A 102353-nucleotide genomic window follows, 5' to 3' on the forward strand; every position below is an offset into this window, starting at 1 on the left:
GTGACCCCTTGCAGACACACTCACCATAACACACCCCTACTGTCTCTAAGTTCTCCCTACTTACCACTTAGATTGTAAGCTCTTTTGAGCAGAGGACTCCATTTCCTAATGTTTCTTTTATCTATGAAGCGGTTGTTCTTATTATGTCGCGTGTATTACTGCTTTAAAACGCTATGTACAAGGATGGCACTATATAAATAAAGATATTCATACATATACCATAATAAATTATTAAAAAATATATCTGGATAAATCACCTTAATTTACTATCTCTCTGTATGTGTGTGTGTGTATGTGTGTATGAATGTGTGTGTGTGTGTGTATATTATATATATATATATATATATATATATATATATAAATAATTTTATTTGACTCTTTTTCGATACTATTTAACCCCTTGTGTGGGTCAGCTCGCTCTGGCACTCAAATTGTTAAGTTTAAGTTTGGTCAATTGTACTTTATTCCTAATGTAATGCATATTGAACATTGATAAATAAAACATGATAGATAGTAACACAGCCCTTCACTGGTAATGAAGAGTCAGGTTATCTGTGAAGAGGTGTAATTGCAGCCTGTCAGTGGCAGGGGGCACTGTTCTACATTCCCCATGCTTGAACTGGCACATGAGTTGGTACATGTGGTGGCGCTTGAACTGGCACCTGGCTTGGTACTTGTTGTTGTGCTAGAACAGGCACCTGGGTTGGTATCTGCGGTGGTGCTTGAACTAACCATTGACAAACTTCATAAGAAGGTACCCGGACTGATATTTGTGGAGGTGCTTGAACTGGTACCTGAACAGGCACCTGAATGTTACATAGTTACATAGTTACATAGTAGATGAGGTTGAAAAAAGACGTAGGTCCATCAAGTTCAACCTATGCTAAATTTAGACAACAGATACTTTATCCTATATCTATACTTACTTATTGATCCAGAGGAAGGCAAACAAAAAACCCCATTAAGGGGAAAAATTAATTCCTTCCTGACTCCAAGAATTGGCAATCGGATTAATCCCTGGATCAACATCCTTCCCATGTATACTTATTTGGTATATCCCTGTATACCTTTTCCATCTAAAAAGATGTCCAACCTTTTTTTGGGTACTTGTAGTGTTTGAACTTGCACTTGGACTGGTGTTTTTGTGGTTGCCTGGGCTGATACTTGTGGTGCTTGAACAGGAACTTGACTTATTTTGTTGTGTTGGTGCTTGAACTGGCACCTGAGTTGGTATTTGTTGTTGTACCAGAACAGGCACTTGGATTGGTATCTGGGGTGGTGATTGAGCTGACACTTGAACTGGTACTTGGACTGGTGCCTGTGGTGGTGCTTGAACTGGTACTCATGGGAAGTGCCTGAGCTGGTACTTGTGGGAGTGCCTGAGCTGGTACTTGTGAGAGTGCCTGAGCTGGTACTTGTGGGAGTGCCTGAGCTGGTACTTGTGGGAGTGCCTGAGCTGGTACTTGTGGGAGTGCCTGAGCTGGTACTTGTGGGAGTGCCTGAGCTGGTACTTGTGGTGGTGCCTGAGCTGGTACTTGAGGGAGTGCCTGAGCTGGTACTTGTGGTGGTGCCTGAGCAGGTACTTGTGTGGGTGCCTGAGCAGGTACTTGTGTGGGTGCCTGAGCTGGTGCTTGTGTGGGTGCCTGAGCTGGTACTTGTGGGAGTGCCTGAGATGTTGCTTGTGTGGGTGCCTGAGCTGGTGCTTGTGTGGGTGCCTGAGCTGGTACTTGTGGGAGTGCCTGAGATGTTGCTTGTGTGGGTGCCTGATCTGGTACTTGTGTGGGTGCCTGATCTGGTAATTGTGTGGGTGCCTGAGCTGGTGCTTGTGTGGGTGCCTGAGCAGGTACTTGTGGGAATGCCTGAGCTGGTACTTGTGGGAGAGCCTGAGCCAGTGCTTGTGTGGGTGCCTGAGCTGATGCTTGTGTGGGTGCCTGAGCTGGTACTTGTGGTGCTTGACCAGGAACTTGAATTCCTTGTTGTGCTGGTGCTTGGACTGGCACCTGAGTTGTTACCTGTCTTGGTGCTGGAACAGGCACCTGGACTGGTACTTGTGAAGGGGCTTGAACTGGCACCTGAACTGGTAGCTGGATTGGTACTTCTGGTGCTTGAACTGGCATCTGGATTTGTGCTTGTGTAGGTGCCTGAGCTGGTACCCGTGGTGGTCCTTGACCAGGAACTTGAATTCCTTGTTGTGCTTCTTGAACTGGCACCTTTGTTGGTACCTGTGATGGTGCTTGAACTGACATTTTAGCTGGTGCCTGAGCTAACCGTTGACAAACTCCAGAAGCTGGCATCTGAACTGAAACTTGTGGAGGTGCTTGAACTGTCAACTGAACTGGTACCTGAATTGGCACCTGAATGGGTACCTGTGGTGCTTGAACTGGCACGTGGACTGGTGCCTGTTGTTCTTTAACTGGCACGTGTGCTGGTATTTGAGGGAGTGTCTGAGTTGGTACTTGTGGTGGTGCTTTAACAAGAACTTGAATTCCATGTTGTGGTGGTGCTTGAACTGGCACCTGTTGTACTTCAACTAGCACTTGAGCTGGTGCTTGAACTGGCATCTGGGTTGGTACTTGTTGTTGTGTTTGAATTGGCACCTGGGTTGGTATCTGTGGTGGTGGTGCTTGAACTGTCGCCTGGGTTGGTATCTGTAGTGGTGCTTGTACTGGTACTTGTACCATAACGGGCACTTGGGTTGGTATCTGTGGAAGTGGTTGAGCTGGCACTTGAACTAACCATTGATAAGCTCCATAAGATGGTACCTGTGCTGGAGCTTGAATTGGCACCTGGACTGGTACTTGTGGTACTTGAACCAGCACTTGGAATGGTGATTGTGCTTGAACTGGCACCTGGGTTTGTACCTGTTGTGGTACTTGAACTAGCAATGGAGCTCCTACTTGTGGTGGGGCTTGAACTGGTACCTGAGGTCGTAATTGAAATGGCACCTGGGTTGGTATCTGTGGTGGTGCTTGAACTGGCGCCTGGGTTGGTATCTGTGGTGGTTGTTGAACTGGCGCCTGGGTTGGTACTTGTACCAAAGCTGGCATCTGGGTTGGTATTTGTGGAAAAGATTGAGCTGGCAATTGGGCTTGTGGCAGTCCTTGAACTGGCACCTGGGTTGGTACCTGTTGTGGTAATTGAACTAGCACAGGAGCTTGTTGGGGGGTTAGAACTCGTACTTGAGGTGTTGCTTGAAATGGCACCTGGATTGGTCTCTGTGGTGGTGCTTGAACAGGTGTATGGTTTGATACTTGTACCATAGCGGGCACCTGGGTTGGTACCTGTAGAAGAGGTTGAGCTGGCACTTGAACTGGTGCTTGAACTAACCATTGATAAGCTCCATAAGCTTGTACCTGTGCTGGAGCTTGAATGGCCACCTGGACTGGCACTTGTGGTGCTTGACCTGGCATTTTAACTTGTGCTTGTGGTGGTGCTTGAACTGACACCTGAGTTGGTACCTGTTGTGGTACTTGAACTAGCACATGAGCTGGTACTTGTGGGGGGGCTAGAACTGGCACTTGAGGTGTTGCTTGAAATGGCACCTGGATTGGTATCTGTGGTGGTGCTTGAACGGGTGTATGGGTTTGTATTTGTACCATAGTTGGCACCTGGGTTGGTACCTGTGGAAGTGGTTGAGCTGGCACTTGAACTGGTACTTGAACTGGTGCTTGAACTAACCATTGATAAGCTCCATAAGCTTTTACCTGTCCTGGAGCTTGAACCGGCACCTGGGCAGGTACTTGTGGTCCTTGAACTAGCACTCGGACTGGTGCTTGTGGTTGTGTTTGAACTGGCACCTGGGTTGGTACCTTTTGTGGTGCTTGAATTAGCACCTGAGCTGGTACTTGTGGGGGGGTTTGAATTGGTGCCTTGGTTGGTACTTGCACTATAACAGGCACGTGGGTTGGTACCTGTGGAAGTTGTTGAGCTGATATTTGAACTGGTGCTTGAACTGACCATTGACAATTTATATAAGCTGGTACCTGTGCTGGAGCTTGAACGGGCACCTGGACTGGTACTTGTGGTTGGACTTGAACTGGCACCTGGATTGATACCTGTTGTGGTATTTGAACTAGCACCTGAGCTGGTACTTGTGGGGGCACTTGAACTGGCTCTTGAAGTGGTGATTGAAATGGCACCTGGACTGGTACTTGTGTTTGAACTGGCACCTGGGTTGATATCTGTGGTGGTGCTTGAACTGGTGCATGGTTTGGGCTCTGTGGAAGAGGTTGAGCTGGCACTTGAACTGGTGCTTGAACTAAACATTGATAAGCTCCATAAGCTTGTACCCTTGCTGGAGCTTGAACTGCCACCTGGACTGGCACTTGTGGTGCTTGAATTGGCAATTGGGCTTGTGACAGTGCTTGAACTGGCACCTGGGTTGGTACCTGTTGTGGTACATGAACTAGCACAGGAGCTTGTTGGATGCTTAGAACTCGTACTTGAGGTGTTGCTTGAAATGGCACCTGGATTGGTCTCTGTGGTGGTGCTTGAACGGGCGTATGGTTTGGTACTTGTACCATAGCTGGTACCTGGGTTGGTACCTGTGGAAGTGGTTGAGCTGGCACTTGAACTGGTGCTTGAACTAAGCATTGATATGCACCATAAGTTGGTATCTGTGCTGGAGCTTCAACTGGCACCTTGGTTGGTACCTGCTGTGGTACTTGAACAAGTACCTGAGCTGGTACTTGTGGGGTGGCTTGAACTGGCACCTGAGGGGGTGCTTGAAATGCCACCTGTGTTGATACTTGTTGTTGTGTTTGAATGGGCACCTGGGTTGGTATCTGTGGTGGTCCTTCAACTGACACCTGGATTGGTACTTGTACCATAGCTGGCATCTGTGTTGGTATCTGTGGAAGTGGTTGAGCTGGCACTTGAACTGGTTTTTGAACTAGCACCTGGGCTGGTACTTGTGGTGGTGCTTGAACTGGCTCTTGGGCTGGTATTTGAACTGGTTCTAGAGTTGGAACTTGAGCTTGTTGTTGTGACGGAGTCCTAGTTACTTGTTGCTGGGTGCCAACCTCCTGCTGCTGAGCCCCACATGGCTGAGGGCTCTTTCCTTTAAAGTGTCTGTTATACGCTTTGGCTGCAGAACGAACCAGGTTCATAAATTTACTAAAGTTAATTTCACCAACATTATATTTGTCAAGAGCTGTCTTTACTAAGTTGATGGTCTCTGTGTCTCCGGTATTCTGCAACAAAAGAAGCACATGTTGTATGAGAGGTGAAGTGTAGGGATAACATTGTTATAAGATCCTAATATTTGCTGCCAATTAGGTCCTCGACCCCACAGGTGCCGAGAGGATTTACACGATGTAGAGTGACCTAGGCGCAAAAAATAATAAAAAGGGGGGAACAAACATAGAGTAGTATTATGTCTGTATTGACCGTGGTGGGTGGTTAGTATTGCACTTATAATTAGATGTAGATCTAGATGTAGATTATCCAAAATTATGGACCAGGAACAGTTTCAAGATCTTGGACTTTGCTGAACCAGATAACCTGATGGAGTCTTGGGTATATCTTCCTAATCCAGTTAAGCTGCTTCAGGATCCTGGACTGCTTTTGATGCAGATGTTATATCTCCATCATAAATCACTACCTAGGGTCTTCTCAATCAACGTTGCTCCCTTCTTCCATTAACACATGAGAACACTGATCTGTTCCTGGGATCACAAGCCTAGGTTTGGATCTCGCATGCGCATCTAATTGTAAGTGCAATACTAACCACCCACCACGGTCTTAGGACAGACATACTACTCTATGTTTGTTCCCCCCTCCCCCCTTCTATTTTTTGCGCCTAGGTCAATCTAGATCATATATATATATATATATATATAATTTTTTTTGCTAGCTATTAATGGGTTAGAAACACAACTACAAGGGCAACAATGATTCATCTTTGTACACAAAAACATGTATATTGTCTTAAACTATAGGAATAAATCATTACTGTAGTAATAATAATAATAATAATAATAATATACTTCTAATTGCCTGGCAGGTTCATTTTGGAAGTGCTTTTCATCTCACTGAGGAGTGGCGGAAAAAGACTTATGCAGTCACAATGTTATTACAGTATTATGAATGCATTGATCAGGAGACAGAGAAGCTATGAAGTGCAGACCCATCCCATGTCCTACCTTGAATGCCTCATACAGCTCCCCTTTTATGAACTGCTCCATTTGTTCTTTGGTGAGTTTATTGCCGACAAATTGACTTTGGGAATATTCCTGGAAGATTTCCAGGATCCTGTCGATTTCTTGCATGATGTCTGACATTGTTGATTTTTTTTAACCTACAGTAGAATGAGATGGACAACGCTTACATAAACACAGCCAGATTTTCTAGGAAGAGTACATTCTATAGAGAATGCTGGATATATAGATGACTTTTTTGTCTCCACTCTGGTGCCCTATAGTGGGACATGTGACATTCACAGCACTTCCATCGAGTCCTTTGGAAACCCTGTGATATTCTCAGTTATAATGGGATATTTTGTGTTAAGGGGGGAACATTGAGGCTGACTACATCTGTAGTCTGTAGCTTAATATAACATGGATTTTTGGGGAGTAACAATGCTAATTGACAGCACACATTGGGGGGTCTGTATAATGCCTGTATGAAACGTCCCATTGGCATTATGATTGATGTGAAGTTGAGTGTCAGGTTCATGTTGCATCATTAATCTAAGTGCTTTGTGTCAGCTTTCCTAAACTTGGTGTCAGCTGCTGATTATGGGGCGGTTACAAAGACAGTTAGGGCAGGAGTTCTAATGAATGGTTAAAGTAGCAGTGAAGGGAAGTTTTAAGGGATAGTTTGGGAACAGGTAGAGGAGTTATAGGGAGCGGTTATAGGAGGAGTTATAGGACCAGTTAGGGGAGAAGTCATAGAGAGCGATCATAGGGGACACGTTATATGGAGTGGGTAATACAGTTTGGGCAGTTAGGGGAGAAGATATAGGGAGCGGTTATAGGAGCAGTTAGGGGGAAAGTTGTGGGAGCAGTTTGTGATATTCCGGCTAATATAAAATGTCTACATTTAGTAATCAAAAAATTAGTGGTACCCCATACACCCTATTACCATCCCAATTCGATCACCCAATATCTCTGTGTAACAAACACATAATACATTTGATACATACATAACTTTAGTATCTCCAGAAGCTTCCACTATATTTGTATATCCTTCCAGGATAAATATTATAATGGGATGTATGGACATCTGTGATTGGAACTGGTGCTGTTTTCCTTTCTGCCCAAGTGACCTTCACTTTATGTAAAATAGGCTTTTATACATTTGAAGACTATAATCTGACACAATAAATATTTTTTGTCCCCAGCACATTGCTTTATGCTGACGCCCTTATGATTATGTTGTACTAACTGACAGTCAAGAATAGCAGCTACCAAAATAATAATATCCAGCATCGAAAATGGAATGGATTAGAAATCCCTTCAAGCCTTAAAGGTAGAAGAAGCGAAGCAGGGTGAGAGCATTACTGTCATGTGAAAAAGACCAAACTAAGCAGGAAAATCTTTTACTGAAGAGTAAATCTTGTATCCTGTAACACAGAGTTAGTTTAGCATGCTATGGGCGGTATGTCCGAACACAATGTGTAATGCTGCTGGAGAGCTAAGATACTATGTTAAAATTCTACTGTACTTTAACTTTTTCTTTACAAGTAAATATACAGTATATGATGATAATAATAATGTTTTTGCATGCATGGTTCATACACTGTACACAGTAAAATTCTTGACTTGGGAAAATGCTGCCTTTTCCTCATTTACATGGAGCTCCATTGTAAGAACAGAGCTTTTGCAAGGACCACGCCCATCTCGTCTCTGTGCATCGGGAGACGGACATCCAAGGGATATACGGTATGTAGGAATTGTCACAAAGCAAAGAGTTACAATGTAGTCAGTAAAATGACATGTTTCTTCTTATGAACTCTTCCAGTTTCCACTGTATAGTTGGACTTCACGCTAGATGCAATTTACATTGTAATATTCTAATCTTTTGTTATAATAGTCAATTAGAATATTATACTTTACTTTATTTAAATACAATACATTTACTATTTGTATTATTTACAAATCAATATATATAATAATATAGAAAAAATATAGAAAAACGTTCCAGCACTAACAAAAATATACAAACAACATATCTTAGAAAAAATGTCGAAATGTATTTAACAGAAAAACACTGGGACAAAAAATAGCACAAGTGCAGTGTATGGGAAAAAGAATCCACAGAAAAAACCATACACATTACCCATAAAACAGAGCAGAGGAACAGGAGACTAGCAGGCAGCAGCCTAGAGTACTATAAAATGAATGAGGATGGGCACCACGGGTCACCACCGACCCGTCATTAGGTCCAAATACTCTAGGCTTCTCCATCCTTTTCTCATGTTTCCCTGCTCTGTTTTATAGGTAATGTGTATGTTTTTCTGTGGATTATTTTTGCTCCACTTTTTGTGCCAGTGTTTTTCTGTTTAATACATTTTGATACTTCTTCTAAGATATGTTAGTTATTTATTATTGTTAGAGCTGGAACTTTTTTCTACATTTATCTTTCCCCATTATGATAGCAAACGGGCAGTTCCTCTGCACCTTATATGTGTATCTTTATTGATTTGAATTATTTCTCATGCATAGTATGTATGTACATGTGCATGTATGTACTGTATGTATGTATGTAATGTATGTATGTGTGTGTATGTACTGTATATATGTACTGTATGTATTCATGTGTATATGTATATACTGTATGAATATATGTATGTATGTTTGTGTGTGTATGTACTGTATGTATGTATGTTTGTATATATGTATGTATGTATTTATGTACTGTATGTATTTATGTGTATATATGTACTGTATGTATGTATGTACTGTATGTCTGTATGTATATGTGTATGTATGTACTGTATGTATATGTGTATGTATGTACAGTATGTATATGTGTATGTATGTACAGTATGTATATGTGTATGTATGTACTGTATATATATATATGTGTGTATGTACTGTATGTATGTATATCTTTAGTGTTGTTTCCTTTTTCGTTCTACAATATATAGATATAATATTTTTTCTTGTTTGCGCTGACAGTGTTCCCAGATGTTTTGCAGGCACGAGTCCCTTATAATCTATTTTTTGAGCCTGAGTCACAGGGAGATAATAGGATTTTCCCAAGGTGACAAAAAGTTGACACTAGGAATTGAACCAGGCTCCGCGCAGTGTCTTTATCCACTTAGCCACTCCTTCAGTATACATAAATAATGAATATGTATATATATATATATATATATATATATATATATATATATATATATATATATGAAATTATCCTTTTTCTACTGAGTGTGCTGCGGAACTTCTGTTTTTTTCTGGGCGGGCTGGTGTTCCCTGTCAATCTGCGAGCACCTGAATCTCTGCTAAGTATATTTTTCATTTTCTATTTTTTATTTAAGGCTTCATGCTTGTGGGCACCCAGCATTCTTTTGTTTATATATATATATATATATATATATATATATATATATATAAAAACAAAAAACAAACAAAAGCGCAAGCTCCATAGCACGTAACTGAGTAAAAAATAAGGTACATTTATTTAAAAAATCAGCAACCCATAAGAATACAATACTAGATGCATTAATCTGGTGGGTGAATCTGAGGCCCATATCATTGGAGTTAAAGTCGGTCAGTATCTGCTTGAGGTCACCCCCATCTCTGTCCCATATGATCAAGATGTCATCAATGTACCGGCCATAGAACACCAGACCCGCCCCCAGCCGTGCATTGGGCCAGATAAATCTGGATTCCCAATAACCCATAAAAAGGTTCGCATAGCTGCGGGCAAATGTGGTGCCTGCATCTAGTATTGTCTTTCTAGATTTGGAATTGTCAGTAGATTTGAATCTGAATATCCAGACACGGGTGCATTTCAAGGACGTGGCGGTCAATGCCTATATACATGCAAAAAATGCACATTATTCCAAATGGCTAAGCAATATCCCCCTTAGTCAGTTTAATAGACTGAGGAGGAATTGCTCATCCGACCAGGTGTTTGAGCTGCAAGCCGGTCGTCTCATCGACAATTTCAAACAAAAGGGGTATGATATGTCTCTGGTGCAGGAGGCATTCAAGAAGGTCAGGTCGGTTGAACGTGTGGATCTGTTAGCTAAATCAAAGCTCAAACAGTGCAAACAATCCATGCCTTTGGCAGATATCAACACAAACAACTGTGGGGTTAAGTTAATTACAAAATGTAATGGTTATTCCCACAAAATTAGACAAATTATCAATCGCCACTGGAAAGTGTTGCTCTCAGATCCGCACCTCAGCAGTCAGTTGTCCACTGTGGCACCACTGGTCTTCCGCAAGGGTCTAAATATCAAGAACATCTTGGCCCCAAGTAGACTTAGTGATACTTCAGTTGAGAATAGTGGTTCACAGTTAGTGTCTGGAAACATTAGGTGTGGCAGATCTAGATGTCTAATGTGTAGACATCGGCATCTGTCGGATACTTTCTCTTCATTTAGCAACAAGTCTGAATATACATTAAAAAGTTCAATCAACTGTCTCTCCACATATACTGTATAGTGTATGTTTTATCTTGTCCATGTCAATTGCAATATGTGGGTCGCACTAAAAGAGCTTGTTTGTGTGCCAGATTCCTGGAACACAGACGTTCCATCATTAAGGGAGTGCTGGCACACAGTGTTCCTCGACATTTTTCCCAAGTACACCAAAAGGATCCCAAGGGACTTGTTATTATGGGTATTGAGAGTATTCCGAGTACCCTATTAGGGGGAGATAGATTTAAGACACTATATATTAGAGAGTCTTTTTGGATATACTCACTTGGTACACTTTCTCCCAGGGGTCTTAATGAGTGCTTGGATACTAGCACACTGGTTTAGTTTCCTGCCTTGCTGTTCTCTGCCTTTCTGCTCTGTTTGCTAGTTCGGTTCCTCTCCCCCTATCCTAGGATGGGGTTCTGTGTTTTTGGAGGGGATTCCTCTATATTATATGATATTTCCTTAAAGTAGGTGTTATTTAATAGTTAATCCATTTTTTCCTTTATCTTTTTATAATTTTAGTTATTTTTTAATGTAACAATTGTTGTTATTATATGTAATTAGATATAATGTTAATTAATGCACTATGTGAATTATTAATCTAATAATTTTTGTTAGTACATATAATGTAAAGATTGTTTTGTGAATGTTGTTCTCATCACACAAGGAATTAAATAGGTTGATTTTAATATTTTTTTAATTTTATTTAGATTTTTCTATCATTCATTTTTATATGGTGTAGTGGTATTTGGTTGTTTATATATTCATATTATTATATTCTAATTAATATATTGATTTATTAATATCTTTTGAAACTAAAATTATAGGTTTAGGTTTTAATTTCAATTTGATATATAAATATATTTTTTTCCATATTTGATGAAACTTAGATTGGTAATAGTGAGACAGCTTTTTCTAACATGTCATTGTGTTAGTTGAGTTTATACATAATTAAATTGTTTAGTTTTAGCTATTTTGATTGTATGATGTGAACAACATAATTATTGATGTTTTTTTGTTGTTGTTATTCATTGTAATGTTGATATTTATAGTAATTTTAGAGTTATACGATTTGTGGTGAAACTTAGTACCAATGTGAAAATAGGTTTACTTGATCCAGCCTATTTAACTGGCTGTCCCTGACAATCACATATCTCCTGACGAAGTCGCCGCAGTGTGACGAAACGCGTAGAGCTGTGACTTCATCGCGTTTGTGTTGGTGTATTTGGAGTCCCTATCTTCCCTGCGCTCCGGCTGGCGGTAATTTCAAGTGTTAGCAATCATTGTATGAGGGAGCAAAGGACGTGCAGGCATTGGATGCCTTTATATCTTGCTGCCAATTCATGGTGAACCTGGGCTGTTTGCATCCACTCTGCAAACGTGGGACTCACCCTACCACCGCGGATGACCACAATAGAGATTTCTCTCCCACGAATGGTTCTGTTTGAAATCCTGTAAGTGCATATTCTTATGGGTTGCTGATTTTTTAAATAAATGTACCTTATTTTTTACTCAGTTACGTGCTATGGAGCTTGCGCTTTTGTTTGTTTTTTGTTCATAGATTCCAAAAGTGGTTGGCTATACCACTCCCCTTAAAGCTGCAAAGACGCTCCCTGGATCTTCTATTGGGACTATATTTCTCTCTGGATTTTTTGTTTGAGTGGAAAATTCAATTTGGATTTTCCTTTTTTTCACTATCACGTTATGGTTTGTAGATATTATTAGGTTAAATTGTGGTAATTTTAATTTATTTTAATATTTTAAATATGTTATAATAATTAATCATTTATTAGGGTTATTTCACATCCTCTTTAGCGCTACTTAATTTTTGTGTTGTCTTTGTTTTATATATATATATATATATATATATATATATATATATATATATAATATATATATATATATATACACTACATATATATATAATTAGTGTGTGTGTTAACCTTTACATCAGGCCCTCACGGGGGACTTGGATACATGCACACATAGTCTTGTTGGCTTCATCTGTGCTTCGGTCCCATTGCAAGACCTTCTCCAAAATCTTGGGAGGATCTCTGCAGTGGGACCGAGGCGTGGAAGTGGCTGATGGATCTCTATGTGCACTTATCTGAGTCTCTTGTGAGTGCCTAGGACATGTAGATAGATAGATAGTTAGATAGATGGAATTATTGTAGGAAATAGTTGAATTCACACGCTGTTTCTGTATTTGAGCTTTTCAGACCATACTATTTGCCTATTCATTTGTGAAAATGAGGACAATTCATGTACAGAAACTTATTTAAATGGTCTCAGTATAAAATATTTTTAAAATCAACTGTGCCAGTTAATTGAAAGCTCCAGTGTAAGGAACATCTCCAGTGTTCAACTAAGCTAAGAGCAGTGGCAATAACATATGTATTTATACAGCAAAGTAATAGTAACCCATACCCCGAGTACTTTCACAATTCCATCACTCAGTACGTCGATGTGTCACAAATACATAATACATTGTATAAATACTCAATTATAGTATCTCAATAAGCAGCCACTGTATGTTCACATCCTATCAGTGCCATGCATGTGACCCTATATACACTATGTACAGGAGGTCCCCCGACAAGCTATAAGGCTTCTTTAGCCCTGTATATAATGTGGTGCAACGTTCTAGTCTCTATTGGTGCCTGGCGAAAACTAGGATTATTTGCAGTTGTGACATGTTATAGGGAAATAATTCTGAATATAATTCATACAGGCCCTGCTTCCTGGCACAGACATACAGTACACAAACACAAGCATGTTATGCATACCATCTGCCCGTGTTCTCAGAAGCACAGGCAATACATCTGTGAAGAACTGTATTGTTACCCAATAGCTAAGCAGTGTCACCTCTGTATAGTGAGTGACAGGGTTTGATTAGGCAGGTGGATATGAACATCCAGTGAAGGTTACCTGTATACACCAATCCACAACAGCCTCCATCAAGTCAGACCAGATACAGCCACTTACTGCTAAAAAGTACAGCGATAAGCACTTACCTGTGTTTGTAGGGAAGGCACCGTGGAGCAGAGAGCCACAGAATGCAACATCCAGGGACCTGAGCTTATTTATACTGCTCTCCTGTCTTAATTCAGGCATGCTGACACACTCACTAGGTGATGTAACTCTTAATGTGCACCCTGACTATAGCCACAAGTAGCTAGTTAAGTGACACCAATAATCTTCCCCATTAGACTTCATACCGTGTTCTACATATTCCTGCATTTCATCCCTTTCCCCTCCCTGCTGGGATAGCACTGTATTGTATAGTTGGGAATGTCTTATCACTCAGCTCCCTGCTGGGATAGCACAGTATAGCATAGTAGGGAATGCCTTATCACACAGCTCTCTGCTGGGATAGCACAGTATAGTATAGTAGGGAATGCCTTATCACACAGCTCCCTGCTGGGATAGCACAGTATAGTAGGGAATGCCTTATCACTCAGCTCCCTGCTGGGATAGCACAGTATAGTATAGTAGGGAATGCCTTATCACTCAGCTCCCTGCTGGGATAGCACAGTATAGTATAGTAGGGAATGCCTTATCACTCAGCTCCCGGCTGGGATAGCACAGTATAGTATAGTAGGGAATGCCTTATCACTCAGCTCCCGGCTGGGATAGCACAGTATAGTATAGTTGGGAATGCCTTATCACACAGCTCCCTGCTTGGATTGCACAGTATAGTAGGGAATGCCTTATCACTGAGCTCCCTGCTTGGATTGCACAGTATAGTAGGGAATGCCTTATCACACAGCTCCCTGCTTGGATTGCACAGTATAGTATAGTAGGGAATTAGAGGTTACTTATAGTTGCAAAACTGGTTAACCCCCCCCCCCCCCCACACCAGATTTATCATAGAAATCAAATCCAAGTGAGAGCTGCAGGATTTTTTCCTTTGATAAATATGTGAGCGCAGCCTTCTCAGGGGTACCCCAGGGCACCAAGAACTGCGGGCTCGGTGAGTATCAAGGAATCTTTATTGCGAGTGCACAAGGAGATGACACATTACATTAGCAAGCGGCTTCAGCGTGATCTGGGGTGGGTAATACCAACCTCAGTATTTATAGTCTTGGTTACAGAAAATAAGGTGGCACTGCCCTATTACAACCTAAAAACTCTACATAGGCTTTATTCGAGCTTGGTTAGTATAAATACCTCCCTCCCATATATTTGTTTTTACCAAAGTTAATTTTTTAATCTCTCTAGGAAGCACATAATATTCTGTAATAGTCTCAGAGCAAACCTTGCCCACTCATACATTCTTTCATACAGAAATGGAACAATAGCAAAGTGCGTCAGGGTACTGATAAATTGTATCGCTATAATTCTGAGCGTAAAGCCACAGGCACAGTCTTGGAACTTCTATTGTCAGTGAAACTCATCCTTACCCACAAACACTTATCACACGTCCATATTAATCAGTAGAAACAAAATGGATCACCAGTAACCCCAGAACCTCTTTCTTCTGTATAGCCCCCCTGTCCATAATTCTTTCACAAATATGATGGCCAGTTGACGAAACTATGCTCCAATTTTTAAATGGGGAAAAAGTAAAAACAGATTTATCAAAGACAAAAATATGAATTTCTGTAGAACGGAGACTGTATTTTAATATATTTGGTGCTGTATCTTTCATGGTGAAAAGTTGCAATTGGACTTTTTTTTTATAAGGGGCATTCAGAGAATGTTTCAAATTTGGGGAGGGCAGTCATTCAGAATGAAGTGCAGCAATGATGCCTTGCAAAGCTTTCCTAGTAACGTGTGGGTTCAGCAGGCAGGATTGAGTTATTTATTTATTTTTATTTGTAAAATATTTTACCAGGAAGTAATACATTCAGAATTACCTCTGATTTTCAAGAAAGTCCTGGGCATAGAGTTATGATGACAAATAATACATGGTTACAAATACATAGTTACATAAGTGAACAGGGTATACATTATATACAAGACATTGCATGCACAGATAGAGATATTATATATTATAGGCGTATGTAACAGTTACAGACCAGATTAAAACATGAGACAGTTTTAGTTTTGAAACTGGTGGCGGCTGTGAGAGTCTCCCGTAGATTGTTCCAGTTTTGAGGAACAATCGTGTTACCAGAACGGTAAGAGGAGGAGCAGCCGGATACTTTGTTGAATCATGGGACCTTGAACAGTGTTTTGGAGTCAGAGTCTTTATGGGGCAGTATTGAGTTGTTGGAGCAGTATTGAGTTGTGGGGGCAATATTGACTTGTGGGGGCAGTATTGACTTGTGGGGGCAGTATTGATGTGCGGGGGCAGTATTGACTTGTTGGGGCAGTATTGACTTGTTGGGGGCAGTATTGACATGCAGCGGCAATAAAATCAATTTATAAAAGACTTCCAGTTGCAAAACTGTTTTAAAAAGCAGCACAAATCTAATTGAAAGCTCTGGGATGTTATTACCTGATAAATCTATTACTTTTGTTAGATCATGTTTTGCATTAGGGAGGTTTTAGTAAAAAGCACCCAGTGTGCTTTCAACGCCTCTTATAATGGTGCATGATGGAGTCTCGCGTGAGGTTTTGGGCGGGGAGGTATTTTTATGTTCAGTTTGTGCTTTCTTATTCCCATTGCCTGTTCTGTAGATACTGTAAATGTCCTCGTTTTGTGCTTCTTACCAAAAATGTGAACTCTGCAGATCAGTTACAGAGCAGAATGTAGGAATAAAACCAAGTCTTAGTATGAGAGCGCTGGTTACCCCCCACACAGCCGGAGGGGCGAGCCACTCATCCCTTTGTAACGAGTTGTATTCCCTCTGGCAGCAAAGTGGTTAAAAAGTCAAGGGACAATTCTGGGTGAATAATACACGAGGAGGGAACGGCATCAAATTAAGGAGAGATCACCGGTATTTTCAGCTGTCAATCTGTAAAATGTAAAATTATTCAAGAATGTGTTTTTGTACATATTAAAATGTTTGTGTAGCTATTGCAGCTTTGTGCAGTCTCCACCTGTGCGTTTAACCCTACGCCGTCAGACAAGGAGATTCAGTACACGGAAGAGCTATGGAAGGAGCAGAAGCAAAGGTTTGAGCTGGTTTTCTTATTTTAACTGGGTATATACACTAGTTGTTAATTAATTAGTAATTGTACTGATGTGTAGGTTGCACATTGTACTCACCCAAAATGCGAGAGGCGTATGTTAAAGTTTTAGCCCCTTAATTATTAAACATAAATACTTACAGTACGAGTGCAAATAGGTTACAGATCACACAGAACATTGCATGTCGGAGAGGGCGATATCATTGATCCCAGCCGTATTTCATATATTATGAAAACAGACCTACTGGTACCCTAAACTTTATGTACCCCCAGATACTGCGTCCCATGTTTATGTCACCATACTGTATATACCCTTCTTTCCTATGTCATTAAGCTTTTATACACCGAGCTGTCCCGGTAAGAGGTGCGCAAATGTTGTCCTTGACGACTGTTTTAGTGATAATTAAGATGGCTAATTAAAGCAGAAATTTTGCCCAGATGTGTTTCTTTACAGTGTTTGAACCAGAGGTGTCCCAGGAACGGAACGTGCTATTTCCAGCTGTGGAAACACCCCGGTTGCACATATACATAAAGTTTCCGGTGCCGGGTCACTTCCAATTCTTCTTAATATGGCAGCGGCAGTTATCCAATAGGAAGTCACATTATCCATTGCAGCTTCCTATTGGCCCACGCTTTAGTGGTCATTTTGTTTCCCCGAAACAGAGAGGGGATCCAGGCACTGAAATCTGTAATATCTGAGGAACCACGGGATCACCGGACATAAGAATAGCGCGATTCAGCTCCAGGGACCCTCTAGCTCAATGTAAAAAGAGGAATCGAGCAGCCAGGTTTGTGTTAATTATGTGTTAATTAGAGAAATCTTAAAACCGGTGCTTTTGCCAGCCCTCGATCACTGAATTTGACCAGCCCTATTCTTAGTTATCAGGATCCACTGTAGCCTTAGCCCTCGTCCCCAGTGATCGCGATGGCGTGTGCGGTGCGAACAAGAGACAGCCCTCTTTGGGGCCAGCCCCAGTCAGTGCGTGCGCGCGCATGCACAAAGCGCGATGACGCAACCACACTTTGAAAAGTCAAGAAATTTGACTTTTGGTGCGGCGGCTGAGCGATAGCCACATCACGGTGGCGGTTCAGCCAATGAGGGCGAACCATGACATCATGGCCGCGCCCCCGCCACGCCCCCCATCACAAATAATCTGAAATCCTCCGATTGCTGGGTTGAAGGCCACGGAGCGCCGCCAGTCTCTCCGTTTTTTGCGCGGGCTTCCTGGGGCCGTAGCCTTACTTAAGCAGTGCAGATGACACATAGCACCAAACTGGGTTTATGACATGATATGTTTAATGGGTTAAATGTTAGTCATTGATGCATTTTAAAAATAACACACAAGAGTAAAGTGTTTTTTAAATAATTTTTTAAAGATGGACAATTTCCTGGTTTTATTTGCAGTGTAGAATGTATCAGAGTTGTCAGATCTGCTTACTGCAACCCAATGATAATCTATGTGGAGTTATGCATACTGTGTCCCTGTAACAGGATCAACAAGAAAAGAGCACAGGATGAGAGCAAGATATGGGCAGTAAACCCCCAACCTAAATGTTGTCTTACTACAGTATGTTTACAAAGTAATTTCACAATAATCGTTCATAAATGATTTAAAATGCTTACACATGTCCCATTTTTGTAAAAGGCATCAATCAGCTAGTTGCAACCTACATATATCATTGTCATTAGATTAATTTAGTCCATCGGGGGATGACACCTACAGTATAATGCATCAGACACCCTGTTTCTCATTGTATAAAGGTATTGTAGAGAGTGATACTTTAATCTTGTGTACTTTAATCTTCTAGGGAAGTGTATTTTAAAGACCGGGTACTTCCAGTATGGAAGGTCCTTTGTTGAAGGTCCCGTCATGAACAAAAGTACGTGGTCTCTTCACTAAGCACTAAATTAGTATTTGTTACATTTGTATTAAGAAGGACTTGGTGTGTCAGGAAGTCCTTCGTCATTATAATTCATGCTATGTGACCACCTCAGAGGTTCCGCAAACACCCATCAGAAGAATACTGTAGAGCTCAGTGTTTTTTTAATCTTATTATATATTAGTGAAAGCACTGTATGCCTGTCTGTGTGTCCCTAGGGGAAATCTCATTGGTCCCTTGGCCTGCCCGCCCCCTCACCTCTCATTGGCCTGAGGCGGAGTGACAACACACACACACACACACACACACACACACACACACACACACACACACACACACACACACACACACACACACACACACACACCCTCACTCTCCCCCGTCAGTTGGACCACAGCTCACCTTCCACCCCCCCTCCTCTCCCAGTGCCCCTCCTCTCCCGGTGCACCTCCTCTCCCGGTGCCCCTCACTCTCTCCCCCCTCCCCACCTCACCCAAATCCCCACGCTCCGCAACATCCCCAGCCGCACCATCACCCTCACCGTGCGCCGCTCCCGGAGGAAGCGTGGCCCTCCTGCTAAGCAGCAAACTCCAGGCTCCTCCCCCCTCGCGGCGCGGCCCGGGTCTCCTGCACTCCCCCTCATGTGCGCCGGCTCCCGGACGGAGGGGAAGCGCGGAGCGGGTCTCCTGCCACTCTTGCCCCCCCTCGCCAGCTTCCCGAACTCACCTCCTGCCCCAGCAAGATGCCACGGGGTCAAGGTAAGTCACCCAGTCACCCACCCACACACTCACCCACACACCCACCCAGTCACCCACACACCCACCCAGTCACTTTCACCCAGTCACCCACTTTCACCCAGTCACCCACCCACCCACTCAGTCACCCACTCAGTCACCCACCCACTCACTCAGTCACCCACCCACTCAGTCACCCACCCACCCACTCAGTCACCCACTCAGTCACCCACCCACTCACTCAGTCACCCACCCACTCAGTCACCCACCCACTCACTTAGTCACCCACCCACTCACTCAGTCACCAACCCACTCAGTCACCCACTCACTCAGTCACCCACCCACACACCCACACACCCAGTCACCCACACACCCACCCACACACACACCCAGTCACTTTCACCCAGTCACCCACTTTCACCCAGTCACCCACCCACTCACTCAGTCACCCACCCACCCACTCACTCAGTCACCCACCAACTCAGTCACCCACCCACTCACTCAGTCACCCACCCACTCACTCAGTCACCCACCCACTCAGTCACCCACCCACTCACCCACTCAGTCACCCACCCACTCACTCAGTCACCCACCCACTCACTCAGTCACCCACCCACTCAGTCACCCACCCACCCACTCAGTCACCCACCCACTCAGTCACCCACCCACTCAGTCACCCACCCATTCAGTCAGTCACCCAGTCACCCACCCACCCATTCAGTCAGTCACCCAGTCACCCACCCATTCAGTCAGTCACCCAGTCACCCACCCACTCACCCACCCACTCACCCACCCAGTCAGTCACCCACCCAGTCAGTCACCCACCCACCCAGTCAGTCACCCACTCACCAACCCAGTCAGTCACCCACTCACCCACCCAGTCAGTCACCCACTCACCCACCCAGTCAGTCACCCACTCACCCACCCAGTCAGTCACCCACCCAGTCAGTCACCCACTCACTCACCCAGTCAGTCACCCACCCAGTCAGTCACCCACTCACCCTACCCAGTCAGTCTCCCACTCAGTCAGTCTCCCACTCAGTCAGTCTCCCACTCAGTCTCCCACTCAGTCACCCACCCAGTCTCCCACTCACCCACCCACCCAGTCTCCCACTCACCCACCCATTCAGTTTCCCACTCACCCACCCATTCAGTTTCCCACTCACCCACCCATTCAGTTTCCCACTCACCCACCCATTCAGTTTCCCACTCACCCACCCATTCAGTCTCCCACTCACCCACCCATTCAGTCTCCCACTCACCCACCCATTCAGTCTCCCACTCACCCACCCATTCAGTCTCCCACTCACCCACCCATTCAGTCTCCCACTCACCCACCCATTCAGTCTCCCACTCACCCACCCATTCAGTCTCCCACTCACCCACCCACCCAGTCACTGACCCCACCCACCCACTCACCGACCCCACCTACCCACTCACTGACCCACCCAGTCACCGAACCCAGTCACTGACCAACCCAATCACCGACCCTGAAAAAGTCACCCAGTCACCGACCCACCCACCGACCCAAAGTCATCCACCCACCCACCCACCCACCGACCCAAAGTCACCCACCCACCTACCGACCCAAAGTCACCCACCCACCCACTAACCCAAAGTCACCCACCCACCGACCCAAAGTCATCCACCCACCGACCCAAGTCACCCACCCACCGACCCAAGTCACCCACCCAACCACCGACCCAAAGTCACCCACCGACCCAAAGTCACCCACCCACCGACCCAAAGTCAAACTGACCCAAAGTCACCCACCCACCGACCCAAAGTCACCCACCCAAAGTCAAACCGACCCAAAGTCACCCACCCAAAGTCACCCACCCACCGACCCAAAGTCACCCACCCACCGACCCAAAGTCAAACCGACCCAAAATCAAACCGACCCAAAGTCACCCACCCAGTCACCGACCCAAAGTCACCCACCCACTCAGTCACCAACCCACCCACCCACCCATTCAGTCTCCCACTCACCCACCCATTCAGTCTCCCACTCACCCACCCATTCAGTCTCCCACTCACCCACCCATTCAGTCTCCCACTCACCCACCCATTCAGTCTCCCACCCACCCAGTCACTGACCCCACCCACCCACTCACCGACCCCACCTACACACTCACTGACCCACCCAGTCACCGAACCCAGTCACTGACCCACCCAGTCACCGACCCTGAAAAAGTCACCCAGTCACCGACCCACCCACCGACCCAAAGTCACCCACCCACCCACCGACCCAAAGTCACCCACCCACCCACCAACCCAAAGTCACCCACCCACCGACCCAAAGTCACCCACCCACCGACCCAAAGTCATCCACCCACCGACCCAAGTCACCCACCCACCGACCCAAGTCACCCACCCAACCACTGACCCAAAGTCACCCACCGACCCAAAGTCACCCACCCAACGACCCAAAGTCAAACCGACCCAAAGTCACCCACCCACCGACCCAAAGTCACCCACCCACCGACCCAAAGTCAAACCGACCCAAAGTCACCCACCCACCGACCCAAAGTCACCCACCCACCCACCCACCCACTCAGTCAAGTGTCACCCACCCACCCACACAGTCACCCACACACTCAGTCATCTCAGTCACCCACCTAGCTGTCAAGGGGGGGGGAAGCCCAACCCTGTCGTCCGCCCCCCCAAAATGACATCCCGGGCAACGCCGGGTCTCTCAGCTAGTTTATTTATAAAAATGTTTTACCAGAAAGTAATACATTGAGAGTTACCTCTCGTTTTCAAGTATGTCCTGGGCACAGAATTATAAAAAATACATGATTACATTAAAATAACAGGGTTATACAGTCAATTCACAGACATTTCATGGACAGATAGAGTTGGAAAATTGGGTACAGGGGATAAAGGGCTTGTGATTTTCCGATTGAAATACAGCAGCTTTAACATCACTTTAACATCACCAAACAGCAGCGAACGCCAACAAATGGCTCACACTCTTTGGCTGCGCCAAAGGCTGTCCACCTTTGGGGCAAGGCAGATGTACACTGGGGTGGTTGATTTTTAATGCAGCTGTGAACAAACAGTTCTTAGTGTCCTCTTGGCTTATTAACATTCCAGTGGGTGGGGTTGACGTTCCACAAAGTACAAGCAAATGTTAACCCTTAGCACGCCGGTCCTGTGCAGAGGGGAGCAGCTCTTGGGGTAGATATGATAATCATATTGTAGCCATTTTCTTCTATGTAACCAACATATAACTCAGAGTTCTGGTATCTGTATTGGTTCTGGAGAAGTGCAGGTTTATGCCAGGTTTTAATAATCTTTTATTGGGTAAACATGATAGTTCATGATGGCTCAGGAACCCACTATACTGCCTGGGATCCACCATGACATATTTCTCGACCCCCTTGGAGACCCCTTGCGAACCCCTAAGGGTTCCTGAACCCCCTGTTGGGAATCGCTGCTATAGACACACATTGTAACTGTAACAAGGAGAGAGACTTTCTACAATAAATACCTTTTTCTTTACAAGAACAAGTGAAGATCATCAATAAATAAATAGAGCTGCCATTTCCATACTCTCTGTACCCCACTCCTCTCCTCCCCCACCTTCTCCCCACCCCCCTTGTCTCTCTCTCTAGGGAGCCCAGCTATCTATCCCCCACCCAGGAGTTTTGTGTGTCACTGCTGCAGCAGCTTCATCATCCCAGCCTTAGGTCGCGCCCATGGTTAGCGCGACCGCACGTGCCGTGCGAACAAATACATTGAAGTCTATGGGGGCGTCCATGTGCACACGTGAGCGACGGTGCGGCTGTTTTTTTGCGAGACAATTTTTTTTGTCATTGTCTCGCGACGGCCGGGTCACGTGAGTGGTTCAGCCAATGAGGGTGCACCGCTTATGTGACGTCATGGACACGCCCCTGGCACGCCTCCCCTTTGGATCACAGGCCACAGATCGCTAGGAAGAAAGGTGCGCGTGACTTCCTAGCATGGACACGGCCTTAGCCATGTAGCCAGATGACATCACAATAGGGTGGAGAGGAGCCCAGCTACCCAGCTACCCATCCCCCAGCCAGGAAATATGAGACATACTATAGATTATTTTTTAATAGAAGTAGTGATCATAGTATTGTGGTACAGACTATTTACCAAATTCTTCTGGCGTAAAAACTGGGGCAAAATTGGTGAAAAAAACGCAATACATTTATGAAAGCAATAAATCTTTCTGCTTTCTTACTTTTTTTTTTTGTATATGACTGGTGCTGTTTTAATAAATAGTGTTTCTTGGGACTCTCACCCTTATTGATATCATTAAAATTACTAAGGTACCATCTTAATATCTGAGCATTTAAGTTAATTAAAATCCCTATAAAACAAGTTTTTTTTTATATAGACCCCCATTTTTGTTATTTTTGGCTAATCTCTAATAGTAATTAGATGTTTGATCAAACATGTTTGATATTTGTGCTGTTGGCATTCCACTGACCAGAGGTGGCTTCTGCTCACATTATTGTAAGGTGCCTTGGCCTTGACTGGTCCTTCATGGTATTTAATAAAAATTTGTCCACACATTTGTAAAGATTACAATTTTATGCAGCACCTTCCAACTTCGTCTTGAGCATCTCCTTCTCTATACAGTACTGCAGATTCTGCCTGTTCTGGCAGCTTCTCCTTCCACACCTGGCTCATATGGATCAGATCCTGGATTTCCTTTATCTCCAGGATGTGATTTCACTCCTGGAAGAGAATGACAAAATACAGGATGAGGCACCATTTACTGATTTAAGGTCACGTTCCATGTTCACTCCATCTACTGACATTTCTGCCAATGTTGAGGTATTCGTAGACCTAGTGACGAAAGACCTACAACAACTATCACGCAGGATGCCCGCGACCAATCTGACCGCACAAGAAAAATCAGCATTACTCAGTCTTCAGGCAAATAATGATATCTATTAAACCATCTGATAAGGGCAGGAATATAGTGATTCTGAGATGTCAAGACTCTATTCAGGAGAATCTCAGACAATAAACAGATAAGAGCCATACCAAACTTACCCCAGACCCTACATAAGCCTTTAGACGCGACCTGGTTACCCTTTTAAAGGAAGGCATAACAACATGGGTTATCTCCCAACACGAATATGATTTTATCCTTGGGGGTAACCCCCGTATTGCCAACTTTTATACCTTACCAAAGGTACATAAGGACATACTACCTCCTCCAGGTCGCCCTATTGTCTCGGGTCAAGGAAACCTGACTGAGAATGCGAGTATCTATATAGATAAAATCCTCAGATCATTTGTCTTTTCATTACCTTCGTATCTACAAGACACGAAGGATGCCCTGAGGAGACTGGAAGGTATTTTCACAGATACTGAGACTTTACTAGTAGGGTTAGACGTAGAAGCATTATATACCTTTAAGTTGGACTTCATGCAGTCCCTGACTTTCTTTCCAGTAAAGGTAGTCAATACCACCAACATAATAACTTTGTGATTAAATTATTGGACTTTGTATTAACGAAGAAATACTTCCCGTTTGCAAATTCCATCTACCACCAAACCCAAGTTACCGCAATGGGCACTACATGTGCACCCACATACGCAAATTTGTACATTGGGTGGTGGGAAGAGACTGTCGTCTTTGACGACTCTATGGCTAAATATACTCAATATGTCGAGCTATGGAGTTGCTATATTGAAAATATATTTGTCCTCTGGAAGGGCCCTATTGATACCCTCCTAAGGTTTATTAGGGTTCTCAATACCAACACACTGAACCAGGCAAAAAATCTCAATGACCATGAGTCCTTAGCCATCTGAGTACAACTACACCCACCACATGGCTTCCTCCTAAACCTCTAGGAAGTTACAAATGTGGCCTGCAACTATATGCGTCAACAAAAATCTTCTCCAAGTGGAATAATACAAAGGAGTATTGAAGCATATTGCTCTGTGTAGTGTTTATCTGATTCATTTTTCATATGGTGATACCTACGCTCCCCAAACCTTCCAGCACATCCGTTTACAGATGAATTTTGGACCTTTCTCCATAGGGTTGAGTACATTGTTTGCACATGTACTTGCACTTCATTTTATACTAATATTTATTAGTGCACAGTTTAAACCTTCTTTGTGATTTAATATTGGTATAACAACATATCACTTTAATACACTCTATATAGGAGCGCCTAAGGACCACTTTTAGTCACAGTCATTTTATCAACTGCCAGACCGCACGGGTCATTTATTTGGCCACCTGTGGGTGTGGTAGTAAGTATGTTGGTAAGACCCGGCGCCAACTGAGACGCCGGGTCCTTGAGCATATTGGCTCCATTTGGAATCAGCTAGACACCCCACTGGCCAAACATGTTGTGACGGCTCACAATGGTAACATTAACAATCTTCACTTCCAGGGCATTGATCGGGTCACCCTTGTACAACGCAAGGGAGATTGGGATAGGCTATTGTAACAACGTGAATGTCGTTGGATATAGGATTTACATACCAAACATCTTTCTGGTCTCAATGAAGGATTTCTGTAGTCATTCTTCATATAAACATCCATAGAGACCAAGCATTATGAATTTAATCCAATGTATCATCCTTTGCATACATTCCCCTGTCCAACATATGCCAATAGTCTCTTTAGCCTATTTACCTCAGTACACAACTACATAGTATTTGTTACCTCATACTGTATGATACATACTTGAAATTGACACTAACATTCTCTGCTATAGAATGTATAAATCAATGTGTATTCACATCTGATTACCTTGCAGCGTCTATTAGCTACCCCTAGGAGGCCCGTAGCCCTCCGTTAACAACATAGTACAGTATTTACCTGCGAGTGGCTACGCATGCGCAGTGACGTCACCATAGTGACCGGTTAGCGGTTTAGAACTAAGTAGCTAAGACTCCGCCTTACTTAGCAAGTATATATATAGTGTACTTAACCATGGCAACATCACACCCTTGACAAAGCCGCCCAAGCGAAACGTACATCGGGTACACAAACGCAGTGACGTCACCGAAGTCAGTGTTTGCAGTCCACACCGGGACAGTTATCCTGCAACCCAAGCTAAGTATCATTGCGGCTCACAATGCTACAAGATGCGATTGTCTATTACTATAGCAATGGCTTTTGCTGTGTACCGACTTATTTTGTTGTTCCAGTACTGTTGGTTCTCTACTTTTGGATCCGCAGGCTGGAGATAGGGAGAGTATCTTTACTCTCCACTAAAATTAGGTACACTACACACCAGAAATGTTAGGGCACTAGAGTGGTCAGTGTAGACACCCTACACTACTCAAATTTATTTTACTTTAGGGTGTGATAGCTACTCATCAACCTGCCTGTCCGCTCCCCATGGCCCTACAATTAGGGATGAATAGGCCATTAGGTTGTCCCTTCTTACCAGTATAATTAGGTTTAGGGCTTCCTGCCATTTTGGTTGCTATCTATTGCGTTGTGCTTTGCACAATTTTATTTCCCCCCGTACCTATTTAGCACCTTCCAATTTAGTTGCATGTGACTTTCAGCCACGGTGGTTCTAGTGTTGACATTGATCATTGTCCCATCCCGCTCCCTTTGCAACGGATGAATCTTTCTATTGGACTCACCTTTCTGCAGCTTACAGTATGTACCTTGCAGCTGTGCAGCAGTCTCTTCTGCTTCCAGTTTTTATTGGGTTGGTTGGAGCCACAATATCTTTCCACCACCAAGAGGAGCAGGTTATATCAATCTTAGGCATCACTGCACACAGTACTGTCAAAGTTATGGATCTTATATGTTCTACATGTGTCCTATTTATTTCAGATTAGTCTATGGACTCAATAAATTGTTTTAATATTACCATTTATCTATTACAGTGTTAGGGACCTTCTCTATTTTTTCTTTGGCTTCTATGGAGGTAATATACCTATAATATACCAATTGCGGATAGTGAGTGCATGTTAACAGGAGTCTTGTACTCTGCCCACTCTTTATCCTCAAAGAGAATCTACGGCTCAGTGTGTGTGTGTCATTTGTATTTCCTCCTAGTGCACCTCATCCCGCACCCTATACAGTGGCTGAGCGGGTTCCTTTATCTTTGTCGGTTACTTAGAATAAACTGCACTCACATCTCTCTGTGCCTCCATTTGTCATCAGGATGTTATTGATGCTGTTACAATGAAACTCTCCTCCTCCTTTGGTCCATGATGACGAATGAATGATAACTCCTTCTGGCTTCAGCATGTATATAGCTCACCAACATTCAGTGTATTATGATGTTCCGATGAGGTCGCGTGACCTCACAATGCCATTGTCTGGTGCCTAGCTATCTAAAGGCAGACAGTATTTTGACCAATGAGTGATGACTACTCCAGACAGAAGCTCCAACTTAGCCACACCCTTCCATTCTGATGTCACTGATGACCTCAGTGTTCTGGCCACAATTTTCTGCTTGGTTGCATTCCTACTTTATGAATTAAATAGAAATAGCCGTGTTATTCCAGTTGTAATAGTGCAGAATAAATGAGTGCTGCAATATTAGTTGATATCATTTGTTACTCCAAATAAAAAAGTTATTAGAACGATAATATCAATTGTTAGTCCAAATAAAAAAAAGACATCACCTAATGCATGTATGTATATCTTTATTTATATAGCGCTATCCATGTACAGATATATCAAGACTTACTGCCTCCATGACCACGACCGTTTATGAGGGCCAGAACGCGCCGGGCAGGGGCTCGATTGCGAACAAGAAAGTCGTAAGCAGCCCAGGAGAATTAACTCAGTTTGGGTCGCTGCTTCTGAATGGGACTACCGCAGCATTTATCCTACCGATAGAAGAGTCCCAGAGAGAAGCTGTCTCTCTGTGTGTCTTCCTGAGCAGCTCTTGCACACTCCGGTCTCCTTGAGCAGCTCTTACACACTCCGCGCTCTCTGTGTGTCTCCCTGAGCAGCTCTTACACACTCCGGCCTCTGTGTGTCTCCCTGAGCAGCTCTTACACACTCCGGCCTCTGTGTGTCTCCCTGAGCAGCTCTTACACACTCCGCTCTCTCTGTGTGTCTCCCTGAGCAGCTCTTACACACTCCGGCCTCTGTGTGTCTCCCTGAGCAGCTCTTACACACTCCGCTCTCTCTGTGTGTCTCCCTGAGCAGCTCTTACACACTCCGGTCTCTGTGTGTGTCTCCCTGAGCAGCTCTTACACACTCCGGTCTCTGTGTGTGTCTCCCTGAAGAGCTCTTACACACTCCGGTCTCTGTGTGTGTCTCCCTGAAGAGCTCTTACACACTCCAGTCTCTGTGTGTCTCCCTGAAGAGCTCTTACACACTCCGGTCTCTCTGTGTGTCTCCCTGAAGAGCTCTTACACACTCCGGCCTCTGTGTGTCTCCCTGAGCAGCTCTTACACACTCCGGTCTCTGTGTGTCTCCCTGAGCAGCTCTTACACACTTCGCGCTCTCTGTGTGTCTCCCTGAGCAGCTCTTACACACTCCAGTCTCTGTGTGTGTCTCCCTGAGCAGCTCTTACAGACTCCGCTCTCTCTGTGTGTCTCCCTGAGCAGCTCTTACACACTCCGGTCTCTGTGTGTCTCCCTGAAGAGCTCTTACACACTCCGGTCTCTGTGTGTGTCTCCCTGAAGAGCTCTTACACACTCCAGTCTCTGTGTGTCTCCCTGAAGAGCTCTTACACACTCTGGTCTCTCTGTGTGTCTCCCTGAGCAGCTCTTACACACTCCGGCCTTTGTGTGTCTCCCTGAGCAGCTCTTACACACTCTGGTCTCTCTGTGTGTCTCCCTGAGCAGCTCTTAGGCCTGGGACCTGCTGCGCTCGGCGGCGCGGGCGGCTGCACGGGCTTTCCCCACCAGCAGGGGAATCCTCCCGAGCAGGTCCCGGTCCCCCCTGGCTGCACAGCTCACTACACGCTGTGACGCATCAGCCGCTACGGGATACAAGAGAATTGTGATCCCTAGCGTTGACGCGTCACGTGGTGTGGCTGTGAACCAATGAGGAGGGGAGGCTTCGGGAGGAGGAGAGGCTTTGGGGAGCGGGGAGGAGTGTGGAGGGACAGCAGCGTGAGTGCCTGTCTGTGTGTGTGTGTGTCTGAGTGCCTGTCTGTGTTTGTGTATGTGTGTGCCTGAGTGCGTGAGTGCCTGCCTCTGTCTGTGTGTGTGTGTATGTGTATGAGTGCCTGCGTGCGTGTGTGTGTGTGAGTGCCTGCGTGTGTGTATGAGTGCCTGTGTGTGTGTATGAGTGCCTGTGTGTGTGTGTGTGTGTTGCTTTATTTACCTTCAATCAGCTGCTCCAGCCCGAGCCCATGGAGGGAGGGAGGGGGGGGAGAGTAGCGGGTCCCTTCGCTCAAGCCACGCCCCCCCTCCCGCTCAAGCCTCCCACTCCCGCCCACCTCCCGCTCCGGCTCCCGCTCCCTACAGACCGCATATCGCGGTCTGTGTATGTCAGCGCCCCGCCTGTCTGCAGTGCGGGAGCGCTGACGGAGGGAGCGGGGCCTTAGCCTTACACACTCCGGCCTCTGTGTGTCTCCCTGAGAAGCTCTTACACACTCCGGCCTCTGTGTGTCTCCCTGAGCAGCTGTTAGGCTGAGTTCAGGGTTGATGCTGCGTGCGCACGTCTGTCACAATTTCGGGTTGTTCGGTGGGAGGTTTCAAACTGAAAACTCCACCGGGGGCAAAGTACAGCGTTGACGCTGCTACATTTTGCCGCTACAACCCAAAATTATATTTCTGGCTACAGTCACATCACGTGAGCTGGTTCAGCGAACCTGCTCCGTGACATGTTCGCCACGCCCCCAAACGCCGCGACCCAACTCCTGCAGCTAAGTCACAGATCGCTGAGCTGAAGGAGCACGTGGCGGAGGCGCGCACGGAAGCATCCACCCTGAACTTGGCCTTACACACTCCGGTCTCTCTGTGTGACTCCCTGAGCAGCTCTTACACGCTCCAGTCTGTCCTTTAAATACATTTTTCTGTACAGTATTGAAGCAGCATTGTTTCTGGAGGTGAACCCCATTTATTTCAGCACTTGGGACCCCCTGCTTCTGGAGATACACACCTCCTTATGGGGTGCCGGTAGCCTCTCCAGCTGAGATTTAAAGTTCACGCGCCACTCCGCGTGGGCCCAGCCAGTGCGTCTATCGGCTCTCCCTTTGGAGGTATGTATCTCCGGAATCAGGGGGTCCACAGAGCTCAAATACACGGGGTTCACGTACGGAGGCTCCCTGCTTCAATCCAGTATAGAAAAAAAAAATGAAAAAAACAAAACAAAACAGCAAAACATTAAACATACTGTACATTTAATATTAATATTAAATCATAACCCCCTCCCAGGGCAACCAGCCACCCCTGCCTTCCTTTGGTGACTTTAGTACTGAGTTGGGTCCCACAGTGCAGTTCCTACTCTATCGTTACATATTTTTGGGTGTTGAAGCCTCAAAGCTGCAATCCCGCCAATTTCACCTATCTTTTTTTTTACATGCAATGTCCCACCGGCCCGCAAGATTTGGGGGCAATATTGAAGTCCCAAAAAGGGAGGTTGAACACCAGTAACAACACTCCTAAGTATCTCGTAAACCAGATGACCCAGCCGGTTCAAATCCTATAAAATACAACAAAGAACGAGAAGCTGGGATTGATGCTTCAAACATACAGGCATACCCCGGTTTAGGGACACTCACTTTAAGTACACTCGCGAGTAAGTACATATCGCTCAATAGGCAAACGGCAGCTCACGCATGCGCCTGTCAGCACGTCCTGAACAGCAATACCAGCTCCCTACCTGTACCGAAGCTGTGCGCAAGCGGGGAGACTATAGAGACTGTTACAAATGCGTTATTTATATCAGTTATGCACATATATGACGATTGCCGTACAGTACATGCATCAATAAGTGGAAAAAGGTAGTGCTTCACTTTAAGTACATTGTCACTTTACATACATGCTCCGATCCCATTGCGTATGTTAATGCGGGGTATGCCTGTACATTGTTAACGTGTTACATGCCTAGAATATGACACCAAATGGAGAACTGGAGATACAGTAACATCTATGATTCCTTTTTAAATTGATCTTATAAAGTTTTATCACAACCTACAAATAATCACACTTTCTACATCACTTACACAGTGCTTGAATAAATGACATGCTCTTGTAGGTGTGAAGACATTCCCTTCCCAATCACTGAGCCTCAGTTAAACATTAAACCTATCTGTGCTCTGCAGATCCCTGACTGCAATCAAGCTTGGTAGGAAGCAGAAGCCCTGCATGGTAATGCAAAATACATACAGCTGCCGACAACTTTGCCCCAGGGAACAAAATCGTTGGCGCTTTGGCAAACGAGTTAGCTGTCTGCATCATGGCAGCATTGGGGGACCTCAGAATTGGCACATTGTTTATAATACTTCTCGCTCAACTTGAGAGCGAAAAGATCCTCTCAGAAAAGAAGAAGTGTGGAGATCCTCAATGTGAAAGTAAGTATCTGCTTTGAGTTTATATAGATATACAAGGACTTTCATACAGTGCATTTACATTTAGAATCCACCGTTTCTATCTTAAATGAACATACAGTGCATGTTTTGTTACATGTTTTATCATTGTCATGTTGCTGCGTAATGTAATCGGCTGTCATTTTCTTGGAAACTTTCCTAAATCTTTGGGATAGTGAAATCCTTTTAGTATTAAAGTTACATTGTTACGTAAAGGATTAAATGGTAACGTCTCCGTCAACAATAAATTATTTTAAAATGAAGAAACAATTCATTTTCGGTGGCAAAGTTCCTATAAACGAGGGCCTTGAGCGTTTATCACACAGAAGGGCAAAGTTCTCCGACACTGTTTACTGGTAGCTCCAGATAATACACTGCAGGGACATGTACTGCAGCTGACATTGGGGCAGATTCAAGTGAATGGGAGTTACAGTTGAATCAGGTGTGCTCACCCATACCAGCGCTTGTTGAATCTGCCCCATTGAGTATTAAAGGTGATTACTTGCAATCAGACTCACTACTTAAATAGTACACATTCAAAAAATACACATTAAAAAAGGCCATGTATCACAGTTCCAGGCTGACTGTTTTGACATTAAAATAATGTTTAAAGTCATTGGAATATGTTTTTTTTAGCATCTGTACAACATATTACTTTGCATCGATTCTGCTTTGTTGGCATTAGCAAACAATATGAAGACTGACTATATGGAACAGGGGAAGAAATACAGAAACCACATATGCTATTAATTTTAGCGTTATATGACATTCATTTTTTATTGGCCTACTAGGTCTGAACTAACGTACTTGCTTATAATGTAATGTAATTCACTGTGCATTTATCTTTAAGGTATGATGATGAGAGCTCAAGCCAATCAAGATTATAACGGACCTGACTGCAGATTCTTGACCTTCAAAGCAGGACAAGAAATCAATGTATATTATAAACTTTCAGGCAAAAGGGAGGATTTGTGGCAAGGAAGTGTAAGTAAATCACTTTTAACAATAATAAATATAGTCGAGGCTCCTTTTGTTCTACCCCATGCAAATAAGAAAAAGACAAAAAAAAAAAAAGGAGGGGCTGAGATGTGGATTAAATCCTAATTTGTTCATTTAAATTTCTTATTAACACAACTTCTACACTTGAATAGCCATTACGGTTTATGAAAGCTCGTTGTACAATCTATGAAATACTCCAATGTTGGCCATTAAATGGTTTCCCAATCTGCCTACATTCTACCCTTCTATAGAACATATATGATTTTTATGACCTTCAGCTAGTGCAGGGGTGGCCAACTCCAGTCCTCAGGGGCCAATAACAGGCCAGGTATTAGGGATGTCACTTCTTCAGCACAGGTGACTCAATCAGTGGCTCAGTTGAAGACCTGTTGGTGGCCCTTGAGGACTGGAGTTGCCCACCCCTGCACTAGTGACACTCCCAAAATAAGCTTGATACTAAGTGACCAAGGCCCTTATTCTGTAAGGGGTGATAAGCGCAGGTGACGTGCTATTGCATGAAAGCCCCATTGACTTTAATGGGGCGTTTCCTGTGCTAGAATGTTACCCGCGCTTAACACCCCTTACAGAATAAAGGCCATAGACGGAAAATAACCCTCTCTACAGCTGGCTATGAAAGGTTGTAGCAACCAGAAACAAGTAGGGCTATGGGAGACCCATAATATTACTTTAACAAATGACATTTAAGGTATGTTCCCCATAGGGCAATGGCTTATTAAGAAGAGCTGCACCATTATATTGCTACTACTTATGCATCTCATTGCTTTTAAGCATTTATCAGCATGGGTTCTACTTATGTTCATTGGCAGCAGGGTACAAATCTTATTTTATTGTAGTTCTAAGTTGCCTTTTACATACAAAAACAATGTTTAGCAATATGTTTAACTTGATTCCATCCCATAACCCACACTTTTTTTTTTTACAGAAGGGAAAAGCATATGGCTTTTTCCCCAAAGCTGCTGTCAACATTGAAGAAATTTACCTTACAGAAGAAGTAGAGGTGCCTGCACAGGTAACCATGTAACCATATTATATACTGTCCTATTTCAAGGTCATTCTGGGAGTGTGTTGCCATGACAATGTGATGTCACGGTGCCATGCAGTGTCAAGTTGCCACGATAACGGGATGCCTTATGACGCTGAGGCATCACGTGACACCCGTTGTCATGGCAATGCAAACCGCATGATGCTGTGACATCACGTAGCTTCCTAGTCATGGCAACGTAGGGCCATTTGACATCATGGAGCCATGTTGACGGGATTTGCAGGGGGAGATGCCAATGTCGCCACCCGTAGATTTTTCAGGTAGCCTGTAGTCGCCGGGTCACCCTGGAGTGGTGGTAACCCTGGGTATGGAGGGATCATTAGTGAGATTTAGGAGGCTACTTAAAACCTTTAGGCTGCGGTCATGCTGCCGCTGAGCGCGCTTGGCTCGATCACTTCAGTGATTCCCAATACGTACGCTCGTGTACATCCAAAGCTCAGCGCTTGGAGAAACATGGAAATTTGATTTCCAAGCGCTCAGCAGGGTCACATGACCCTTCAATAACCAATGGGGAGAGAGTGACAGACACTGAATGGGGAGAGAGAGAGAGACAGACACAGAATGAGAAGTGAGACACAGACACAGAATGGGGAGAGACAGACAGGCACAGAATGGGGAGAGAGAGACACAGAATGGGGAGAGAAAGACAGACACAGAATGGAGAGAGAGAGACTGACACAGAATGTGGAGAGAGAGACAGACACAGATTGGGGAGAGAGACACAGAAGGGGGGGAGAGACAGACAGAATGGGGAGAGAGAGACAGACACAGAATGGGGAGAGAGAGAGACAGACACAGAATGGGGATAGACAGACACAGAATGAGGAGAGAGAGACCGACACAGAATGGGGAGTGGGAGACAGACACAGAATGGGGAGAGAGAGACAAACACAGAATGGGTAGAGAGAGGCAGAAACAGAATGGGGAGAGAGAGAGACAGACACAGAATGGGGAGAGGGAGACCGACACAGAATGGGGAGTGAGAGACAGGCACAGACTGGGGAGAGAGAGGCAAACACAGAATGGGGAGAGAGAGGCAGACACAGAATGGGAGAGAGAGTGACTGACACAGAATGGGGAGAGAGGGGCAGACACAGAATAGGAAGACAGAGACAGTATCAGATGGGGGAGAGAGAATGGATGGAATGGGGGAAGGGAGAGAATGGAGGGAAGGGGGAGGAGGAGAGATGGAGGGAAGTGGGGAGGGAGAGAATGGAGGTAATGGGGAGAGGGAGAGAATGGAGGGACACACCCATCTCTCCTCCCCCACACAGACACACACACAGCCCCGATCAAGCCAATGACACGCCCCCACCCTTAAACGCCACCCGCTCCTGCGCTAAAATGATTAAAGGACAGCCGAGCGCTCATGCTTGGAGAATTAGTGACGTCACCGCTCTCAAGCATGAGCGCGCTCAGCGGCAGCAGGGCTGCAGCCTTATACACTTGAGGTTGACTTGTGTGATTTGTGCTAGATTAGCTCTAAACTCAGTACTGTATTGCTTTACATTTTGTTCCTTCAGGAAATTGATTTCATTTGTCTGAAAGGAGGATATATTTTTGAAAATGAGGATAGCGTGCTGCATAAGCCTGAGGAAAATGAATATAATACCGATTCGGATCTAAAAGTGGCAGGAGGTGAGTTTGTAAAACCCCGTTGTAATTCCTTCCAAACTGGCTCTGCTCATAAAACGGAGGAAGTATATAAGTACGAATATCTAATTGTTATAGCACAAACCGTGCTTTACAATTCTGACAACGATTTCTATACAAGTACAATATATGGAATATAATTATAGATTGGTTTAAGACATAAATGGAACATTTGAAAGAAGAAGCCTCTGCCCGAAAAGCGTAACATCTAATTGGAATATTTAAAAACGTCATTGAACAGGTGAGTTGTCAGGTGGGTTTTAATGTTAGAGAGAGAAGGTGCTTGGAGGACGTTGAGAGGGAGGAGTTCCCGATGTGGGGTGCAGCATAGAGAGCAAGTTGGGGTATCGCAATAAATTAAAGCTGAGATACAACATTAGGAGCTGCAGAGGAGGGGAGAGCCTTACAAGAGGGAATAGTTTTGTAGTGGATGTAGAGTTTTATAGAAGCCAACAGAGTTTTCAGAAGGAGAGAAGCAGAGACTCATCAAGAGGAGAGTGCAGTTACCCATGCAGAATGTTGAATAGATTGAAGGGTAGAATGATGCAAGACAGGGAGGCCAATAAGGAGAAGGTTGCAGTATTCCAGATGGGTGAGAATGAGGGCATGCTTTCATATTTTAGTAGTAGAGAAACAGAGAAACGGTTGTTTGTTTAAGCAAAGTTATGGCGAAAGTGGCAAGATTTAGCAAACGTATTAGGGTATTGGGACAATGAGAGAGAAGAGTTACATATGACACCTAAACAACGGGCTCGGAGCACTGTATAGATTGTATTGTTAATGACCGTGATAGAAGGGGCACAATGGAGCTTGATTTATGAGCAGCTCAGCCTTTGACATATTGATTTTAAGGTATCTAGCTGCCATCCAAAATAAGATTACTGTGAGACAGTTGGAGACCTGGGACCATACTGCAGATATGAGGTTCGGTGTGGATAGATACAGTTGTGTGTCATCTGGATGCAGATGACACTTGAATCAAAATGATTTAATATAAGCTCACCAAGGGACAGTGTATAGAGAGAAAAGAGGTGAAGATGCAGAACCGAGCGTTAAGATAAGAACCGAGCGTTAAGCTACATTAGCAGATAGATCACCAAAGGAAGAAGAAGAGTTATATGTAGATACACTGAAGGAATGATGAGAGAGATAGGGAGAAAGCCAGGAGAGGGCTTTGTCCCAAACACCAAGGGAGTGGAGAGACACAGTACAACATGTTTTGGAGGAGCTAAAGTCTGGAAAGGCTAATATAAAAAGTGCTCCTTTATTTTCTCCAGGTCAAGATTTTATTGGAAATACACGAGGTAATCTGGAGCTGCAGGAATCTCAACAGGATCTCAAAGAACAAACTGAACCAGACAAATCCACCTGGACGGTTTCTGGTATTGCAGGGTGGTTTGGCATGGGAAAAGCACAGAATAAAGTAGCTGTTGAAACTGATGCAGAACTTCCAAAAGAGGACACTTTCCGTACGCGGAAAATTGCAACAAGTGAGGACATCAATTTGAAAGAATCAGATAATCTTAAGCCTGAAAAGTCTGGTTGGTTTGGTGGTCATATTACAACGTTTCTGCCATTTGGAGAAAAAAAGGAAGATCTTGAACCACAAACAAAGACCAGTGACACACAGACATCTAGTGACACACGGACATCTAGTGACACACGGACATCTAGTGACACACAGACATCTAGTGACACAAGTATAATGGTTGATGCAAAAGAAGAAAATAATGCCACTGAGATTGAAGTGCCTTTTGAGCAGACGGAAAATGAAGCTAGTGATCATACTGACTCTCAGTCGCGCTGGTTTAACTTTGGCTTTAAACATGTTTTAGGATTTGGGGACAAAAATAAAATTAAAGAACAACCAACGGATCATAAAATAGATGAAACAAGCAAAAATGAGTCACCAGCGATTTTAAATCTAAGTGAAGTTGAATCTCTTAGTGATATCCCAGAGAGCGAGAAAACAAATGATTTGGCTGCAGATAAATTACAGAGCGGTGATTCCATGGACAATACTGATTCAGCTCAAGAAATACACACAGGAGACATCACTGTAGCAGAGACAACAGAGAAAAGTGAGGCTGGTGATTCAGAAGCATCCAGCTGGATTAATAGTGGCCTTACAGATGTAATATCTTCAGAGAAAAAGGATTCCATGTTTGACACATTGAAAGAAACTGTGAGTGGTAAGTCAGAAAAGCAAATTACTTTGCAGGGTGCAGGTGAGTCAGAAAATCAAGAGGTTACTAAAGGTCATAGTAAACATACATCATCACGCTGGTTTAAGTCGGTCATGACAAATTTGATAAACTTTGGTAAAAGTAACAATGGTAACATTAAGACAAAAGGAGATAAAGTAGAAATAACAGGAAGTAAACATGAAATCAGGACCTCAGACACAGAAAAAACAGATTCTATTCCTGAAATCGTTATAAAAGAAAGCACAGACCTGGTTTACTCAGAGTCTGGTAAAATACAAGACATGGTGGCAAGTAACATTTTAAAACATAGTGATGAAGTTATTCCAGTTTCTTATTCAGAAATACTATCGGATAAGATTACACAAAATAGAAAAGATGCACTAGTTGTCCAGGAATCAACAGCTAAAATATTAGGAGGCAGACATACCGCTGGAAACATAGAGGTTCCTGAGTTAGATGAAATTGTCATTTCCCTAGAAAATGACTTTATAACTAAGACTATTAACACAGGTTCTCCACAAGAGGAAGAGAGAGAATTTAAAAAAAGTTCTAGAACAAAAGAAGATGAACATCAAACACAAAAGCAACACAATAGTATGTTTTCTGTAGATTACATCCCTACATTGGAAGAAAACATAAGTCCAAATCATGATGTTTCAAAAGACTCGCCATATTCTCCTCAGGAGATAGATACTCAAGAAACAAGTGTGGTAACAGACGTGACAGGAAAGATGGCCACTGAAGATCATGTGACTCCGGAGGCAGAAGAGAAAAGGAATGTAAGAGGAGCTGGTGGATCAACAGAAATCCAAGAGAATCCGACATGCAATAGTGAGCCTACAAACTCTGTCTGGCTTTACATGGGCTTGAGAGATGTTCTCAACTTTAATACAATGGATAAAGACAAAATAGTACCAGAACAAGATCATTGTGAAGTCAAAAGAAGACTGGGTGAAAGCAAAGAGGACTTCCATACTTTAAGGCCTATAGAAAGAACACTGATTGAAATAAAGACATTTGCAGCAACAGATGAGAAACAAAATAAGGAGTCCAAAATCATTTTAATGGAGAAATCTAAAAGTCCAATTACGAATGTTGAAATATTTTCAGAAACGCCTGAAACAAATAAAGAAGATGTGTCTGTTTTGGATAGAACAAGGAAGCCTTTACAAGGTTCATGTGGAAACACTGATGTTAAAGAGGTTGGCTTGACAGATATTCACCTAAACAAAGAACTTTCTCTAACGGAAACATTCCCAGAGAATGCTAGAACTGAGTCTACAGAGTCAACACACGTGGTGTCAGAAGAGCAGACTCCTCAGAAAGAAACAGGTGAGTCATACAAGCAAAAAGCTGCTGCAAGTAATAATGTAGTGTCAGTCTGGTTTAAGTTGTACATGAAGAATTGTATTAGCACAACAAAAAAGTTTAAATGCTTACATAGAGCCAAAAAGAGATCACATTGAAGTAGGGGGCAATACTTATTAAATCCAGATTATATATCAAGAAGAAACAGATTTTGACACAGTTGTAAAAAAAAGTATAGATTGGCTCGTAGTCTTGTAAAATATAAAACATTAGGCATATAATGATGAAGATTATCTAGCTCCAAAAGAGTTCTAAAACAACAGAAAAACAACAGAACAAATCAAATGTAATACTAAATCTTCTGTATATGACATTTCTACATTGGAAGATAAAATACATTCAACTCTACATATTCTTACCAAGGCATGGATACGAAGGACACAAGAGTTTTAACAAACATGCCAGGGAGAAAGGACATTGAAAGTGATTGAAGTGTCCAGCTGGTTGGAGAGAGAGAATATGAAGTCACCACTGATGACAACAGAGGATTTCACGCCTGGTAAATTTGATATAGAAAGTGGGACTCTGGAGGCAGACGGACAAACTAGCTTAAGAGTACGAGGGAATCAACAGAAATCCGAGAGAATTCTACATGTAGGCTCAAATGATATTTGCCTAAACAAAAAAACTTTCCCTCAGTGAAGAATTCCCAGAGAATATCAGGAATGCTGGGTCTACTGACAGACACTCCACAGGTGAATATTTCTAACGCACTGGAAGAAAATGAAAACAAATAGAAATCAAGCGAAATTCAGAAGAAATACTCTGGTGCCACAAAGAACAATTATCAGTGGGGTTATTTATTAAACTCATTAAGGTCAATGGGAGTTTCCATGGCATAGATTCAAAGTTGGCACTAACATGGTTTAATTAATAACCTCTGAACAGTCTGTCTAACACAGGGCTTTGTTAGTAGCATATTCTATAGAACAAAAAAAAAAACAGAAACTATTTAATTAGTATAATGCTAAAGAATTCAGCAAGCATCCGGATTCTAAAAACAATGCTTTATGTCCAGAGACAATGAAAATAAGGACATTCTCCAAAATGATAAGCTGCGAATGAAAATTCTGAAGAATTTTTAGAAACAAATCAAGCCTCCCATAAACTAGACACTTACATAGTATAATAAAAGGGTGGGGACAAAAATAATCCAAATAGAAACTTCAAGAAGTAAAAAGGAAGTTATTTAAAAAAAAAAAAAAAAACTGAAATGGATACTGTATTTATCCCATCTCAGAATGAGTTTCTTCAGGAAAAGCCATACACAATCCTGTGCTAAATGCAGGAATGTGTGCAATGAATATTGAAGTGCAGAGGCTGCACTATACAATAAGTGAGAAGGAGATAAGGGATTAGAACAATCTTCATGAAGACTTTTGCTGTTTGACTATTACCTACAAAAAATACATTGAGATATACCATTGTCTCCCTGTGAAGACTCTTTGTTGGAACAAACAAATATACTTTGTCTAAAGCAAATGGAAATAATTGACAAAAAACATAGTGTGTATGGAGAAATAAACAAACCTTCAACTGCTACAAGGTCACATGTCTGATATCAAACTCAAATGTGGACCAGTAAGTACTGCCATAGACAAAAGGTGTGATTCATTAAATGGCCACAATGCCGATCGGGGAACTAACGCACGGAAACTCTCACTGACTTCAATGGAAGTTTCCCTGCAATAGTGCCCCGATCAGCAGTATTGGAGCTTCTGAATAACCGCCAAAGAAACAGGTACAAAATAAACATGCATGCCTGGTAGAAACAGGAATAACTATTTAACAAGAAAGTGGAACTATAAAAATAAATAGGGGCATTGTGAGATTGCAAATAAAAATAGTGGTACTCTTTACCTCGTAGCACCGTCCCACGTCGATCACTGCTTGGATTAATACCTGGGAGTAGTGAAGTGACTATCAGTTATAGATTATATAGGGACAGAAATGCCAACAGACCTCATTTGCAAAAGAGATATACAGTACACATAAAAGTGATAGATGCAAGATGATGAAGAATTTCCATACAAGTTGATTTTGACCTTCAGAAACAGCATTGCCTTGAGCAAATATTAGACATTATTGGGAGAAGTGAGATATGTTCCATTTATAGCATACTAGGGCTTAGCCCATGCGTGCTTTGTGCACCAACCCTGCCCTCTGCAAAATAATGATGGGTTTGACTTTTTTCTTTCTCCACCTTCTCGCAGAGAAGGCTCCTCTCTCTCTCTCTCTCTCACTTCCTTGTTTCTCCACCGCATCTCTTTATTGTAATAATAATAATAATTGTTTGTTCTGCTATACAGTTTTATGTAGCGATTTACAGAGACATTTTGTAGACACAGTCCCTGCCTCGTAGCGCTTACATTTTATGTTTTTTTGGTGTCGGAGGCACAGGAAGATAAAGTGAGTTGCCCAAGGTCACAAGGAGCCGACACCGGGAATTGAACCAGGTTCCCCTTGCTTCAAACTCAGTGCCAGAGTCAGTGTCTCTACTCACTCAGCTGATTCTTCACGCTTAGTATTATCATAATACATTATGATGTCATCAATTATTTCCGCCTCTCTCTCCTCCAGCATTCTTGCTTTCTCCTCACACGTCAACTGACTTCGCCTCTTTCTTCATCTGCTTTCTGTCTACACTTTCTAGCAATCTGACTCTCCATATCTGCCACCAGGCTATGTGCATTATGATGTCACCAATGAGCTATATCTCAAGGAGAGGAGGACAAAACTTTTTTTTATAATATAGTAAGATATACAAAGAGTAAAATATATTTATTTTATATTTATTAAAACAGATGAGACACCTTATTGGGAAGTCCTATATCTGCAAATTCTTGACATCTACACCAACGTTATCAGCCCTGCCCTGTCCGACATTTCAGCTACTATTAAAAAGGTACAGTACATGTTTGTGTTACTATTTTTTCAGAAGTTATCACTGGTATATAATCATTTCCGGCTGATGTAGATGGAAGTAGAGGGGGCTTCAGTTTCAATTAGTCTAACCGCTCTGGGTCTGCAAAATGAGCCCCTGGAAAGTGAGCAATTCCCAATGAAGTACCCGGTATGTCAACAGGGCCCCTGGCATTAGGGCTCATGACCTGCCAGGTACGTCATTAAGGCACTGAAAAGGTTAATTCTTTTGTATATATTGCTAAAAACTCATGCTGGGCTGTACAATAAACCACACATTGATTACTTTTTCCAAAAAGCTTTGGATATAATGCATGGGTATAAAGTAAATTGTCATGGTGGGTGAAAATAAACTGATACTTAAACTGGAAGTGTTGGTGTCTGTGGGTGAGATTGACTAAGGGATATTGGTGCTCGATCTCGGGTTAAGTGCCTTATCAAGCTTCGATGCCCCTTATAGGAGCTTTGTGAATCCCAGCCTATCTATCTGTGTAAAGGCAAAACATCTGTGCTTTTGTGCATGGCATCTTTTATTTATTACTTTCGGGTTGTTAGAGAATCGATTAGTAGATGCATAATCTCACGATCTCCCTCCATATGTGAATTGCAAAATAGGCACAAACTAGTTTGGTGCGTGGACACTAAGGGGCTTACTCAACGTTAGCCGGAGCGGTCAATCAAGCGATGCAGGAGGAAAATACTTCTCTTACGATTCAAAATTACCTTAATACACAAACTCCCTAATCGAGGCGTGGGCAACTCCAGTCAAGGGCCATCAACAGGTCAGGTTTTCAGGATATCCCTGCTTCAGCATTGGTGACTCAATCAGCTCAACCAAAGACTGATCCACTGATTGATTGAGTCACCTGTGCTGAAGCATGGATATCCTGAAAACCTGACCTGTTGGTGGCCCTTGAGGACTGGTGTTGCCCACCCTGCCCTAATCCCCTGTATTTATAATTGCTGCATTACAAATATACCAACATGTAACGTTTTGTTTGTTATTGTGGATAGAACATGCTGACTTTAGGCAGAGAGGTCAAAGTATTTTTGGATCCGCTTTGACCCTCAGCAGGCACCCTCTTACACTTTCCTGTGCAGCCTAGGTTTCACATAGAGGGGTTTTGAAGTGCCTCAGCTGTGCTACGGAAATGAGTCCTGACACTCTTATATATCTATAGTAGGAGAGACATTAAACCATTGGTATGCAGATTCTGGCTTGGCAGCACAAATAGCTAAACACACCAACAGTTGTACCACTGTGGTGTTGATCTTGAGGGCTGTGTAATTTCACTAGGTTCATTGGTAGTGGTCCAACTCCCGGCACATAATGTAGAATTTGGAGGATGTTTAGGAGCACAAATAATTACTGCATGCTCTATAATATGGGACTAAATCAGGCATTCAAAGATATTGTTTTGGGCACACAATCTTCACGCTGTTCACCTGATACAGTATGTCTGTAGGAGTTTAGGTATCACCTTGATGCTAAAACATCTCATTCCGTGGCGGACAAAACATCAGTCCACATCCTCAGCATCTACAAATCTTGAATTAATTGTTTGGATGTCGGTCTTCTTCCACAGCGTAATATTTCTGACACATGACCTAATGATGAGAGTCATTCTCTCCATAGAGAGTTCAGTTCTTTCCTCCTCCTATTCTCAAAGAAATCTTTCCCCTTTTCCGAGTCACATTTCCAAAACTCCCTCTTCCAATACAAACTCCTTGCTGCTCAACTCGATTCCAGCCTAAGTACCTCTCTGGCATCCAGTGTGCAGACCAGGCATTCAATCGCACTCACCCACTGACACATAAGGGAATACAGACAAACAGGGAACCCTAATAGTTACTCTCCTAGCTTTCACCCCTGGAGAGTAATGTAGTCTTCAAACATTAACACTATAGCAAAACCCTATATGCTATGCAGGGTTGCACCACATGCATGTATGTATGTATGTATGTCTTTATTTATATAACGCCATTAATGTACATAGCGCTTCACAGTAGTAATACACGTGACAATCATATAAATAACAAATAATACAAATAACAGATCATGGGAATAAGTGGTTCCGACTTTAAAGTAACATTTCGAAAGAGGAGTCCCTGCTCCGAAGAGCTTACAATCTAATTGGTAGGTAGGAAGAACGTACAGAGACAGTAGGAGGGCGTTCTGGTAAGTGCGTCTGCAGGGGGCCAAGCTTTATGTATCATTTGTAAAGTATGAGCCACAGAGCTACTCATATGCTTCTTTAAGCAAGTGTGTCTTAAAGGTGGATAGAGTGTGCTAGTCTGGTATTGGGGGGGAAGGGCATTCCAGAGGTGCGGGGCAGTCGGTGAGAACGGTTTAAGGCGGGAGAGGTCCGTTAGATACAAAAGGCGTAGAGAGAAAGCATCCTTGAACAGAACGCAAGAGTCGGGATGGTGCAAAGCGAGAAATTAGGGCTGAGATGTAAGGAGGGGCAGAAGAGTGCAAAGCTTTAAAAGTGAGGAGGAAAATTGAGTGTGAGATGCGGGATTTAAAGCTGCAGTTCAGTCTTTTTTTTAATTTTATTTATTTTTTTACTTCAATAGTTTCATGTGTGCAATCTCTAATTACCTAAAGAACTGTATAGGTGCAGGTCAATTCGTTCTCCATGTATTGATTGGCGAAATTTGGTGACATAATTAGTGAAGGGATCTGTTTTTCTTCTGCTTCTTTCTCTCAGTGGAAGCTCATGAATATTCATGAGCACTTCTGCACTGACATGTGCTAGAGGGAGGGCAGGGCTGATAAAGGGGTGTGCCAGGGCATGAAGGGGCAGTGCCTTAGTAAATGCTTGTTAAAATAGAATACAAGAAAATTGGTCTTTCAAAGTTGTTTTTTTAAAAACAGAAAATGCTAAAAGTATTTTTTCTTACTACAGAACTGATTTATTAAAAAAAACCACATGCAGGATATTGACTGAACTGCAGCTTTAATAGGAAGCCAGGAGAGTGATTTCAGCAGGGGAGACGCTGAGAGAGATTTAGGAAAGAGTCGAGTGATTCAGGGAGCAGCGTTTAGGATAGATTGTAGGGGAGACAGGTGTGAGGCAGGAAGGCCGGACAGCAGGAGGTTACAGTAATCGAGACAGGAGAAAATGAGGGTCTGTGTCAGCGTTTTAGCAGTCGAGCAACAGAGGAAGGGGCGTATCTTTGTAATATTGCGTTGGACAAAGCGACAGGTTTTTGATTGCAGATCAGATTTAAGAGCAGTAGACCTGGACATCATAATTTGTCAGTGAATAGACTTCCAAGCAGTGTCCATACAGTAGATATCTTTATAGATTGCAGGTATTGCCTCTGGACCAGTTAGAACGTAGTAATAGAAGAGTAATGTGGTGGGCAGTTTTTTACACGAGACTTGAGCACGCCATAAATGCAGAACCTGCTGCCAGAATCATTCTATTCTTTCCTAAATGTGTCTCGGCGTCTCCCCTGCAGAAATCTCTCTCCTGGCTTCCTATCAAATCCCGTATCACACACTCAATTCTCCTTCTCTCTTTTAAAGCTTTACACTCTTCTGCCCCTCCTTACATCACAGCCTTAATTTCTCACTATGCACCATCCCGACTCTTGCGTTCTGCTCAAGGATGTCTTCTCTCTACCCCTGTGTGTCTTAAGCCCTCTCCCGCCTTAAACCTCTCACTGACTGCCCCACACCTCTGGAATGCCCTTCCCCTCAATACCCAACTAGCACCCTCTCTATCCACCTTTAAGACCCATCGTAAAACACACCTCCTTATCGCAGCATGAGTAGCTCTGTGGCTGATACTTTACACATCATACATCGACCTTGACCCCTTGCAGACTCACTTACCAGAACACATTCCTACTGTCCCTGTACATTATTCCTACTTACCAATTAGATTGTAAGCTCTTTGGGGCAGGAACTCCTTTCCCAAGTGTCACTTTTATGTCTGAAGCCCTTATTCCCATTGTGTTATTTGTAATTTATATGATTGTCACATGTATTACTGCTGTGGGCAGTTTTTTACACGAGACTTGAGCACGCCATAAATGCAGAACCTGCTGCCAGAATCATTCTATTCTTTCCTAAATGTGTCTCGGCGTCTCCCCTGCAGAAATCTCTCTCCTGGCTTCCTATCAAATCCCGTATCACACACTCAATTCTCCTTCTCTCTTTTAAAGCTTTACACTCTTCTGCCCCTCCTTACATCACAGCCTTAATTTCTCACTATGCACCATCCCGACTCTTGCGTTCTGCTCAAGGATGTCTTCTCTCTACCCCTGTGTGTCTTAAGCCCTCTCCCGCCTTAAACCTCTCACTGACTGCCCCACACCTCTGGAATGCCCTTCCCCTCAATACCCAACTAGCACCCTCTCTATCCACCTTTAAGACCCATCGTAAAACACACCTCCTTATCGCAGCATGAGTAGCTCTGTGGCTGATACTTTACACATCATACATCGACCTTGACCCCTTGCAGACTCACTTACCAGAACACATTCCTACTGTCCCTGTACATTATTCCTACTTACCAATTAGATTGTAAGCTCTTTGGGGCAGGAACTCCTTTCCCAAGTGTCACTTTTATGTCTGAAGCCCTTATTCCCATTGTGTTATTTGTAATTTATATGATTGTCACATGTATTACTGCTGTGAAGCGCTATGTACATTAATGGTGCTATATAAATAAAGATATACATACATTAATGGAGTCTTATTGAGGAGAAAATCTTCACCATTAGTTCACCTATTCAGTCCTATCTAGTTGAAGCATAATATTGATGTTTCTTCATGATTCAGTAACACCAGCGTATGAACAGCACCCCCAGTGTTGGAATCACTAGTAATTATAGCTAGCTCCTTACTCTCCATTTATACTTACTGTATGTGAGGTGGACATTGCCCACAACTGGATCAGCCTGTTCTCAAGTGTTCAGCTCAGTTCTCTCCTCATTACTGGCATGACCTTATAATTGATGTGTTTGGTATGGGCTGGGTTGGAACTGGGTTCCTCCCTTGACCAGCAGCTGGAGGCAATTGAGATTTAAGGAGCACCAAACCATGCGTTCCAATGATCAAATATCTGAGATTAAAGTTCTAGTCTGCTTGGATCAGCCTGGTATATTTACTACCAACATCTTCTAAGTCCAACTGTAGGGGTCATCACACGAAATGCTACGTGGCACATGACAGGCAATTAAATATATCCACTGTGGGCTTCATTACGGGTTGTCCAGGGAAGAAAGCAATCAGTTACAGATGCTGTGAATGCCACATGAAGAAACATCTGGGGGAAGATAATCATTCTTTGCACACAGGGGCCATCCTAAGACCACGTTGAGGACTGGCTCCTGTAAAAGCGCCAGGGTACTGTAGAGATGTCCATGACACATTTCTCTACTTCCCTTTTTCAGGAGAAGCTTAGTTTTGCTTTGTACCTCAACTGTTTGTGCTGCATTATTTTCTCTTGAAGTCTTTTTCAGTAATCCTTTTGTTCTTGGAGTGATTCAGGTGACCTAAGAAACAGGTTGTAAGCGTTACTATTAAACTTCAATGTTTTCAGGTCATTAGGATGAAAAACTGTATCAAAGAGTTTCCTTTCACTGGAAATTCTACTCCTGACCAACCAGGGGACTACAGTGTATTGCATTAACCACTCCATTTCTAGAGGGACCAGCAATGCATTGCTCTTATTGTCCCAAGCAGTTTTGTATTTCCTTATTGTGTTCAGAAAGGTTAATCTCCAAAGACCAACATCTAAATCTTACATTTTACAGTAGCAAATTACCGAATTGTATCACTGAGACTCTATTGAAGGCATGTATGCTAAAAATAAGTGAATGGGTGAGAGTTGACACGACTTTGCGATCGCCTCCACCATTTCTATTGGGAGGCCCTCCATGAATCCATCACCTTTTTGTCAATAAGTGTTCCCTTACATTTCCCCCTAAGGCTACGGTCATGGAGCCACAGCCCGTGCGGAGACCGCGAAGGCTGAGGAAAAGCGGGTGCTTTCCATGGCCATAGTACTCGGGACGTGGGGGCGTTCCCAGTGACGTCATGCAGCTGGTTCGCCCTCATTGGGCAAACCGCTCACGTGACCGCCCTGTTGCGCGAGAAATCAGTTAAAACTGATATCTTGCGCATCGTGCACCCCCTCCTGCCTCCGCACGCATGCGCCCGCATGCCGCATGTATGCGAACACTGCCTTAAGGCAGTCTGTTCGCTCAGCGTGCGGACGCGTCCGCGCGGTCGGAGGTACCATGGACGCCGCCTAAGCCTCTTACTCAGGGATGGCCAACTCCAGTCCTAAAGGGCCAGCAACAGGTCAAGTATTAAGGATATCCCTGCTTCAGCACCGGTGGCTCAATCAGTGGCTCAGTCCTTATGACAGCCACCGGTGCTGAAGCAGGGATATCCTGAAAACCTGACCTGTTGGTAGCTCTTGAGGACTGGGCTTGCTTACACCTGGTGTACACAGCGATGTGTAAGAAAAATACATTATTATTAATATTGGATAAAAAGTTATTTGTATGAGAAAAGAATTCCATCTGGCAGCAAAATGGTCAAAATAGACAAATTTGTCCAGACAAAAAGATGAACTTGTTCCCGTGTAAAGAAGGGACCCAATCTGTCTACAAACTGTCTGAAACAGTGGTGGCATTTTTAAGACACACGTATCTCAGTCTGGATCCAACAACATAACAGGATTTAAAATCAAAATGTGTTTAGTTAAAAATTCGAGATGTGAACGAATAAGATTTGATGGCAACATAAAAGGACTTTCAGTTGGCAGTCATTAATCCACCTGTGTCACCCCCATCATTGCGTAAACGTCCAAACAGTATCACTTTACATATGAGTGTGCAAGGCACCAGGATGTCACTCCCAGCGGCACATATACTTTCTCTGTGACAACACAATGTTCCTGGTCGTTTACTTGCTAATCTTCTTCTTCTTTGCAACTTCAATTCTTTTTTGACAAATGGGGACATTAGAAGCAGAAGACAAGGTGAGTGCTGATGATACACAAGATTAATCCTAGCAGACGGTATGTGTGATATTTTGGTCTCTACGTGGCTGCGAGACCCTTGGATCACACACGCCATTTCAGCTTCCCTCTGCACAATCCTACTGACTGCAATGCTGTCCGAGTACTTTTTAAAAATACTTTCAAGGGTATTTTTTTTTTTTTTTTTCAATCTTTTTTTTATTGCAGTTTTTTTTGAGACATACACAAATTATACTTTACCAAAGAAAAGTCAGACAGAGTGAAACCGATACAGCAGGTACAGGAAATATTGGTATAACAACAATGTTCTCATTTAAGACATAGAACCAATATATGAGTTGAGTATTTCCATGTCTATTGGTTGTTTTCCAATCTGTCTACTCTTTTACGATTAAAATGCTGGGAAAAGTTAACAGACATATATATACGTCATCATACGTTCTGTGCCTACACGACAGTAATTCAGATCTCTGGCTCTGAAGAGCAGGATCAGGCGTTTTCTCCATTAACACGGACATCAAAATGTTACTTCTCTGCAATTGAGTACTATTGACAGCATACAGATCAGTGCTGATCAGTGCTGTTAATTATTGACACGGCAGCTTGTGTAGTAGCCATTCATGTACCCCCAAATGTAAATACTCTCCTATAAAGTTGATGTTCCTATGATTAGTTATCATGTATATGTGCATGTACTATATGTATATCTTTATTTATGTAGCACCCACAGCTGTACTTGGCGCTTTACAAGAGAGACAATACAGCACAGGGAATAAGACTACAATAAGTGCAACAAATAAGATCAGACCTGCTCACGCCCCCCCTCCTGCCTTGCAGCTGCGTGTCAAATGATGCTCCGGGGTCACGTGACAACAAATCACATGACCTGTGGCATCATTTGACACCTGTGACCTCACATTACCCAACAGCATCAAATGATGCCGCGTTGCCATGGAGATGCGTCACAGCATCTGAATCCCGGTAGGTTTTGTTACGAGGCCTCACGCGATCCCCCGGAATTTAATTTAAATGCCTTGGGGAAGAGCCTCTGCAACCGCCCGCGCCCCTCCCCCCCCCCAGTTTGCGCACCCCTGCTTTAGGAGACCGACACAAGTATTCTTAATAGATGACATAACATACAGAGCTTAACCTTTCAGGTCCCTTAAGTGAGGACACTTGAAGAAGAGACCTGTGAGGTTTTGAAATCTCTGTACTGTGTTCACTATAATTTCATCTATCAGTTTGATCCTACAATTAATCTGCCCTACTCCAGGACAAACACAGACAGCTACTGACCATTCAAACACGTGTGGTATTTTGGATACAGTTGGCTTCTATCTTTCATTGAAGAATATGTTGGTGCCTTAGTGACGAGACAAATCCTTTTTTATGTGAGAGGCCCTCGACAAGTAGCTTTGCAATGTTGTGCTAGTGGTGTTAACAATTAACAAGATATGCACAGAAATAGGAAGCTGGCAATGCAATCCCACTCACTCCACAGAGTTTTGCCTACGTGCATATAATACACTGACTGATGTGCACATTTTAGCTGAGATGCAGTTAATGTTGGGGGAGGGTATGCAATGAATCATAGTCTCTGTTATGTCAGTGGTTTTCAACAGGGGTTCCTAGGACCCTTTGGGTACCCGAGCACCCCTTAAGGGTTCCCTGCAATTTTCAGATCATTTGAAAACTGTACCACTTAGAGAAGAAGTTACAATGCATCTGATCTCAGACGCGCTATTAGAGAGGGTTAGGGTTCCTTACACTGCATCTGATGTCGGGCGTGATATTAGAGAGAGTTGGGGTTCCTTACAATGCATCTGATCTCAGACGCGCTATTAGAGAGGGTTGGGGTTCCTAACAATGCATCTGATCTCAGACGCGCTATTAGAGAGGTTGGGGTTCCCTACAATGCATCTGATCCCAGATGCGCTATTAAAGAGGGTCGGGGTTCCTTACAATGCATCTGATCACATAAGCGCTATTAGAGAGGGTTGGGGTTCCTTACAATGCATCTGATCCCAGATGCGCTATTAAAGAGGGTCGGGGTTCCTTACAATGCATCTGATCACATAAGCGCTATTATAGAGGGTCGGGGATCCTTACAATGCATCTGATCTCAGACGCGCTATTAGAGAAGGTTGGGGTTCCTTATAGTGCATCTGATCTCAGATGCGTTATTAGAGAGGGTTGGGGTTCCTAACAATGCATCTGATCTCCAACGCGCTATTAGAGAGGGTTGGGGATCCTTACAATGCATCTGATCTCAGAGGCTCTATTAGAGAGGGTTGGGGTTTCTAACAATGCATCTGATCTCCGACGCGCTATTAGAGAGAGTTGGGGATCCTTACAATGCATCTGATCTCAGACACGCTATTAGAGAGGGTTGGGGTTACTTACAGTGCATCTGATCTCAGACGCGCTATTAGAGAGGGTTGGGGTTTCCCCAGCATTTCACAATATATTTATAGTGTTCCTTAAAGAAAAAAAGGTTAAAAACACTGTTCTGTGCTGTGTGCAAGTGGCATTCTGGATGATGTGATGCAATACTGTTTGTAGGAAGGGGTTAGGGATGTGTGATGCTGAGGTCTGTTGCAGAGCTCTCTGGCAGCTAAAGGGTTGTGTGCATGAACAGGATACCTATGGAAGGAGAAGCCGGATGGGATCAGGATGTGCGAGGCGCAGGGTGCACGGTGCTGGGCGCAGGGTAACCGGTGCGGGGCGCAGGGTAACCGGTGCGGGGCGCAGGGCGCAGAGACACAGGTCAGGGCATTATTATATTAGTATCTTGCTGCCTCCTTCCTACTCCCAGTGACGTCACGTCTGTGCAGCACAAGCGGTGCCCGGACCGTACCAACATGTCAGGGGGGTGTTCCTCACACTAAGCCGGTGATCTCAGGCTGCGCTCACAGATATCGATGTTTTAGGTTTCATGCTATACAAGTTTATTGGAGTGAGCTAGTGAAGATTTTAGAGAAGAGAGGGCATGTTTTGTTTGTAATAAGAGATACATGTGCCCCCCCCGGAAGTGGTGCGGTCGGTCCGGGGCTGCAGTACAGCTGGGGGATGGCAGCGGGGGATGGGAGGACAGGAGAGGGGGAGAGAGGAGAGGGGGCGTCTGGACATCATTACCCGGGGGTCGGTGTGATGGCAGACATGTGTTACACAGTGGCCATAGAGAAGCTACGGTCGGTGAGTGATGTGGGGGGAGGGGTGTAGGAGGTGAGTGATGTGGGGGGAGGGGTGTAGGAGGGGAGGTGAGTTAGGGGGGGAGTGTAGGAGGTGAGTGATGTGGGGGGGGGAGTGTAGGAGGTGAGTGATGGGGGGGGGAGTGTAGGAGGTGAGTGATGGGGGGGGGGGGAGTGTAGGAGGTGAGTGATGGGGGGGGGGAGTGTAGGAGGTGAGTGATGGGGGGGGAGTGTAGGAGGTGAGTGATGGGGGGGGGGGAGTGTAGGAGGTGAGTGATGGGGGGGGGGGAGTGTAGGAGGTGAGTGATGGGGGGGGGGGAGTGTAGGAGGTGAGTGATGGGGGGGGAGTGTAGGAGGTGAGTGATGTGTGTGGGGGGGGGGAGTGTAGGAGGTGAGTGATGTGTGGGGGAGGGGAGTGTAGGAGGTGAGTGATGTGTGGGGGGGAGTGTAGGAGGTGAGTGATGTGTGGGGGGGGGAGTGTAGGAGGTGAGTGATGTGGGGGGGTTGGAGTGTAGGAGGTGAGTGATGTGGGGGGGTTGGAGTGTAGGAGGTGAGTGATGTGGGGGGGTTGGAGTGTAGGAGGTGAGTGATGTGGGGGGGAGTGTAGGAGGTGAGTGATGTGGGGGGGAGTGTAGGAAGTGAGTGATGTGGGGGGGAGTGTAGGAGGTGAGTGATGTGGGGGGGAGTGTAGGAGGTGAGTGATGTGGGGGGGGGAGTGTAGGAGGTGAGTGATGTGGGGGGGGGAGTGTAGGAGGTGAGTGATGTGGGGGGAGGTGAGTGATGTGGGTGGGGGGGAGTGTAGGAGGTGAGTGATGTGGGGGGGGAGTGTAGGAGGTGAATGATGAGGGGGGGGAGTGTAGGAGGTGAATGATGAGGGGGGGAGTGTAGGAGGTGAGTGATGTGGGGGGGGGGGAGTGTAGGAGGTGAGTGATGTGGGGGGGGGGAGTGTAGGAGGTGAGTGATGTGGGGGGGGAGTGTAGGAGGTGAATGATGAGGGGGGGGGAGTGTAGGAGGTGAATGATGAGGGGGGGAGTGTAGGAGGTGAGTGATGAGGCGGGGGGAGTGTAGGAGGTGAGTGATGTGGGGGGGAGTGTAGGAGGTGAGTGATGTGGGGGGGGGAGAGTAGGGGGAGAGTAGGAGGTGAATGATGGGGGGGGTGGGGGAGAGTAGGAGGTGAGTGATGCGGGGGGGGGGGAGAGTAGGAGGTGAATGATGGGGGGGGGTGGGGGAGAGTAGGAGGTGAGTGATGTGGGGGGGAGTGTAGGAGGTGAGTGATGTGGGGGGGAGTGTAGGAGGTGAGTGATGTGGGGGGGGGGGAGAGTAGGAGGTGAGTGATGTGGGGGGGAAGAGTAGGAGGTGAATGATGGGGGGGTGGGGGAGAGTAGGAGGTGAGTGATGTGGGGGGGGGGGAGAGTAGGAGGTGAGTGATGTGGGGGGGGGGGGAGAGTAGGAGGTGAGTGATGTGGGGGGGGGGGGAGAGTAGGAGGTGAGTGATGTGGGGGGGGGGGAGAGTAGGAGGTGAGTTATGGGGGGGGGGGGGGCTCTCCATTATAAACATGTCAGCTATTCTATTACAATTAAGAAGCAGCAGTGGGGTTAAAGTGTAAATGTAATTTCTGTGTGTCTTGTCAAATATAAATGTATTTTTTATTTCCACCATGTCCAGTAAAATCGTTTCCTGCCCGATGCTGATTGCTCCCCCCACACACACAGTTGTCAGAGTGGCTTGGACCGGGACGGGGGGGGTCAGGGGGGTGGAGGGGTGGGAGGGTGTTCGTGCGGCGGTCACAGTGGCCTTGCGCTCCTCCTGAAGGCATTTAACTTCCTGGGAGCGGCAAAGGTCTCTGTAACTTGCCTTGGCTCCGGCTGACACTTTGCCATGGAAATGCCGCGGCAAATGACGCCGTGGTGTCATCTGACGCGTCAAAATGCCAGAGACAAGGTGAGTGGGGGGTGGGGAGTTTGCTCACCCCTGGCATAGACAAGAAGTAGTGGAGCTGTGCGTGACAACAAATTTGTGTATGTACAGTATATCTTTATATAGCGGCCACCGTGTACTTGGCACTTTACAAAGAGGTAGGACAGGGAATTACAATAATACAATAACTGCAGCAAAGTCAGACAATAGGAAAAGCAGTCCCTGCCCCGGAGAGCTTACACTTTAAGCGGTAGACTTAGGACACAATTATAGTGGCCGCCTAAACAAATACCTGAACTCCGTGAAGGGGCACATAGTGCGCGCGACGGAGAGGCAGAATCCTGGAGAGACAAATGAATTTGTTTTTCCATGTGATGGCCGTGTGACGTCAGCCAATGGTGGCGAACCGCTTGCGTGATGTCACGGCCACACCTCCCAATGTCTCCTACATACAGTGCAAGTTTTGCATGCACCGCTCGAGTGACGTCACGCGTGCGCGCCCTGCAGCACCCACTATAATCGCAACCTTACAGAGACAACAGGTGAGGAAATAAGTGCAGGAGATGGCACTGCTTGGCCACAATGGTTGGTAGGAGCGACTGTGGGTTAAGGAACCCTATAATTACATTGTGAAATTCTGTGGAACCCCCGACCCTCTCTAATAGCGCGTCTGAAATCAGATGCATTGTAAGCCAAATTTTGGACAGATTGTAAAAGAGAAACTTGCGACACATAGAGGACTGTTAGCAGAATATTACAATAATCCAGACGGGCGAGGATAAGGGCGTGCATTAGAGGTTTAGCAGTAGATTGATAGAGGCAAGGGCAGATCTTGGCAATATTACGGGGGAAGAACCGACACGTTTTAGCCATGCCGTGAATTAAGAAGGAAAGGGAGGATTAAAATGCAACTCCTAGGTAACGTGCTTTGGCGACTGGATTGATGGTAGTATTGTTTACTGTGATGGAAAAAGGGGATATTAGGCCAGGTTTTCGGGGAAATATGAGGAGCTCCGTATTGGACATACAGTATTATGTTTAAGGTGAAGGAGCTCCTTCCACAAGGATATAGCCAGGATGCAATCAGAGACCTGGGACTGGGTTGCAGGTGTAGGAGTGATATATGGGGTCTGGGTGCCATATGTCATAGTAGCTATGTCCCCCCGACAAACTTGTTTTCCTATGGAAATCAGAACACGATCTGCACTGATGGGGGATGGCTCCTCCCTGTCCGTCATCAGTGACAGTGATCACGTGACCACGACTGCTGGAGGGGCCCTCACAGGGTTAAATAGAAAGTGCAACCATTAGGCTTTCAAAAAAAAGGCACTCTGTGTATTTCAATATAAAAGTAGTAGTACATCCTGCTCCTGGTATTATCACCCTATGAGAACTGCCTATAAATAGATACAGGACTTCACAAAAAGCCTGATCACAAAAGGAGTTGAACAAGCGACTCGGTGTGTAAAGGCACTGACACAATCCAATAAACCAGGATTAGCCAACTCCAGTCCTCAAGGGCCAACAACAGGTCAGGTTTAAAGGATACCCCTGCTTCAGCACAGGTGGTTCTATCATTGGTTCGTTCCCTTTGCTACTATCTTGCTGGGCAATCAGGTCTAATAGGGGGGCTACAGATTTGGATGTGAATTTACTCCAAAGGGTCCAACCACCGTCTTTCCTGAAAGCGCAAACATTCAATATTTTAAAGGCAGGACGCATTGTAAAAGGAAAAAAAAGAGAAAGTGAAAAAATCCTCAATCTTTACATCTGAACAACAGCGTTATGTTATAATACAGCATTTTAATTGGCATGACTTGACCTCTCTGTGGACCACCCTCTCCTCCTTCACATTCTCCATACTCTTGGTATTCGTAACAAAGCTCTATCCTGGATCTCCTCTTACCTCTCCCAATGTACTTTCAGTGTCTCTTCTGCTAACACCACCTCTTCCTCTATGTGCCCCCTCACGCCCTCCCCCCCCCCCCCTGCAGCTCACTGCAGACCCGGGGACTCGGCTGCATGCGCCGCCAGCCTGGTAGACGCGCGTGCAGCGCAGACAGCGGGGCCGTAGCCTTACTGTTAGAAGTTGTCATACACACAGTAGCCCAAGCACGATGCCTAGGGGTCACACTCCTCTCTCTCACATTCTCCTTTCACATTCAAAAGGTAGCCAAAACCTGTCGCTTTTTCCTCCGCAGTATTACAACGAGATGCCTTTTCCTCTGTTGCTCGACTGCAAAAAGTCTGACTCAGGTCCTCATTCTCTCCCGTCTCAATTACTGTAACCTCCTGCTGTCCGGCCTTCCTGCCTCTCACCTGTCAGTCTATCCTTAGCGCTGCTGCCAGAATCACTCTAATCTTTCCTCTATCTCAGCGCCTCCCCTGCTGAAATCCCTCTCTTGACTTCCTATCAAATCCCACATCACACACACAATTCTCCTCCTCACTTTTAAAGCTTTACACTGTTCTGCCCCTCCTTACATCTCAGCCCTAATTTCTCGCTGTTCAACATCCAGACTCTTGCCTTCCGCTCAAGTATGTCTTCTCTCTACTCCCTTTGTATCTAAAGCCCTCTTCTGCCTTAAACCTTTCTCACTGACTGCCCCACACCTCTGGAATGCCCTTCCCCCCCAATACCCGACTAGCACCCTCTCTATCCACCTTTAAGACCCAACTCAAAATACACCTGCTTAAGGAAGCATATGAGTAGCTCTATGAGTGACCGTTTTACACCGTATACATAAACCATGGCCCTTTGCAGATGTACTTACCACAATGCCCTCCAACAGCAGTGCATTGCAGTGCAAGGACCTTGCAGCAGTAGCTGGAATACCTTGCACATTTGGGATTACATGTGGAACTTTGGGTGTTCGGAATATTTAACAACAAATGTAACTAGAAGCACACAGAATCTGTACACACGTCACTGAAGGTTTCTGCAGCGCACAGGTGAGTGTAGATATGCAGTTTTAAGGATATTCGGCCGAGTAAAAGGCTGCATGAATAAAAATAAAAGGTATCTTTTACATTAGAGTAAGAGTTACTCGGAATGTAACCTGAGATTGTGACACCCCACAGAATAATTTGCTGCTCTCTCATACCCTTCATTGATGAAGAAGTCAGAAGCACAATCCGTCCGAGTGCCCCGGAGCACAATCCGTCCCAGTGCCCCGGAGCACAATCCGTCCCAGTGCCCCGGAGCACAATCCGTCCCAGTGCCCCGGAGCACAATCCGTCCCAGTGCCCCGGAGCACAATCCGTCCCAGTGCCCCGGAGCACAATCCGTCCCAGTGCCCCGGAGCACATTCAATATGAGCAGGCTTTGCTTGTCAGCTGTCATCTCTGGTTCTAGAGCACTGCATTCCTTTCTAAACTTGTTCCGTGTTCTCTTACAGGTTGTGTCCTCTTTGCCTGAAGATCTTCAGCCGGGATCAGACTTTTACGGGTGTTCCTGGGAGGCCGTGATTGTTACCGCCCTCCTGGGTTTTTTGACAGTGTTAGTGATTACATGCAGAGCTTGCCGATCAGTAAGTATTCGGAATCATAAGACGCATTTTGTTCGTGGATATCCAATACATGACCTCGCGTACCACACACCAACCACCCTCTTTATTTCTGAAGGAGTAAGACATTTGCAAAGTTATGACCTCCTAGGGCAGGGTTACATAGCTTTACCTGTTCACTTGTCTTGCATTGCAGACTGTTTGCTGCAAATGCCCAAAAACATCTGCAATGTAACAATACTAATCAGAAGTGGGAAGTGCAAGGGAGAGCGGAGGGGATGGGAGTTCCCCACTTAAAGCAGCAGAACATGTGTTTTTGTAAAAAAAAATTTAATAAGTGGGAAATGAGGGGGTCTCTGGAGCTGAACCCCATTTATTTCAGCCCTGGGGACTCCCTACTTCCCGAGATACTTACCTCCGCAGGGGGTGCTGGTAGTAGCTCCGGAGCTTTAAAATTCCCGCAACACGCGGGCCAACAGGAAGCTACAAGGGATGACATCACAGCTTCCTGTTTGACCACGTGACACGGGAGCTTTACATTCGCCATTTCGATAGCCCCACACTGTCCAGCCGGAGCTGCTAATGGTACCCGCTATGGAGGTATCTCGGGAAGCAGGGGGTCCCCGGGGAAGAAATTAACACAGCTCAATTTTTTTTTAAAAGGACGGCATGATTACTGCTTTAGCTGTAATTAAAGATCTATGTGACGCGGTCAGAATTCCCTGCTCAGGAAAGCACACAGAATATATTATCTTGCTATCATTACATAAGTGTCTTGTGCAGTATTCACAGAAATTAGGTCCCTGAGCATTTTTGGGGGGTATCGGATGACCATGTGTTTGCTCCTCATGACGCCCTAGTTCACATAAGTTTAAAAAAAAAACAAAAAAAAACCCCTCAAAAATACTTTGCGAGCAGCGTGATCTGCTGCTTGTAAGTACCAACCTGATTGAATTACATTGTGTGTTACATACAGTGTTTGTGAAGTCTAACTATAATAAACCATTATCTATGAATAAATAGTATTTGTGATATAACCATATGTGGAACATGGAATTGGTACAAAGACAAACACACAAAAAAGAAAAAAAAAAACAGTCACATTTAGTGTCCAAAGTTTGATGCTTAAAGTTGGATGAACCACATCCAATGGTTACCTAAAGAAAAGAAAGTGCACGCCCCATAGCAAATAAAAGTTACATTTAATGGAGGGGAAGGGATGAGAGGGGGAAACAAGTACACTCACAAGGTTAAAAAGCAGCATTTCCTGATACACTATAATCACCGCCAGCAGTGGAAACAGTCAGGAGTCCCAGCTTTGATGTTGGTCAGCAGCGTTGATGCAGAAATGAATTCACAGCCTGCTTGCACCGCGATGGTCCTGGTGTGTTGAAATGGAAGTCCCACTGCATGCACTTTCCTGATGGCGCGGATAGATCCTCTATCACTAACCATTATAGGATTAGAACACATATCTCCCCAGACTTTGGGAGGTGATCGATTTTATGAGTCTGTGCAAAGAAGAAACCTATTGGATCTACCCGTTGAGCATAATGGCCCCTGGTGGATGCAATGAATGTTTAGACATTTCTCTGTTCACCCTGCCTTCGGATAAATTAATATTTAACAATCTGTCATTTTTGTTCCTAGAACAATATGTATACTTGTATAACTCATGAGTTTTATATAATTATTAATACAATAGCATCTATCAGTCGATATATACTTCTAATGATTGATATTTAAAATACATCATCAGTCAACATATTTTACGTTCATCCATTTGGTCTGCCCATGTTCCCTGTGCAAAGTCGAATATAATGGTGTTTTATATGATATCAATACAGTTGGCAACATTGGTATCTAATTGTGCACATACATCATTGCTGATGTTAATAATTTGTTTTAAATTGTCTATTTTTGATTCTGTATATGTTTATCCATTTTTTGTTGGGATTTTAAGAATTTACGTTGTGTGATTTTCCAACCGTGTCTTTGACCCCTTAGTAGTTATCATACAACTAAATGTACTGAATACATTTGATTGCCGATTCCAGTATTTAAGGGGTTAATATTCCAATAAGCCGACCGAATAGGTGTTGCCAGGCAACGTTGGGATATTTAATCATGATTTTAGAAATTTCCCATCGTCTTCTGAAGTCGCCATCTGATGACGAAACGCGTTAGGACGGCATTGCGTCATCATGTTGAGCACAACGTGTCCTGCTCAGAGAAACTTTGAGGCCGCGCCATCAGGAAAGTGCATGCAGTGGGACTTCCATTTCAACATACCAGGACCATCGCGGTGCGAGCAGACTGCGGCTCCATTTCTGCATCAACGCTCTGGATTAACATTAAAGCTGGGACTCCTGACTGTTTCCACTGCTGGCGGTTATATCATGAAATGCTGATTTTTAACCTACACTTGTGAGTGTACTTGTTTCCCTCCACTCTCTTCCCTTCCATTAAATGTAACTTTTATACACTATGTGGTTTGCGCTTTCTTTTCTTTTTTTCTATATACATATATAGACAGTGGTTGACAAATCACCAAAAAATCTACTCGCCACACAAAAAAATCTACTCGCCACCTAGTACCAAACGTGTGCTGCTTGGGCCAATATTTACTCGCCCGGGGGTTAAATCCACTCGCCCGGGGCGAGCAAATGTATAGGTTTGTCGAACACTGTATATAGATATAGTATATGGAAGAATGACCTATATCTAATATATAGATATAGATATAGATACCTGTAAAGGAAATCGGGAGACAGCACTCAGATGTTAGTTGGTCAAAGTGTATTATACCAAGGCACAAAAATTCCAACGTTTCAGTCCCCAAGCGGTGCCTTGGTATAATACACTTTGACCAGCTAACATCTGAGTGCGGTCTCCTGATTTCCTTTACTGGTATCGTATCTCTAGCCTATTTATATGGGACATGCACCTGCTACATTACACCTACGATTGGAGTGCCTTCTGAGCTCTCTCTCTGTCTGTGTCTCTGTCTGTCTGTGTCTCTCTGTCTCGTTTTGTATACAGCAAGCTCTAGCAAGATCTATCTTTAACCAATTTTTTCTTTTTCCAGATTAAAAGTAGATTTTATGCAAGTAAGTGTTTCCTTGTCTGTCATTTCACATTTTCTTAAACGCTATTTTGCACACCTAAATGAAGCGATAGTGAGGTCACAGACTCCCACATCCGGGTGCATATATGATGGACTCGAACGGTGGTCCGGTCCGTTATAAGATGAGATCAACGTGACGGAAAAGCCTAGTTTTCCGCAGATCTGACCACACATTGCACAACCTTTTTGTAGCGTTTTATGATGGCCCATACATTTGATAATAACTCTTTAGTCTCTCATATTTGCATTCCCTGCAGTTTAATGTCTGCTCAATAAACATGTACCCTGAATAAAAAAAATGTAGAGGGACGCCGCTGAACTTATGTGGATATAGAGGTGGGTGCTACCTGGGAGGTAAAGAGGATACTGAAAGTGTAACGGGACACACGGGAAAAGACATCCCATACGTGGTGCACTCCACTAATAATAGTCTGTCTGGGGATTGGGGAACAATCAATAGAATAGAAAACTTAGCATTTAATGTATCAAAGTTGCAATATGCATACAGCGGGTTCCGTTCCAGGCCGCCGCTGTAAAGCGGGGCCCTACTGTACTTTAAAATAGAACGAAGAAATGTGTACATATAAACTATTATATACACTACAGTGCTACTATCGTACAATTAATCTAAAAATAGGTTCACCCCAGGGGGAAAGGCAGTGCATGGAAACACTGTGATCTCTAGAAGAAATCGAAAATTGATACTGCTTATTTAGTTAATATATAGTAGGTAGTTAATTGGTGCTGAGAGGCCAATAGGTACAGCTCAGATGTATATACCAAAGTGACAGACAGTTGCCAAAATGTAAATTCTATTAATTTGTCATCATTCAGACATCCTTTTATTAGTGGAGTTTACCATTTATGGGATTTCTTTTCATGTGTAACCCCTTTGGTGCACTTTCAGTATTTACCTTTTAATATTTTTTAAATACAAACACCTAGAAATTGGGCATTGACACATGCTCGTTAAATTCTATTGTTAATAGGTCCCCTTTGTAGTGTCTGACTTGTGCAGAATTGTTCCCATTTCTCCAACGCACTAGCGCTGCCGTTTCCCTAGCGCCGCCATTTCCATAGCGCCACCATTTCCTCAACGCCCTAGCGCCGCCGTTTCCCCAACGCCATAGCGCTGTCATTTTCATTTCAGGCAGAGAAAATAAACTTGGGGCTCAATTCACTGACTTTTTGGTTGATAAAAGTGAGGTACTGAAGAAGCTCAGCGGTGTCCAAAAACAGGTAACACTGCACGTTTTCATTTCATGCCCCATTTTGTTTTGCCTCCTTCATGGATCAGTCAGACTGTGCTCAGAAGGTTGGGCCTTTATTGAGGGTATTGGCCCCTATGTATTAGATAGAGCGGGTGCATTTTGCATTGCTTGCACTATTAAGTAGATTTTCAGTCTTCTGTTTCATTATTTATTGCCTATTACTACCTTCCTTATACTGTCAGTGAGAGAGATGTCAATTTAAAGGGGCAGTCCAACGTTGTTTTATTTATCAGGGTAAGTGGTTTCCTAAGAGCGATGTAATCACCCTTGCAGTATCTGTTTTACCTATTTGTATGCGGGGAATGTGCTGCATTTCTCCAGGAACAGTGGATTTAAACATAACCGCTAGTTCTGTGTTTCTGTTTTGAGTAATGATGACATTATCATAAAGAACCATTTACTCTGGGCTTTAAGGACGGCAAACAGTCCTATCACTAAAATACCTTCCATATAGATTGTAAAACCCCTGCAAAGCATTTGTTCACTATGGAAACGTTCAACATTAAAGAAATGATCAGATGAGAGCAGTCTGCAATAAGCCACTGCAACATTTTTAGCCGATAATACAAGTTCCTGTAAATGTATCAGATGTGTAATTGGAATTCTTTAACTACCAGTTTGAATCTTATCATTGTGTCAAAAACTGCTGGGTGTATTGTAATGTCTTCTACTCGTCTTTTTCTGATGGGGAAAATAATAGCTTCTGTAAAACAGTTTTGTATTAGAGACGGGGTGGGTTCTCCCGTTCTCTTTTCTGACCTTTGTTTTTAATCTGTTGATCCATTTTAGTACACAGACCTACAGCAATGCTTACAGGACTCGAGTGAGCAGAAGCTACTCACAGAAATATCACATCAGAAGGTAAAATTCATTGGGGGCAAATAGGGTTCAAGGATTCCAGAAAAGCAATAGGGAAGAACAGTGCATTAACCCAGGGGTGCTAAACTCCAGTCCTCAGGCCCCCCCCAACGGGTCAGGTTTTCAGGATATCCCTGCTTTCGCTCAGGTGGCTCAATCACCTGATTGAGCCACCTGTGTTGAAGCAGGGATATCCTGAAAACCTGACCTGGGGGGGGGGGGGGACGGGGTGGATGGCTCTTGAGGACTGGAATTCAACACCCCTGCATTAATTTTTTTAACAGAAGTACTGTCAGAGATGGATATTTCTAGGCGGTTTGGACTGCTAAACATTTCCCCTGAAACCTCCCTTCATACAACATGTGGAGAGAGATCTGTGTTCAAAACCGAGCACACTGGGATATATGCTAATAGGAGTCATTAAAATATATATTTGCATATCTTCCAATCTCTCTCACATTTACGGCTAAAAGGAACGCCCATATTCGCAGTGAATGCGGGTAAAGGATTTGCCCTACGGTACCCTAATGACGTACGTGGTACAGCATGGGCTCTTGCACGCCAGAGGCACTTATGATGTAACAAGTATGTGATGGGCACTTCGTTGTCTAGGAGCAGATCGCGCTGACCGTTCCAACGGAGCGGCCAGCCTGATCCAGACAAACGGCGCCCCCTCCACTTCCGGCATCCGTTGTCTGGGCGCGTCATGCAATCATGGAAGTGCCCGCGGTCCGGTGGCACTCTGGTGTCTCTTAACCCCCGGCACTGTAAAGGTTAAAACGGATTACGCTGGTTAGTATTTAGATTATGAATCCCAAATCTGTTTTCAAAGGACCTGCGATGAACCCGAAATTTATTTATTACGGTGTCAGATGCAAGAAACGTGTTGATTGTTTCTATTTGGCGTCACTTCCAAGGTCTGCGTTCTGGGTTCTCAGCAGGTGTTTTTCATAAACCGAAGAATGATTCAGGTGTGTGTGAGTGTAATAACCGTGATGGGTTAAAAAGTATTTTTAATTTTAGACATTACTGGAAACTCTGCACAAGTCCAGCTCCGCACTGGAGGAGAATACCAGTCAGCTGGAGCAGGAGCTGGAAGATGAGGAAAAGCTGTCATCAGAGCTCGATGATGAGGTAGTTATTGAATGTCCTATGGAATGGGTGCCGTATATGTGCAGCCTTCTCTGCACTTCAAGCAGAAATCCTGCCTATTTTACAAATTGTTTCTTTTTTTTAATTGGAATCGAGGACGTCGTTTCAGTTGCCGGCGTTCGTTCCTGAGTGTTCAAAGATGGCGCCAATAGTCATCCAATAACAAGCCGCAGCGCCTCTGATGTTGCAGCTTGCTGTTGCCCTGCAGAACCAATAGACTCTTTAGGAAGAGTTGAGATTATTTTACATCGACGTTTCTCTGATATTCGGGGTGTTGGAGAGTTTGAGTGTTTGAGTTACGAGCGACGAATACATTCTTTGTGCTGTTAACTGATGTCTTGAAGCACCAATTCCATCGCCTTGTTTTTTTTCTGGCTCCGGGGATTCTCGGGTCCCCAGAAACTTATTGCTGTAGTTACCGGTGTTAAAGCTCACTCCAAGGAATCCAAATTGTGTACCAAATCTTGCTGGTCCTGTGAGCCAATAGGAAGCTTCACTGTCATCGGTTATGGACGACTTTTTAAATAGCCAGAAAGTAACACTGGTCACTACAGCAGTAAGTATGGTGGGAGCTGGGGGAATCCTCTGAGATAATTAGTAGTTCAGCTCTGGGGGACCACGGCCACTTGGTACAAATGCAGTAAAAAAACAAAAGGCAATAGATTAATTTGATGGATTGCTGCTTTTAGTGGCATTGTGACTTCTTTCTTTGCAATACCCAATTCCTCTCGGAGCACAATGCGAGTGACCCTCTCAGAGGCTGTCGCTTCCACTTAGTTTAGGGACTCGTGTGTGGATAGGAGAGTGAGCGCAAAATGAAAATGTAATTAATAATATATATATATATAAATTAAATGCCGGGGGACCGTGCGAGGGCTCTATACCACACTTGCCTTCCAGCGATGCGTCGTCATGGTAAACCGACGTCATTTGACGCCGGGGCAGAGCAGGGGGGGGGGGCGCGAGGCGCCGATGAGAGCAGGCAGGAGTGCGCACGGGGAGAAGTTTGTGCACCCCTGTTCTATACCACAGGTACAGCAACTTCAGTTCTCAAGGGCCACCAACAGGTTCGGTTTTAGGGATATCCCTGCTTCAGCACAGGTGGCTCAGTCAAAGACTGAGCCTCTGAGCCACTCGTGCTGAAGCAGAGACTGATTGAGCAACCTGTGCTGAAACGGGAATATCCTTAAAACCTGACCTGTTGGTGGCCCTGGAGGACTGGAGTTGTCCACTAACATTTCTAAACTTGCTGTCTGCAATATGTTTCAGCAGGACATATAATAATAACAACATGTTCTTGTTTAGCGCTGCTAGTTTTGCGTAGCGCTTCACAGAGACATTTTGCAGGCACAGGTCCCTGCCCCGTGGAGCGTGGGTCACAGGTAGATAAAGTGACTTGGCCAAGGTCACAAGGAGCTGACACTGGGAATTGAACCAGGTTCCCTTGCTTCAAACTCTGTGCCAGTCAGTGTCTTTACTCCCTGAGCCGCCCGCTCCTGATAGTGAATGGAGAATATAAACCGACCCATGATTCCCATTCAATGCAGACAGCAATCAGTGTTTTATCAGACTATATCTCTGTGTTTGCAGCTTGCTGAAGTAAATGGAAAAATCAAAGCACTGGAAGATGATATAAAGAAAATAAGATCTCAAAAGGAAGAAGTAAGTCCTGTTTATTTTTTTATTTTTTTACAGTACATAATCTTTAGTGCCTGTATGTACTCAGAGACACACTCGCAAACACACAATGCATGTCCATAGGTGATTGGCAACATTTATTGTAGCAACCCAAGGCAGTATTTTGATTAATTATATGTTAAGTGTCTCCTAAATTCTGACCTAATTTTACAAACACTCTCTGTTTACAGCCTTACAGTTTTAATTTGTACATGTGGTGAAAAGATTAAAAGTATGAATACACTGTACAGTATATCCATTTCGTTGGGAAATTGGAGTTTATATTGAAGCCAGACATAAAATGTAGTTTTCCTCCTTTTGCATGAATAAAAGGAAGCAGATCTGTGTCTGTGTGGACAGGTTATACTCTTTTGAACTATATAATATTTATTTCCCAAGTAACTCTGCTAATGGCTTTCAATGATGATAAAACACAACATATGTGCCCACATCTTGGGATGTAGTGCAGGGGAACTTGTCAGAATAACCAGTTTGCATGGCTCACATTGCTAACTAGATAAGTGGGTTACGAATCAGATTGTACATGCTACAGGCCTGTCCTGATGAAGTATTTTTTGTTGCAGACACGCACAACATTAAAAGTATTTGAGATTAACAAAGGGAGGCTTGAGACGTCCTTTCAAGATGCAATAGAAGAGAAGCCTCGTTTACAGGAAAGTATTAATCAGGTACGGTTTATGATATTTGTACTTGCAGATTTAACTGCACAGAAAGAGCCTTTAAATCACGTCCATGTCCATTATCTTTCAAAAACAAATCTAGGTCGTACCCAGAATTCCTGTAATTCTTTAACCAATGCTGTGCTGAAAAGCTGTGTAATACGACAGACATACGTTTTTAAGGCTCCACGTTAAAATGGATTGAAAGCAAAAGGTGACACTGTGCTCATTTGCATGTCATTTCCCAGAATCCCTGGCTGCAGTGGAAGCACTCACTGTATGCTAAGCGACAATGGTGAAAGGCAGGGTTGCAGATCTCTCTGAGAAATGTGAATGTGCTCACAAGTGATATTTTTATTTACTGTATTGGTGGAAAGTTTTTATCCCCCCACCATAACTTATTTAATGTGTACAGGTCGCCTTTGCTATCCGTTGTTTTCCGCGTAATGCATTAAGAGAAGTCGGAACGGTTATCTGCCGCTCATTGACGTGAGATTTGCATTCTGACGTTTTCTCGATCCGCTGGCAGCTTGCGGAACGGATTCCGTCGGATAACCGAGGGCCGCCTGTATTTGGATATTAATTTACAAGGGTCATTTGTGGAATATGGTTGAAGTACACTGCCTGAGCTGGCAGCATAAACCGTATTGGGCAGATTTATAAGGCTAAAAAAATAAAATAAAAGTTACGTTGAAAAAGCCACACTCTCCTAGTCGGGCCCCTCACATTTTGGTGTGTGCTACCAACATAGCAGCCATCTGCCCCTGTGCTGTTGAAGGTGTTGGGGAGGTAGGGGGGGGAGGGGGAAGACACGCAGGAGAGGTGTGGGAGAGACGCAGGAGGGGTAGAGATACAGGGAAAGTAAGAGTAGAATAAACACAAAAACACCTTGCTCACCAACTACAGAAGAAAGAAATCAACGGTGCATAGGGAAAAATCGTAAGAGAACACTGATAAGTGACAAGAGGTTGTCACTAAAAGTCCCTAAAGCTTGCACTCATTGTAAACAGTAAAATGTACATAAAGTACCAGTTAAATAACTAGTACCACTAATATCAAATTATTACAGACCAAATGGGATATTTCCCAATTGAGTGGGTTTAATGGCTTTGCATCTCATCCCAGCCTCTGTCTAAAAGCTGTGTTTATAACAGCATGCATTGGCTTGAGGATTTGCTTGTGTAATACGAGCTTGAGACAAAAGGTGGCACTGAGTGCTCATTTGCATGTCATTTCCCAGAATCCCTTGCTGCAGTGGAAGCGCTGTATGCTGGGCGATAATGGGGAAAGACAGGGTTGCAGACCTGTCTAAGACATGCAAATGAGCATACAGTAATATTTACAGTTGCTATATATATATATATATATATATATATATATATATATATATATATATATATATATATATATATATGCTACAGAGAGTCTCCTGATTATATGAGGCTTGCCTAGATTGTTTTTTTATTTCAGAACAGTTGATTTCTAGATTTACAGCTGAATTCCGTTATAGCGTGGTGCCACAGAATGAGACTGCGTTATAACCGGAATCGCGTTAACAAAAAACAAAATGGCCGCCACGATCAGTAAAAGTATCAGACTTGGCACGCTGGAGAATGCATGTGAGGAACGCGCGCACTAACACTTTCCCTGGTAAGGGGCACCGGACCAGGCTTTCACCCGGATCTTCGGCTCCCCCTCCTGGGGCTCGTGCATTCCTTTCTGGGCGACTCTCGGCTTGTTTAGCCCCTCAAAGGCGGAGAGCAGCACGGCTCTCATGTCTGCCATCCCCCCCGCTTCACCTGCTGCCGCCGGCTCCTTCCCTCATTCCTTCTCTATCATGTGTTCGGTTCCCCTCTGGCTCTCTCCGGCCGCTTCATGTCTCTGGGCCAGTGCTGGGGATGCTCTAAGGCAGGTGTGGGCGCTGCTCCCTGGATTTACCGTAATGTGCGGACTAGCAGCGCTATGGCCATCACCGCCTCATTGTAACCGGAGCGCTGCTGCGCGCAGACTCAGAGGATGGCATTCAGTGCAGAGAAAATCAGGGACCAAAGGGGTTAAGGAAGGGTGGTGGGGTGCCTAGGGGCGGCGGATTTGCCGGCGGTTCTTCTAAACAAACCGCTTATGAGATGTCCAGTTCCAGATATCCTTACATTTAGAATAAACCCCGACACCTACAGTAGTTGGTATGCTCAGCAGATGTCTTCTCCTGCTGAGTAGGAACTAGGTACTATTTAAATGAATGGAGCAGAACTCTCCTCCAACATGGGCCAGGTGGCCTCATAGAATATTCAAGTAAGTGTGTGTCTGTCCGCAATAAAGCTTTGGGGGATTTTTTTTTGTTGAGGTGTTCTAAATCGGGAGCCACATTCAGCCCGCGTAATACGCGGATCCGCGTTCTAGAGGATCGTGCTACGACGGGGTTGAACTGTAGCTCTCTTTTCAGGGGGTAATATCGCATACACTGAATTGTTACTTTGACACAGTGAGTTTTTTTCACAGTTTAAAATAAATACTATATTTGGTTATGTCCTTGAAAATGAGCTGTACCATATGCTTGTGTTCCCACTCATTTTGACAAGTATCTTGCTACTTTTTGGACCTTGTATCCACACCGTATTTTATTTATACATTAGAACAAGTGAAAATATAACCAGTGCCTTGGAATAAATGTGAACCTGCTTTTCGTTTTACTTTATTTTTTGCAGCTTTCAAAAGAAATGGAGGGATGGGAAGAAAGATTTAGCGAACTTTCTGAAAATTCAAACATGTTGAGTTCATCTACACAATTTATGCAGGAAGATATGAACAGCAAGCAGAGCCAGGTTAAAGTACGTGTTGGATTAAGTAGGAATTTGGTGGTGTGTTATTAAATGCTTTCACAAAAACAGAAAAGACTGTGCAAAACAGCGCTAAAACACACAATAATAATATTATAATGGCAGCCAGACAAAAACTGACTGTACAGTCAGTAACTAAGCAAAGAGAAAGGATAAGCCGGCGCCAGTTCAAACCGTGACGTGTAAAGTCCAAATCAAGTCCTTTAGTGATGGTGATGAGCAAAGTGCAGATTTCCTCCAAAACGTGACGTGATATGTGAAAAAATAAAGAGAAAATTATAGTGCAGTATGTCAGAATGAGGACATAAAAACATATAACACTAACAACATAAAACAAACAAGACAGACTCACAACAACAACTAGCCAGACAGAAATTAATAAAAAAGCTATTTATTAACACTAATGCAGGATTCTGGATAGTTTCACACACTAATCCGGGGGGGCAAAATCGTTGCCCTACTCACAGGATGCAGGATGTTTGAAAGCAGCAGGACTTTGAAGCACTTTCTGTGGATCCAAGATGGCGACCGGAGCTCACTCTCTGGCGTCCCCTCGTGTGGCAGATGCTGTATGGAGCTCCAGGGGGTCTGGATCAGTGATGCTGCTATGCGTGTCACGCTCTCTCCTCCTGCCGGTTTCCAATTCTCCTACTCTCCTGTTACCCAGCCGTGCGGTATACTCTCCACGAATAAATTGCTTCTAAAAAACGAGTCTTCCCAACGCGTTTCGTGCGCATGCGCGCACTTCTTCAAGGGATGTCAAATCAGAGAGTGAGCTCCGGTCGCCATCTTGGATCCACAGAAAGTGCTTCAAAGTCCTGCTGCTTTCAAACATCCTGCATCCTGTGAGTAGGGCAACGATTTTGCCCCCCCGGATTAGTGTGTGAAACTATCCAGAATCCTGCATTAGTGTTAATAAATAGCTTTTTTATTAATTTCTGTCTGGCTAGTTGTTGTTGTGAGTCTGTCTTGTTTGTTTTATGTTGTTAGTGTTATATGTTTTTATGTCCTCATTCTGACATACTGCACTATAATTTTCTCTTTATTTTTTCACATATCACGTCACGTTTTGGAGGAAATCTGCACTTTGCTCATCACCATCACTAAAGGACTTGATTTGGACTTTACACATTAAATGCTTTCACGTATGGACTACCTTCCAACTTTTCTTAGTGCACCATAGGCAACTTGGACAAGACATTGCCACTGATGTAAAAGTGCTTCTGGGGAGGAATCACGTTGTTTTTTTTGCAAATTTTTATTAACATAGGATTTTTTAAACTGCATGAATTGCATAGTCATTGACCTTTTAATTTTCCAATAGTAGATGTAATGAGTTATTCATGAGTTGGGTTTAACATTAAGCAGTGACAGTGTAATAGACTTTCTCCTAATGAAGTTATATAGGAATCTGACGTCTTGACCCAGAATCTTGTAGAAGGGCAGCTTGGCAGCAGTGTTGTAGCGAGTACAATTATAGCTAAATAGACACTTTGTATTGAGTGCGCACACAAGCCTGCTGCCTCCTTAGCAGTAGTATTGCCTGTTACATTGAGTGGCCGGAAAACCTTTCTTTTTGTTGTGTGTCTGGATTTGATTGGCCCCAGCTACGGTGGTCTGATTTATTGGGTGCTTTTAGCATAGAAGTAGTAGAGTTTCCATTACTTTTCAGTATCAAAGAAGTAGCCAAGAGATACTTGAGCATATTTATGTAACAAAATCAAATAAGTGACGTTTTTGTGTAAGTTGTTCTGGATCAGTATCTCTTATTTATTGCATGCTAGATATTTTGGTGTTTCTTTGCATATGATTGGAAGCACATGGACTGGCCGTTTTTTATTCACTTTGAGATCTCTTCTCGCCTTTTCCAAAGTCAGTTTTGTTTTTTAAAGCTGATGTTTTTTTCATATACAGCGATTGAAATCTAAAGTGCCCGGAAAGTCCTACGAGCAATCCAAGCCATCATGTGTTTTTTTTTTTTTTTTTTGTTATTTTGACACCATAGGTTTGAAGCAGGGGGGTTCTTCAAGGCTCTACCCGATTAACAGTTCTGGGGATCCCCTGAATATAAAGCTATCTCCAGAGGAAGTGCCGGTAGCTCTGATTTTCAAAGCTCCCGCGTCACACGGGCCAATAGGAAGCTGCATCGATGACGTCACGGCTTCCTATTCGTCAGCAAGGCACGAGAGCTTTGAAAATTACATGATTCCTGGTAGCCAAGCGGATACTGGCACCTGAAATTAATGGGGTTCAGCTCCGGAGACCCATTGCTTCAACCCTATGGTACAAAAAAAATTTGTTACCGTGGAACACCAGAAGCTAGAGATGATTTGTAACGCTAAAAAAACCATAAAAATAGAACAGGACATATTCAAGGGTCAAGATCCTAACAGAGTTGAACTCCTATAAGCTTCTGGGGAGAATGCTGCAGTGAAGGGCAAACATAACTGTATCTTTAATAAAATATGTACTTATCTGGCATTACTGTGCATACAGGCCGCCATGCTTTTCTGATTGTGTGTGTGTGCGTGTGTGTGTTCCCTTCTCCTTACAGTCACTGATTGACAATTTGCTGAATATGAAAGATTGGAGCTCCGAGGAGGAGGAGGAAGCTGATGAGGAAGATGACAATTCTATCACTAATATGAAGTGGGACTTTGAAAATGGAGAGGCCCTGGGTAGGGTAACATCTGATTTCCCTCTATTATTCCACTTCCTGGTGTAGGTTATGTTTTGGGGGATAAAAAAAAAGCTATGTGCACGCATTTGTAAATTAATTGATTCACAAAATTTGGTCTGGATTGGTCTTTCTGAGGACATTCTTAGGCTCCTCACCCAGTGTGACATCGGACATTTGGTCTGTATGGGTCTTTCTGAGGACATTCTTAGGCCCCTCACCCAGTGTGACATCGGACATTTGGTTACGGCAGTTTTGTCGTGACCAAGTTGGCACCGGCGTTTTACTGCTGCTGGACTCTCAGCCGGCCCTTTTGACAATAAGGTAAGTTCATGTAAGGGTTTTAGGGTAAGGTTTCAGGGTTAGGGTGTTAGGTCTTGGGGTAAGGGTTTCAGGATAAGGGATTAGGGTTGGGGATAGTGTTAGTAATTGGGAGGTAAGGTTAGGGGTTCTTAGGGTAAGGTTAGGGACCTACCTTAGCGGCGGAGAGATGTCCCTGCGGCGAGGTGAGTAGCGGCTAAATGACGGCCACAACCAAATGTCTGAGACCGTCCCCAGTGTTCCATATTACGCAGATTCTCTCCCTTTACAACTGGGCAAATAATCCTATAATACACACGATAAATTGTGATCGCCACTATAAACAAATACTTTTGTTATAACCAGTAATATTTCCGTTCTATTTTCAGACATTAGTACATATTACGTGTATGATTTTCCCAGCATAGTTTAGGCAGCAATCCATGCCATTTAAAAAAAAAAAAAAAAAAAAAAAAATTATATATATATTTATTTTAATTAGTGGGGAAGCCTCCATCAAGCAGTGATTCGACAAGGTCTGATAATGGTTATTTAAAAAAAACACATTTGTACAAAGTTTGAACTATGCTATTTTTAGCTCCGTCCCCTGGCTCTTGAACATTTTAGTTGCTAGTGTTAAAGCTTTGTTAGGGACCTCAAAATGATAATGAAATCTCGCGGGTCCCAGGGTCCACTAGGAATCCTCAACGTCATAGGTGGGGGTGAACTTGGGACATCCTATTGGAGGACACCGACGGCCATATGGGTTCATCTCCGGAAGGACCCCCCCCCCTCGGTTCACATTCTGTAAAAACAATAATTCTATAATATTGAAAATTAGCAGGGATAATGGTAATTCAATATGTATATTCCTGAGAGTAACCTGAGTGGGTTATTGGGTAACTGTATTTCTAATTGTTTGACATATACTTGTTTTTAATTTAGGTGATCCTCAAAAGCGAACTATAAAGAAGCTGATCTTTGCAGCTATGGTATGTCGAAAAATAACGTCTTTGTATTTTCTGTAACTGAGGAAATGTAGGGATTTAAGACCAGATAATGATGGGTGACACCACAGAACAGGAGATCTCATTTGTGATGTAGTTGGAGGCTGAATAATGTCTGTAAAAGTCCTGCAATCCACTGTAAATTATTCTTTAGTGTCTTCTCTCCCGTGTCTCTCAATACATAATATTGTAATATATCCTCTCGCTATTAAGAATACAGGGGTGCCGCTGGCTACCTTAGTGAGTGAACCCCTCAAACTAACAATGTCCTTATGCTGCTGTGCTGTCCGGTTCATTGATGTTTCTAGTTACTAGTCATTTATTAGTCAAAAGCCCAGTAGATATACAGCACTCGGTCAATAATGGGTTAAATGTAGATGGTAAAAAAGCAATCATGTGTCGCTTTGCTGGCGTCACGTGTGTATATCGGAAACCAAAGCATAGCACTCATAGCTCCGGTAGGTACCGCGGCCAGCGGCGCAACTCGCTTGTGAATGCACTGAGCTCAGTTAGCTTCTTCTGTTTGAGTTTACAGCCTCATTAGACAAGTCTAGTAAGGGCCTCTATGCCAGCCTCCCATTATCTTATTAGGGCTCATTACAGGCTTGCTACATCTGCGGCTGTGTACCAAATAGATTAGCAGTGTTACAAAAGTTATAACTTTTACACTTATGGTGATTTTTGACTCAATTTCCCTGTATCACTGATCACATTGTTTCAGATACCAGCTGAAGCGATTTTGGATACTATCATTCAGCCACTATTTGCCAGATAGAGCAGCCTGTTCAGATAATATTGGAACTATATCACCTTACACTGTTAACATAGGAAGTTTTCTTCCCTCTCACTAGCTTCTACAATTGTAATCTGTAATTTATGCTTGTACAGTATTGTGGATGTTTTATTAGAACTACTACAATACTTCTGATCTCTAATAGGTAGTCTCTATCGGACACCTGCTTCTATTCTAGCTCAGTCTGCACTACACTGCAGTAATGACGGATACTAACTACAATTCTAAGGCCGAGTCCCCGCTAGCGCTGAGCGGGCGGCACTTACTGCGGTTACTTCCATATATAGATATATGTATGTCCCCGATCACGCGGTGCGCAGGCACACGCTCACCTGTGCTTATGTAAACAAAAAACCCTAACTTTCCTGTGCGCTCAAAGCCCCCCCGCGCACGTGCGTGTGTAAATGCCCCTCTCCCCCGCCTGCGCGTAAAAGCCAGGACAGCCGGCGCTCATGCTTGGAGTGCTCTCCAAGCATGAGCGCGCTCTGCGCCAGCGGGGACTCAGCCTAAGTGGCTCATTCACAGGGGACAGGATTGTTTCCTCCATTATACTGTAATACTGTAGCTTTAGTTCCTGATTTGTCACACTTTTTTAAATTTTGCACTTATATTTAGTATTACTTTTTTTTGTGTGTTAATGAAAGATTTTTTTGTACATATATATTTTCATATGGCATTTATTTTATACTAAAATATTAATCGTTCATTTTTATCCCATCTACATTTAACCCCCATTATTGACCGAGTGGCAGTGCTTTTGTCTTTTCTGGTTGCTTTATACTATAGCCTGTTCTTTGCACTGGTTAATAACCAAACAAGTGATTGTTATCACTAACCAGCTGAGCTAGGAGAGTTCTCTTCCTGTTGTATCATTTATTAATCAAAAACAAAACTGGATTGTTGGCAAAAGAAATTGGAAGTGAAGCAGCCAAATTGCTAGAACATTGAACTGCAGAGTTAGAATAGCAAATGAGACTTTTAGAAGGTTGTGGAAACTGACCCTTTTGATGTCTGGGACGCTCTCTCTATTTCTAACTTTCCATTATTTTAACCCATTGTGTGCCCCAGGACGTAGTCACCACATCATGGGGACTGGCACTACAAAGGCCCCATGACGTACTGAATAAGTCATCCACAAAGGATCTAGTTTTTCCTGCTTGGAGCACGTGCGGCGTTCCTATGGAGCACCTGACACGTTCTGCCCAGTAGGGAAACTGAGGAGGCCGACTCCTCTTCTGTTTCCCAGAAAATGGCAGCTATTGAGAGCAGTCACATGACCGACCGCACTGTGCTGGAGGGGCTGTGGCGCCCTGGCACTCAAAGGGTCAATACGATCCGTGTCCATTCAGTTCTTTCCCCTTTTTTAATGCTTTTGAAATCTTCTCTTCTGATTATTCGACAATCTTTGTATTCGGAATGCCGATTATTTTTCCTATTTGGAAAATTCTCTTCTTATTCAGCCTCATCTGTCACCAGAGGGTAAATCCAATTCTTTAGTGGGTATGACTTTATTCTGTAGGGTTTGAAGACTGCTCTTGGTGAAAAACTGGTAGCATTGAATATTTTCGCTTCCTTTTTCTATGTAGTTAAATGCGTCATTAAAGACCATGGAATCCGAAAAGACACGGATATATGACAACCTCACTGATGAAGCTAAAGCAAAAGAACAACTTTATGGTAAATTTGTTTAAAAAAAAAACAAAAAATAAAAATGTCATCTAGTTTTAGCAGCGTTCTTGTTTGTTTTTTTATGCATCAGTCAGCCAAAATGCAACACCGCCCCTAGCATTATCTTGGTGCATAGAAGAACAGCATGTGTAAGTAGCCGTCATAAAGGGTATTTGGTTCACGAACAATTTGAAACTTATTCTCAGTTTTCTAATAGTATCTGTTTTTGATATATATATATATATATATATAAAATTTTAATTGCATGTTCCTACAAACAGGCACCTCTTCACCTTTTATAGTAATATGGGATAACTTGTACAGTATATTGCATTTTTATATTGTGCCCCTTGCGTCTAGCTTGATGGTTTCCCTTGGATATTATGTCTCAGTTTCATCTCCCTGCATTTTCTGCACTGGGAATATGTGGATGCCTTTATAAATAAACGATATTTGGCTTCTAAGAGAACAATTATGGTGGAGATAAGAAAACTTGTTACTCCTAAAATCAGGTGAAATTGGCATTTTTCAGTATTCTTCTCACAAGGACAAAAACATGGATGTGTTTTGTATTTTATCTGCTTGGAAACGCACTTCCTGTTTGCTCTTAGGTACCTAAACTAGACGGAGAGGATTATTCATTGAAGTGTTGACCTAGCGCTGGCGCACATGCTCCCATTGAAGTCAGTGGGCGTTTCCATGCGTTAGTGCCCGATCGGCACTGTTGCACTTGAATACATTTCAAAGTATGTGAGACTCCTGCTAGTAGGTTTCAATTCACACCACCTGTTCTGTGTTCTCTTTGGACAGACTGTATTAGGAATCTCCAAAACACAAAGCAATCGCTGTGTTCAGAAAAAGAACATCTCGAAAGTGAAGGGGAGAAACTGAAGCAGAAAATTACTGTCATGTCTGAAATGTATCAAGAAAATGAGAGGAAACTTCACAGGTACCCCTTCAATCATAGGAAGGACAGGGAGGGGGGAGAATTCGATATTTGAAATCCTAGCAAGGCACATGAACTGTAGCAGTTGCAATAAATTGCTCTCCAAATTATTTCAGAATAAAGCTAAGACTCGTAGCTAAATCCCCACAAAAAAGCCAATTACTTCAGCACATTCAAAGCCATAATTCATATGTAAAGAGTTATTTTTATAGGTGTGTTCACAGAAAAAAAAAAACTTGATTGTGCTTAGAAATGTAAACATTGTTTCTACTATAATTACATTGAATGTAATGCAGGAACAAGGCAGAGAATTTCATTTAGGTTCTTTATTGATAAACTAGCTGAGAGACCTGGCGTTGGCCGGGATGTACATCCCCTTCACAGCTGGCTGGCCCCCACGTTCACAACTCCGTTCCCCTTGGGGCGGGGAGGAGGAGAGGGGGCGGGGAGGAGGAGGTTTTTTTTGGGGAAGGAGAGGAGGGGGGAGTGGAGGGGTAGGGGAGGGTGTAGGGTATGTGATGGTGTAGGGGAGGGGGGGTGGAAAGAGGGGGGTAAAAGGGGTGTGTGAAAGAGGCTAAAACGCAGTTGAGGTGAACGTCAGAGGAGGATATATTTATTATAGCATAAGAGGGGTGGTGAGTGTGAATGAAATATTTGTGCAGAGGTTGAATGTGGTAATTTGTGATGTAAAAAAAAAACATTCTGTATTGCCATGACTAACTGTGTGAGGTTGATATAAGTCGGTGTAAAGGGTGGTGACAGAGAAAGGCATAATAATCCTACATTCCTTGAAGGATGTGTGTGTGTGTGTGTGTTTGTGTGTGTAAGGGATGGGGGTGCAGGGGCAGTGAATGGCATAATTAGAGGTGCATTGTGACAGTACCGCAGAGCGTGCGGTAAGGCGGACATTTGTATTCATGAAGGGTGTTAAGGAAGGGGGACAATTAATATTTTATTGGGCGGGAAGGCGGCCATTTTGGATGATGGGTGGGAAGGCGAGCATTTTCCCACAGTAGCGGTGCACACAGTAAGCGGCCTGCTGAGCGGGCGGGAAAGCGGACATTTTGAGCGCGGATGCCTGAAGTGTGGTAAGGAAGGTGGACAATTAATATGTAATCGTGCGGGAAGGCGGGGAGCGTGTGGGAAGGCGGAGGTAGTGTGGAGCGGCCGGGAAGGCGGACATAATTAGAGGTGCATTGTGACAGTAGCGGGTGTGTAGTAGCCGGGAAGGCGGAAATTTTGAGCGGGTAGCGGGCGACGATGACGGGAAGCTGGCCTGCTGAGCGGGAAGGCAGACATTTTGAGCGGGGAGCGGGTGACAGGGGGATGATGATGGGGCCAGATGTCGATTTGTAGCGGTGCAGACAGTAAGCGGCCTGCTATGATGATAGGGGTAGCGAGGACATTTGAGCGGGTAGGGGGCGTCAGGGTGATGATGACGGGAAGGTGGCCTGCTGACCGCGGAGCTGGCAGGAAGGTGGACATTTTGAGCGGGGAGCGGGCGACAGGGTGATGATGATGGGGCCAGATGTCGATTGTAGCGGTGCAGACAGTAAGCAGCCTGCTGTGATGATAGGGGTAAGCGGGGACATAGATGAGCGTGCGGGATAGCGGAGAGGCAGCTGAGGACGTCATTTGTGAGAGTGTGGACGGGTAAGAGGGGGGTGGACAGCAGAGGCAGTTTGTGAGATAAGTGGGTTAAACTTACCAAGATAGGTGTGTGACTCCACAGGGGTGATCCCAGGGGTGTAGGGTGAGTCCGCAGGGAGAGAGTCTCCAGTTTAGGCTTCAGAGTTTTGGGTGACAGTCTCAGGGGGTATGGTGAGTCTGCAGGGGTAAGTCTGTGTGTGTCACAGTGGAGTAGGTGTGTCAGTGATGTCAGCGTACGTAATGAGTCGTGGGGGAGGCGGGTCATGGGCGGGCGGGCGGACCGAGGGACCAATGAGAATCCTCACATCTACTAACAATCAAACAATTTTCATTTTTATATATATAGATGTTGCTGTACACAGCAGAACCATTGTGGCTGGGGCTCTGTTGATCATTATAAAACTTATATCTGGAGAGACCTGTTTGCTTTTGTGATATTTTAGGATGGCTACAGTGATGAACACCCATTATTCTTTGTACATTTTCTGTATGATGTGTGTGTGTGTTTAAAGTCCATGTTCTTGTGTATGTCAGTAGTTGCATTGCAAGTCTTTGATTTCTATTGCAAAATGAAGTTTCATTTTGCCTTTGTTTCCTTTTAAGAAAATTGACTGTGCAAGAAAAGGAACGTATGCAGAAAGAGGAAAAACTATCCAAAGTAGATGAAAAGATCAATTTAGCATCTGGGGAGCTTATCACGGTCAAGTAAGCCTGATTTTGCACAGAGGAGTACATTGTTTCCTGTGAAGGGCTTTGTACTGTAGGTCTGATTATTCTTCTCACTTGCAGGACACGAGTAACTGAACTGGAAGAGGAAACAGAAAAGACAGCCAGCTCCTACCAAAGCCAGGTTTGTGTTTGCCATTTGAAAAATATGTGTCTTGCATAATTCTTACATACTTTGCTCTTTCTATGCTCTGTTGTTTTGTCCGATCAATAAGTAGCAGACATGTATTATGCAATGGTGGGTGTGAGACATGTTTAGGAAACGAGGAAGTGATGTTCTACATATTGATGTTCTGTAGGAAGTGTCCAAGACTCCTGATGTAAGGTGCACCAAGACAGCGGCAATATATTGGATCTCATTTGTTTTTCTGTTTAACAGGTTACTTCCTATGAAAAGAAGTCTCATGACAACTATGTGAGTTTTAAAGCAACAATAAATACTTTACATAAAAAAGTTGAAAAGTATGTGACAATGTATAATTCTACATTCTTACCTAAGTTGGCAATCATTTGGTGCTCCTGTTATAACTCTATAAAAATCCTGATTGTGTGTCTAACATAATGGCCGCTTTTCAGTTTCAATCAGTCTTTCAGTCAGTATAACTCAGCAGCTACAATGTATCCTTATAAACTGTTGGGAATATTGGCAACAAATATTGGCAACAAATGATCACAAAAAGCAAAGTGACGTAAATATATTGCACTGATGGGGAGGTATGTGAAACCTGCTATAGACCTCCAAAGGATGCTCAGTATATTAAAACTCATTAAAAATGGCATTGCGTTGAAAACCCCTCCCCCCCAAAAAACCCAGTCACTTATATTACTGTATGTTCATTTGCATGTCTTAGACGGGTCTGCAACCCTGACTTTCACCATTATCACACAGCACTTCCACTGCAGCAAGGGATTCTGGGAAATGACATACAAATGAGCACGCAGTGCCACCTTTTGTCTCAAGCTCATATTACATGAGCAACCCTTAAGCAAATGCATGCTGCTTTAAACACAGCTTTTAAGCATAGGCTGGGGTGAGATGCAAAGCCAATTTCCCTGACTGATAAGGTGCCGCGTGTGCTGCTAACATCATATCAGTTATCCAACTGTGGGGGTTGTTCATCTATCATCCATCACTACAGTCAAGCAATTGCCACTGATCTCTGACATGCCTGATTTAATTTGACACCACGTGAGTCTCCATTCACCTGATAATTTCATATCACATTGTTTGATTCAAACATTATTTGCACTATTTTGTGCTCTTTATTTCTTCACATATCGATACCTGCGCTCTCCTGATTTTCGAGATGTCCTACAATTAAAGTGGAATCTGCAAACCATCCACTCAAGGGTTTTTGAGCTGCATTTTTTCACGTTTGACTTATATTTATTTTATACTATATTATTCACGGATATATATTGCTAATCACTGCGCCACCCTATTTTGCACTTAGTTGCATATTTTGTCAGTTCAGTAGCTGGTGTTTAAAAACATGAAAATAAAACCAGGGAGAGGTAACAATGTGTTGGTATATACTGGAAAGAGGGTTGTGCACGCACTCAGACATTCAGGTGATAGTGGGGTACTTAGCTGCCGGTGCACTGGTTTTGGGGAGCTCCTGAAGTCCCCAAAATGGTCCAGTAGAGAAGAAGAAGCAGGCACACAGTCTTAATCAACAGTGAAAAGGGTTTAATGTGCCAAGAAATCCAACGTTTCGGCAGTAATACTGCCTTCACCTTCTTCTCTATTGGTATACACTGGATAATGGTCCCACAAGCAAAGTTGGCAAGTAAACCGTTAACTAATTTCCAATTATTGGTCAGTTATTATAATTTTATTAATTTACCCTGTGATACAAATGGAGCATGAGAGAAGGAAGACGTTTGTTAATGACTTATTCATTACATTACTGGGTTAGACATCTGTGATATGGGAATCTGAGAAGCATGACTATTTGTTTTTTTGTGTGTTTGCAAAACTGCTTCACTGCTGTGAAACGCTATGTACGTTAATGGGTACGTATATATTTGCATAAGGTGTGTGTATCTGTATCTATATCTATAGAATTATTATTTGTATTTTTTTGTAGCTCATAGCGAGGGCAGCAGAGAGACACCTCAGTGACATTAAAAGAGAAGCTGCACATTTTAGACAAAAGTAAGTATGATGGGGAGCATTAGGTCAATCTCATTATTTCGCTCGCGAGGTACTCTGGGAATGTACTACTAACTGTAACATTATATACTTGTCTTTATCCGCATGACCGTGAGATGTCTGTTTATTACCCAGATTAACCGAAGCAGAATATAAACTTGAACTACTGGAAAAGGATCCCTTTGCTTTGGATGGGATGCAAGCGATTGGCAGAGGTATACTGAGCATGTGTAACTTGTTTCTGCTTTGAGTGAATCGAGCCACGTTTAATGTCTTTGTGTTCATGCCGTACACTATGTGTGAAGATGGGTAGCTCGCCATGCGGCAACGGCATACTTGAAGAGTTGTACTTGAAAGATGCTACAATAGTGGCAAGTTAGCACAGGTAAAGGGCATGAAAGCAATATTTCTTGGCAACACTTCCTCCTTTTGTGAAGGATTTAAAGTTGAAAAATAGTAAAAGGCAAAAGGTGAGTCTCTACATCAGGGACGAACCAAGGAGAATGCAGATGATCTGGGGTACATATTGTATATAGAATTATCAGACTGTCTTATCTTTTGAATTCAACAAGTCTTGTAAAGCCTGATTAATAATCCTGATAATAACATGCAATTGTGTGTTTGGGCTGCTGTACACACCGTGCTTTGCACCGGTTTATATTGAGATAAATGTGGGCACTTACACCCCACTCTGTTACTGTAAGCCGCTCACCACAACGCTGAACGCTTCTGGCCAATACATAGTAGTGAGAGATTTGGGATACTGATAGAAGAGTGACAGGGAAGGAGATTAAGGGAATGCAGAACCACTGTAAACTACTTCCTCGCTTGCAAATATGTGTTTTACCCTCTTGTTCACTGTATCATATCTACTAGGTCACTAAAGACAATAGTAATATAACTATCAAAAAAAAATGTCAAGTTGTGTTTAATATCAGTAATTCCCAACAGGGGGTTTAAGGGGTTTGCCAAAATAAATCTGTAATGGCAGATCCCTGTATAATGGGTTCCTCAGCCCGTTTGGGGACTTAGTAAGCTGTTAGTAAGGGCCCCAAACGACGACTCCTGCATGGGTGGTGAAGCGGTCAGTTACAGCAGGAGCTCAGTACACTGTACTGCCTGGGATTGGGCAACCCGTTGTGTTAGCAATAGTCCGATGAGGGGTTTGCGGAACAAATATTTTCTAGCAAAATCTTTGGGAACCGCTGCTCTTTACTATCCTTCACTTATGCATGTATCCGTACAAATAGGAAAGACTGCTTTTTGAAATAATTATAATACGGAAGTGTTGTGTGGATGTTCTGCACAGGCTGCTTAAATCTAATTTAAAATATGCAGTCCCACTCAGCCCCAAATGTAGACATTGCAGTAACGTAAATACATTCAGCTATGTACAATCACTGCCATGTCAACATGTATGTAATAATTTAAGATAAGTGAGTAGACTTTACGAGTTACACCCAAATATCAAATATCACAACAAATATTCTGGAATATACTTCTGCCCGCAAGTTAGACGCATACCAAACAACCCAAAAAAACAACTACTGTATTTTAAGATTTGGCCAGGATCAAATACTTTTTAAGGCTGTGATGCCTACAAAGTGTACTGTAAATGTGATACCTATGAAGTATCTTGTGGGGCCCGTATAATTACTTGCACACTTTAATGGTCAAAGGGTAAAGGCCATTTGTATATTTTGTGAATGACGAAGTGGAACTTTGTCGTTAAAAACATATGGTATTGATCACTTTTAAGATGGTAAACTACTTTCTATTTTCTCTAATAGTTTATGCAGATGTTTTTATAAACCATCAAGGTACTTGTTTTCTATGAATGTAACTGGTTTCATCCCTCACACTTCCATCACAAAAGCTTTTCAATTCAACACTGTTGATGTTCTTGAGTTTCTTTCTACAATATCAAGAACAAGTCTTAAGGATTGCCGTACCAGTGATGTTCTTGTACTATATTTTTGCTGCATTAGTGTTTTACATTTCTGTACTTTAATTGTTCTTCATGTAGATTAAAAAAAATGCACTCAAGTATACTTATTTGCTTTCTTTATACCTAATTTTCTGCACTCCCTACCGCATGAGCCTGTTTGTTCAGTTTGCTGTAAATATGCGATGTAACTTCTTGCTTGTCATGCCTTTTTGCACATCAGATCTGTTCCACATTCTCTCCCCACCCCCTTGTTATCCAACATATATCATGCATGTTGTTGTTAACATATCTTTATTTCCTCTGTTTCTGTGCTATACATCAAGACCTCCCAACCAGTCAGGTTTTAAGGATATCCCAGCTTCAGTACAGGTGCTGAAGCTGGGATATCCTTTAAACCTTTCCGGGGAGTGGGTGGGCGGGGGGGATTTGAAATATGTCCTGGATCTGCAATAAAAACATGCTGTAATTAAGTAAATTAACTATGTCACATTGAATTCCTTAAACATAAGCTAAAAGCTAGAATGTCACATCTTTGTAAATTTAAAATGTTTTCTGTGGGCGATTGCTTTTTTGCACTTTTTTGTCTCTTATTGCAGCTGTCCGCGCTGATTGCCTTTTTTTTGCATTTCATTTTTTACTTTCTCTTCCTGCCCTTTCCAAAAGTAATTTTTTTATTTTCATTTTTAAAAATTTTTTATCTTCGTTTTAGGAAATGTTAGAAATATGATTTGTGGGGGAGGATAAAATTAATAGGTTTTGGAGGGGAGGGGTTATAATTGCTGCCTTTAATCCTTTAAACTGTGACTGCAATTCGTTAATTTTGGTTTTGGGAGGGACTGCACCTTTTGACTACCCTCAATTTGGGTTAAAAAGAAAAACAAAGCTGCATAGAAATTACATAAGGGATTGCTACAGGTTTGACTTGTCTTCCTACTTGGTGGACTCTTCAAATAAATATAGTTGTCCTCTACTCTTCCCGATTTAATAATGTTTTCTCCCCCCTCCAATAACTGTAGAGAGTTCACCATATGGACCTTCTCCGATAGGCAGAGCCTTTCTCTCTCCTCCAACCCTCTTGGAAGGCCCATTGAGACTCTCCCCCATAATTCCTGGTGCAGAGCGAGGTATGCATGAACCAAGTTTCCTTGCTGATTACAATTGGTTTTCTACAAGTTATTGTTTGATGTTATTGAAGAGAAAAATTGTTTCATATGCAGCTGGACTGAAATCCATTCAGGCTTTGTTGTCAAAGTATATGTGCATAAACCATATTCTTTCTGGCTTATATAAACGGTTTGTAAGGAATGCTGCTATATCAAACACGTTGTCTTCTATATATCCTTGAAATTGCATGTAAGAAACTTGTGTAAGTTATACATTTTTATAAATGGGGGGAGGGGAGAAAAAAACTCTTGCTACAGCCTAGGCATAGGATAAGGTACGGTGCAAATGAAGGGATAGAATCATACAGACTAGAAGAGAACCCTCCTGTATTGCTCACAATACCTTGTTTTAAAAGTATAATTATGCCTTTGATCACAATTGGGCATTATGGCTTTGCTCAGGCATTACCCGGAGACCTCACTTGTGACTTTGCAGCACCTAACATTAGTTACATTTATCTTCTTATATGAAACATTAAGAGTGCTACAATTTAGGCTTCTACAGGTTTACTGTGATGACTAAGGCTGCGTCCATAGATGGACAAGCAGCGCTGAGGCGTGCGGACGCTCCGCGCTGAGCCCCTGCATCCTCAATGAGGATGCCTTGAGAGGGGGCTCACGCGAGCGTCCGCAGGCGTGCTCAGGCTTTGGAGTTTTCAGCCGAGCGCCAAGCTGTTTTTCAGCGCGCTGTCGGCTGAAAACATCCAATCAGCCTGAAGCAACGTCACGGCGCCGTGACATTGACGTCAGTGCGTCGCGGGCGATTGGCCCAGCGACGTCACTGCCCCGCCTCCAACCACCTCCCCCCGGCTCCCTTCGCGCACGCTGGCTCGCCTGCAAGTCCGTGCAATCGCGCTGACTGAAGCAGGCGAGCCTCAGCGTTAGCGCGCCTCCGCTCTCCCCACCCCTCTATGGCCCGGGCCTAAACCAACTTCTATATTGGAACTAAATACATTTGAATAAGTTGGATTACATTGTTGCAATGTACAATATCAATTAAGTTTATTTATTACAATTTATATGTTGTATGTAAAGTATAATAGCAATTTTTTAAAAAGACACTATTAGTAAACATTGAATTTTAATCTGAGGTTCTTCATTTCATTACAAACAAGGTATTGAGTGCAGTACAAGGGGGGCTCTTTTCTCTCCGCTATTCTAACAAGATGATTAGTCAGCTGACATGCCAGGATCTGTGGTGTAAGAGGCAGACACTGATACATCCTATGATCCGTGTCAGTTAAGTTTAACAAAGAAGTAACCTATCTTGACACTGATGCCAAGAGACTAAACATTCATGACCATACTTAAACTGTGCTACTCCATAAGGCTGCGCTTATAGTGACGGCGATCGTCGCCACTTAGTGCACGCGACGGCGCGATAGTGCTACCATAAATCTGTTAGTCACTGATATTGATTTTTTCGGCGACTGTCTCCCTTGCGACCAATCGGGAGTTTCTCCGTGCTGCTGTCCTCCCCCTTTTGTGACGTCACTGGCCTTGTAGCCAGCGACGTCGCCTAAACGTAAAATATAACTATCCCAATGGCGACGGGTGACGTCATCGGTCGCGTCGCAGTCGCCGACACTAAGCGCAGCCTAAGACACCTCATTCACTTCAATGGGCTGGAGCGTGTCGTGTAGTCGCACTGCTTAGTAAATATGGCAATAAGTGTTACTTTTTGTGAGAGAGACTAATCTGTACTGGGAAACGTCCCACCCCAGAATTCAGAGCGTTAATCCACCTAAAGAGGTAGAAGCCCCCAAAATGTTATGCCAGTTTGTTTTTAGGTATTAAATAAAATGTATGAATAGAAATTTCTCAAGCGTAAGATGTGTACAGATTATTCAACTACTTTCTTCAACCAGTTAGGACAATAGATTGAGGATTGCGGTCACCCATGAATAGATTCTTTTAAAAATGGGGTGTGCAGTCCTATTACAAAATATTCCTACCCAATGGAAAGCTAGATGTTTAAATCTTGCTAGGTTTGAGACCACCAAGCTATTACCCAGCGTACCCAGTTGCCAAAGAACGAGGAGAAATGAATGCAGACAGAAACTCAGATCACCAACGGACCTTTTCAGACGCTGGTTCCTTATCACCGCCATGGGAGAGAGAACAAAAAATGAGTATACCGCCATCAGGTACAAATATGCAGCATACAGCAGTTATGCAATTCGCTCAAGTTGTTGGAAGAATATGGAATTTTACCTCTCAAAATATCTTTCTGCATGTCTCTCAAATACTGTCAGCTGGGGAGTATTGATTTAAATGGATACGGTTATTCCTACAACTTCATAGATCATTCCAAGAAAACGCCACAAGTAATAGATGATATTGGATTTCCTATTAAACGCTTTAAGCAGTGCCAATTTAGTCTTGTGATTTGGGACACATGCAGACACCAAAGGCATGTAAATATTTAGAATTCTACATAATGGTGAACCAAATTAGATACAAATGTAGCAAAAAAGCATAGGAAGCTTAAACGAGCAAAATTACTGAACAGGCCTCAGGTCACCAAACATTTACTTGTGTGAAGTATGCTCAATGTTTCCCTAGGTATGCTAAACACAGCACTAAGAAGCTGTAGTGATCAACATTTTAAAATCGGGAACCTCCATTGCTTGACACGGAGCATTATCAGATAAAATATTTGCAGTATTCAGTGCTTCTGTGACACAGTATTTTTGCTTTATTAGGCTTGCTTTACACAGAGCCACCGTTTCCACCACGAAGACCAGAACGATTTTATCACTACCCTGCCCCATCTGGAAGATTCTCGGGCCCAGCAGAACTTACTAGAAACCATGGCAAGCCTTTTATGGACACAGCAGGTAAGTTATCTGTATTTAGTTGCTTTGTTTATACTATAGATTAGTGATCTGTACGCAAGCTCCTTCCAGAGTTGGACATGCACCGTGGTTAAGCTACAATTGTGTATGGACCAGCTGTTTATTATGGAGCGGAATGAGTATTCTATATATTGCAAGAGCACAAAATGTATATCGGTTTATCTGCCTTCCTATATATAAGAAGCAAAACAACACACTCAGTTTGTTTATACATTAAGAATATTACATTGGCAATGCGACCTGCAATAAATTTCTTTGTACCTGTTGAACACTACTTCTGAGGCTTTCTGTTCTGTAATCTTTTGATAGAAGGACTCTGACTGGTCTCCTTTATTTGAGGAAGTTTGTGTGGGTACAAAAGGGAAGGGGGACAGTTATACTGTATGCAATACACACAGCCATAGTTCAGCGCATAGTCCACATTACATAATACACAAGGGTTGCACAAACTTGGGGGCGCGAGATTGTCTACTGGGGGTGCAGGGTTTACAGAGGCCCCATGCACTTCCCGAAGGCACTTAAATTAAGTGCCGGGAAGCAGCGAAGGCCTCTAAATTGCACTTACCTTGCTTCTGGAGACGCGTCGACATGGCAACGCGGCGGCAAATGATAACGGAAGGTTGTAATACACCATAGATTTAAGGCCTATGTATATATTCATATACACAAGTCGGGGTGGAGACGGAAAAAGAAAGGGATGGGGGGGGGGTGGTGTTGTGAAAGAGACGTACCTCCTCTTTGCGGCTTGCCTAATACTCCGATAGCAGAATTCATCCGTACCTCTACTCTCTACGTATTGTTGGCCATAACAAGGCTAGATAGACTAGTATACAACTTTGTACCCCTGTCCTTTGCCAGCCATGCTCCCTTACCCCATACTTGAATTTATGGGACTTTTCCTGTAGATATGCAGTAATCCTCTCCATTGTAAGTATACTATACTGCGTTTAATGACCGCTAGTTTTGAAATTAGCTGCTTGCTCCAACAAACAGCATCTAGCAACCAAGAGCATAAGTGGCATTCATTTATAGTGGTGTTTAGGCATTTGGAGGGGGGCGGGGGGTCTGGGATGACAGTAGTTACGGTCAGGGAGTGGATGAGATTAAAAAACTGTCACCACAAGGGAGACGGGACTGGGAAAGACCACCAAATAGTGGCGAGGGAGCCACTTTGGCCACATCTCCAAAAACACAAAGGAGAGATGGTGCTATATCACATGCATCTGGCCCGTAACATCAGGTTATATGCATTCTCCTTTATAAATGGGCATATTCAGCTCTTTGCCATGGTTTTGCATATATCAGACCAGTCATCCATGTCCAAAAGATCCCCTAACTCAGCCTCCCACTTCTTAAACTTAACATTTCCACTGATTGTGTAGAAATGAATTATGTGGGTATTAAGTGGAACGCAAGACACCTACAATAACCATGACAGCCTTTTTTAAATTAATTTTAATATGTAGCCACTTGAAAGTTCAAGGTACAGTACCTTTTAATATTCACCAAGGACTCTCTGATTGCATTTACCTTCTAACACGAGTAAGGCTGCGCTTATAGTGACGGCGACAGCGACATCGCTTCAAAACAAATGCATTGAATCTGTAGCATGCGCTTATAGTAGGGTCGACAAAGAGACATGAATCTCTGTAGTCAGTAGAATTTTATTTTTACAGACGGTCTCCTCATGTGACAGGCTGTAACCAATCAGATAGCTTCTGATCTGATGAAGGGAGAGAGAGGGGTGTGTGTGTGTGGGGAGGGGGGGAGGGGAGGATTGTGTGTGTATGTGTGTGTGAGATCAGGGCCGCCAACAGAAATCATGGGGCCCAAGACAAATGAAAGGAGCAGAACCCCCTCCCCCCCAAACCATAGCACACCTACCACTGAAATATTTTTTTCGCGCGTAACTTTTACTTAAACCCCCAATACATCTACAAATATACCCCACTCCCCCCGCCCCCAATACATCTACAAATATACCCCACTCCCCCCGCCCCCAATACATCTACAAATATACCCCACTCCCCCCGCCCCCAATACATCTACAAATATACCCCACTCCCCCCGCCCCCAATACATCTACAAATATACCCCACTCCCTCCCCCCCAATACATCTACAAATATACCCCACTCCCCCCGCGCCCAATACATCTACAAATATACCCCACTCCCTCCCCCCCAATACATCTACAAATATACCGCACTCCCCCCCCCCCAATACATCTACAAATATACCCCACTCCCCTCCCCAATACATCTACAAATATACCCCACTCCCCCCCCAATACATCTACAAATATACCCCACACCCCCACAATACATCTACAAATATACCCCACTCCCCCCCCAATACATTATACAAATCAGGCTTGCCTTGGGGATTATCACAGGTCGGGCCGGTGGCTGCAGGGGGAGGGCAGTGTGGTGGTGGGGAAGTTGCTGGCGATTGGGGGGTGGCAGGGGCCCAGCGGCTGGCGGAACTGCGGGGGGCCGGTGGGTGGCGGTAGCCCGGCAGCTGGAGGGACTGCGGTGGCAGGGGCCCAGCTGCAGGTCACAGCAGTTGCTGCCGGCCCTGCCCCGCTGCAGGCACCTCTCTCAGTCCCACAATGGCTGCTCGTGTGTGCGCCGGGCCTCCCTCTCACGCCGGCGAGGCGGAAGCTTAGCCCAGCTATATGAACAACTTTAAAATAGTAAATTCTCCCATAATTTAAAGTAAAAGTACCGTAAATTCAGCATACAAACAGAAATTACAACTCCCCTCCATTTCAACCTTCCCCCTTGCCCCCACCCCTCTGCCTTTTGTCACTCCCCTTGTAGCTAGAGACATCTCCCAAACTCAAATTACAACTTTCGCTTGGGCTACGGAGACGGGAGACGTCATCCGTAGCCGGCACTATAAGCGCAGCCTAAGAGGGGCTGTAGATTTATCCACATTCAGATTAATAAAGCAGCTAGAAGAAAACTTTCCCCCCCCTTTGTTTTCATTCTAGATGGACGATCATCCCCAGAATATAAAGCCCGATCAAATACAAGCATGGATGGATCGGAAACAAATGATGTACGTAGCTGGCCCACAAATATCAGCAAAGTAATGCATTTGGTGTAGCACAACATATGTTAACCGGACAGTGGGTTATCTTCTCTTGCAGAATTCTTACATTGTATCTACTCAGCCTCCTCAGAAAGAGGGTGAAGGCATCGATGTACCACCTGTAGGCTATACAGCTCACCGGCTTCCTCATCCAATGAGGATGCCGCTGCTACCAATGGACCCTAGGGGACCTTATTTTAGAAGACCCTTTCCTTTTCCACCACCTCCAATGGAGATGTATGGACCTCCAATATATCCTGGTATCCTTCCACCTCACAACATTACAAGTAAGAAAAGGTTTTATTTTAGGGCAGAAACAAAATACACAGACAGAATGTATGGATAAAAGCAGAATATTGTTCACACAATATGATTGTTAAAGTCTCTAAGCATTAGGTTTTGCAGAACACCCAAATATTTTTGGAAGAACAAACTATTTCAGTGCTTATATGCTGCTAAAGAGAGGAAAGAGTTAAACATGTATCTGAGTAGGCAGGCTGCTTATAATTTTGAGGAACCAATTGTCTAGAAAAAGGAGACTTGGTTGTAGCATTTTGGGTTTAACGTCGCATTCCTGATTGCTTAAACAAGAATTATTTATTTTAAAGATGTCCCTGCTCCTCTCTAAAGATCATGATCTCATTATTAAAGGTGCAATTACGCCAAAAACATAATGCTAAATATGAATGACTAAAAATGTACACGTTGCAAAGCTGGCAAAATCGGCAACCAGTTTTTTTTGCCATAGAGCAATTTGCACCCCAACATTTGGAAGTAATACATTTTTCTGTGAGTGTCACCCATTAGAAAATGTATCTGATAAAACAACAAAATACCTATGATAGAACAGTTTGTAAAATATTCACTGGAACTTCATAAAGTGAACTGGGCCCGGTTCTCACATCTGTCAACCATCAGATTTGTTTTATATTTCTGCCCAGAATCCACATTGAACCAAAACCATAATTGCGTATGGAGCAAGTGCCAGCCATCTTGTTCCATACTAAGAAATGTTAGCTACTTTGAGTGATCATCATAAAAGGTTGAGTCATTGCCAGATTATATTAATAAAACCTAAGAACCTTTTTAAATGTACTTCATTTAATTTTCAGCTTCTTTGGCAATGTCATCTATGAAACTAAAGTGTAGTTTGTTTTACAATAGTGAGAAGCCCAGGACCACCTCAGCATTACCCTCCTTTTCCGATGCATGGGGACACATTTTTTCCTCCACAACGATTAAGGTCACCGGCACCCAGAAATGAGCAACCCTCTGAACCAGTTCCTCCTCCTACTAGTGAAACATCTGACAACCAACCCAAGACTTAATGTCACATCATTAACCAACACTTTGGGAAAAAGACAGATGGGATTTTTTTTTTTAATGCAGCTGCTTTACTTGAATAACAAAAAAAATATATATAAATATACTTTTGGTTCAGACTGAATTCATGTAGAATATTTTTTTTAGCATAGTGATTTGTACAAAATGCTAATTTAACAGACTATTGTGAATAATTGATATGTACATTTGGGTTTCTGATGCGTGTCATTTTTATCTTATTTGATCACATTGTCAACCAAAGGTAAAAAATTAAACAAGCTGTTTTTATAAAAACGGTCAAGTCTTACTTACAAGGTTGGCTCCATGCGTATGAATCAGTCAGTCTGGCTTTGGAAGATGAATAAATAGTGCATCAGCAGTTAATAAAATCCAGCTATAATTTCAAGAAGTTCGTTTATTTTGCAGATGAACATACATTTTCTTTAGATCCTTAGTTGCACATGTTTACGGTTGGTATTTCTAGCATTACCTTCATGTATAGAGCAGACCATATACCATAGGTATATGGTTTCAAAGTAAAAAAAAACTACCTTTTTGAGAGAGGCGATTCCAAACCTGGAGGTTGAGCATCGGTTTCCTGGAACGTTGACCAAATTTCACTAACCGTTGTCGCCTAAAACAGCAAAGTAACCCTCCCCTTATATAGATTTTATTTTTATTTTTTAAGTGTACCTGAACCAGGGGCCGGTGTTTGCATCTGGGAATCATACAGGGTGTCAATAAATGATTCACCCAATTATAAGCCTTAATAAATCATTATTATAGGAGCTATCTTAAAATAGTTTGCGGTAATTAATAACTCAAGACTTTTTTTCCCTTTATTTCGCAGACCATCTATGCTTAATGTTTGGAACAATATCAAGGGCTCAAGGACCACCAACAGGTCACGTTAAGGATATCCCTGCTTCAGCACAGGTGGCTCAATCAGTGGCTGTAAATGACAACCACCTATGCTGAAGCAAGTATATCCTTAACCTGACCTGTTGGTGGCCCTTGATTGGAGTTGGCCACCCTTGGCTTAAATATACAATACCTGCTGCTACGATTAAAATTAACAAGTTGCAGTGACACATTTAAGAAGTTAAAACTAATATATGCCTTAGAAACGTACAAGTATTTTTAAACTCCAAACCTTTCCAAGAAACCTTTAATAGGTAAACCCTAACCTGGCAGTTTAACTGCCCACACTTCTGGCATAAGAAAATCGGTGCTACTGGGTCATTTCAAACATCGTGTAGTTTAATATCCAATTATGGATGCTGGACACTGAGCATATATATCTTCGGCAACAACAATCAGCAAACACACATAGGTCTCTTGTAGTACATAACTATACCTTTGTGAGACAGCCTGCTGAGACCGGGAGTTCTGGGTACCCAAGCTTCTGTCTCAGTGGTGTAGTTCAGCATCTCCAGCAAATGTTGTCCCGATGCTTGGACGGTAATCAGACAAGTAGAGGTTTCTCACCGGGATAGCACTTCAGTGAAAACGTGGAGACCAGGTTCAGTAAAAACAGGTTACCATTTGCCTGGGGCATGTGCATTTTAGCCGCAGGCAACCCATCACTCACCAATATTCTCCTTACACTATCTGTGTAGCATAGGAAGAATTGAGCATAGAACAGAGCGCCTGCATGCGCAGGTTAAGAGGAGCTTTGTGTGGCTGAGGCCTCATCCAATAGGAGTGTGGGAGGGGCGGGGCACCATCAGGCAGAAACCACTAGCAGCGTTGCGGGGGTGTGGCGGCAGGTGACAGATGACGCGTGCTGGTGATGGCATTGCGGGACCGGCGGAGGCAGCGACTGGAGCAGGTACCAGAGGAAGGGGACACTGATGCACACCGCTGACAGTTGTGCCTGACCTCAGCTGTCTCGGCTCCGCCAGCTCTGTGACCGGCAGCCGGGCCTCAGATTTGCATCTCAGATTGTTTCAGGTAAGCTGAGATGCAAGGGGGAGAGGGTGTGTAAGTGGGAGTGTGTGTCTGCTGTAAGTGTGGGTGCACTGGTAAGGGGAGAGGGAGTAGCGAGGAGGAGAGGATGGAGGGGAGAAGAGGATGGACGGAGGGGGGAGGATAGATGGATGAATGTGAGAGGATGGAGGGGAGGAGAGGGTATGGAGGGAAGAGAGGATGGATGGGAGAGGGAGGTGAGAGGATGGATGGGAAAGGGAGGTGAGAGGATGGATGGGAGAGGGAGGGGAGAAGAGGGAGGATAGAGGAGAGGTGAGGATGGAGGCGAGAGGATGGGGGTGGGGGTTGGGTAAGGGGCGGAGCCAGGTAGCAAGTAGCTTTTTGGTAATTTGTCAAGCCCTGCATATGTATACATGTACACGCACTCCCTATAAAGAAAAATGTTTTTTTTTATTACAAATATCAACGTTTCAGTCCTTCCTATTCTAGGTCCTCTCACACGTGTAATCCAATATATTTTTTCCTAGGTCTTTTTACTATTTTTATCATTTAATATAATATGCAGACTGCACCACAATTAATAAATCAGTGTAACAATGTTTTAATGCCAAGTAAAATCTGTATGTTTAATATATAAAGAAAAAAGCCAACAGTTTGTACACTATTGTCATCTCTAAATATTCCATTCCAAAGTCAGGCAGATTTGCTACATGGAAAAAATGGTTAGTCTTAATAACGACACCTACACAGATTTTCAGAAGGTGTGGCTACCTTGGATTCTGAGTGAAAATCAACCAGAAATTAATACCCACTTAATTTTGTTGTAACAAAAAAAAAAGGAAAAAGAAAAAAAAAACAAAAAATTATATTTATAACTGTGTGATAGTATATTTTAAAAAATCTTGTTAGGTAAAATTGTAAATGAATGTGAACTTTCTCCCATCTCTATTTTCTGTACCCTTCCCTCCCCCCCATTTTTTATTTTCTTCATTCCTCCCCTCTCCCTAAAAATTTTTAATAAAAATTAAGTTTAAAAAAAAAAATATATATTCCATTCCATATACTGTATACACACACACACACACACACACACACGTGTAGAGAGAAAAATAGCTCATACACCCGCTTTATCTCAATGTGTGTATACACTATAGGTATATCTATATACAACACTGATCTGACTGCAAACTTACAGAAGCTGCTGTATTTTAGTTACAATGTATTTAATGTGAATTCTAACACAAAGCTAACCATACCTTGCTGCAGCTGTGTGGAAGGAAGGGATTGGTGACCAAAGCTCTGCACCAATTGGTGGATGTCATAGCATTTTACACAAAGGGCTTCTGGGCCCTGTAGCTCATGCATCTGAAAATACTATACAATTGGAAAAGGCCCAGTACTACAACTCCCAGAAGCCCTTGCAGAGAAGAGATCCTGAAACGCAGGCACTAGTAATGGACTTTTAGGCACCTGGACGACCAAATGCCAAGGATGTTTCCACCCCTGTCCACAGGTATAATGTAGTATTTGGTTATGGCCACTATAGACACAATCTGAATAGTTAAAAATAAATTTAAAAAAAGGTGAGGATGTTTTACATCAGTTATAAACATGTTTTATGCTTATTATATTTTGATTTCTAAAAATGTTATAATCTGCTCAACGTCAAGTAACGCCTTTGTGTTACACTCAAAGTATAGTTCCTGCCAAATCTTCTGAAGAACCCATTTATTTCGGTTGGTCTCCTCCCCAGCTTTCGGGACTCTCCGGTTGCCAAGATAATACTGATAACTTCACCGGTAACTATTTCCTGGTTTTTATATGTGGATTTAAATGGCTGTCGACTAGGAGGCATTGCTGCTTTAAGTTCTAGGAAGATCAAGAATGCATCTCGTGTTCCCAGTACTTTTTCCAAGATGTTCCATCGTTATTAAAATTGTCATATTGCGTCCACATTACACAGCCCTTCCCACCTGCTGTGTTTCTAAACAAAGATACCCTAAATTGTTTGTCACGCAGGGGTGGGCGAAAATATGAAATACTTAGGAGCCAGACTTTTTAGCATTTGTTAGGTGTGGGGGGCATTTCGGAAACCCCTCCCCACCTATTGTCGGCTCTGTGTCACATACACAGTATCTCATCTCCATCCCTCGTGTGCACCTCTGCCTCCTGCTCGCCAATCACCCCGCTCTCCGCACTGCAGACTTTGTAAGAAACTCGGCTTCCGTGTTTCACTTTCTTTTTGGGGAAGCGTGACATAGAAACGCAAACATATGAAAAATATTAAGATCGCTCATCTGTTCCACCTTTTGAGTAAACGAAAACACACACACACACACACACACACACACACACACACACACACACACACACACACACACACACACACACTGATTGTGAAGTTGAATGTTACAACAAAACTAGTCGGCAGAGTCTTTTAATGCTTTATTCATTGATTAAAAGAATATACATTTAACATAAACCATACAACATCAGTCATTTCAAACATTCGGCTGGTTTCCTTATTTTCTGTCAGGAGTTCCGCTTTTTTTCCCTGTTTATCTGATCACATTTATAAGATAAAATATCACCACATCTGGCATTTTTCACACACTGCCAGTGGATCCACTCTACTGATGTACATATAAAATCCGCATGGTATGTGCTCACTGGCGACAAAACAGCGCACACCTGTCAAAGGTCATTTTTTTAAATATAAGATGGTAAAACCATTTGTAAAACACATATAAACTTTTTTTTCCATAAATAGAATCATATCCGGACATCTGTTGCATAAATTTTGTTTTTCCAAAGCTTACAATAGAGCAGCCAGGTCTCAGCACTGCTGGGCACCCACGTCGGCCACTTTCACTTTGTTATTATTGCAGACTGTCCTTTTATCGTTAAATGCACAACATTCGTACCACTTAAAACTGGGGTCAGATGGAAGTCTCACAGAGACCACGTCCGTACCGCGGTTGCCCTGAAACAGTTAAATCGGCTTTTAAAGCCTCTCAGATATAACAAGATTTTAAAACAAACTTCATGGAATGTTCTTCATGCATTATAGCAGCTTATATCAGTGATAGAACAAGCTTTTTCATTATCTCTTCCTATTTCTTTACATTCACTAGTCACAGTGAAACAGGTGCATGTTTGAATTCTGAGGTTGTGACTGAGCCACAGCACAGCTGTGTACCACAGGTCGAAATCCGACCTTTTTATATTACAATCTAGCAGTGTCTGGCTGACCAGGTGGTGGCCGGCCCCTGCCAGCATGTGGGCACTTCTTCCGGTTTTAATCTATTCTTTGGCAGCTAAAACAGGCGCTGACAGAGAAAATCCAGTGACTCGGTTGCCAGGGATCTCACGACTAAGGTTTGTTAGCACATGTATAGAAATACATAAATTTGCTCCCCAAAACTTGCTCACGTTTATGTGCAAAGCCAAATTTGTCTAGGGAAAAAAAAAAAAAAAAAAAAACCAACACAGAAAACCCTTTTTTCATGCTCCAGAAATTGAGCGGGGTTTTAAAAACAAAAAAAGTTCAGATTGCTAGTTACACATTTAAAGGTGATCAAATCACACGAATGTCTAACACAGTGCTTTCTATATTACAAAGACTTAAACCAAGCACTTAAATTCTAATTTCAGATAAGTTACCTAGAAAAAAACGAAAGTTTATTTTCAGATGTCTGCTTAATTTTGTTTTTTCTTTACCAAGTAAAAAGCAAGTTTCTATAGTACATAACTGTGCATACCCACTGGGATACAGATATTTAAAATAATAATAAGGATTTGGCTCCTGAGCACAGCACTCCAACACGTACAGGTAAAAGCACAAAAAAGAATGCATAATTACTTGGTAAAAAAAAAAAAAAGCACAAATACCAAAGTTACCTAGCAACCTGAGACAACTTGCTGTAGGGTCTCTTTAACATCTATGCTAAGAACCACCTGTACATGGACCTTTCTAATGCTAATAAACACAGTTCATCTTCAGAAGGCCCACTAAAGGGCAGATTCACTAAGGTCTATTATGGGTTAACAAACCATAACAAGCATTAACTGCCATTGACATGAATGTGTTTTAACAAGTTAGTAACGTACCTTAACGAATTCCCCCACTTCCCCCCCGTATCTAGGAAACTAGCTGCAACAGAACCATCACCATTCTTCTGTTCCATACAATGTCCTACGTGGACCCTCACAAAATGGAACCAACACCAGTGCTTATATGTGTTGCCATTCAGCACACATCATCATTAGACCCTGATGTAGTTTAAAAGTGTTAGTAGCTGTATTGGTCCGGTATAAATGTAGATTCATTGTAGGTTGTCATGGCTTTTAGGGAAAACAACATTAGGGTTCTTCGTGGATAAACTTAGAGCACAGCGTTTTCCAGGCTCAAGGTTTCTTCAAGTTTCCTCTCGGAAGAGACCGGAGGATTCCAAAGCTTTGTACACCATCATTTTGTCTATAATGAACCCTAATTTCAGTTCCCTAAAAAGTTATCAAAACCTGCAACAAATACACAATGATCATTAGTCCCTAAAGCTAATATGTGCTCTCATTCGTAGTTGCTCTGGTTTCTGATGCAGTGAGCTGAAGCTTCCCGAGTCCAGATGCAGACATATACAATACCCTCTTTACTGCCTATTGATCATGAACTGCTGCATTAGGATGCAAAAGAGAAGTACTTAACCGTGAAAACCCTGAACAACGTCACTTTTGACTTCTAAACCAAAACCCGACTATCCTCTTTGATCAAGAAGTAGATACACACATACAATTTTATATAGCTAATACTGATTAAACACAGCACAAAGGGTTAATTTACGCTACTGAGAAAACATAATAGGCCCTATTTGCATATGTAACCACAGGAAACCGAAATAATATAAAAAAAAAAAAGAAGAAGAAAAAAGCTAAATGCCTTCGCTGAAGTTTTGCATCTCTCTGTAAAAATGGCGAGCCGGCTCGGTAAATACGCTGAGCAGCTCTATGTCCATGACGGCATGCCAAGGCCGACCCAACCCAAGGGATACCTGCTCGATGAGGTTATGCACTGGATCCACGTCTTGGTCGGCCAGCTCACTTTGGTCAAAGTCTATGCTTTCTTCTGTGACCTCCAGCATTTTCAGGTTAGTCCCCCGAAGGCGAGCGATTGCTATAAGGTTATGCGCCCAGACTGTGTAACCTGGAAGATACATGAGTGGGTGAATTATTTTTTGGGGAAAAAAGGAGGATTCTTTATATAGGTCGGTACTAGAGCAATACAGCTCTAGAATGGCGTAGAGCTATCTTAAAGGAGCATACATTTGTTACAATTATTTATCACAATATAATATTGTATTCCATACCTGTTACAATGCTTCCATTATTCAGTTTAAAACATTATTTGTTACAAACAAGTGACCAGGCAGCATACACCTTTGATAGAGCTTCATTTGATTTGGGAAATGTGGCAGGAATGACGCTGCAGCTTATAAGTGTATAGCTGTGAGTAAATGTATTTTAAAGATAATTTACCTCCTTGCAACTCCGTTTTTGTTCTGAAGCGTAATTATTTGATGAAATGCTACAATAACGTGTATTCACAGATACATAATCAGCCTACTCCTGGATATGATGCTTTGGCTCTAAACCATTTACTTCTGACACCGGTAAAACATGAATGACAGACTAGCAGCGATTGGCTTAATTAAACTAAATTGATACAGCAATCAAACCAGTTGTATCATGCATTAATGCCCAACAACTGTACGCTTGTCCAGTCTTTCATATTTTGAGAAAAATCTAATTTATTAAGCAGATTACTTTTACAAAATGTAAGTTTATATGGTCTCTGAAAATCTGTTGGTATATAGACAGTTATTTGTAGTGAATAATTTGCAAATGTTATTGTCCTGCAAAAAAATAATAATAAAAAAGGGAGGTTTCCTGCAGGAATAAGTCACCTCCTTGATTCTGCAACATACCAGGGTAATCAAGAGTTGCAGCTACACTGGATATCATGTCTACAATACATGTTTATATAAAATTGTATTAACAAATGTATTGACCAATAGGCTTTTCATCATATCATCACCATATATTACCAAAATCAAAGATGTGCGCACTCAAACACCACCTATTTGTAAAGTCAATATATGGCCTTTTTGAATCGAGCCCAAATCACCTATCCCACAACATACATTATGTAAATTACAATGATTTCACATCGATAACCGATTTGTATTAGATTTTCTATGATAGAGGACACCACGATTGTCTAAATTCATTGAATCTCTACAGGTGTAATGGCATGTCTAACGCCAGCAATTTTAAAGCCACTTTGGTTTCCTGTAGGAATATGTTGCTTTTTTGGACGTGGTGGGAATTGTAAGACAATAAAGCTGGCATTTCCTTACCATGAACAGCAAGAAGAGAGAGTCTCATACACCTCCAGGCCAGGAGAACCAGAGGATCTTCATTTCTGTTGTCACTCAGATCTGGAAATCCGGACATGTCATTTACGTCATTCATCAAGATAAAATGAGTAAGGAATTTGTCATATTGCCTGGATATGAGGTCAACAACTGCTCCGGACACACAAGTTATGTAGCTGTCAAAATGAATCCTCTCTAACGGTATACTGGGCTTGAGAATTCTTAGCATGTCATCACTCTTGATGTCAAATGCCATCATGTAGACTCGTAGGTTAGCACTATTCCGAGTAAGGGCCTTCCAATCATCATCTTCGGGCATTTTATCCAAGGTCTTGTTCTTAAGGGAAGTGTTGTGAACCAGAAGAGACAGTCGATGCAAAGGCACGTGGCTGTTGTTGGCCAACACTCTTGCCATTTCCGCTGTGAAATCACAGAAGTCCAGGGCAAGAGAACGTAGATTAACAAAGCGCTCTAACTCAATGGCAGTTATCAGGGTAGTATTAGCAGGAGTGTGGTTGTCCAGTAAACTCAGATGTTCTATGGTGTTGGCAATAGGATTGGATAATGATGACAAGGAAGTTGGAGTTACGATCTCCAGCATAAATCCACACGATAGCCATTTCAACTGTCTGCTGTTTCCCAGTATCTCTTCAAAAAGTTGCTGTATCCTGGGAGAACAAAATAAAATCCAGTTCTCTTATTCATTAAACCTACTACTTTTTTTAAATAACATCAGGCTAATTATGACAACTCTACTTAGTAACAATACAGTGACAAATGTGTCACTTAATATTTAAATGCATTGAATGTGTAAGAGTAAAGCAGCACACTATATAGTGTAAAAGCAGCCCTCACAAGTGAACACAGCATTGTTCAAGAAGTGACTCAAAGAGAATTTGGAATTTTAACGCCATTGCAGTTTATCTAATCTTCTTATCAACAGTCTAACTGTTTCAACACACCACTATCGTAAGAACATGTCAATCATGGGGAAAAACACAGATACCTTTTTATTTCAATGTTTCAGAGGAAGATCAAGCAATATCATTAGTCTTGAGACGAGCCAATATTCCTTGTATAACAGTCAAACTCTCCCAAACTTTGCATGTTTTAATTAAACTTGAGCTTCGTACTCAATATAAGCAAAATTTTTGTTGAGTCCGCATTAAATAAAAAACTGTATTTATAAAAATTAAATAATCCATTTATTGCCCTGTCTATGTACTATTCCCTCTGGCATTCCTTCTCTACCTCATCTTAAATTGAGATCTTGGATCTTACATCTGTGCTAAAAACTCATTGAATATTTTGTAAAAAGAGTATTGCTTGCTCTGAGGAAGAGAGTGCTCTCTCGAAAGCTTCTCTTTTAATATCAATTGTCAGTCCAAAAAAATAAATAAAAATAAAAGTATGACCCCAATACTTCACAGAAAACACTCAGAGCGCAAAACTCCCACTGGTTGTATTGAAGTGATTATCACACGAGGAATCTGGAAGCAGGAGCTCACAAGATAGTATAAAAGAGAAAAAAAAAAAAAAAAAGAGAGAGAAGAAAGAAATATAGTGCAACACAGTTTAATGAACATATGATAGCGCAAAAGAGCTCAATCCACTCTCATGCTGTAGAAATAAAACAGGCGATTTGACCACTCTGGGCTGTCGTTCTGTACAGTTGTAATACTGGAACGTCTCGTGTATGATTGCAAAATCGACCAGCGCTTCCCCACGATGCATACTTCCGGGTTCAGGTGGCGGGTGACGTCATCAACTTTCACAGCCAATGGAGATCCAAGCCTAGTCTCCAAGCCAAACCCCGTAGCAATGCTGGTTGAAGGGCAAACAGTGGGTACTTCGGTCGCACAGCTAGTCACAGTTACAGATCAGCCAAATACAGGATAAATGGTAGTCCACGGATACCTATAGGTAACCCCTATGCGTTTCATTCGGATAAACCGAACTTCTTCAGGGGTTTATGGATATGGAACGCATGTCCCAGTTAAAATAGTCCCCAGGGGCGTCGACGTCACGACGCAAAAGGGGACAGCGCAACAGTGATTGGTTGAAATATATAAACAACACTAAATTACAAACGGATATATCCAAAAACAAATAATCATATAGGAAATAATATATATATCAGGAATAAGAGACCAATGAGAAGAATGGTATTGGGGATGATGACCTAGATGGAGACAAACAACTATTAGTAAACAAAGAGACAAAATTACTCCTATTGTAAAGTGTCTATGGAATTGAAGGACATTAGTAAATATATAAATCCACAACAATAAAAATAAAGTATATATAAATATATATATCCCATGAATCAAAAAACCTTAGTGTTTTTTAAAAATATATACAATATAGAAATAAACATTAAAAAAAACACATTTATTAAAAGTTTATTAAACTAGCATAAAAAAGGGCATAAAAAGACCAAAATAGATCGAGCAGTGCAATATTAATGCAAAAATGAAACTACCTGTAA

General features: G+C 43.2%; 3 protein-coding genes across 6 annotated transcripts in view; 1 reads left to right on the forward strand and 2 right to left on the reverse strand.

Moving 5' to 3' along the window:
* Positions 1-369: 369 nt before the first annotated feature.
* LOC142502808 (uncharacterized) lies at positions 370-13646 on the reverse strand. Its single transcript, XM_075614333.1, has 3 exons — positions 13612-13646; positions 6144-6298; positions 370-5192 (listed from the first exon to the last, which is right to left on the reverse strand). The coding sequence occupies exons 2-3, from the start codon at positions 6279-6281 to the stop codon at positions 1191-1193; spliced, it is 4140 nt and encodes a 1379-aa protein (XP_075470448.1). The 5' UTR covers positions 6282-6298; positions 13612-13646; the 3' UTR covers positions 370-1190.
* Positions 13647-31502: 17856 nt separating this feature from the next.
* MIA2 (MIA SH3 domain ER export factor 2) lies at positions 31503-91914 on the forward strand. 4 transcript variants are annotated; one of them, XM_075614337.1, is made up of 31 exons: positions 31503-31745; positions 32611-32744; positions 33703-33789; positions 35346-35460; positions 36753-37667; positions 38292-39014; positions 41855-41955; positions 57487-57618; positions 60683-60704; positions 61872-61960; positions 62782-62853; positions 63874-63984; positions 65593-65664; positions 66264-66368; positions 69065-69187; positions 71751-71874; positions 73119-73165; positions 75560-75650; positions 76452-76590; positions 78841-78942; positions 79027-79087; positions 79343-79378; positions 81054-81121; positions 81254-81333; positions 82909-82938; positions 84083-84190; positions 86218-86376; positions 86935-87069; positions 90082-90149; positions 90241-90469; positions 91347-91914. In XM_075614337.1, the coding sequence occupies exons 1-31, from the start codon at positions 31631-31633 to the stop codon at positions 91508-91510; spliced, it is 4557 nt and encodes a 1518-aa protein (XP_075470452.1). In that variant the 5' UTR covers positions 31503-31630; the 3' UTR covers positions 91511-91914. The 4 variants fall into 4 exon arrangements, with proteins under 4 accessions (XP_075470452.1, XP_075470449.1, XP_075470453.1 ...); XM_075614334.1 differs by having other exon boundaries at positions 36753-39014; XM_075614338.1 differs by lacking the exon at positions 38292-39014.
* A 3952-nt stretch (positions 91915-95866) lies between these two features.
* The window catches only part of FBXO33 (F-box protein 33), a 20798-nt gene continuing 14311 nt past the window's right edge, over positions 95867-102353 (reverse strand). The window contains exons 3-4 of the mRNA XM_075614339.1: positions 99848-100533; positions 95867-98634 (exon numbers count right to left, since the gene is read on the reverse strand). Of these exons, the coding sequence (XP_075470454.1) occupies positions 98363-98634; positions 99848-100533 (958 nt within the window). The 3' untranslated portion in view covers positions 95867-98362. The remainder of the gene's footprint in view (positions 98635-99847; positions 100534-102353) is intronic.

This window comes from Ascaphus truei, chromosome 9 (genome assembly GCF_040206685.1).
Source record: "Ascaphus truei isolate aAscTru1 chromosome 9, aAscTru1.hap1, whole genome shotgun sequence".
Taxonomy (NCBI): domain Eukaryota; kingdom Metazoa; phylum Chordata; class Amphibia; order Anura; family Ascaphidae; genus Ascaphus; species Ascaphus truei.

Excerpts from the sequence above, each read along its gene's own strand:
- LOC142502808 (XM_075614333.1), bottom strand. The coding sequence starts at position 6,281 with ATGTCAGACATCATGCAAGAAATCGACAGGATCCTGGAAATCTTCCAG. Across the intron at positions 5,193-6,143 it reads AGCTGTATGAGGCATTCAAG|AATACCGGAGACACAGAGAC; the intron begins GTAGGACATGGG and ends CTTTTGTTGCAG.
- MIA2 (XM_075614334.1), top strand. The coding sequence starts at position 31,631 with ATGGCAGCATTGGGGGACCTCAGAATTGGCACATTGTTTATAATACTT. Across the intron at positions 32,745-33,702 it reads AGGATTTGTGGCAAGGAAGT|AAGGGAAAAGCATATGGCTT; the intron begins GTAAGTAAATCA and ends TTTTTTTTACAG. Across the intron at positions 86,377-86,934 it reads AATGAGTATACCGCCATCAG|GCTTGCTTTACACAGAGCCA; the intron begins GTACAAATATGC and ends TTGCTTTATTAG.